Raw genomic sequence first — 139,325 nt, 5'->3', positions numbered from 1 at the left:
TGCTGTTTTGTTCTGGGGGCCACACCCCGCGATGCTCAGGACTTGCTCCTGGCTCTGTGCTCAGGGATCACTTCTGGCAAGGGTTTGGGGATGTTATAGGGGACAGTAGGGATTAACTCCTGGTTGGCTTGGAGCAAGGCAAGAGTGCTCCCCACTGCCCTCTCTCTCCAGCACCTGGCGCCAGGCTCCTGACAAGGCTGTGCCTGTCCATCCCCCCAGACCTGGGAAAAGCTCGTCTCCAGCTTCAGGTACAGCTCCGAGAGGCCAGGTCCATGCCTGTCACGCTGCCAGCCAGCTCGTGAACAGGGACTTCAACCCAGGTTCTCTGGTCCCTGAGTTCAAGCTTTTAATCATGGAACTCGACTGGCCTGTCGTCGGAAGGGCAGGCAGAAACTGCTGGATTGCCAACACTGACCACACTAATGTCCTCCTCCAGAGACCCTGTATGTGACAGTGTCCATGCTGACATTGTTCCTAGGGGAAATGAAGTTTCCGTGGGGAAAGGCTTTGGGTTCTTTGTGTGGTGTGTGTGTGTGTGTGTGTGTGTGTGTGTGCGCAGTGTGTGTGTGAGTATGTGTGTGCGTATGTGTGTGTGAAATTTACTACTGTGATCTTGCATTCAGCTATGCTCCTTCAGCCTAAGAGAATAAATGCCTGGGCCCAGAGAAAGTCCAGGGCCTCAGACACAAATCTTACATGGGGCTGACCTGGGCTCCATCCGGCACTGAGTATTTCTGGGGGCAGCCCTGGAGACAACCCCTTCCTCCCCACCCAGCACTGCCCCCAAATCAGGATAGGGAGTAACGCCCTGCACGACTGTCAGGGAGAGATTGGGGTCTCCTGAGCATTGCTTCGTAGTCTACCCCCAAAGGGAAAAGCCCCTCCCCTCGGAGGCTGGCATAGGTCTGCCTGGAACACCTGAAGGGATGCCATGAGCCCGCCCACTTTCCCTCTGGACTTGGAAAAGGGGAAAGGACCCCATTCGGGTGGATTTGCTTTCACTTCTTTAGAATACAGGAGGTTGGAAAGAGGGGTTCCCCACCACCACCTCCTACCCCCCACCGCGCAATTAAGCCCGAAGCAGGAGAGAGCTGGAGGCTGGGCTGGGCAGGAAGTTGGTAGTGGGAAGATGACCGAGGGACAAGGCCTGGGCTAGGGAGGGGCCAAATCTAGGATGGGTGGGCACATGGGGGGTGGAACCCACTGACAGGAGTGTCAGCAGGGACAGGGCACTGGAGGTGGAGGCTCCTGGGGGCCTGGGTGAGGGGGCACAGCAGGTGCAGGAGAACCCCAGGGGGGCTGAGAAGGTGGCTTGGGGCCAAGAGACTGAGGTAGAAGCCAACGAACCAAGGGAGAACCAATAAACCAAGGTGACAATGATTTGTCCGCCAGAGCAACTGGGGGTGGGGGCACGGGCGGGAGGGGATACCCAGGGGCCAAGCGGAGAGAGTGCGGGCGGGCACACAGGATCCCGCGGGCTGGGCGCCCCAGACCCCCATCGCCCAGCGCCTGGAGGGGGCCTGGGGGGGGGAGCGCTCCCTCCCACATTGCCCCAAAGCGCCTCTTTGTACGTCCACGCGACTCCCTTCCCTCCACCCACCAGCGTGCAACTTGCCTTCCCGGCTGCTGCTTTTGCTCCAGCTCGCGACTCTCCTCTCTTTCCAAGTCTAGCCGCCGGCTGGTGTTTTCTTCCTCCCACCTTATTTCCGCTTTCCCCAAAATTGCACTCGGGGGTTTCCCGCCTCCCGCTCGCCTCCCTCCTTCACCTCCACATGCCGCATCCGAAATACTGCGGGTCCGCGCACCCCGCTCCGTCTCCCCCTCCCCGCCCCGTTCAACGCCCCCCCACACACACACACATACGCTGTCTCTTCCCACCCAAGGGAGCCCCGAGTTCCTCTCCGAGCCCAGGCGCGGAGAAGCGGATGGGACCTCCAGGAACGGGGCACACAGCGCCCCGAAGCGCGCACCTCTTGGCGCCAGCGCCCTGGCGGCGCCCGGCCCACGCGACATCTGTCGCCCGCGCTCCCGACTCACACCCCGCGCGCCCCCGCAGCTCCCCGGGCGCTGCCACCCCCCACGCTCCGGCTGCCGCCTCTCCCCGCGGGCTCTCGGGCCTCGCCTGGCGGCGCCGCGCCAGCTTCCCCCGACCTCCACCCGGGCGCGCATCCCCGGGACTGTCGCCTCGGGCCTCCCCGCCTCGCTCCCCCGGGTTCCAGAACCAGCAAAGACGGTTCTCGCCCGTTCGCTCCGCTGGAGCGCTCACCGAGGGTGCCCGTGGTCCCCAGGGGCTGAGGACTTCGCTGCCCCTTGCCGTGCCCGGGGAGCCCCGGCCCTCGCCCCATCCCAGCACGCAGCCTCCGGGGCTCCACGCCCTCCAAACAAGCCCTCCGCTAACAGGGCCTAGCACTCAGAAAAGGCGCGACAAATTCTCTTTCCGCACAGCCACGGCTGCCCCCTTAAAGTTTCCCTGAAAGCCTCTACATCCCAGCCCGGTTTTGGGGGGATCTTGGGGCGGGGAGCGAAAAGGGGAGGCTCTCCTTCACGCTCCGTCGACGGGACGCGTCTGCGAAGACAGAAGTTGTCGGAGCGAGCGGCAGAGCGCACGGGCCTTGGGAGGCGGCGCGAGCCAGCCCGAAACCGGGGGGCGGCGAGATGCGCGCCGGGGGGTCCCCGAGCGCAGGACGCAGAAAGTGGAGAAGGGGCACTGGGGGAAGAGGAGCGGCAACTCGGGCTGCTTGGGGCGGGATGGGGAACTTGCCTTGACCTCCCCCCGCCCCCAACAGCGCGGGACGCCGCGGCCTCAATCGCACACCCGCTCCGGACGGGCCCCGCGCGACCCGCGGCGCGCGAGGAGGCGGGGGGCGGCCCTGGCACTCGGAGGGACGCGGGGTCCGGGAGCGGGAAGGGAGCGAGGCCGAGGGGCGGCGGGCGGGCGCGGGGCGGGGATGCTCGCGCCGGCCGAGCCTCCCCCGCCGCCCGGCGCTCGCGCGCTCGCTCGCGTACCTGTTGCTCGCTCCAGCTGGGTCTCGGCTCCGGCCCCTCCACGCAGCCCCGCGCTCCTACAAGTTCCGCCTGCCGAGCAGCCAGGCCGCCAGCGCCGCCACCTGCGCGGCCGCGCACAGCCAGGGCCAGTAGGAGCGGAGCGCGCCGGGCGCCCGCGCCCCCCGACCCCGCGCGCGGCGCCGCCGCATCGTGCGCTGGTGCAGCTCGTCGCCCAGCGCCTTGAGCCGCGCGGCCGTGAGCTGCGCGGCCGCCGAGCGCAGCCCCAGGCGGCCCGCGCTGCAGGCGCACACGGCCGGGGGCCCGCGGCCGCGGTGCAGGGGGCACGGGCACATGACCGGCTCGCCGGGTCCTCCCCGCGCTCGGGCCGCCCCTCGCCTCGGCTCCCTCCGGCCTCCGCGCCCGCCCGCGCCGCGCTCCAGCCGCCGGGGGCCGCCCCTGGACACCAAGTTTCTCCCGGTGTTGTGCGTTTGTTGTGCTGACGGCGCTATTATTAATTAAAGTGTCACATGGTGGAGGGGGGCGGGGAGGGGGTTACATCATCCGGCCCCCCCGGGGGGTGGGGGGGCTGCAGGCAGAAGGAGCCGAGAGGTAACTTTTAACCCTCGCGGCGCCGGCGGCGCGGAGGCGCGCGCCGGGGTGGGGGCGCGGGAGGCGCCCGACCCCCCTCGTCCCCCCGCTCCCGGGCGGAGATCCCGGACCGAGGGGCGGAGGGGTCGCGGGGGGACCTCGGCGGCGAGGGAGGGCGAATTGCATCTCCCTCCTCTTCTTTCTTTTATTTTTTTTCTTTATTTTCCCTGCCCCTGAATTCGGCTTCCGTCGCGATGTGGTTCGCCGTTTCGGAGGAAGCTGTTCTCGCATTGGGCTGCATTATTCAAAAATATTCCGAGGCTATTGTTTTGTGGCGGGGGGGGGGGTGGAAACGGCATCGCCGCAAAAGAGCCAGATTGCACCCGACTTGCCCATCGCAAGTTGCAGCCCGCACACAGCACCTGTACGCTTCGGATTGGGACCCCTTCCCGACACAGACCCACCCCTCCCCCACCCGCGGGGGACCGAACCCGACGCGCTCCCGCGCACCCTCGGCGCTGAGCACCTGGGTGCAGGAAGATGGGGTGGGGGGTTGTCAAGGGTCGGTCCTTAGCCCCTTAGCCGGGGCTCAGGGATGACATGTTCATTCGCGGCCACACACCCGCACCGGGTGAGACCCTCACCCGGGCTTTCTAGAGGGGAACTTATGGGGGTCTGCTCTCTTGTGAGCTGTATTTACTAACCTGGGTTACAGATTCTACTGAGGATCCGGATTGAAGGTGCGGAGGAGCCGCTAAGAAGCTGCTGGGCCGGGTCCAGGGTCTGGGGTGGGCGTTTCAGGGGCACCTGAACCCCTATCTCCATCCAGTCCCCCTTCATTCACTTCCAGGCTAGAAAGTCTGGCGTTACCCTGCCAGGGAGAGAGATCCTTTGGAATAAAGTGGGTCTCTGGGGTTCAGAAAACGAAGGGGCCGCATCCCACTTCCCTCTCCTGGGCAAGGCTCTCTGGCCTCTGCCTTGAGGCCACGTTCCTCCCAGGGCTCCCTTCACCCAAGTCTGGATGTGGCTTTTGGTGACCTGGAAAAGATTCTTCAAGAGGAGGCACATGGTTTGGGTGTGGATTTATCAGCAGAAATGTCCTCTTGGCCTGTACCACAGTTGGGCTCAGAGCCCAGCTCTGCCGGCCAATCTATAAGGCCTTACCGGTCAGCCAGCCCCACCCCCATAACCATAATGGCCAGCCCTGGGCTCAGACCCTTGCCTCTGCTACCGGAAATGAAAGGCCCCAGTAATTCAAGGGGTGGAAGGTGTGTGTCTGTCTGTGTGTCTGTGCGTGCATGCGTGCATGTGTGTATGTGCGCGTGTGCACATTCTCACCATCCTGTTTGGCAGATGGGGAAACTGAGGCGCAGCTAGCTCAGACCTCTTGTCCAAACTCACAGCGAGTGCAAAGTAAGCTTGTGTCTAAGGAAATCAGGCAGCGCCAGCCCTCAACTCTTAAGCATGGTTTTATACTGCCCCCTGTAATCTGGGAATAATAATACCTCCCGCCCAGGACTGGGGCTGAGATGAAAAGCGAGAAACACGTGCCAAGCACCTGGCAGGCAGCGGGGCCCTGGATAAACCTAGATTCCCTTTGCTTCTGGCCAGATCCTCCCTCCCATCCTCCTGGGGCTCACCTCCTTAATCCCCCCTAGTCTGCACAGCGGGGACCTGATCCACCACCGGGTGCCTTGTTCCAAGAAAGAAGATACAGTGTCTATTGAAAAAGCCCTTTGGATTTAAGTCGAGCGATTCCCTCCACCGCCCGCCCCCTTTTTAATCTACACGCTTTTAACGGCTCACTTCATGGACATTAATTTTAATGGGACGATTATTACCGTGTTTGGAAGCCTGCCCCTCAAATGCTGGGCTCGCAAGGTGCTGCTGGGTCGGGTCCCAGCCGCCTGATGCTTTCTGTCGCACAGAGAGGGGCCTTGGCCAGGGGGACATGTCTCCCACTCAGTGCGGGGAGAAGGGGTGACCCAAAGTGGGGCATGCCACTCTTTGCCCAGCTTTCCGGCCCGCTCGGCAGCAGACAGTCCTGAACGTGTTCCCCCTGGTAATGTTCAGCCTGGCCCACCACTCACTAATGGGGAACTTGGCCTCGAGACCAGGCTTTGTGGGGCCTCTTTCCCAAGAAGGGGGGCGGGGAGCAGGCCAGGCCCTGAGCTCATGCCTGTCACCTCGCCAGCACTCACTAAACCGTGCTCACGGTTGAAGGTAAATCACGTGGTCCTTACTTGAGGCACTTTGAAGAGTGGCAGAGGGCGGTATCCCCCCAACTCCACGGGGCTTCTCCGGTTGTGAATTGGCAGTTCCGTCGTCCCGAGAAGCACATTCTCCGGGGGAACCACCTAATACTCTTCTGACACTTGAGTCAAATGAATTTTTTATTTCAGCGTTTCATTTAATAAACCCTTTAATCGTGCTAACTCGGTGCCAGAGGCTGTTCTGATGCTTTAGAACTTCGACGTGACTTCTTGAATGCTGTGTGTAACCCTAGGCCCAAGGACAGGGACCCCGAGAAGCATGTTTTATGGAACAGCAGAACGAGGCAGAGTCAAGGAACTTAGCTCTTGTTGCTGTCTGGTTCCAGAGTCATCTCTTTGTAGCGTTATATCACCACTGGACTAAACTCAGCCTCCCCCAGCCCCCAATTCATCTGCAGTAGTACTAACCCCCAGTTCCTCAGAATGTAACTATGTTTGGATCCTTACAGAGATAATTGAATTAAAATGAGGTCATTTAAGTGGGCCCCTGTCCAATATCCTAATCCATTATGGTCTCCTTACATGAAGAGGGGGAGACACCAGGGGCCAAGAAGACAACCATCGGCAAGCCTAGGAGAGCATCTCTGAATCACCTCACGCTGCCAACTGAGGGGCCCCAGGGTTCAAGCCTCACACATGGAAAGAAACAAATTTATATGTAAGCTACCCAGTCTGTAGCACTTGGGATGGCAACCCTGGTAAATGAGTAGTTAATGAGGCTTGAAAAAATGACCTAGAGGTTAAAGAACATTCTGGAGAGGCCCACAGTGATAGTACAGTGGGTAGGGTGTTTACCTTGTACACAACCAACCTAAGTTTGATTCCAGACTGTCTGTAGTACTGTCCTCCCCTTGTTCATTGATTTTCGCCAGTAACATCTCTATTGTGAGACTTGTTACTGTCTTTGGCATATCGAATACGCAGGGAGCTTGCCAGGCTCTATCATGCGGGCAGGATACTCTTGGTAGCTTGCTAGGAATCGAACCCGGGCGGCTGCGTGCAAGGCAAATGCCCTACCCGCTGTGCTATCCTCCAGTCCTTAATCCCAGACATCCCACATAATCCCCTGAGCCTACCAGGAGTGATCCCTGAGCACAGAGACAGGACTAAGCCTTATGCACTACTGGGTGTGGCCCAAAAACAGACAACAACAAAAAAAGAATAAGAAAAAGAAAGGAAAAAAAACGTTCTAAAAAGCCCTACAATTGGGGCTGGGAATCGAACCCAGGTTCAATTCCCAGCATCCCATATGGTCCCCTGAGCACCGCCAGGGGTAATTCCTGAGCACAGAGCCAGGAGGAACCCCTGTGCATTGCCGGGTGTGACCCCCCCCCCAAAAAAAAACAAAGCCCTAGAATTAGAATGTTCTATTCTCCAGACTGTGTGAATGTTTTTACCATTGGTGGCGTGGTTAGACCTTCTGGGTTCTTGAGGACTGAGTTCTAGGACAACGTTTAAGAAAGGAGGAATTATAGGGACTTATTTTGAGAAAGAGCTCATGAAATCCAGTTGACTTCTTTGTTTAGGGAACACTCCCTCCCAGCTGCAAGGATGCACAATCTCCCTCTTGCAGAGTGAAGAAATAAGACATTTTCCAGTTCATAAACATTTCCTACGGCACCACATCGCTTAACACTTAAAAAGCACAGCAGTGCTCAATAAATATTGTTGAGTCAGTGAGCGAGCGCTGAATAAATGAATGATCAGTATCCTAATGTGTCATTTTCTTCCCAACGTACACAGTACCTAGAATTATCATCCATGACTTCAAATTTCTTGCCTCCGATCATTCCCTTACCTCCTACGGAAATCAATACGCCGGCATTTCGAGCAGGAAGCAGGGGGATTATTTCTTCTCTTTAATTAAAACAATAATTACCTATCCTGGTGTTTGAGACCAAGTGAGCTTTACCTTATGGTGTTTTAATTCTTGTGGCTTGGTGAAGTGGTAAATGAATGAACAGCTGTTGCCTCCTCCAAACAGCTGTGTTTCCTGAAGCCATGTATTAATGCCAGGGCCAAATTTGCTGCCAAGAGTCAGCCTGGTGAATAACAAGAGTTCTTGATTCAAAGTCAGAGTTCTAGAGAAAAGACTTGGTTTGAACTGTAGCCCTCGCCCGCCCCCCACTCCCACCCCCACCCCGGGCCTCCTCCTAGGGAAGAGCTGGGTGTTTGGGGCGTTGGCTCCACCTCTCAGCCTTCACGTTCTCATCTGTGAAGTGGGAATAATCATTGCAGTACGGATACTTAATTTGGGTCTTTGTGAGGATGAAAAGAGAATGTATTGCGTGTTGGGCCAAGTGCTTGGCACTCAATTAATGTTATTATGGTTCTGCTTGATATATTGTGATTATTAAGCAACCACTTAAGAAACAGAACAGGGACCCTAACCTAAACCCGCTGGGGGAACAGGGGTTCAGATTTCAGCGAGTCTGATATTCAATTACATCACAGCTATTCCCAGGAAAGTCCTGGCCTCTTAAAAGACCCAGGACCGCCTTCGCTCATCTCTCTCTCCTGGTTGTGGCGTTTAACCCTCTGCTAACCTGAACACGCAGCCGAGGGCGCGCCTCTTCTCCAGAGATCTCCTAATTATTCATTTGCTATCTCTCCCCTAAGGATCACTGTGTTGTAAGTGAAGAACAGTAGGCAAATGTCCACAGCAGGGGAGGTGGAAAAAAAAATTTAACCAGTCCATAATTATAGTCTCATCGATACATTAAGTGTAAAGGGTAAACCTCACTTAAATAAAAGCTAATGCCTTGATTACTGGCATCACAGCGACAGGGTTGATTAAACCTGCATTCCTGCTGTGAAAATTCAGACACATTGTTCTCCGCTCAGGCGATAGCCACTCTATTGAAGGCGACAGCCCTAGACGGAAGCCAGTGTTGAAATTGTACTGAGGAGCAGGTGAATGGGGCAAATGAGCTGAGAAGTGATTTGGCGGACTTGAAAACATACGTGTTCGCTGACCTGGTCACTCTCAGTTTTTTTTTTTTTTTAGTTGTTTCAGGGAAAAACAGCTCAAGTGCAGTGATTCTTAACTTGGGATAGCTCTGCTTGTTGATGTCAAAAGATATTTTAATCCTTTTCTTTTCTTTTTTTCCCTGCCCCCACCCCACCCACCCAATGTGGTGCCAGGAATTGAACCTAGATTTTATGCATAAAACCTAGGAGCCCCCCCTGGCCCTGACCCCCTTGGAAGACATTTTTAGATCTTCCGCACTGAAGGGCACCATTAACATCTGATGGGCTGAAACAAGAGCTGCTCCACATCCTACAAGGTCAGGACAACAAAGCATCATCTGGCCCCAAAGGTCAAGTGCTGAGTGTGAGAAACGCTGCCCTAGACCCCAGACACATCAGTTTGAGGCCATCAAAGCCAGCTGGGGCCCAAGAGATAGTACAGGAGGTAAGGCCGTTGTTGGGTTTTTGTTTGTTTGCTGCTTATCTGTTTTGTTTGGGGGCCACACCAACTTAGTCCCAGCTCTGCACTCAGAAATCACCTCTGGTGGTGCTCAGAAGACCGAATGGGATGTCAGGGATCGAACCCAGGTCAGACACATGCGCAAACGCCTTACCTGCTGTACTGCTGCTCCAGTTCCAATAAGGCACTTCTTTTGCATGTGGCCAACCCCAAATCTAGCACTGAGCAACTCCTGGTGTGGCCCCCAAACAAACAAAAAACACGGGGTTCTGGGGAACCGCATACTTTACTGAAGCAAGCAAAGTTTTTTTGTTTGTTTGTTTGTTTTGGTTTGGTTTTTACTCCAGGGAAGTTCCAGAATTTAGGGGAAGGGAAGAACATCTGTTGGTTAGCTCAAGTCTCTACCCCATCATCATCATCTTAGATCAGAAGTTGACAAACCATTATCTATGGGTCAAGTTCTACCTGCTGTCTGGTTTTTGGCTTTTTGCGGGGGCGGAGGGGGTGGGAGCCACACCAGACTGTGCTCAGCCCATACATGATGTGATGCTGGGAATCCAACCCAGGTTGGCTTTGTGCAAGGCAACGCCCAACCCGCTGTGCTTTATCACTCTGGTCCACACATCTGTTTCTTTATAATTGAAACTTTTGCTGATATCATTGTAGATTCACATGCAAATGCATAAATAATACAGAAACATCCGTTGGACACTTGTTCAGTGTTCCCAATGGCAATATTTGGCAAAACTAGCCAATCATAAACAAGATAGCGACATAGATTCAGTTCATTATACTTTGATTTCTTCCATTTTATTTCCACGTTAGTGCTTGTATGTATGTGCTTGTGTCAACATTTATGCAATTTAACCACCATCTTCTTCAAGGTACAGATTCCGTTGTCTGCTTATTGAACTATTTACCCTCCAAAGAACATCTGGGTTATTTCTGGTTTTTTTCCCCCCACTATGTGAAACAAAACTATGATGGACGTTGGAGTAAAGGTTTTTACAGGAACAGAAGTTTTCATTTTCTGGGACAAATGCCAAGAATGCCATCGTTGGGTCATATGATAGTTACATGTTTTTTGACCCTCATTCTGCAGCTGTATTTTCCCCCAATTGCACTAGAAGTAAGGTCAGTAGAGAAAAAAAGACAGCGGAAGAAATGGGAAGGAGGAGAAGAAAGGAGGCAAAGAGAGGAAGCAAGGGAGCGAGGGAGAGGGGATGTTTTGTTTGAAAGCCTGAGTTTATAGCGACACTTGAAATTTGTAGGCCAAAAATAAACGGTCATTTTAGCTAAAGTAATTTTCAATTAGGTTTCTGTTTTTATTGATTTGTTTGCTTGTTTTGCTTTTGGCTTTGTACCACACTCAGATCTTACTCCTGGCTCTGTGTTCAGGATCACTCTTGGTGGGGCTTGGGACATTCTAGGTGGTGGCCAGGGATTGAACTCTGGTTGGCTGCTTGCAAAACAAGTGCCCTAAACGTTGTCCTCTGGCTCTAGCTCCTCTGGTTGATTTTAATCTAAAGTTCATCTAAGGATGTTGAAAGGAAAAAGTGGGAGGAGACTCCGCATTGCTCTTAATCATAGTGGGAAAGTTCCTGGTTACTCACCGTTATGTTAGATATTAACAATAGGGTTTGCTTTTAGTTTGGGGGCTACACCTGGTGGTGTTCAGGGCTCACTCCTGGCTCTGTGCTTAGGGTCCACTCCTGGCAGGACTTGAGGTGGGGGGAACCATAAGGGATGCCGGGGATCAAACGCAGGCTGACTGCATGCAAGGCCTCCCTGCTGTACTATAGCTCTGGCTCTGGGTTCTGTTTTGTCTCATTTTTTGGTAGGATGTGCTTCTTAAGTTAAGGAAATATCCCTCATTCCTAGTTTACTGAGATATTTGATAATAAATGGGTATTGAATCTGGTCAAATGCTGATTCAATACCTGTTGATATGATCACTTTTTTTTAGACTGTTGTTGGAATGAATTACACATTAATTAATTTTTCGCATGTTGAACCCACCTGGCATGGCTCCAGTAAACCTTAATCGGTCATGGTACATAACGATCTTTCTGCGTGCTCAGATTTGATTCTCCATCTGCAGCCTATCAGTAAGCCCACTTGGTGCTGTCTCTTTGGGAAGTTTTTTTTTTCTTTTTGGGTTACACCCAGAGATGCACAGGGGATACTCCTAGCTTATACACTCAGGAATTACTACTGGCAGTGCTCAGGGGACCATAAGGGATGCTGGGAATCGAACCTGGGTCGGCTGTGTGTAAGGCAATATACCTGCTGTGCTATCGCTCCAGCCTCAGTTGATTCATTCTTGATTCAACTGCCAGGACATTCATTTCTTCTAGGACAGGCCCATGACACCACCACGAGGTCTTGGATGTGGAGACTGGCCGCCTTCAGCCACCCCATCACAGCACTGGGGCAGCGTGCTGGGCACCACTCCTGCCCCATATCCTCACTAAGCTTGTGGTCCGGACTCTGGGCCAAATCTGACTGTGTTGTCCACCCTTCAAATCCCATCTTCTCAAGAGCCAATAGGCATGATGCCCAGCGTGATTTCACACTGAGACAGCCCCGTGCTCTGCTTCATCTGCAGTGAGCCCCTGGGTGAGGTCCTATCAGCTTCCCACCATCTCTCCGTGCTGGTGGACAGTTCTAGTGCCGTGTCCTGGAACACCTCATGGTTCCCTAGAGCACAGCGGGAGAGATTTCCATTTTTTGCCCCAACAGACGTAGACCTATTCCACTATCTACTTCTTTATTTTTGGAGGGAGGAGGTGGGTTGGGATACATCCAAGGTGTTTGGGACTTAGTCCTGGCTCGGCCATACACCTGGATGGGACTGGTTTACATTCAATCTTTCCCTCTCTGGCACTGGAGTCTCTGCGTCCAGAAATGGGGGGATCCTGACACACTGGCTTCTCTCTAAAGCCAAGAGCAGGGATTCATCCTGTGCTCTCACCGCTCTTAGAAAGACAAGAAGAGTTGGTGAGTTTCTAATCTCTTCTGTTCCTGACTTCCTGTTAGGAGAGAGTGGAGACTCCCCAAGGCCCTTGTACCTCAAACTGGAAGCCAACCCAAGAATCTTCAGTGTGAAGCAGAAGGAAACTAAGGAAGGCTTCCTGGCAGAGGTGACTTTGACAGTGAAACTTGGTAGGGAAGAGGCAGTTGTGGGTGAGAAGGGAGGAGAGTTTGAGGTCGTACAGAGCAGGAAGGCTGGAAAACTGGAAGAGATGGAGGCAATTTGAGACTCAAGACCAAGAAGGAGAGTGTGGAAAGCAGGCTACAGAACTGGGTGAGGAGCAAACGAACTCCCTGGGATTGACCTTGAGGAAAACTTGCAAAAACAGACATGAAGATTCATGACACAGATGCTTCTCCAGAGAGCCAGACACGTCATCGACACCCTGACTTCATCCTGAGGACGGCCCTGGCTTGTCCATCTGCAAAGTGCGTGGAGGAAATTGTGAGTGGCCGGGGGCACTTGGCTGCCATTAAGAGCCCGTATAAATGGTAGCTGACTGACTCCAAGGGTTGATTTCCTATTTTTCTCTCCATTTGTGTGTCACCTGTAATTAGAGTTCCAAGGCACTCTGAGTGGCAAAGTGCTCAGAGTGATTTTTCTATTACAACAGGAAGGTGAGGAGACGCATATCTTGGGCCAATTGCAAAGTGGAGAGGGCTGAAAAATGCTTTCTCTCTCCTGCCGGCCACTTGTGCAGGGATTTATGGGCCTTGAAACAACTCTCCTCACTTTTTAAAGGAAGAAACTCATCTCTTTTCTCTCTTATTTCTCTCCAATTCATAGCCTCATCAACGACATTATTACTATTATTATTAGTAGTAGTACTGGTTGACCACACCCAGCTGAGCTCAGGAATAATTCCTGAGCAGTGCTCAGGGGACCATAAGCAACGAAGAGGATTGAAGCTGAGTCAGCTCCATGTAAAGCAAGGGCCTTACCTGCTGTGTTATCTCTCGGAACCAGCTACACAACTATTTATTCAGCTACTATTCTGCTTGGGCTCAAACCTCAGAAATGCCTTCTGCTTGCAGAACCCCACCATGAATTCATTTGTTTCTTCATTTGCTCATCCAACCAACTAACCAACCAACAAACCAACAACCAACCAACTAACCACCCACCCACCCAATTAATCAACCAATTAACCAGCCATCCAAACCAACTAAACAACCATCCAACCAACTAATCTACTGTCCAACCAGCCAACCAAACAACTAATAACCCAACAATTAATCAACCAACTAGCCAGATATCCAAACCAACTAAACAAGCATCCAAACAACTAACCAATTGTTCAAACAACAAACCAACACCCAACTAACCAACCACCCAACCAATTAATCAACCAACTAACCAGCCATTCAAACCAACTGAAAAACCATCCAACCAACTGACCTACTGTCCAAACAACTAACCAACTATTCAACCAACCTTAATGAGTCTGCTTGAGGAGTCAAGTTCTGTGTTAGGGGCTGGAAGGACAAGGAAGAACAGGAGACATGTAACTCCCTTCTTAAGGATCCTACAGACTATATGCAGACTTGTTTTGAAAAGTAAATAATAGGGCCAGAGAGATAGTACGGTGGATAGGGCACTTGCCTTGTGTGACCTGGGTTCGATCCCCAGCATCTTATATGGTTTTCTGAGCACCTCCAGGAATCATTCCTGAGTGCAGAGCCAGGAGTAACCCCTGAACACTACTGCGTGTGGCCCCAAAACAAAATCAAAAAAGTAAATAATAAAGAAAACGCTTTACCCATTGAGGGAAGGTTCATGGTGGTATGGGTCAGTTACAACAAGTGCTCTACAGTGCCTGTCCAAGGAACTCCTTTGCAGCTGAGGCCTGAAGGGTTAGAGAGTCAACTACATTGAGAGCTGATGCTGGAAGAGGGTTTATAGGAAGAGAGATGGAGGTGCAAAGGCCCTGGGGTAGAAAAGGGCTTGGCTTCTAGAGACAAGATAATAGTTTCAGTGGGAAGGTGAAAAATCTTGCACCAGACTTCATACAGGGTTGGTGGGGATGGAAAAGAAGCAGCCATTCTGGGGGAAAAAGTGTTGTTCTCTCAAATGATTCAATATAGTTATAATAGTATGACTGGTGTGAAGTGGGAGGAGAGAGGCTGTAGACACAAGGAGAGTGTCTAAGGCTTCCCTCTCTGTCCACCGTAGGTGCCCATCCTGGGAGTGGCTGGGGCATCGAGGACTAAGGATAGTCTCAACGAGGCCCTGCTCATGCAGACCTCATGTCTCACCTGCACCGCAGGTCGGTTGTCAAACCACACCTGGGTCCCACTTGTTCCACCTGGTGCGGGAAAGGATCCCAGGCACCTGGTTTCTTGGTGCTGGGACTCAGACTGAAGTGAGGATTTGCTGTTGGCAGGAAACATGAGCCAGTCCTAAATTCGACCTAGATCTTCCAAGAACATTGCATTTCCTCACAGAAAAGAATTTCAGGAGATGAATAGTGAAGTTAATTTTTTTCTTTTTTCTTTATTTTTTTATAGGAGGAAGGGGGTGCACACCTGGCAGTGCTCAGGGTTTGTTCTGGACTCTGCACTCAGAAATTATTCCTGGGAGGCTCAGAGCATGGGATGCCGGGATCAAACCCAGGTTGGCTGTGTGCTAGGCGAACACCCTACCCGCTGTTCTATTGCTCCAGCCCCGTTTTATTTAGAGGTTAAGAGGAAGAAAAGAAGAAGAGGAGGAGGAGGAAGAGGAGGAAGAAGAAGAGAGAGAGAGGAGAGAAGAGAGAGATGGAGACAGAGATAGAGACAGACACACACACATACATACACACACACTACAACAGAGAGGCAGAGAGAGACAGACAGATACATACAGATCAAGACAGAGAGAGAGAGAAAGGGAGGGAGGGAGGGAGGGAGGGAGGGAGAAAAGGAGAGAGATGGAGACAGAGAGACAGAGAAAGAGATAGAGACAGACAGAGAGAGAGAGAGAGAGAGTGTACACACAGAGGCACACACACAGACTGAGACAGAGACAGACAGACACACACACACACACACAGAACATGTTCAAGAGAGAACCCAGAGGGGAGGGCCAAGAGCGCCCATCTCAGGCAGAGGTTTCCCTAAATTGAGAGGCACCCCCTCTTCATTTGCAGAACTGATGACCTAGAGGTTTTCTTCTCAAATGCCCCCACGTAGGACTTGCTGCATAGACAAGAGTCTATTGCTGTGTTACTGTCAAAGGGGAGAACTTGGAACTTTCTGTGGTCCGTATTCCTGCCCTTATCGTAACTGCTTATTCCTGCTGGATCTTCTCTTTCTAGGGGACTCCAGACTTTTGGGGGCCTGTCCTGGTGCCAGAATCTAATGGGACCTCAGTTCCTGGGTCCGTGAAGTGGGTCTGGTCATAAAGCTTTTTGGCTACTTTAGCAGAGTGACTTCTTTAAATCACATTTGGGTTCCTCTCAGAAATGATGTCACTCAGCAGTTTGTTCCTAAGTGTACACCCCAGAGCAATGAAAGCTGAAGTCCACTTGAAACCAGCGTCCACCTGCTCGTGGCAGTGAGAGGGTGGCTGGAAAATGCTTAGTCCTGTCTTCCCGGAGGCCCAGAGTCCCTGGTCCCCAGCAAGGAAACAAACAAACAAGCAAACAAAAGCATGGGAGTCGTTGCTAGTCATTATTAAATGATGAAATACTGGTAGCAAACACAGACTAGGGTATACAGATGCCAATTTGTTAAGTTGGACACCTGGAATGTATATGTTATAAACAGTGTTGTTTCTATAAGGAAAAAAATCAAGATACTGACTTTTGGGAGACCCAGATTAAGCTCCAAAAGTTGGGGGGAGCTGAGTAGCTCTCCCCTTTGCCATCCTAAATGGACAGATCCATTCTGGCTCGCCACAGTCAGCACCTGGCCTGCTGGCCCAGCTGTTGTTTTTCTTACTCACCTGTCTGCGTCTGAGTCTGGGAGGGGACATCTGGGACAGGGAATGTGACCCTTACATGTGTGAGACCCGTACACGTGTGAGAAACTTACATGCGTGAGGCCCTGGATTGGATCTCAGGCACCACTGGGCAAAGCACCACCAGGAGCCCAGGAGCGCCCCCCCTCAACAGGTGAATACATAAATAAAGACCTTCTTTGGCAGGCTCAGTAGTGCTCTCCACCCCCTTACCCCCCAAATCAGGTGTCTAGGTCCTCATCCCAGAAACCTGTGAATGTCATCTTTTTTTTTTCCCCTTTTGGGTCATACCCGGCAATGCACAGGGGTTGCTCCTGCCTCATGCACTCGGGAATTACTCCTGGTGGTGCTCGGGGGACCATATGGGATGCTGGGAATCGAACCTGGGTTGGCTGCGTGTGAGGCAAATGCCCTACCCGCTGTTCTATTGTTCCAGCCCCAATGAATGTCATCTTTCATGGCAAAAAAGGATTCTGCAGATCACAGATCATCCTGTTGTTCGTCGATTGCCTCGAGCAGGCCCCAGTAACGTCTCCTTCATCCTAGCCCTGAGATTATATTCAAGGCTCTTTAGGAGAATGAGACCCATCATTGTTACTGGTATTTGGCATATTGGGTATGCCACGGGGAGTTTGCCAGACTCTGCCGTGTGGGCAGGCTACATTCGGTAGCCTGCCAGTTTGTCAAAGTAGGAATGAGATGTCAAAATAAGATGTCGGCTTGGAGATCTCGGCCCCGGAACCCACGTGGCTTTGTCCCTCTGCCGGTACCTTCAGGTGTGCGGAGAGTGGTCTCAGCATGGTGGTGGCTGGTCCTGGAGGTCTTCGGCTGCCGGGGCCCTGGTCAGGGTGGGGAGGAAAGCTCAACCCGCTCCCCTCCAAGGGGCCCCGGCGAGGAATAGCCAGGCGCGGGGGCAGGAGACTGCACTGTTCTCCCTCCGGGAGCTGGTTTTCATAGTCTCTGAGTCTTGGCCGCTGATGGGATTACACGGCGCCAGGGGGCCAGTTGGTGGGTGTGACCCCCGCCTACTGGAATTTGGAGGATCTGGGTGGAGGCTTAGATTTTGGGAGGTGGAGAGGGCCTGGGTGACCCAGATGCGCCAAATGTCAGACCAAGAGTCTCTGGAAAGAGGGAGACAGAGCTAGGTTTGAGCACAGAGCCAGAAGCCTGGGATGATCCAACACCTGGGTTTCAGCCCGCTAAGGCTGATATCACACTTCGGGCTTCTAGAAGCATCGGGCAATAGCTGTGTGCCAGGCAGCTACTTTATCTGTCAGCAGCAGCCGCAGGAAGTAGGTGCCTCATTTTACCTCATTTAGGAGAACTAACAAAGTCTGCCCACCCTCACCAGGCCTTCCGGAGGTCTACGAGCACCTGTGCTAAGACAGTTACAGCCCCAGAGTGTGACGGAGCTGAGCAGAAGGAGGAATCAGGAAAGACCCAGAGGAAGGCAGGCAACCGTTTCTTGACCCCATTCAGCTGTCTATTCTGGGACCTGGCTCGCCTGAGGCCGGGTTCTGAGGGGAACTCATCGCATGTGAAAGATGCAGGAGATTTCAGTGGAGTGGGCTCCATGAAGACCATTCCCCGCATCTCCCTCCCAGGAGGTTTTTTTTTTTTTTTTTTTTTTTTGCTTTTTGGGTCACACCCAGTGATGCTCAGGGATTAGTCCTGGCTCTGCACTCAGGAATCACTCGCTCGGAGGACCATATGTCATGCTGGGAATCGAACCCAGATTGGCCGCATGCAAGGCAAATGTCCTACCCGCTGTGCTATCATTCCAGCCCCTTCTCAGGAGCCTTGGAGGCAACTCTGGTCAACGTCACTTTCCCCTGTGCGCTGTGGGGAACTCAGCATCCCCTGTTGCATGGGGGAAAACTACTCCCTGGCAAGTCCCAGTTCTCAGTCAACGGCTAGAAATGTGACCCAATCTGAACCATCAGGTGCCCCTCTGGGGTAGGGACTCTCAGACTGGACGGTGCAGGAGGGCTGGTGAGAACATGGACGGCTGGAGCTGAACCCCCAGAGTGTCTGACTCAGCACTCAGGGCTGGGAGTTTGGATTCATGACATGGTATCCAGTGACTTGGGTCTTGGGGCCACACTTTAAGGGCTTCTTGCTTGGAGATTTAGTACCCTGAATGGAAAGAAGTTACTGATGTCATTCAGAGGGGAGCAGGTGGTTCGTGAGCTCCCCAAAAGTCAGAATCTCTTCTGCTTCCGGCTCCCTCTGAGGACCAGCCTGTTCATCTTTTCTTTTCTTTTTTAAAAATTAAAAAAAAATTTTGGGGGGTATGGTGCCGCCAGCAGGTCAGTCTGTACCTGTGAGGAAAGTGCATCAGCAGCCTGATGGCGCCTTCAGACTTCCAGATACCCCAAAATTGCTGCTGTGCCTTTGGCCAGCCCCCAAAAACTTGGGGCAAAGTTTACCAAGAAAGTAAACGGCCAAAAGTTAGGTATGTGGGAAACACACCCACAAACCACCTCCGGCTTAGCTATATAATTGAAGGCATGGCCTCTCTGGTTCCTGATTGAACTGCTTAATGGCCATGATCCCAGAGACTCAGAAACAAATCTCGAAACCCAGCGGCTTTTGGCAGAAATGCATCCAGTCCCTGCAGTAGGTTACCGGTGCTGGGCCAACCCAGGTGGGAATAGGTTTCATGCCTTGGCTTGTTCCCCCTGGCGGCCCAGTGGTCGCCGTCCTTCAGAGGCCACTGGACAGTCAGGTTTGGGCCCCCAGTGATGAGACACACAGGGCCTCATGGGACGGGGGTGTAGCCGATCCTGTCCTCCCCACCCCAAGGAGACCCCAAGTCATCGCCCATGAATGGCCTCTCTGGCTCCTGATCAAGCTTCTTAACGGCCATGGTCCCAGAGATTCAGAAACAAACCTCAAAACCCAGCGGCTTTTGGCAGAAATGTGTCCAGACCCCATAGTAGGTTGCTGTCACTGGGCCACCCCAGGGGGGAGAAGGGTGTCGTCCCTCCACCTGCTTCCCCCTGGCGGCTCGGTGGCCGTCATCCTCCAGAGGCCATTGGACAGTCAGGTCTGGACCCGAAGTGACGAAACTTGTTGGGTCTCACAGGATGGGGGTGGAGCCGGTCCTGGTTTCCCCGTCCCAACGAGACCCCAAGTCATCACCCACGAATGGCCTCTCTGGCTCCTGATCAAGCTGCTCAATGGCCATGATCCCAGAGATTCAGGAGCAAATCTCAAAACCCAGTGGTTTTTGGCAGAAATCCCTCCAGATTTAAGTGTTAAAATTTAAGAATTTCAAAATCACATGGCCCTACTGCAGCCATGTGACATCATACGTTATTCATAACCAGCAATAGAAAACAAATTGTCTACTGTTGCCTTTTCAGCAGATCTGAGTGTTGGGGTAAAATCTCAAATAATAATGGTGGGTCTGGTGTCGAAATATTGAATGTGATCAAAGTAGAGAGAGAGAAATGTGGAAATCATCTGCCCCACAGGTAGAGGGAGGGTGTGGGATGGGGGTACATTGGGGTTTTTGGTGGTGGAGAATGGGCACTGGTGAAGGTATGGGTGTTTCATTGTATGAATCACGAATCACGACCACCCTGTTATTCGTCGATTGCCTCGAGCAGGCCCCAGTAATGTCTCCTTCATCCTAGCCCTGAGATTTTTAAGAAAGTGCTATGTTCAAGGCTCTTTAGGAGAATGAGACCCATCATTGTTACTGGTATTTGGCATATTGGGTACGCCACGGGGAGTTTGCCAGACTCTGCCATGTGGGCAGGTTACATTCGGTAGCCTGCCAGTTTGTCCAAAGTAGGAATGAGATAATAAGATGTCATAATAAGATGTCGCACGGCCGCGAATGCGAGTAGACTTGGAGATCTCAGCCCCGGGACCCGCTTGCCTTTGCTCCTCTGCTGGTACCTTCAGGTGTGCGGAGAGTGGTCTCAGCATGGTGGTGGCTGGTCCTGGAGATCTTCGGCTGCCAGAGCCCTGGTCGGGGCGGGGAGGAAAGCTCAACCTGCTCCCCTCCAAGGGGCCCTGGCGAGGACCGAGACTTAAACCTGAAAGTTTTGTAACTGCTCTCATGGTGATTCGATAAATAAAATTATAAAAAATGAAAAAAAAAAAGGTAAGGTGGAGTTCATGCCCAATTCAATCAGCTAATCAGTGGCTGAATAAATAGCAGTACTCCTACATTAAAAAGCTTTTTTTTTTTTTTTGCTTGTTGGGTCACACCTGGCAATGCACAGGGATTACTCCTGACTCGGCACTCAGGAATTCCTCCTGGCGGTGCTCAGGGAACCACATGGGATGCTGGGAATCGAACCCGGGCTGGCTGCGTGCAAGGCAAACGCCCTACCCGCTCTGTTATTGCTCCAGCTTCTGTCTTTCCTTCTAGCTAGGTAAAAAAAATCTGCCCACACCCATTCCTTGGGACTTAGCACGACTTATTGCTTACCACCAAAGGACTTAAGTGCATAGAATATGAGGGTGTGTGAGGGACACCCTTGCTGGGGAAGGGTGGGGTGCTTGGGGGACCATATGGGAAGCTGGGAATTGAACCCAGGTCAGACACCCTAACTGCTGTATAATCGCTCTGGCCTCCCTATTTCTTTTTCAATTTGAAGAAGTTGAGAGCCAGGAATTTATTCTTAGAAAGACACAGAATGAATAGTAATCGTGTGGAAGGAGAGTAGGCATGCCTCTCTTTGCTTCCTCTGTCTTGTGTTTTTTGAGGGGTAGCAGGGAATGGTCTCATTAGGATGCTAGCTGCTTTACCCCTGAAAACATTCATTGAAAAGGACCAAAGGAAACATTTGGTTTGGGTAGGAGGGGCGGGCATCGTAACCAGGTGTTTAAAACATTCCCATTTTGCTTTCTAGTTTACATACTAGATGTGCCATCCGTTCTAGAAATCATAGAAGACGCCCTTCTGTCTGCGGGCCCACAAACAGATCTTCAGAACACGTTTGCTCAAGTTGGAATTCCATATGGGAAGCGTCTAGAACAAAGGGGTCTGTTGAATGCATGTCTGAGAACAAATCACTCATCTTTTCATTGCCAAAAGGGACGTTTGTATTGAACACACAGGCTCTGCATCAAGTTGTCAGTCCACCTCTGATTTTGGTCTTGGCCACAGTGCCTGACTCTACAGATAGAAGTCACAGTCCCTCTTATAAGCCACAGAGGGATTCTCTCCATCTCTTCCCCAATGCATCTATGCCAACTTGGTATGTAATCAGCATGGGAATTCCCTGCCTTATACTTAACCTGGAAGAGAGAGGTGATGAAAAAAACTGGACCGCATCTTTCTCAAATGACGGGGGCACTGGTAGGTGAATATTCTCTTCTTCTCCCTCTTATCCATTTAAGACAATCCTGAGGTATTTTTTTTTCCACCGAGGTTCCTTAAAAGGTCCATCCAGGTATAAATTGCCCTGAGCTGTCAGTCTTTATTATGCTGTAATGGGGGCATACTTGAAGTAGCATCCTGTTTGCTAATCATTTAGATTGCTTCTGATGTTCAGCCCCATAAATAATATTTTCATCAGCATCTTGAAGGTATTTGAACTCATTCTCAATTTCCACCTGCCCTAGGATAAGTTCCTAGAAGTGGAATTGCTCAAAGAAAGTGGGTGTGAGTAAGTAAGGAAGTTGGGTCTGCCTCTAGAGCCTGGGCAGTCGTTAACCATGTTTTAACATCAGGATTACTAGAGGTCACATAAGCGGTCCTCACTGACTCCGGCATGAAGACTGTTGGGTATAATATTCAACAAGTCAGGTCTGGATCAAAAAAGAGCCTTAGGTTTCTGGGTCTAAAAACTACCAGCCATGGGATTCTCCACTCAGTTTCTTCATCTATAAAGGGGAAATGGATGATATTTTTTACAGTAAGCGTTGCTTTTCATTTGACGAACACTGCACACGTACCACCAGCTTCCAAACTAAGAGTCCAGTAGGGAAGGCGGCCAGCCTGTACAGCTTCTCATATACACAATTGCTAATGATCTTCCTTCCGATGAGAGGTATGGGATACTGCAGGAGAATTAAGAAGGATTTCCCCCCCCCCCCATTTGGATGGTGGAGGGGACCTGGGGTTGGGTGTGAAGTGAGATAGCGGTTGAGATGTGAAATGTGTAAGAGTTCATCAGGTCAGAATGGGGAGCAAACACCCTAAGAAAGGAACAGCAGGTCCAGAGCATTTGTCTGTTTATTTGTGGGGAGACTGGACCACACCAGTGGCACTCAAGGACTTCTCTCCTTGGTACAAAGTACTTTGAAGGAGGAACATCACTGTCTGACTGTTTTTGCTCTGTACACGTGTAGTTCTGGAATTCTCTCTTCTGAGGCCCCATCTTCCAGTGGCAGCCCGCTTTCCTCATTTAGCTTTTTGCTCTTTTCAATTGGGTCACACCAGACCCCTGGCTTACCCCTGGCTCTGTGCCCATGATCACTCCTGGCAGAGCTCAGGGGACGGACTATATAGGGTGCCAGGGACTGAACCTGCGTGGAGCGAGTACATGCAAGGAAAAGCACCGTATCCCTGCCATATCTTTCTGCTCCAGCTGCCTGCAGTTTTTTTTTAATTCAGATGACATATGAGAGGCCCCTTCCCGACCTTCCTAATGGAGACTCTCGCCCAGCACATTCCAGTGCAAATCCCAAGAAGGCATTTGGGGCGGGGGAGGAGGGAACTGATTTAAATATTGGATTTTCTGCCACTGGCAGCTAAGAGTTCAGTGCAAAATGTCAAAGAGAAAAACAAACAAGGGGGTGGATGACTTTATTGAACCCTGCAGCCGCAGGCGGGAGCTAACAGCTGCAAAGGCCTTACAAGCTGCCATGCAAAAAATGGGAGGTTTATATTGACTGCAGATAGAGGTGCACCAGGTTATTAATAAAAGCGCTCAGGTAAAGCCACCTGCCCAGAGAGGAAAGCGGGGAGAGGCATTCACCTCACTGGTGAGGATCAGGGGAAATCCGGATTGATTGCTTTAAGCCCAGGCAGAAACCGGAGGGGGTGAGATACTCAGGGCTGGGAGGGGAGATGGAACAAGCCCCCTTGTTGTTGTTGTGGCACTTTGTTTTGGCTTATGTTGTTGCTGTGGCTTATCTGGGTCACCCCGGGCGGTGCTCAGTGACTGCACTCAGAAATCACTCTGGGCGAGGGCTGGAGCGATAGTATAGAGGGTAGGGCGTTTGCCTTGCACACGGCGGACCCGGGTTCGACGCCCAGCGTCCCATAGGGTCTCCCGAGCAGCGCCAGGAGTAACTCCTGAGTGCAAAACCAGGAGAACAACACCTGTGCATCGCCGGGTGTGACTGAAAAAGCAAAAAAAAAAAAAAAAAAAAAAAAAACCACTCTCGGCGGCACCCCGCAGGGTGGGGACCACAGGAGACCCCGGGTCGGGCCAATTTTTTTCTATTTCCAACATGGGCTCCTGAGTGCAAAACCAGGAGCAACAACACCTGTGCATCGCCGGGTGTGACCGGAAAAGCAAAAGCAAAAAGTAATAATAATAATAATCACTCTCGGCGGGGTGGGGGACCACAGGAGACGCCGGGTCGGGCCAATTTTTTTCTCTTCGCAACAGTGGCGAGAAGCGCGCGAGCCAACGACCACGCTGCCCGAAGCCACGCGGGGGCCGCTCGGCTCGGGGCACGGGGCGCCCTCCCCAGCGCAGCGGGGCCGGCGCGAGGCGCGACGCAGCCCCGAGCCCGGCGGGCGGAACCAAAGGCTCGCGGGGGCGGCGCTGCCCGCCGGAACCCGCGCGGAGGCGGCGGCGGCGGCGGCTTCCGGCGGCGGCGCCGGGCACTTCCGGCGGCCGGACTGTCCCGTGGCGGCGGCGGGCGCGGGCGGCCGCGATGGACGCGCAGGGCCTGGACGAGTTCCGCCGGCGCTGGCAGGAGGAGCTGGCGCAGTCGCAGGCGCTGAGGAAGCGGCGGCGGCCCGAGGCTGCGGAGCGCGGGCGCGCGCGGAGGCCCGAGCCGGCCTCCGGGTACCTGGCGCTGGCCCAGGGGCTGCTGGAGGGCGCGGGGCGGCCGCCCGCGGCCAGGGCCGGCCGGGCCGACAGGCAGGACGCGGCCAGCCGCTCCCGCTCGCCGCCGGCCCGCGAGGGCCCCGGGGGCGGGGAGCAGCTGGTGGACCAGCTCATCCGCGACCTGGTGAGTGGGCGGCCCGGCCCCCGCCCCCTCGGCGCGCCTCCCCTCCCCCTCCCCCCCCGCCCCCCGCCCCGCGCACGCCCCCCTGCAGAGTGGGGAGGAGAGCGGGGTCGTGCGTGCATGCACCGGGAGCTCCGGGAGGAGGAACGGGTCTAACCCCCCCAACCCCCCAGCTGACTTTGACGCCCCAACTTGGCAGTGTCTGCAGATAAATTTGGGGACCCCCAACTTGATAGTGTCTGATGAATTTGGGAACCCCCAACTTGACAGTGTCTGCAGATAAATTTGGGGACCCCCCAACTTGGCAGTGTCTGCAGATAAATTTGGGGACCCCCAACTTGGCACTACTTGCAGATAAGTTTGGGGATCCCCAACTTGGCACTACCTGCAGATAAGTTTGGAGACCCCCAACTTGACAATGTCTGATAAATTTTCTTTGAGCCACACCCTGGCCCTGGGATTCCTAACGCTTCACCCAGAGCTGCCAGGGAGGACCAGGACACAGAAAGGAATTTGAACTGCGTGGGCTGTTTTGTCCAGTGTTGCCTAACTGCATGCATTTTTAGTTTATAAATAAAGTGTGGGGGGGGGGGGAATACATCCTTTGGAAGATCTTCTTAGGAGGAGCACGCATTCCTTTCCAGAACTTGGCGCAAGACAGGAACCTTCTCTTTCTCTGACAAAAGGAAAAGTTCTCTTGACAGCTTTCCCAAAGATCTCCCGGAGCGTACCCAGGATTCAGCCTCTGGACAGAACATCAGACCTTGATGACAAATTTCATTTAGGCTCAGAGCAGACATTTTCCGGTTTGGAGTAATTCTACAACCGGCAAGTTGTTTGCGAACATAATTTGCTAAATAGGGTGTTAATAGTTACTAATAAATTAATAATTTTTAAATGAGCCCTGGAGAGATTTTTATATCCTGTCTGGTTCTGCGCTGCCGTATTTCTAAGACTCGGTCACTTTTGTGTCTGTTTTTCAAGTAGTTGCAGTGATCATATGTTCATCAAAAACGCATGCTGGCCGCATGCCTACTTCTAGAAGCAGTGAGTCACTAGTGAAGTCTGACAGTGTTAAAAAAAAAAACAAAACGAGCAAAGAGGAACAACACAGGAGCAGGAGAGCTCAATGGGTTGGGGTACGTGTGAGAGGCTCATTGTATATCCTTAGCACTGAGTGATCTCATTCAGAGCTCCTCCTTCCTGCCCTTACTTGCCAGGAGTACTGGTACCTGTCTGGTGGAGAGGCATGAAATGAAGCGTAGAATTTTCTAACTTCAGGGGCCTCTTGCAGAAAGCGCCAATGAAGTGGTCAGTATTGCGGGAGGCCCCAGCCACTCCATTTCCGCTTTCCTAAGACTTAGCACAAGTCACTCAACTCCTTGGAGGGCAGGACCTGCTGTCTGAATTCTTGTTCCCCCACCTCTGCCTAACTCAGGGCCGAAGGGGCCCCTTAGGTTTGCGGAGTTCAAATAATACGGGGCAGAACTTAACTGTTTCCCACAGTGTCCAGGCAAAGAGCCTCTGCGGTTGGCAGGACCCCTGGGAACACTCAAAGCATTCTTCAAGTTCAGATTGGGGTTTTCTAGGCTGTTAAAAACTTTTTAATGCTTTGGCCAAGAGGTATTGCTCTCGATGCCAATACTCGTCATAGCTACATCTGTATTGGCAGCAAACATGAAGCTGATGCCTTGGTTCCTTAGCAACCAGCAAGGAATCCTGCTGACGTGGAAGGAGGCAGACCAAAGCGGCCTGAGCTCTGGGAGCCTCTCTGCAGTGACACCCCGTCCTCCTTGCTGATTGGCCTTCCTTTATCTGGGAGTGGGTAGTGGTGGTGGTGGGTTGGTGGTTTGGGCTCTTGGGCGCGGGGCTTACTCCTGCCTCTGTGCTCAGGGATCACTCCTGGCGGTGCTCAGGAGAGCATATGCAGTGCCGGGGACCGAATCGAGATCGGCTGCGTGCAAGGCAAGTGTGTCCCCCCTGCGTACTGTCTCCGGTCTCCAGCACTGGCCTGCCTGGCTTTAGAAAGCTCACTCGCAGTTGCCGTCTCTGAATTCGCCTGTGACCCTCCACCCCACCTCCTCTGCCCGCCTTGCTCTGACTCTGAAGCGCCTTCACCTTGGGACTCTGCGGGTCTCTCCTCGGGCACGTTTCATGACAGTCTCCGAGTTTTCCTGCGACGTCTTGGGGCTTAGGCCCTCTGTCTCCGGGTTGGAGAGTTCTGCCTCAGACCACGGGGTTGTCACTGCATTCTGCACGATTCATTAAGCAGCTTCTGGCACTGGGCACTGTTGAAGGCGGTGAGCAGGACCCCTCTTCTCACTCCTCCCACCCCAAACTGCTGCCCTTCTGCAAAAGTCACCAGATGGAGAAGAGGGAGACGAGAGCAGCTAATTGTCAGCTGCTGAAAGCTCTGGAAAACAAAGCAGCTCGAAGGGCTCCGCGTAGGTGTGCATTTCCGGAGGGTCTCGTTTTGTTCTGCTTTGGTTTGATCTGTTTGAGGGGATTGAATGAATCCTGTGCTCCGCCAGTGAGCGGTCCCTGTGAATGGTGATATCTGTCCCAGAAGCCTCCCTGGGCCAGTCATCCTGTAAGGAAAGGGGGCGAGGGGGCTGGCGTTTTGGAGGGCTTCGGGCAGAGAGCAGCAGGGCCACGTGACCTCTGGGCACATGGCCCCAGACCTAGGGGGTTTCTGTTTGCTCAAAGGCCCAGGGGTTGCTACCTTGAAATTGTTTTGTTTTGTTCTGGTTTTGTGTGTGGGGGGGGGTTCACCCCTTGCAATGCCCAGGGCTTACTCCTGGCTCTGCACTCAGGGGTTGTTCCTGGCGGGCTTAGAGAACCATATGTGTTGAACTGGGCGACCGCACACAGGGCAGGCATCCTAGACCCCATCTCGAAATTCTTTTTTTGTTTGTTTGTTTTCTGGCAGTGTTCAGGACTTCCTGTGCACTCGGGTCACTCTGGCAGTGCTCCGGGACGGGACCGTATTGGATGCCAGGGATTAAACGTCGTGAGCCAGGCTGCCAGCTGTAGCTCCTGCCCCCCTCGCCCGACTCCCCCGTTTTGAAATTCTTAGTGGTTTTAAAAGAACGAGCCCTGCGTTTTGGTCTCACTCCCACGTGTGGTCTTACTCTGCCTCTTACTGTTTCTGTTGCCCATTCCGATGGTCTGACTGGTTTTCAGGCCCAGGTCAGTGCATCTCCCTTAACTCCACACGCGTGAGAGGAGCTCCCCCTCCTCCTCTCTGGGCTCTAGAGTTCTGAAGCTGCTGCCTGGCCTTTCTGCCTCACGCTGACTCTTCCTAGGCTGCGCCCACTTCCTGGGACCCCCACATCCCCCCAGCACTTGCATCCCTCCCACATCCTTCCCACGGGGGAGCCCTGCCACCACCCTTTGGTGGTGTGGCCAGGGAATCACGTGGTGGGGGAGAGGGTGGGAGAGGAGCGGGGGTGGGGGGCGTTCCTGAGGCTCTGCCGTGGGGGGCACCTGGGGGCCACCATGTGTGTTGACTCCAGGGAGGAAGGGGCCATATCAACCCCTCCTGCATTCCTGTGAGGTTCAGAGTCTGACCTTGGGAGAAACGATTTCCAAGATCTAAATAGTTGACTTTCTCATGGCTTCAGAGGGGATTAGCAGGGGATTATAGCCTTCATAGTCTCTTGTTTTGATTCTCTTTGATCAGGACTGATCAGGACTGATCTGATTTATTCATTTCTTCCTTTTTCTTCACTCTTTTTTTTGGGGGCGGGGGGGTGGGTGGGGGGAGTCACACCCGGCCCGGCCATGCACAGGGGTTGCTCCTGGCTCTGCACTCAGGAAAATATTCCTGGCAGTGCTCGGGGGACCATATGGGATGCTGGGAATCGAACCTGGGTCGGCTGCGTGCAAAGCAAACGCCCTACCCGCTGTGCTATTGCTCCAGCGCCCCCCTTCTCTTTTTCTTTTCTCTCTCCTTCCTGCCGCCTTTCAATTTTTGTTTTGTTTTGTTTTTTGGGGTTTTTTTTTTGGCCCACACCTGGCGGTGCTCAAGGTGAAGTGCTCTGTGTTGAGGAGTAGGCCTTGGATATGCCTGGCAGTGCTCAGGGTATATAGGGTGCCGCGGTGAGCCCAGGTAAATCTGCAAGGGGCCCGCCCTTCCAGCACTTTGCATGGAGGTCCCCTTTTTCCACATCTCAGTGAAACCTGCCCTCCCCTGGCCCTGGACTCGGCCCTCAATTCACATAGTGTTCGAATGTAAAACACCTTTTATTTATGTATTTAATTTTACTTATTTTGATGATCATAGATTAGGTAGCATGCTAACACAGCTGAGTTCATTTCATCTATATTTGGGCGGGGGACACGCTGAGTCTGGCTCTGTGATCACGGGTCACTCCTGGCGTGCCTGAAGGACCTGGGGGTACCGGGGTGTCCAGCCACCTGAAGGCACACGCTGTACCCTCTGTCCTTTCTCTCTGGCCCCGAAACATCCTATTTTAAACAGCATCATGCTTTCCCGCGGCTGTGAAAATAACGCACGGCTACCTGTGAAAATATTTAGGAAACGGGGGCAAATACGAAGAGAACAAAACCTGCACGGAAGCCGCTGGCCGAGCAGCACGTATTTCAAGGCAGCTTTGCAAAGGCGCCCGTGGACCTGGACAGGGCGGTGGGCGCTTCTGCCCACCCCCCAGCCCCCTTCCTTTAGCCAGTGTTTTCTCAGAGATGAGGCGGGAAGAAGAGCTGGTCGGATTGGCACTGGCCTGGCCTTCTGATGGACAGCCCAAGGTCTGCTCCCTCCCTCTCGGGGGTAAATAAAGGCCTTGCACTCAGCCAGGACACCACGCCGCCGGCTGTTTCCCGGCTAGAGAGCACTGCCAGCGCCTCCTCCTCCTCCCTGGGAGAGGCACATTGCAAACAAACCTCAGGCCCATCTCTACACTCTGTGCTGATTTGTCTCCGGGTCATTATCCCTTCTGCTAGACAGGAGGAGGCAGATTCAGTTTCTCACAGGGGGCGCCGGCCGACCAATGCGCTTGCGGAGTGCGGCTTACATTAGCGCATGGAGTCAGGCGGCCTCCCGGGGGACGGATCCCTTTGCAATTTCTCCGAGCACTTTTGGAGTAAGTCCAGGAGACTTTGGGAAAGTCTCCCTTTCACTGACTTGGAATCAACAGAGTAACATGACCTGCCTTTCTTTCTCTTGATGGGAGAAGGATTGATTTTTCTCTCGACGATGGAGGCTTGTGGCGCTTGGCTTTCAGGGTGTGTGAGGCTCTCTGGGAAGAGAGGCCGGCGCCTCGCTCTGAAAATCGGGAGCAGGAGATCTGAGGGAGGCCTTGCTCGTTAATTTTTTTGGCCAGAGGAGCGAGGTTTGGCCATCCCTGGCTGTGCTCAGGACTTATTCCTGGCCCTGTGCTCAGGGTCACAGCTGGCGGTGCTCAGGAGACTATATACAGTGCTGGTGATCAAACCAGGACCCGCCACGTATGAGCAACTGCCTTAACCCTGTCCTGTGTCTCCGACCCCTCATGTGCGTGTTTTAAACACTGCAGATGTTTTGGATGGGCAAGACAGGGTTTTGGTCCCCGATACGACTGGAAGCAGCCCCCAAGCACTGAGCTCAGAATAGCTCCTAAGCACAGCACTGCAGCTGTGCCTCCAAACATCAGGTGAAAAGGCAGTCATAGTAGCGAATGAATGTTTAGGCCACGAGAGAATGAAGAGCCAGGTGATAAGTTGGCCTAGAGATGTTTTTCCTTAAATCGGACAGAGTATCCATAGCTTGACTTTAAGTGGCCTCCTGTAGCATGATTGGGCAGCCTTACACCACTCGGGGTTATGAAAATGAATGCAAAGTGATTCCTTTCGTGCCCTGTTGTCATATTGATATTTTCAGAATTGACCAAAGTCTCTGGATTAATATTTCCAGTATCCCGACTGTCTTCTTTCTCGGAAGAGCTTTGTGAAGTGCCAGTGTGCCCGTTGGCAGCCGAGACCCAGAGCAGGGTCGAGGGCCCCGGACTTTGGGGATGGCCATGTGCGGCCAGGGAACTGGGCCAGAGCCCCTCAGCACCCCGCCGTGGCAAGGAGAGTCTCTCACACGAGGGTCTCTTCCTTGTCCATCCGAGCCTTGGGAAGCCCCAGAGGCCCCGGGTACTGCCAGTCTGCCTCAGTCAGGATGGGGCTGCCTCCCTGGTGCCCCCCAAGTTCAGGAATTGCCCCTCACCTGGAATCACCTTGGTTTCCTGTGGGGGCAGGGTTTGATGATGCCACCTGCCCCTCCACCCCCACCCCCCCCCCCCCCGCATTCATCAGGCCTCCTCTGGGAGAAGAGAGGGGGAGCAGGTTGCCCGTAGCGCCTCTCAGGTCTCACCCGTGTGGCCTGGGGAAGGTGCTGACACGGGGTTATCGGGGTCCCATCGGCTGCTTCCTGGGGGGGGGGGGGAAGAGCTGGATTGGCCACGAAAGCATCCGGGATGGGGATTTGCAGGAGGGTCTCAGTGAAGCTCTTTACTCTGGCTGGTGCTGGCTGCCAGGCGGACACACTTCGCCAGCTGCTAGTTTAGGTAGGGGTGGCCCTTGTGAGGGGTCCCGAGCTGTTGGCCATTCCAGGAGCGCGTGTTTCATGGGGAAGGAGGCTGCTCCTTCGGCCAGGGACAGTGCAAGAAGGGACCCGGCTGTGAGCATGGCAGGGGGCGTTCTGTACCCCAGAAGCCAGCAATGGAGCTGAGACCCCTGCAGGGGCTCCTGTCACTGCCTAGGGAGCAGCTGGGGTCCTCCCCCATCCCATGGCGTGGTCTCTGCTGGTGGCCTTGCAAGGGGTGGGGCCTGCATACCTCTTCAGAGGGGGCCTCCTGTCAGCCTGCCAGCCTGCTGGGGTAGGGCAGGAAGGGATGTTTCCACAGCAGTTGGGGACCTGGTGTGCCAGGGACCCGCCATTCCTTTTGTTCTTTCGCTGTGGTGACTCCTAGACCACGGTGGCATGTCATCGAGCTTGGGAAGCGCCATGTTAGACTGCCGTGCTTCCCAGCCATTGTCACACCCCCTCCCTCCCGCACCCGCGACGTGCAGTCATGCCTGCTGTGTGTCTGGGGGAAAGGGGCTCCCGACCCCCCAAGGGTCCTTTGTAAACGCCCCCTCTCTTCCTGCCGTCTAGCCTCGGAGCACTGTTGTCTGGGTGCCTCGCTCCTCCTCTCCCCGCCCCCCACCCAGGCTGCCTGGAAAGGGGTCCCCGCCCGCTAGCCCTCGCGGTGGGGAGGACAGGCGAGCCTGTGGGCCCCCAGGGAAGGAGGTGTCCACAGCCAGTGCTGTTTTCTTGACCGTCTCCAGCTTCTCTAGGGTCTTTGTTGCTTTGGTTTTGGGGTCACATCCGGCAACGCTCAGGGATGACTTCTGGCTCTGCAGTCAGGAATCACTCCTGGCGGTGCTCAATGCCCTGCCCACTGTGCTCTCCGTCCAGCCCCTCCTCTGCTTTTACTAAACAGTGCCCCGCCTCCGATGAAGAAGCGGACGCCTCCAGGCACTGAGCCTGGCCACAGGGGGTGGCCGGAAGGTCAGTCCGAGTCTTTGCTGACCAGGATTGTGGGGGCCACGGCCAGGGATGCTCAGGCCGAGGCGTTGTTTCCAGGCGTTGGCCAAGGGAATAGGTGAGAAGGAAGTCACCCCGGAAGAGTGACCCTTCTGTACCAGAAGCACTGGCCCCTGACTTGTCACACTTCGTCCCTGTCACGTCCAGCCCAGAAACCAGTTTCCACGTGGCCTTGGGACCACCGGGCATCATTTTGCGGAGAGTGGCCTGGGCTTGGGTTCTGCCTGTCTGAGGACAGGGGACGCTTCTCTTGTCTCTCTGGAGCCTCCCGCTCGGGGTTCGTGGCCGTCTGGGGTGAAGGCTCGATGCGGGGCCGGGGCCGTGATGCTGGGGGTGTCCCAGCCCCCCCCAGCAGTTCCTGGACGCCTCCAGCATCACACCTGGTCATGCCTGGGGGTTGAGCCCCGGCTGGGCACATGGAGGCCTGGGTCCTCGTGCTGTGCCCCCAGCCCTGCAGTCCCCAATTCCTGCCTTCTTTTCCTGTTTCTCCTATAACTAAAATCTAGTTATAGTTTTTCTGGGACGGGGCGCACTCCTGGCAGTGCTCAGGCTTCACTCCTGACTCTGTGCCCAGGGCTCATGCCTGACTCTGTTCAGGGATCACTCCTGACTTTGCTCAGGGCTCACTTCTGACTATGCCCAGGGATCACTCTTGACTCTGCTCAGAGGCCACTACTGGCTTTGTGCCCAGGAGTCACTCTTTTTTTTTTTTGCTTTTCAGGTCACATCTGGCGATGTTCAGGAGTTACTCCTGGTTTTGCACTCAGGAATCATTCCTGGCAATGATCAGGGGACCATATGGGATGCTGGGAATCGAACCCGGTCGGCCGTGTGCAGGGAAACGCCCTACCCACTGTGCTATCGCTCCAGTCCCCCCCCCTTTTTTTTTTTTTTTGCTAGGTGTCACTCTTGACTCTGCTCAGGGATCACTCCTGGTGGGGCTTGGGGGACCATAGGCGGTGCCAGGGATCAAGGCCAGTGTCCTGCCCACTGTCCTATCTCTCCGGTCCCTCTCCTGTTTCTTTCGGTGGGTGAGTGGGCTGCTCCACCCTGACCCCCAGTCCAAGGGAGCTGCCGACGTGGACCCTTCGCAGTGGCAGAAGCTCTCCTGGCCGTAGCACAGAGATGCCAGGGCCCCTGGGCCTCTCTCCGGGGGAGCCTCGCCCTCCCTTAGGCCAGCGGGTCCCCATTACTTTTTTTAGGCACCGGCCTCTTGTGATTATACTTGCAGATTTTTTCCTGTGTTTTTTTTTCCTTCTGTGTAATGAACATTTCTCTCCTAATTTAACATTCTGTTCTTTCTTTGCTCTCCGAGAACTGTCAGCGCTTACTCTGTTTTCCACTAGAGACCCTTTCTGGCCTCCTTCATTCACTCAGCCTTGCGTGTTTTTGCCAGCGTGTTCCTGCGTGAGCCGGGTTTATCTTGACACCGAGACCCCTACAGGCACGGAAACGGGACTCCAGGGAAGCTGCTCCCTGCGCCTCGTTAGGTGTAAGCGGGGCCCCACGCTAGTGCGGAAGCATCCCGGAGCGTCCACGCCGTGCTCCACGCTCGCCCCGGGGCCCTGAGGGCACCTGAGGCTCTTCGCAGCGATGTCCCCCGAGCGAGCCGAGCCCAGCCGAGCGGTGTCTGCAGGGCAGGGCTGTCCCTGTCCCAGCACTTCCCGTGTCTGTCCCGTGTGTGCGGGCCCCGTGTCTGTCCCACGTATCCAGAACCCGTGTCTCTCCCGCGCGTGACGGGCCCCGCGTCTCTCCGTGCTCCCGCTTGTTGTGCTCCTTATCTCCCACCACCTCTTACCTCACCCCTCGTTGCTGACCCAGAGGCGGGCGAGCTCTCGTTTCTCCGGTTCGTGAGTGACGCTGGAGAAGAGCAGCTTGCTTTGTCCTGGCTCCCCGCTGCCCTGCGCATGCCCGGCACATGGGGGGTGGGGTGGGGGGGCTGCGTGCTCCCTGCGAGGGTGTCCAGCACCCTAGGGGCGGGGGACGGGCAGCAGAAACCTCCGTTTTGGGGTCATACCGATGGTGCTCAGGGCTTACTCTTCTTTATTTTTTCTTTTTGGGTCCTACCTGGCGATGCACAGTGGTTCCTCCTGGCTCTGCAGTCAGGAATCACTGCTGGCGGTGCTCAGGGGACCCTCTGGGATGCTGGGGGATGGAACCCAGGTTGGCCGCATACAGGGCAAACGCCCTTCCTGCTGTGCCATCGCTCCAGCCCCTCGGGGCTTACTCTTGACTCCGTGCTCAGGGATCACACCTGGCAGTGCTTGAGGGACCATATGGGGTGCAGGGATCGAACCTGGGTCTGCCAAGTGCAAAACAAGCACCCTGCCTCTCCGGCACCTGCGTCCACACTCTCTGCTGTGTTCGTCGCCCTCACCTTCTTCCTGATGCTGCACTTGGGGGTCCTGGACGGCCCTCCCTCGGATCGTGGGGGGCAGTGTGTCTGCAGAACTGGGGTCTGTCCCTCTGGTGTTGAGGAGCCGCGAGGGCTCTGAGCGTATTCCCGTGACACCTGGTTCTGTTGTGCGGTTTGAGCTCGGGGCCTGGTGCCCGCTCGCTGTCCACTGCCCACACGAGCAAGCACCTCCTTTCTGGGAGTGGTGAGTTTAGTGCCTCTCTCTCTCTCTCTCCCTCCCCAGAATGAAATGGATGACGTGCCCTTCTTTGACATCCAGCTGCCCTATGAGCTGGCGATCAACATCTTCCAGTACCTGGACAAGACGGACCTGGGCAGGTGTGCACAGGTGAGCTGCCATCAGCGTCCTCCGGGCAGGCTCCAGGCACCTGCAGTGACCGGCAGAAAGAATGGTGGCTTCCTGTCCAGCTCCAGCTGCGTGCGTGTGTGTGTCCTGTGTGTGTGAGACTGGGCTCTGGCAGGACCCGCCTGGGCACTGCATTGGGCTCTGGCAAGAGCTGTTACTGTCCTTGTGGCTTTTGACGCTGAGATACCAGCCCTTGGTTAGAGACACCAGCCCGAGAGTCAGCCTGGGGACAGCAACAGTGAGGTCACTTTCAGGGCTAGAGGCCACATGACCCTCATAACACCTGAGTGACTTGAGGCCACCCAGCCCAGCTCCAGGATTTGCAGACCCCCGCCTCGTGCTTACTCAGAGTCTCACCCAGGGAGCGGGAGGTGGGGGATAGTTCCCAGACCACAGGGACCCTCAGACTCATGCCCAATGGGGAGAAAATCACGCAGTGCATGGGGAAAGCCATATTCTGTGAGTGAGCAGACAGAAGACATGTCCTAGTGGGCGTCTCTCTCTTACACACACACACACACACACACACACACACACACACAGAAGGAAGGAAGGAGGGAAGGAGGAAGGGAGGGAGGAGGGAAGGGAAGGGAAGAAGGAAGGACAGACAAATGGACAAGTGAACACAGATGAGCCAGAGAACTAGCAGTGAGGCGAAGGCACTTGCTTTGCATGTGGTGGTCACCACAACTGTGGTTCAAACCCTACCCCTGCGTATGGCCCCCCAAGCACTGCCAAGAGTGGCCCCTGAGCACAGAGCCAGGTGTGGCCAGGGGAAAAACATCAAATGTGAAAAACAAGAAGAAGGCTGTTGGAAAGTGATGAAAACTAGTCAGATTTCTGCTCCAGAGCCGCTGCCTTTATGCCGAGACCACACAGGGTCCCGGCTTCCCTTCAGGTCCATTTCTATATTTTTCCTCTGCTCTCCTCCCTCTCCCTCCTCCTCTCCCTCCTCCTCCCCTTCGCTCCCCTCCTGCCCCAGTGCTCAGCCCCCCCATTCTGTGCCAGGGCTGGAGTCGCTGGCATTGCCTGGCCTTGCTGGGGCCCACCCAGGCCACCTGGGCAGTGCTGGGGGTCACCAGCGATGCACCTGCCAATGCATGGGGGGGGCAGTGCCAGAGGTCAGACCAGGATTGGCCACGGCCAGCTCCCGCCCCCTGGACTGTCTCTGCGGCCTTCTCTTGCTTTATGAAACATTCTGCTGAATGGCGGCTTTTTGGACTCCAGGAGCAGCTAGAAAGGGGGTTGGCGTTTGTGCCCGTCTCTGGGCTGCTCCTGGGAGTCACTTCCGGTGAAGCGCTCGGGCCACTCTGGTGCTGGGGTGTAGAGGGGATGAGGCGAGTTCGGGGGTCGAAGCTGGGGCCCCTGCATGCCGCGCTGCAGCCCTGAGTCCCCGCCCTGCCCCGTGTGCCGCACGCCAGCCCCTGAGCCTCCCTCGCCCAGCCCTGGCATTTCGTTGGGTTTGGGTCCCGGTTTCTGGGCCATACCTGGCTGTGTTCAGGGGCCACGCTGGGTGGTCCTTGGGAATTGTGCTGCATGTTCAGACGGCGTGCAAGACAAGCGCTCTGCCCCCTGTCGTCCTGGCCTTTGATTTTTATAATTGCGCATTACTACGGGGGGGGGGGGGGGTTGGGGACGGTCTGGCAAATAGATGCAGAATCTGGGTCGTTTTCGGGACTGACAGAAGACATTGTTCCAAGGCCAGAGTCCACTGAGCAGAAGCAGTGAGCCGGGCTCGGAGCCCCTGGGTCCCCTTCAGTGGGAGCACCGGTAGTGGCTCTCCTTTCCCCCAGGGACATCGGACTTGTTCCATTCTAACTTAACACGTTGGCTCTGCTCCCAAGAGTCGAAAACGGGTGCAGCGAAACGAGGCCGCCCTGGCTGGCTGCCGTCACTCCGGGCCCTGCACTGCGCCCGCTCACCCCGATAAGATCAGCCTCCTTGCTCCAGAGCTGCCGTGTGTGGAAGCTTTTCTCTCGACGCTGCTGTCCGCTCTCCTGCTCCGGAGAGGGCCAAGCGGCTCTCACAGCTGCCGTGGCCTCTTTTCATCCAGAGTGGCTATCAGTGGAAGATAGGATCGGGGGAGGGGGAGCAGAGAGGAATCTCCACCCGGACAATGGGCGGCATTGCAGGAGAGATTGGTTCTGCTGGTGAGATTACTCTGCAGGTGTGAGCGGTTTGACTCGCAAGACAGTGGCCCAATTGTCCGGCAGACCCCTCCCAGCTGGGGCCTGTTGGGGTTCTCCCTCCCCCACCCCGCCCGCTCGTGTTCCCCCTCAGTTTTAGCACCGCCCGAGCAAAGGGGCCCTTCTGATGTGCTCAGCGCCAGTGGGCACCGCCAGGACTTGGCCCATCCGGGCTTTTGCATGAAGAATGGCAGTGGATGACCGCAAGTGTGTGGGCTTGGCGTCATTTCTTTCAAATGAAACCACCAAAGCCGCCTTCAACTGCAGACGGCAAAGTGTGTGTGTGGGGGGGGGGGGGAAGGGGGGAGGCGGCGGAGTAGCAAGTTCACTTATTTCCAGTGGCTTATTTACTTATTTTTTTATCTTTTGCTTTTTGGGTTACACCCAGCAATGCTCAGGGCTCCCTCCTGGCTCTGCACTCAGGAATTACTCCTGGCGGTGGGTGGGGGACCATATGGGATGCTGGGATCGAACCCAGGTCAGCCGCGTGCAAAGCAAACACCCTCCCCGCTGGACTGTCAACTCCGGCCCCAGGCGTTTTTATTTTAAAACTGGGAGCAAGAGTCCTTGGACTGAGTGGAATGTGATTCTGCCTCTGAGGGGGCGCACCCTGCCCGCATCCCTTTCCCCTTTAATCTTCACCCCCTCGGGGTAGTGTGAGACCCGGCCAGCTGTCTGGCATTGGTGCTGCGAACTGGACGCGCCCTCGGAGAGAACCTGTTTGCTTAGATCTTTCTGCCAAATTGGTTCGCGGCTTGTCAGGAAGGAAGCCGGCTCGGGGCAGCCTGGGAGGCAGCCCTGGACGGACTCTGCTCAGGGCTGCTGGACAGGGACCCCTGCCTGTGAGGGGGCAGCAGAGACTCGCCACCCTCCCCACTGGAGTCCTTTCTCCCATGGACTGCTCACACTGACCTCGCCCGCGCCTCCCAGCAGGACTGTCCTCCAGAGGTCAGGGTCTCTGACATGTCTAGGGAACAGTGTGGATTCCAGATCCATAATATACAATACATGTAGTCAATGTATAAGTAAAGTAAAGTAAAGGCCCTCCCGTTGATCATCGATTTGCTCGAGCGGGCCCAGTAACGTCTCCATTGGAGACTTTGTTGTTACTGTGTCTGGCATATCGAATACTCTCGGTAGCTTGCCGGGCTCTCCGAGAGGGGCGGAGGAATCGAACTCGAGTCGACCATGTTGGCTGCATGCAAGGCAAATGGCCCTACCGCTGTGCTATCGCTCCAGCCCAGTCAATGTATAGTCATGTTAGAAATGTGATAGGTCATAAGCGCACTGGACTTCTAATCCAGAGGTTCTGGGTTCGAGTCCCGGCGGAGATGGTCACTCCCTTTTTGGGCTGGAGCGATAGCACAGTGGGTAGGGTGTCTGCCTTGCACATGGCTGACCTGGGTTCGATTTCTTCACCCCGCTCGGAGAGCCTGGCAAGCTACCAAGAGTATCTTGCCTGCACGGCAAAGCCTGGCCAAGCTACCCATGACGTATTTGATATGCCAAACACAGTAACAACAAGTCTCACAATTTGTTGTGAGACATTACTGGTGCCCATTCGAGCAAATAGATGAACAATGGGAGGACAGTGGCAGTGACAGTGACTTAAGGCCCATCTATATATAATAGGTGTATTATATAAAATATAACATATTACTTTTAATAATAAATATATTCCATTAATAATATATTTTATGTATGTATTTATATCATACATATGTATTTTGGTTAATAATATATTTTATGTATGTATTATATCATAAATCATCATGAGATACACAGTTACAAAGTTGTTCATGGTTGGTTTCAGTCATACAGTTTTCCACCACCCATCCCTCCACCAATGTCCATTTCCCACCACCAATGATTCCAGTGCCCCCCACCCCCAGTCTGCATATATAGTAGGTACTTTCTCTTTCTCTCTCTCTCCCCCCCCTTCCTCTCTCCTCTCTACTCTTCCCGGAGAATGGCTTTCCCATTTTGCTATTTACAATCTCATGCTTGTTTCTTTACTTAATTTTTAGTTGTGGGTCCATAGGACCCTGGCACTTTGAAGGAGGCTTTTTTTTTTTTTTTTTTTTGCTTTTTGGGTCACACCCGGCGATGCTCAGGGGTTGCTCCTGGCTCATGCACTCAGGAATTGCTCCTGGCGGTGCTCAGGGGACCATATGGGGTGCTGGGAATTGAACCTGTGTTGGTCATGTTGGCTGCGTGCAAGGCAAACGCCCTACCCGCTGTGCTATCACTCCAGCCCCAAAGGAGGCTATTTTTATCACTGGATAACAATGACAAAGTTGTCAGTTTCAGAATTATGACGTGGTTTGGTTTTTCTGAAAAGAGGAAGTCCGCTGTTTTATTACAGAATAGGTGATTCTGAGGGCTGGGGTTTAGGTGGTAACTAAGATTTATTTTAAATACTGTAGACATCGTTATCAATCCTTAGGAAGTAGCGGGGCCGAAGCAGTAGCACAGTGGGTAGGGCGCTTGCTTTGCACGCAGGTTACCTGGGTTGGGTCCTTGGTACCCCAAATATCCCCCGAGATTGCCAGGAGTGATCCCCGAGCACAGCTGGGTGTCTCCCCCAAGCAGCAGCAAAAACTCCTTGGATAGTAGAAGAAATCTGGGGGCGAGAGGGCCCACATTCCCATCCCCGCTTCCTTCCTGGGTGCACAGCGTCACGGTGCTTGGCTGCCGGGGGTTCCGGAGACCCGTTCACTTCACAGACTCTCGGCCTCTAGCCGTGGCTCTGTGTGACCAGCTCAGCCCACGGGAAGGGTGTCTGCGGCGTCAGCAATGCCACCCCCGGCTTCCTAGTTTCCTTGCTGCGTCACCCTAGGTGCATCTGTGTGCCCACAAGCCTCCTCGGAACCTTCCTCGTAGGACCCCCAGATGGCTTCCTGCCCATCCTTCCCAGTGCCGGAAACCGGTCTCCTCTGCTCTTCAGCTGGTATTTTGTCCTTCTTAAATTCTCACATGTATTTTAGTTGTATGTCACTTTAGACATTCCACTGAATGGTCAACAGTATTAATGCTTTTTTTTTTTTTAAGTAAAGAGAACAGAAATAACCGGAGCGCAAAAGAGAGGGGTAGGGGGGACAATATCGGGATGGAAAAAAATCTTCAAGTTCATGGCAAAGTTGATTAGTCAGAAGTAGGTGTTACCAAAGTTAAAAATACAGCCCTGCAGCTAGAACCCAGAATATTTTTGAGCCTTTTCCCCATAATTTTCATTTTGGGGCCACACCTGGCTGTGCCCGGGGTGCGGGGATATTTCAGGGTGCCAGGAATCCAGCTCGGGCCGGCCACGTGCCAGGCAAGCTCCACGCCGCTGTACTGTCACCCAGGCCCTGAACATTCGTTTGAGAATGTTTCAAGTTTCCAGGAAAATGTGACCCTGGGATCTTCCCAGACAGTGTCAGGTGGAGACTCAGTCGTAGAGGCCGCCTGTGCAGTGGCCAGCAAGGGCGCTGCCCTGCCCAGGAGTTTCCTTGAGCTCCCCAGGGTACAGTGGGCACCTCCTTTAGATCCGGGCTTGGGAGGAGCAGAGCAGAGCACCCCTAGGGGAATCCGGAGGGCCCTGCTGGCCACTGAGTACGGGGGTGGGCCCTGGGACTTGCCACAACTCTCCACTGGACTTTGTGTGTCAGAGGTTTGCCGTCTCCGAGACCGTTACAAGTCTCGTGTTGGACTGAGTGTGAGATTGCTGGGGCTGCCGGCCCAGAGGCTGGTCTTTGACGATAAATAGCGACCCTGCCCTGTCATGTGGGCCATTAAAGTCGTTCTGTGTTCAGGGTGCCCGGTGCTTCGGGGAGCACAGCCTGGGTGCCACAGACGCTTCTAGACCAGGAGTCATGCCAGCAAGTGAAGAAGGAATGGACATCCCGGGACAGAGCAGTGGGTGCCTGGGAGAAGTGGACAGCAGAGGCCAGTCTGCAGGCCCAGGTGTGAGCCCAGCGACTCTGATTTTAGGGATCCCCGTCGCCACCACGGAGTGTATGACTCCGGCCATCACCATAGCCTCCCCCCACCGCCAAAGCATGCGGGCGCGACCAGCAAGACGCAAACGTTGGCAAACGGGAGCACCAGTCGCTGCCCTGAGAGTCTTCAAATCATCACGGAAAGGGGGTGACTTGGCTGCAGCTTGGAGAAGGGGCTTTGTGGCCACAAGGAGGGCAGTGGGGGGCAGCCGGGCCACGGAAAATATCCAGATGGGAGAATTTGGTGGCCTCGCCCAGTACGGTGACAGCAGAAAGGCTGGGGCCAGGGAGGCTGCGGGGCTGGTGAGGGGAGGGAAGGAAGAGGGCCCTCTGGCAGGGAGAGGCTGCAGGAGGCCACGTGGAGGGACGTCGGCTGGACGGCTGGCGGTGGCTTCTGGCTGAGACCGCTGAAGGCTGGAAGCCCCAAGCGCCCGTCGGTTTGCGAGCGTGTTCGTGTAACTTCATCAGCTTAGCTCTCCTCCACACGGACGGTAGACTTCCCACAGCGGTAGGTGACCCATGTGAATCTTGGTTTTTTTTTCTTCTTTTTGGGTCACACCCAGCAATGCTCAGGGGTTATTCCTGGCTCTGCACTCAGGAATTCCTCCTGGCTTTCGGGGGAACCCTATGGGATGCCAGGGATGAACTTGGGTCGGTGGCGTGCAAGGCAAACACCCTCCCGCTGTGCTGTCACTCTGGTCCCAACTGACTGATGTGAATCTTCATCTGCCTGACCTGAGGGATGCGGTACAGACATTCCTTATTTTGGTGTCCATGCATATGTCTCCTAGCTCGGCGTGTGCTCCGTGCAGCCCGCACGCGCGAGGCGCTTGTCGGTCCGACGGTGTTCTCGCTGGGGTGGCGCATCCCTGTCTCCTCCTCGCCTCCCTTCCGAGTGGGAGCCACTGTGCCAGGGCCCAGGAGGGAAAAGTTGAGTGGTTTCTGAAGCCGGGAAACTGGACAAGACCATGGGGAAGTGAGTGTGGACCAGAGGGCTGAGAGAGAGAGAGAGAGAGAGAGCGTGAGCCACGGGGGCGGGAAGGAAACCCGGGGTGCAGGGTGCCCTGGAGCCCCTGGGGTGGAGTTTCACCCATAGGAGGCTTGAGAAGCGCATTTGGAGTCAGCTGCCTGGGGACAGGGTGGGGGGGGGGTCACAACACGTGGGTTCCGGAGCACTGGGAGAAGGGATTGGGGCCAGGAAGCCTGGGTGCAGCTGTGCAGATGCCATGTGTTGGGTGTGTGTTGGGGGGTGGGCTTACGGCAAGAACAATGACACTTTCCCCCCTGTGCTGGGCCTCCCTGGTAACCCTAGTCCAGACAGAATTAATAAAGCCAATTTCTGAGCCAAGAGTGAGTGCATGCGTGCGTGCATGCGTATGTGTGCGTGTGTGCGTGTGTGTGTGTGTGTGTGAGAGAGAGAGAGAGAGAGAGAGAGAGATGCTACAATTCACAGTCGTGCCATAAAGCAGAATGCTGGAGACACTTTTATTAGCGTAGTCTTGCAGCTGAGGCCCGCTCCATGGGGTTCGTACCGAGTAGACCGTTCCAAGTTCCAGTCGGGGTACAGTAAAGCCTGACCATCAGGCCTTTGAAAAATCCAGTTGGTTTTTTTTTTTCCCCCAGAGTTATATTCTGTGACTTTTATAACTTAAGGAATCAAAACTATGAATTTCCTCTTTGGTAAACTCTAGATTTCACTTGCGGAAATTTAAATGGGTGTTTCTCTTGTCAACACTTCCTTGGGTAGTGAAAGACTCTCCCAAATCCTGGTGTGTGTGTGTGTGGGGGGGGGGTTTCCTTTAAAAGAAGGTACAAAAAGCACCTTCCTTTAGCATTTGCTAAAGAAATTGTTGGCATTTGTAAGTCTACAACTGTACCTCATGGTGTTTAATAAAAATAAAAAGGTAAAAGGTAAAGGCCCTCCCGTTGATCGTCGATTTGCTCGAGCGGGCCCAGTAACGTCTCCATTGGAGACTTTGTTGTTACTGTGTCTGGCATATCGAATACTCTCGGTAGCTTGCTGGGCTTAAAAAAAAAATTGTTGGCACCTTTTGGTGTATAATACCTAATTATAGGTACAACCCTGTTCCCTCTTTTGGGGAAGTAATTCTCAGTTCTTGCTTTTTTTTTTAATTTTTATTTTATAAAACGCTAAGTGATTTCTTGTTTGTCATCCAGGATTTAAGCTTTATCCCTCGTGTGATTTCCTATGGAACAAGTGCTGTGACTGAGGGGCCGTGGGGGAGATTGTCCTCCAGACGATCACCATCCTGTAGCCCCCCACAAGACCTCAGCTTGTGTTGGTCGAAGCCGCGCTGCCTTCTCTTCAGAGCTGACGCGGAAACCTGTTCCAGCTGCCTGGTGGTTTTATCTTTTTAATTTGGGGGCCATACCCGGCAGTACTCAGGGCTGACTCTTGGCTCCGTGCTCAGGGATGGCTCCTGGTGGGTGTGTTCTCCCAGGCTGGGCCTACACCGCGCCAGACGGGGCACAGACATTCCTCGCGAATGGGACCGCTCTTCTCGTTCTGCCAGTGGGCCCCTCTCTTCTCCCCCGCCCTGGTGCCTTGCTCGCAGTGGGGGCGTTCAGGGGTGTGGACCCCCGCCCGATCCCGCTCTTGCCGCTCTCCCCTGGCCCCGTGCATGACGGTGAGCGGGCTTTGGGGTCATCTGATACGGTGGACAACCCTCGCTCTGTGGGACCCTCCCCAGGTCTCGTTCTCTTGGGCCGGTCTCTCGTTGGCGGTTGGGGGGGGCATGCCTGGCGGCGGTGCGTGTTGCCGTGCCTCAACCGGTCCTTGGTGGTGCCCCTGGAGCGCTCCAGGTCGTCCTGTCAGGTGCCTGAGGCACCCTCTGGGGTGCTGGGGCTCGAATCCTGGTCCGCTGCATGCAAGGCAAGCACCCAACCCACTGAACTATCTCTGGCGCTATGGCCCAACTTTTATTTTTTTGCTTTTTGGGTTACACCTGACAATGCACAGGGGTTGCTCCTGCCTTTGCACTCAAGAATTACTCCTGGTGGTGCTCGGGGACCCTATGGGAGGCTGGGAATCGAACCTGGGTCAGCTGCGTGCAAGGCAAACACCCTTCCCGCTGTGCTATTGCTCTGGCCCCTGTGGCCCAACTTTTAGAGGCCTGATGTAGTGGTGACGCTTCTGAGAGGCTTTTCTGCTTTCATCTGTTTTCCTGCCCTCTGGTTGCGTGGTGCTCTGTGGGGGTGGCCCCTGGAGTGGTGGTACTCATAGCCTGGGTGTGGGGCCCGCTTGCCCAGTCACACCCTCTGCCGGGGCTGATCACGCTCGTGATCGCCGGAGCTGGGGCCCATCCGCTTCATCGTGGCTCACACATGCTGGCGCCCATGCCATGGTCGTCGCACTCTCCACGTGCCATGCTGCCAGGGACCCAACTGGCAGCCTCCTGCCTGCCGCCTGTGGCTGTGCTGGACCCAGATGCCCCATGCTCGGGCTCTGGAATGGGCACTTAGCGCAGCGCTTGAGGAAATGCACCAGTGCCTTGAATTGGCACCAGTGTGCGTTGCGTTTGGAGTCTCCAAAGATGCTCATCACTCAGCAGCTCCCTAGGACAGCAGCGCGGCCTTGTAGCTTGTTTTGAGACCACAGAATCTTAAAAAATCCTGCTCTTTGTCCGGGGCCATTGTTGTGCTCCAGCCCGAGTGCAGGGGTCGACACCAAACTCTCCCCTCCAGCGTCCCTGGCCTTGGCCCGTGCACGGGTGTCTATTGTGAGCAGATGGAGCTGGGAAGTGGATGAGCCTTGCTGGCCTCAGTGCCCAGCAGATGCCTGGACTGGCTGGTGACCTGAGCCAGCATTCTCCCGCGTCTCCTGCCGGCCGCTGGCCTTCCGAGCGGGTTCCCCTTGCAGGGAGAGTTCAGGAACCGCCAAAGCTCCGGGAAGCGGCGTCTCGGATCTGATCGGCAATGGCTCTCTCTCTCTCTTAAAAGCTCTGAGAAGTCTGGGGAGGAATCCTACTGAGTGGATTCAGGGGCCACACGTGGGAGAGAGACACCTGTGGGCTCTGTGCTCGGGGGTCACTCTGGAACCACATGGTGCCGGGTCAGAAGCCAGGCCTCTTGCATGCACAGCCTGTGCCCAGCCTGCCGAGTTGTCGCTGCAGCCTGCTTCCTGGTTTTCTTTAAATCCATTTCCCAGTGCCATGTGATCATGGAATCTGCTTTTCTCAACTCGGAAGCTTGAACCCATCCCGTTTAAGGCGGGCACGATGTCACTTTGATACACGATGTACCGTGGCATCCTGACCACCTGCAGGTGGACAGGCTGTCTCTGTGCCCAGGACCGGCTCAGCTGTGGGTCAGGCAGGCCAAAAGCAAGACCGTGGAGCCGGAGAGAAAGCCGGGCAGGCAGGGCACCTGCCTCGCGTGCCGCCAGCCTGGGTTCAATCTCCAGCACGCCATATGGTCCCCCCCGCACTGCCAGGAGTAAGCCCTGAGCACAGCCGGGCATGCTTCCTCCCCGCCTCCTGAAAAAAACACCGTGCCTTAGGGGCTTCACAGTGGACACTGCAGGCTGCGGCAGCATCTTCCTGCTCTTCACGTGCACCCCCACCCCCCGCCCCCAGCGCCAACGAGGGGTTGTTTCCCTGATGCCCTTCCGGCCAGGATGGGACCACCACATGAGTAAGTGGCTCTGTACCCGGTGACCCATGGAGGCCAGTGACAGCACCCACGTCGTCCTGCGGCGGGTACTAGTGGTTTCCTGCAGGCGCTGCCCCCCGCCCCATCCTGGGCAACTCTCTTTCTTTCTCTGAGTGTTTTGATGACTAACATGTGAAGTGACTCGATGATCTATCCAGGCGAGGCAGCTATGCAGGGGATGAGTGAACTGGGCCCCTGAGGTGGTCCAAAACGCTGGGTGTGGGAGGACGGTGGCAGGTGCCGGGAGGTCTTCAAAGGTTAGAAAGCTGAGAAAGTGAAGTGGGATGTCGGGACTGAGGATGTGGCTCAAGTGGCATAGCACACGCATCGCATGTTCACGGCCCCGGCTGTGATCCCTGGCACTAAATGCCCCATCGCCACCCCCCAGCTCGGGCGGATCCCAAAGCAGAAAAAAAAAAAAAGAAACCCAAAAAACCCCAGATAAATAAAGGGATCCTGAAGGGTGATGAACACCAAATTGAGGTCACTTTTTTTTTTTTGATTCACTGTGAGATACAGTTACAAAGCTTTCATGTTTGAGTTTCAGTCATACAGTGATCGGACACCCATCCCTCCACCAGTGCACATTCTCCACCACCAATGTCCCCAGTAACCCCCCCTTCCCAACCCCCTCCCCGCCTCTATGGCAGACAATCTCCCTCTTGCTCTCTCTCTACTCTTGGGCATTACGGTTTGCAATGTAGATACTGAGAGGCCATCACGTGTGGTCCTTTATCTACTTTCAGCACACATGTCCCATCCCGAACGATCCCTCCAGCCATGATTGACTCAGTGATCCCTTCTCTGTTCCAGCTGCCTTCTCCCCCAGCTCATGAGGCAGGCTTCCAACTATGGGGCAATATTCCTGGTCCTTGTGTCCGCTGTATTGAGGTCACTGTTGGGGATATCTTGGACCGTGAGCCTTGAACCATGCGAGTCTGGGGAAAAGTTAACTTGGACCATTTTGGGTAGCCCACTCGTGGCTTTGATAGAGGAGCAGATTTTTGGAGCCCGCGATCCCACCATCCTGTAAGTGAGCCCCCCGGAGCACTCACTCCTGCCTTCCTGCCTGCGAGGCTGGCAACATGGGGTGCACGCGCACCTTGCCTCCGCTCTGTCTCCCTCAGTTTACCCAGCGGCACGCACAGCCTGGGCCGAGCATCCATCTCTTCCCCAAGTTAGGCTTGGGAGACAAAACACTAGCAGGCGCTTCCTCTGGGTGCTGTGGGAGTTGAAACCCGGCCCAGACAAAACATTCGTTTCCCCGACTGTCAGAACTCCGATCCTGGTTCCCAAGCTGGAGTTTATTTTGTATTGAAGTGGTGTGTGTGTGTGTGTGTGTGTGTGTGTTTTAACCTATACACTCAAATCTGACGTTCCCATCTAAAGTGAGATCTTGAATATTTCCTCGAACCGGGAGTTTTGTGTCACGGATATTTCCTTAGAGCCTTTTCTTACCGAGACCTCCCCTTGCCAACTCTCCAGGGTAGAAATGTTAGTTTCTGTTGGGAGAAAAACGGCAGTGCTCTTCTGAAACACGTATATTTCCGCCTCTTATGTATTTGTGTTTTTCTTTCATCTGTTACATAATGCTCTCACCGGGCAGTCTCAGATGCGGCATGCGCAGGGAGTGCCACGGTTTTGCAATCTTGAAAGAGAAAACGAGGAAACATTTGCTTGTCGTTTTTTTTTTTTTTTTCCAGCTCGGAGTGCTTCGATAATGAGCCATTTTATCCTGCCATCAACCCGGGGCGAGCCGAAAGGTGTTGATTGATTTCTGGATGACAAGGGGCCTCTCTAATTGCCGGATCTGACATTTGTGGCACTTGTGCTGTTTTAGGTGAGCAAGACGTGGAAGGTGATTGCAGAAGACGAAGTGCTGTGGTACAAGCTGTGTCGGCAGGAGGGGCACCTGCCCACCAGCAGCATCTCCGACTACTCCTGCTGGAAGCTCATCTTCCAGGACTGCCGCGCCAGGGAGCACACGTTAAGAACCAACTGGAAGGTAGGCTGCGGCCAGCGCCGTACCTGGAGGAGAACAGTCTCTCTGGACACAGGGCCCCGAGCCAGGCACACCCCGCCTGCCCGCCCGCCCACCCACTACAGCCTGCGCCTCACTGTGCAAAGCTGCAAAGCGGGGAGCCCAGGAGACGGGGAGCCTGGCTCAGCCGCCGGGATCTGTTTCCCATCTCACTCACCACTAGAATATCTGTTCCCACTTCCTTTTCCTTTCTTTTTTCTTTCTTTGCTTTTTGGATCACACCCGGCGATGCACAGGGGTTACTCCTGGCTCTGCACTCAGTAATTTCTCCTGGTGCTCAGAGATGCTGGGGATCGAACCCGGGTCAGCCGCGTGCAAGACAAACACCCTCCCCACTGTACTATTACTCCAGCCCCTCTTTTTAATTTTTTTTTAAATTCACTTTTGCTTTTTTTCTGGGCAGTGGGGGTGAGGGTGGCACCTGCGGTGGTGGTCATCAGGGCTTAGGGACCCCCTAGGGTGCCAGAGATCCAACCTGGGTTGGGCACGTGCTGAGTATGTGCCCTCCCTGCTGAACTATGGCGGCTCCTTTTAAATCTTCATTGTTTTTTATTTTAATTGTTGTGGGGCGGCCACACCTGGTGTCTGCAGGAGGTGAGGGGGAGCAGGGGTCCATCCCAGAGCCTCAGACACACCCTGTGCGTGCCCTCCCACTGGTACCGTTTCCTGGGTCCCGCCCTCCCCGCCTCTCCTTCATCCTGTTGTTCTGGGGTGGGGAGAGCAGGTTAGGACTGGGGGTGCCTGTTGCTTCCCTGCTGCAGAGTTCAGTCCCTGCCCCTTCACTTCATTAACTCCCAGGGTGACCCCAGAGCAGAAGCACCACCGGGCCGGCCGCATGCAGGAGGAGCCGCACCCTCTCATTCTGTCCCGGCAGAGGCCCTTGAGGGTCTTTGAGTCTGTCTCCGCTTCCCCCTTTTGACCTCCTGGCTCCCGTTCACCCCATCTATCACTTCCCGGTGGCCACTGAAATATTAAGAATATTAGGGTGCAGCCCCGGTTCGCACAGGGTGGTGTCTCGGTGGGAACGAGCTGTCCAGAGCAGGGGTCATGGTGGGTGCAGGACAGCGAAGCCACCACCCCCTCCAGCACTGTGTGCTGCTACAACCCCCTCACTGACCAGTGCCGCAGACCTGGGTGCCTCGTCCTGTCGCCCCACGGCTCCCAAAGGACAGGGCAGCTCCTCGCTTGGGGTTCCTCAGCTGGACACCGGCAGCTGCTGGGGCTGGGCCACGCTTGGTGGGAGCAGCCACCTCGGCCTCCTCCCATTAGGGGCCAGGATCTGCCTCTGCCCGTCGCTGTGATGGTGCAGGGTCCCCAGACACGGCCAGATGTTCCCGGGCCCACTTGGTCCCAGGTTGAGGCTTGCCTTTGGTGGAGGGGGATGTGCAGCGATGTTCCTGCTCTCCGACCCCTCATCCCCCACCCCGTCTCGGGACTTGGTCGAGAGACTGCACAGCCGGCAGTTCTGGGCCGGGTGGGAGGGAAGCGCTCAGCCTTGAGAGTGGGGCCCTGGGGAGTCGAAGCCTGTGCGGTGTGGCACAGGCTCCCTTGCAGACGTCAGGTGAGGTGCTGGGAAGCCCAAGGCAGCAGTTAAGCAAAGAGAAAAAAACGGGGGGGCTGGAGCGAGGGCACAGCAGGGAGGGCGTTTGCCTTGCATGCGGCCGACTGGGGTTCGATTCCCAGCATCCCATAGGGTCCCCTGGACACCGATCAGGCCCTGACAACCAGGACGGGGCACTGGCCCCACACCCAGCTTTCTGTTGGCTCAAGAAAAAAAAAAACAGCAGCTTGGTGGCACTGAGTTGGACCCTGTCACCCGCATGCTGCTGTGAAGTCAGACGTCTTGGAGCGTCTCTGCACCCTTCACGTCCGCCAGCCCCGGCTCCTTGCCTTTGTATTCTGCCAGGTTTCTCTTCATTTTTAAAAAATCAGGTTGCGTTTGAACCGATGCTGCTTCTCATGGTACCAGTAATTGAAAAGTTACAGACTGGCAGAGAGTGGGAAATCCGTCCCCTCTCCCCTCTCCCCTCCTCTCTCCCCACTTGCCTCTGGCTGCCCCCAGCGGATCCGCTGTGGTCTGGGCTTTAGGGTTTGCTGTAAATACCATTTCTACGAGCCTCTGTTCTTTCTGCTAGAAATAATGTCTTTGGTTCTGTCTTCCCCCCTGACCCCTGCCTCTTGTTTTATGTTTGTTTGTTTAATTACCTTTTTATTTTCTCCAAAGCTAAGAGGTGGTTAGCGCGTAAAATATCACGAACCTCCCCCTGCTCTGAAGTGGCCTCAATTTGGGAGTGTCTCATTCATTCATCCTGTGCCTCTGGCCTGGACCAGGGGCCAGCCCGCGAACCGAACCCGTCCACTTCCCCCTTTGTCCATTTGTCTGGACTGTGGGAGGTGTGGGCCGGAAGCGAAGGCGCAGCCCCGTGGAGAGCGTCAGCGCGTTCCCCTCTCCTCTCGCAGAAACGCCGAGGTGCCGTGAGCGAGCTGGAGCACATCCCTGACGCGGTGCTGTGTGACGTGCACTCCCATGACGGCGTCGTCATCGCCGGGTAAGCCACCGCTCATGCGCCCGTCCCTATCTTCTGGGGAGAACTGCCTGCACCCCTCCACATGTGGCCCCGTTCACTGAACCCAGGAAAGGCCCGGCCTTGGGGGGGGGGGGCGCTGGAGAGTTCTGGAAGGTTCTGTCCCGTTTGTCTCCATGCATCTCCTTGTTGGTAGATCAGTCTCATAGTGGGTTGTGTTAGATGTTCATTAAGGCCAAGGGCCTCTCCTTTATGAAGACATGGAAAAAGTCCAACAGGAACTGTTGGTCCAAGCAGGAAGCTGTTCTTTTGCCCCGTTCTGAAGCCATCGTAAGGGGAAAGGACCATGGCTGTACACATCCTCCCGCTCGTTCATTGCCAGCACGGACCCGCTCCTGACCCTCTCCTGAAGTTGGCTCTGCGTTTCCCTCAGGGCCAAGAAATATAATTTTAGCCTCTTTAGAGTCTCTTTCAAAAACCGCTCTCACGAGTTCCTCGTGTTTTATCACCGGCGGGTTTAGGGTTTGATGGGGACCATGGAGATCAGCTTCCCTTTGGGACTAAGATGCTGCCTTGAGCCACAGTGTCAGACGGGATGCCGAGTGCCATGGGAGAGGTGCTGATGTCTCGCCTGGCTTCAGAGAGTGCAACCAGTGGAGGTTCCTGCCGGGAGGAGGAAGATCTCGTGAGCTCAACATTTCTGAGCCGGCCAGTCCTTTTCTTTAAAGAAAAAAGAGGCACACTGGGGCCGGAGCGCTAGCACAGTGGGAAGGGCGTTTGCCTTGCACACAGCCAACCTGGGTTCAATCCCTGGCGTCCCATATGATCCCTGAGCACCGCCAGAAGTAATTTCTGATTGCAGAGCCAGGAGTAAGCCCTGAGCATTTCGGGGTATGACCCAAAAAGCCAAAAAAAAAAAAAAAACCCGCATTGAAGAAGCATGTCTAATAAAGCATTGTTCGAATAAAATTCCAAGGAGATTTCTCTAACATCTTCTGGCACACAGTTCTTAGGAAAAAGTCTTTTTTTGTTTTTGTTTTGGGGCCACACCCGGCAGTGCTCAAGCTTATTCCAGATTCTGAGCTCAGAAATTACTCCCAGTGGGCTCAGGGGACCATATATGGTGCCGGGAATTGAATCCAGGTCGGCTGTGTACAAGGCAGGCACCCTACCCTCCGTATTATTGCTCCAATCCCCCAGAAGAAATCATTTTGCTTTGGACAAGAAATACCAGGTGCTTGGGGCTGGAGTGATAGTACGGTTGGTAGGGTATTTACCTTGCATGCAGCCAACCCGGTTTCGATTCCCAGCATCTCATTGGTCCCCTGAGCACCTCCAGGAGTAATTCCTGAGTGCAGAGCCAGGAGGAACCCCTGAGCATCGCCGGGTGTGACCCAAAAAGAAATACCACGTGGCATATTTCCCTTCTGGCTGGAACCCTTCCTCTGGGCAGCTGGTTTAGACGGACTTTGATGGGAAGCGCTGACTTTCTCTCCGCCCCGGCTGAGCTGGCCTTCAGGCTGCTGACCCTTGCTGGCGAGTGGGACCCGAGCCATCCTGCTTCCTGGCTTCCTTTGCACCAAAGTTCTGAACTTCCCTGGAACCCCGAAAGCTCCTTGGACCCTTCTGGCTCCAAGGCTCCCTCTCAGAAGGCACCTGGGGACAGAATTGTGCCCGCACCCCGGGAGCCGGGAGTCTGAGTTGAAGAGGGGGCTTGGCGCAAGCCTAGGGTCCGGCCTGCCTCCTCCTCCCAGCCCTCCGCTCCCTGGGGGTCAGCTGGGCGATCAGGCCTGGAGCAAAGTGATGCTGGAGTCAGGCCATCGATTGGCTGCAACTTGATCTGCGGGTCGAGAGGCTCCTGGCGGTCCCTCTCAGAGACCCTCCCATGCGGCTCCCGGCAGATGTTTCAGTTGCGCTTCTGTGTGCAGCATCTTGTGTTCATCATTAAAGTTTCATCTGGCGGTTACGATGCTTGTTTTCTGGGTCAGAACTTGAATCCCTTTTCATTTGAGACAGCGGTGTTTGTGGTTGCCTCATCCCCAATCAATGTTGTGTTTACCCACCCGGCTCTCTCCGAGGGGCTTTTTAAAGAGACAGTGGCCGCTGCGCCCTGTCTGGCTCGGGCTCTGACCTTTCCCTTGCTCGGCTTATTTGACTGCTTCCCTTTCTGATTCTCTCTCTCCCCTGTTGTCTCTGTCTCTCTCTCCCTTCCCCCCCCCACACACACAAACGGAATTTGGAAGTTTACTTTTCTGCGTTTTTGCTTTGCAGTATGTGACGTGGAGTTGATTATAGCAGCAGGGTGGGAAACCGGCTTCGGGGCTCCCTGGGCTTCCATCTCCCAAGGCTTCCGTCGGGGTCTGGAATTGTGCTGCTGACGCCTGGGTGCGTTCTCACTCTGGCTGGCCCCTGAGTGGGCATTTCTCCTCTCTGCCTCCCTCCTCATCTTTTCACATAGAACCAGAGTGCCCCTAGAGTGCCCACACACTCACCCACCCGGTAGGGTGGCCAGGCCCCTGCCGACAGGCCCCCAGGGCTTTGGGGCTCACTGGTCTCTGCCCTCCTCAGACCCTCAGGGAGGGTTTCCACTTTCTCTCTCTTCATCACTATCCCCGGCCGCCTTGGGGTTCGCCCTCACTGCTCTGCTTAGTTACTTCTGAGCATATCTTGTTTTACTTCACTGAAAGGTAATTCAGGTACTGTAACATGTGCCCGCTTCAACTGCTCATGAGTTTCAGCAGGTTCACCAGATGTGGACGCAAACCACTCTCCACCCAGAACATTTCATGCCCCTCAGAGAGCTCCCTCCCTCCCCTCCCTCCCTCCCCTCCCTACCCCTTCTCACTTCCCTCCCCTCTTCCCCCCCTTCCTTTCTATTTGTTTTGGGGGGCACACCTGGTGATGCTCAGGTCTTACTCTGGCTCTGTGCTCAAGGATCACTCCTACTAGGGCTTGGGGGACCAAACCAGGCTTGGCCACAGGCAAAACAAGCCCCCCCCCCCCCACACACACACACACTGTACTGTTGCTCCAGCCTCACACCCAGCCCCATCTTGACGGCCTGCCCCAGGGTGGTCTCCTCCTCTGGCCAGTTGTGCGTACTGCCCACTGCCCACTCCTGCCCAGCGCATCTCTGCAGCTCCCAGGACCACTGATGATGAGGTCCTGATTTTCCCCGGAACATCATTTGATACGGCTATTTCACTTTGAAATAATTTTTATTATTTATTTATTTATATATTTGTTTTTGGGGTCACACCCAGCGATGTACAGGGAATTACTCCTGGCGGTGCTCGGGGGACCCTATGGGATGCTGGGAACCGAACCCGGGTCTGCCACGTGCAAGGCAAACGCCCTCCCCCCCACCCTGTGCTATCACTCTAGCCCCAATTTTAACTTTTTTAAGCATCCACATTATTTTCTTCTGAATTGCTGCGGACTGTTAATTTTGGGGTGTGGGAGCCCGAGTGACACCAACTGCACATGTTTATCATAAAAACTCTCAATTCCAGTCCTGTGTGCAGTGGCAAAGTCCTCCCGTCGTCCTGCCACAGTTGATCGGTTCTGGGCTCGGTTCCCACAGGTGGAGCCCATGGCTTGGGGGGATCAATCTTTTCTGTTCGCCAGATTGAGACTGTGTGACCTCTCCAGAGCATCCCTGCCTGCGTCCGGAGTCATAGCCCAGTTTGTCCGGCCCAGCCCTTCCTCCTGTCCTCCTGACCACCCCCCCCGCCCCCGTCAGAGCTGGGGCCCTTCTGCATCTTCCCACGGGCCCTAGGCACCTGCACTCGCCACAGCAGCTTTGGGCCGCCCAGGGCCTTTCCCGCCACTTTCTCTCTCTCTCTCTCTCTCTCTCTCTCTCTTTCTCTCTCGCCTTATTTGGCTCCATGGAAATGATACAGAGCATTCCAGAAGGTTCCAGCACTCATCTCCTCTTTGCTCTTGAGAGCAATGGTTTTGTGTTGGTGTTGCCCCAGCAGTGCCTGGGCTGCTCCCTGAGCTGCTGGGGAACTGCAGTTTGTTCGGATGTGACTACACATCCCAATTCTCCCTCTGCAGTTCCAGCTTAAGTCTGTCCTTTCTCTGCGGGGTGGAACTTCTGTTGGGAGCCGATCGTCCACCCCGCCCCCCACCCCACCTCAGCCTGGCTCGCGTGCGCATTCTCTCTCTCTCTCTCTCTCTCTCTCTCTCTCTCTCTCTCTCTCTCTCTCTCTCTCTCGGGGCTGGGCCACTACTGCCTGTTCTCAGAGGCCCAGAGGCGTCTTCCCCACGTGCATGCCGTGTCCTGTGGACGGGGTCCCTGCTCGTCAGCGACCAGGAAGCACGGCTGTCCTCTGTTCTGGTTTGTCGTCTTTCCTAGAACTTTCCTAGAAAGTGTTTCCAACGAAGCGTTTCTCCCTGAGGAAACAGGCCCTGTGAGCTGAAGTGAGGGCGGCATCTGTCTGTCTGTCCATCCTGTGCTGCAGACTCAGAACTGTTCTTACTCCCCACTCTGCCCTGGCCGAACCGTGAGTTGGCCTGGTGTAGGGGGGTGGGGGGTGCTCAGGTAAAGCTCAGCCAGAGAAGGTCATTCCTGGGGGCTCCCTGGAGACCCGGGCCCCCTCCACTCACCCCCAGCTTCTCTCAGATGCCCGAGGGGGTGTGTGTGGTGGGGGGGTAGGGAGCTGGGCCATCAACTCCCCTCCTGGCCCCTGGAGACCCGTGACCCTGCGTGGTCTCTGCCGGCCCTATTCTCCAGACGGCCATCGCCCCTCGCAGCCTGCAGAGGTATCAAGCTCCTCAGGGGCTGGAGAGTCAGTGCAGCACTGGCCTTGCATGTGGTTGACCCGGGTTCGATCCCCGGCTTCCCATACGTTCTCCCAAGCACCACCAGGACTAGCTGCTGAGTGTCGAGCTAGGAATGACGCCTGAGCATCCCTGAGTGAGCCCCCAGCCCTCCCCACCCCCCCAAAAAATCAAGCATCTCTTTGGGCAGGGCTTCTCCCCTCCACATCCTCAGTGGCTTTCTCCCTCAGGCGACCTCCCTCACCAGGGTGCAGTTCCCACATGTGCCAGGAGGAGCCAGGACTTCGGCTTGGCGCTCCCCTCAGAGGGCATCACTGGCCCGTGCAGGATCTCGGCTCTTCTCTACCTGAGAAGGGTCCCGGGCACTTCCTCTCCTCTCTGTCCTCCGGGGTGTGGACCTACGGCTTAGACCGGAAGTGGGATCTGCTCTGAGTTTCAGCAGCTGAAAGATGGCACTTCCCACGCTCTCCTTATTTCAAGCGTGTAGACAAAAGATGGAGCGACCTCTGGATTCCTGTGCGACTCTTCGAGACCATGGGTGTGCTGCGGGCGCCCGTGCGGGAAACGAGTTTGTTTAGACAGATGACGCCCCTCTCAGGTTCTTACTGAGGACACGCTTTCTTGTGGTCTCCTTGAAGGAAAACAGAACAAAACAAAAAAAAAAAACGCCTTTTGTCTTGACCGTTTTCCTCGCAGCCTGACTTTGGATAGATTTTGTGCCGCTGCCGATGATGACAGCGGATGGTTTCCCATAAGGAATTCGATCCGTAGCCGTTAGGGACCTCCTGTTAAAAATACTTGAGAATTTTCTGTATTTCGTTTTCTGCCACGAGGCGGCCGTGCCCTTCTGGTAAATAAGTCTGAGGTAAGGTATCGATAAGCGCCTCCAGGAGAGCGCGGCATTCATTACCGCCGTCACGGCGGAGCTGCAGAACGCCCCGCATAAACACTGGTGAGCTCATGACTGCATTTACCCGTCTCCCGTCTCGGGCTCTCCAAGGGACGCCAGGCAGGGCCTCAGCTCCAGGGGCCCTGCATGAGCGTCAGCGACTCCGGCGCTATTGATTGTGATTAACCAAGATGTATGGAAAACAGTTTTAAGTGTGCAGTGCATCTCTCTCGTAGGGTCCATTAAGAGCTTCATCAGTTTTCAATTGATGCGTCTTGCGCTTGCCCGGGCTGTTTGCAGCGGTGCATTTCCACGGAAAGACGGGGCTGCGGGCTGGGCTTCATTTTGTTAATTGCATCATACGACGCAGTCGTGTTTCATCGAAAACAGTAAATACTCTCGATTCCATTGATCTGTCGTCTTCGGCGCTCCTGAGGAAAGGAGGGAGTGGCGTGACCAGTTTCTCGGGCTTCTGCACGTTCAGTCAGTGAGGTGTCTTGAAACGGGGTCTCTGCACTTTGAGGGTCGTGCTCTTCCCAGTCGCCCCTTAGACTTTTGCTTGTGGTGGGGCCACACCTGGCAGTACTCAGGGCTGGCTCCTGGCTCTGAGCTCGGGGGTCGCTCCGGGAGGGCTCAGGGGATTGTATGGGGTGCCGGGGATCAGACCTACATCAGCTGCGTGCCAGGCAAGCGCCCTACCTGCTGTCCCGTTGCTCCGGGCTCAAGTCCGTAGACGTCAAAGCACTTCCGCCTCCTGAGCTTAAGCCTGCAGGTTCGTTTGCTCCCCACTGGCTGCGCCCAGGTGTGTACTGGCCCCCAGCCTCTGCCCGGGCCAGGAGGCACATCCTTGGCTTGAGAGGACCAAGAGGAGAGGAGGGGAAGGCAGGACGTTCCTGGCTGTGAGACGGGGCGGGGGAAGGGCAGAGCCAACACCGGAACCCAGGCGGGGCCAGGGGCTTCCCTCCCGCATGCAGAGCCGACTGGGTTATTCAGCCGAGACCCCCGGGGTTGTGGTGGGGAGCGGGCGGCGGGCAGCGTGTACATTAGCTGGCCTTCCTCCCCCCACAGAATCTGGTTTCTGGCGGGTGGGTGGGGATGCTCCCACTCCTTCACCACTGCGTGACCTGCATTCCGGAAGCCAGGGTCTCTTCCCGCCCGAGGCCTCAGCCCAGGGTTCCTGTTGGAGCAGGCCTGTGTCTCCCGGCGGGCTGTGTGAGTGGGAGCCGTTGCCGATGGTGTCCTGTGGCCCCTGTGAAGCACCTGTGGCACCTGTGCCCAGCCCACGCTCCCTGCCAGCACCTGGGCCATTTGCCTCGCTCATGCCTTCCGGTTGGACCACGGATGGTATATGTGTGTGTACGTGTGTATGCATGTGCACATGTGTATGCATGTGTGCATGTGTGTGTGCTTGAGTGCGTGTGTGAGGGGGATTGATGAAGGGGTGCAGGGACCGAGGCCTGCAAGTCTGAGTCACAGCATGGAGAACGATCGATTCCCCACATTGCACCGGAGTGAGGACTGTTCTTAAAAGCCGAATTTATTTAAAGACACTGACGGCCCAGAAGGCGGAGAGGCTCTTGGCGGAAGGGAGCAAGGAAAACCGGGCGACCTCTATGGATCTCAGCTGGGCGATCAGAATACTCCTTCCTTCTCACCCAGGTCGTTGGCATTTGCTCCTCAGCATTTTCCAATCAGCAGGACGTTGCCCAGCGTCCCGCAGGCTCTAGGGGGCCCCGTGATAAAGACTGTTCAGCAGGCAAGTGCTGGCCCTGCCTTGCCCCCACCCCCCACACCGGTGAGAAAAACAGTGAAAAGTGCCTTCCTGCTCGTTTCGTATCATACCCGATGATTCTTGGGGTGACTCCTGGCTCTGCACTCAGAGATCACTGCCAGGCCAGGGTTTGAACCCAGTCAGCCCAGGCAAGCCTATATGTACTATTTGTACTGTACTATTTGTACTGTACTGTACTATATGTACTGTACTATTGCTCCGACCCCTAATGGTGCTTTTTAACAGTTGTGTCTGCTGTTCTTTTTTTGGGGGGTGGGGGTGGGGAGGGGGTCCAAGTATGTATTCTGCTTCTTAGAGACTTACTAGTATGTTAACGAACGCTCTCTGGTAAATCAGTTGGGATTGGCAGTTCCTCTGGCGTGTGGCGCTTTGGAGAGACTCTCTTCCCGTCCTTTCAACAGAAAATCAGCTCTGGTCTCTGACCTATTTCTTTGGAGATGAACTCATCCTTGCCGGGTGTGGAAGCAGGGGGCTTAGGAAAGTGGGGGGAGCGCTTTGACCCTGCCCGGGCCCCTGCCACGGGCAGGGTCAGCCTTCCTCCTTTGCAAAAAGACCCCTTTCTCTCTCCCTTTTCCTTTAGTGTCCTTCGAGCAGCGGCTGTGTTCACCGCAGTTGTGCTCCACATGACCACTAATCAGAGGGCCATCAGCGCCGGGCCCACAAGCTCACGACAATGCAACTGTCACGCCCTGTCTTAATTGGTTGCGCGTAATTGTCATTAGGCAGCCATGAAGGCATCTGCCACTCGCCTCCCTCCGCTCAGAGCTGTTCTCCGGGCCAGGGCAGGGAAGCGCTTTCAGCTCACAGCGAGGCTGGTCCAGGTCCCGCTGCCCAGGCCGGCACCCCACCTCACCGCCATGCCAGTTTCTTCTCTTAGCAGGAGCCATCGGCACCGAGTCTGCCCCGCCCTGCTGTGGTCAGCCCCACTCCGACGCCAGAGCTCTGCCGTACCCACGCCGGGGTGGGGGTGGGGGTGGGGGGCGCTTTCTTCTCTGTCCCCGGCAGAAAGGAGCCGGCTTTCTCCTTCCCCACCCCCCACCCCAGTCACCTGCTGCAGAATGTCTGTGGTTTGCCCACAAAGATCGGCATGAATTTAAACAGGCATCACTGTTCTCAAATGCTTATCAAAAGAATTGAGCTTACTTTATTTTTTTTTCTTTTGGGGTCACACCCAGCGATGCACAGGGGTTACTCCTGGCTCTGCACTAGGGAATCACCCTTGGCGGTGCTCAGGGGACCATATGGGATGCTGGGAATCAAACCTGGGTTGGCCGCGTACAAGGCAAACACCCTGTGCTATTGCTCCAACCCCATTGAGCTTACTTTTTATGGCAGTCTGCTTTGATTCACGGGAAGTAACTGCAAGGAGGCAAAGGCGAGCGCTGTGTGTCTGTCTCTGACTCCGCACTGCGGGTTGGCAGTGGCTGAAGAGTGGGGCGCTGCCCAGCCAGCCAGGGATTCGTTGTGGATACCCCAGCCGGCCACCTCTTCTTCACTGCTAGCCCTGAGGAGGCTGCCGAGATCCGATGGCCCCAGAGGGGGACATTGGGTTGGGGAGGGGATCAGTGGTGCTGGGGACAGGGGCGTGGGAGCCCAGGTGTGATTGGCCGTGGAGAAGAAGGTCGGGCAGACTGCGGGAGTGGAGGGCGCTTGGCCATGTTTGTCAGTAGTGGCTGCCCGCTGGGAACACGTGGACGCAGATGTCTGGGCTGCCAGGAGTTTGTGGCACCCCTGCCCCGGTGACCTAGTGCCAGGTCCCCAGGGGAATGGTGCCCGGAAGGGTCGGTGTGAGCCCAGGGTCAGGGCAGCCCGACCTGAGAAGGCTCGCCCCTCTCTCCACCTGCTCCCCACGCTCCCCCAACTCTGCCCTGCAGGGAGACTGCGGGGGTTTCCAGCGTTGTGGCAGAAACCGGGGAAGAATGGGAGATGCGTGCTGAAAGTAGACTATGGACCAAACACGGTGGCCACTTACTACCTGTGTTGCAAACCATAACGCCTAAAAGGAGAGAGAGAGAAAGAGGGAATGTGCCTGCCACAGTGGCAGGGGGTGGCAGGAGGGATACTGGGAACACTGGTGGTGGAGAATGGGCACTGGTGGAAATTGGGTACTCGATTGTATGAATGAAGCATAATCATGAAAGTTTGTAAGTCTGTAACTGTATCTCATGGTGATTCATTAAAAAACTTCAAAAAAAATCGAAAGAGAAGGCGGCTCTACTTACTCCCACTTACTCCGCACCCCCCCGCCCCCCCCCCCCCCCCCCCCCCGTGCTTTGGCCTCATCATTGGGAGGCTCTGTGCAGTTGGTCTACACTTCAGCAACCAAGTGATTCCCAGAATTCGGTTCGGCCCTTTGAGTGTGGGAGTAGGAAGCCCAGAAGGGAGACCCTAGGTCCAGGAGATCCCCAAATCTGCGTTTCGCCCCATGCTGCAGACCCCCATAGCAGATGCGAGAGACTCGGCACTGTGGCAGGCGGCAGCTGCAGGGCCGGGCTCCTCCGCGCCCGTCCTTCCCGGGCCATGCTGGACAGAGCCGTTTGCTGGGGTGGCAGGGCCCCAGGAGAGGGCCACCTGCTTTCTGAGTGGGTCAGCCAGGGATACTCGTGTATTTCTGCGGGAGCTTTCTCGAGAAGGCAGCAGTGTCTGGCTGCTAAAGGCAAGATTTAATTGTTTCAGCAAATCAATTAGTCTTCAGGGACTTTAATCAGTCAAATCTGATGCATGGGTGAGGTATTAGAAAGCGTGTGCCTGTAAGACCATTAGTCCTTAGCATCTGTGTGTGTGTGTGTGAGAGAGAGAGAGAGAGAGAGAGACAGAGACAGTCAGAGAGACAGAGACAGACAGAGACAGAAAAAGAGAGATGGAAAGAGAGGGAGAGAGGAAGAGAAGGGGAGGGCAAGAGGGAGGGAGGGAGGGTGGGACGGGGTGGAGGAGAGAGGGAGAAGAGGAGAGGGAGAGGGAAAACAGTGTTCCTCGGGCATGTTTCTGCACACGGCCCGTTAGCAGGAGAGTGGACAGGAGCCGCCTGCTCCCGGATTGCCCAAGGCCAGGCTTGGTCCCCAGCCTGCCCCGCCCACTCCCGTATGCAGTCACCACCTTTGAGGGCACGTGAGACGTGACTGGCTCTCGCAAGCTCAGTGTCTCCTGTCGGAGTCCCCCCGCGTGAACAGTGTGGCCGCACGGGCAGGACCTGACTCCGGGGGCAGCGGGGGGGGGGGGGGGGGGGGGCGAGCAGACCTGAGGCTGAAGTGGCCCTTCTCTTGCAGATACACCTCCGGGGATGTGCGGGTGTGGGACACGCGCACCTGGGACTACGTCGCCCCCTTTCTGGAGTCGGAGTACGACGAGGACGAGCCCGGGTTGCAGCCCTACGTCTCCTTCGTGAAGATAAACAGCTCGCTGGCCGTGGCCGCTTACGAGGACGGTGAGTGCCTGCAGCCCGCCGCCCCACCAAGGGATGAAACAAGCTTTACGGAAATTAAGCATCTGTGGCCGGTGCCCCCGGGAATCCACCCATCTATACGTGTGAGTGCCCGCACGCACACATGTACACACACACGCACACGCGTGCACACACACAGGCATACACACACATACACACACTCACACACACTCCCTCCCCCCACTCCCGCACTCTTGTCTTTCTGTGAAGGAGTTGGCCAGTCACCCCCGAGGCATTAGGGCCTTGGAACACAGCACCCATTAAAGCTGGTGTTTAATTCCTGCTGGAACCGTCGGCCTGGGGTTTGGTGCCAGGTGCGAGGCTGGCCAAGCCATCTTAAGCAAATAACTTGTTTGGTGTAAAATATTAAATATACTTGGCCTACTTTTCCTTTATTCTCTGCCCGGTCCAAAGGGTACAGTGAAAAGAGGGATGAATAGACACAGATAATCTGCCGACAAATAGGGAAATAGAAAAACGAAAGCCAGCGCCCACCTTCTCCTGGCGCTCGGGCGCAGAGACAGGGCGGAGACGGGGCGAGCTGGCACGGCGGCCGGGCGAGCTGTGTGGGGCCAGGTGAGGGTGGGCACAGCTTCGTTTTGTGGCCTGAGAATGAAGCGCCGGACAGACCAGAGCTGGCGGGAGTGGCCCCCATGAGGCCGCACTGGCCTGTGACCCCGTCCCGCGGGCCCCTGGCCTCCTGGTGTCACGTTGGCCTCTTCCCAGCAGCTCGTCTTCGCCTGCCCCAGACCCCAAGGATGGGCGCGTCAGTGTCCCTGCGCTCGCCCATCCCAGGTCCCGGGTCCGGTGCAAATCTCGGTCCGTGTAGCCTCGGGGAGGGGAGGCCTGAGTGGGGTCTCATATCTGTGGGCTACTCAGGAGGAGGACGGCAATCTTGACAGTGACGGCCCCGCCTTCGCCGTCTCTGGACTGTGTGCCATTTCCCACCGGTCATTGGGTTCCTGGAGAGATGATGTGAGCGGCCTGGGCACCTGCCGCTGTCCGGCTGCCCAGCCAGTTGCTGTGGACTCTGCAAATGGCTCTGCCCCCCGAAGGTCTGCGTCTGAGCTCAGACGCCCGTTGGAGCCTCTCCCGACTGCAGACAGGGCCACACACACACGGTCACTTCAGGGGGCCCACGGCCGTGCAGGGGACTGGAGGCCGTGCCAGGGTTTCACTAGAGAACTCGGAGCCCAGCTGAGGCCCGGGAGCCCGGCTGGGCGTCGAGGTGCTGGACGAGGGAGCCCGCGGGAACGGTGTGCCTGGCTGCGCCAACACTCCCCATCTCTTTGGAACGGAATGAAAAGAACCAAGTGCAGAGCCGGTTGGCGGCTCGGGGCGGGGGGGTGGAGGGGGCGGAGATCTTGGCAGTTCGGGCCACCCGTGGACGACAACGGGGGTTTGCGGGCCGGATGGCTCGAGCTGCCAGAGTCCACGGAAACTGGGATCTGCTGCACACACGCCAGAGTGCTGCCTCCGCAAATGCCAGTGAGCAGCGTCGCTCAGGCCCGTGGTGGTGGGATCAGGGAGGGAGGAGCCACATGTCCCCCTGCGGCGGAGGGAGGTAGTGGTCAGGGGTCACTGCCAACATCGGTCTTCTTTCCCGCCGACCTCTGGTTGACGTCCGTCTGGACCGTGACGGGGTGTGGTCATAAAGCGTCTGTCCACCCCTGTCTTGACGCCACCATGCACTTGACCCCTTTTCCCTGGCCCGGTCCTCCCTCCCTCCCCGCTCTCTCTAGGAACCACTGGTCTGTTTTATGCAGCTTGGAGCCCCCTGGCTGGTCTGCTGTGCTCTTCCGTGGTCCATCCGCGAGGAGAGCAGTCGCGCCCCTGGAGCCGTCCGAGTCGTTGCCAAGAGCCAGGCTTCACACTTGACTGTCTCTCGTGAACGTGGTGTCATAGCCGGCAGGGTGCTGGGGATCATCGTGTGGGTCCAGGGCTCACACGGCAGCAGGGACAGTGCCGAGAGTCAGCATGTTTCGCACAGGCCGGGTGGGCTGCACTCCTGCCGGGCTGTCTCCCTGCGCTCTTAAGATTTCATCCTTTTTGACAACTAAGTAGTTCTTCACTGTGTGTCGACGGATCAGATCTTGACCCACTCACCTGTCGTTGACACTCAAGCTTGTTCCCGTTTCTGGGCTCTTGTGAATAATGCTGTCAGGTTATAGGGTGCAGGGCTGGAACAAGAGTACAGTGGGTAGGGCACTTGCCTTCCACACTGCCGACGCAAGTTTGATCCTTGGTACCCCATAGGAGCACCTCCAGGAGTGATACTTGAACCCAGAGCAAAGAGCAAGCCCCGAGCACGCCATATGTGCCACCCCCCCACCAAAAAAGGCAAAAACACCGAGATCCTTAGCAATGTAAATTCCTCCTTGAATGTCTTCAGGGTTCAAGATCAATATGTGGAAGGGGCTATTTAGCTGTGTTTTAGGGTGTTTCTAGTCTGAAGTCAGTGGATTGTTTTCAATACTTGTTTTTTGGTTCTGATGTAACGCTGAAATGGAAGCAGAACAAAACCAAAGGGGGAAACATAAAATGTGGAAGAAAGTGTCTGAGAAGCAGCAGAGTGCCCCTGCCTGCTGCCCCCTGGGCCTGTTCCCCGTCCACACGCCAACTCCCAGGGCTGCTCCCTGCCTTGCGACTCTTACCCGGCGACGCATCTCTGTGGCTTGTCCTGGGAGCACTTTGAGATGAACCTTGTGTGCGTTCGGCCTGTGTGCGATTGCCTTATGTGGCAGAACTATGATTTATTTAGCAGGGCCCGCACTCGGGCACATTTGGACTGTAGCTTTGATTGTTATTACACACTGCTGCAAAGATCATGATGGACTGGAGAAGTGCAGCCCTGGGACAAAACCACGCGCACTTGCTGGGCGGGAGGCCACAGGTGCTTTATATCCGGATCAATATTGCCAAATCGCCACCACAGCGCGTCACAGGAGCCTGTGGGCGGCTGTGTCCTCGCTCCGGCCCGGCAGGCGGGAATGGAGCCGTCACGCACCCGTCTCGTTGGTCTCTCCTTGAGAGTGTGCATGGACTTTTTTTAGTTTTACATTTTCATTGATTTATGGGTTGTCTCTTTGGGGAGGCCACGGGCCGCACCCGGCGGTGCTCGGGGCTTACTCCTGGCCCTGCATCCATCCTGCTCAGGGGACCCGATGGGGATGGAACCCAGGCTAGCCGTGAGCACGGAGAGGGCCCTGCCTGCTGTACAATCTCTCCAGCCCCGTTTTTAAATCTTTTCTGTTGGTTTCACTCTTTTCTCTGCACTTTGCCCTCTCCCACCGTTTTTCCTTTCAATTGTGTTTGACTTGGGGGTGGGGTGGGGGCCCCCCGGGGAGCCTGGAGGACTCCGGGTGACGCTTGGCCGCGGGGACCGTGCACAGAGCTATCCTCCCGTGCTAGGCCCTGGGTCCCTGGCAGGGCCACCCCTGGCCGTTCTGGGCTGGGGCATGTGTACCAAGCTCGGAGTCCGCGTTTTGTGCCAGCCAGGCAGACCCCGGGCCCACAGCTGTCTCCCCCGCCTCTTTCCCCGTTGCTCTTTCTTGGGGGTTGTCAAGAGGCTCAGGTGGGAAGGACGGGGCTCGGGAGCAGCCTGTTTCCAGCTCTCAGACGCTTCCTGTTCCTTATTTACTCTTCAAGTGTATTTTGTTTCCTAGCTGATAGTTGTGTGTGATTTTAATATTTAAAGCCCATAAGTAAGTGATTTTTAAAAATGTTATAACCTAAGGCTGTTTTTCTTTTATAGTATTTATTTTATAAAAAGCTTATTTGCTTTGGGGGCCACACCCAAAGATGCCGATGGTGACTCCCGGCTCCATGCGTGGAGATCACTCCCAGCTCTGTGGATGGAGGATCACTCCCAGCTCCTTGCATGGGGATCACTCCTGGCTTCATGGATGAAGGATCACTCCCGGCACTGTGCATGGAGGATCACTCCTGGCTCCTTGCATGGGGATCACTCCCAGTGGTGTTCGGGAGGACCATATGGTTCTGTTGCTGCAGTGAGGCCTTCTGCATGCGGATCCGAGCCTCTCCCTGGTGCAGTTCCCTGTTTCAGGTGCTGGTGCGGGGTTTTTCCCAGAGCCACTCAGGCCTAGAGTGTAGGCCACGAGGACCACGCCTGGTGGTGCTGGAAATAGACCCCGGAGTATCCTGCGTGCAAGACTGTGTGCTCTTCCGCCCCTGCCTGGCGCCTGATCCTGTGTCTGAATGGTTTGGCTCAGTAATGCAGCCTCAGGATGTCAGTTCAAATGCACACAAACAGACATTGAGAAGTTCGGCTTCATCCTCCCCCTTATCTTCTGTGTTTACTCCTTGTGCTGCTTGGGGGGTGTCAGGGTCAGAACCTGGGTTGGCTGCGTGCAAGGCAGACACCCTCCCTGCTGACTTACTATTCTGGCCCCACACTTCACCCTTTTTGGTCCTCTTCTTTCTCGAACCGTGACTTTTGTTTCACCCTTCTTTCATCGTTTCTGAATTACAGGTGTGGGAATTTTTGTGTATCCTCCACCTTCCTTAACCAGGAGCTTTCGTTACGGCTTGCTGTTGTGTGAGGCCTTTCCCTCTTGCCCTTTTCCACCGACTGACACGAGCCTTGAAAGATTGCCCGTGTCGGGGGCGGCAAGCAGCAGGGCCCCCTGTGAACCAGGGCTTAGCACACGCTGCCTGTGGAGGAAACTGGGGTTCCTTCTGGTCTCGGAGAGCCTGGCAGGTCTGTTCAGCAGAGGCAGTCTCCTGTGAGCCGAGGGCACGAGCAAATGGCTTTTCACTGTTCAGCACTTTTGTTTGTTTATTTGTATGGGCCCTACCCAGTGACACTCAGGACTAACTCCTGACTCTGCTCTCAGGAATCGCTCCTGGTGGGGCTCGGAGGAACATATGGGATGCCTGGGATTGAACCCAGGTTGGCCGTGTGCAGGCAAACGCCCTCCCAGCAGTGCTGTCTCCCCCACCCGTCAGCGGCTTTAGGAACAACGCTTGGGGGGAGCTAGATCTTCTTCACACCCCACTGACCGGAGTGCCTCGTCCCTCTGCTGGGGGTCACACTCAGGACCGCTGTTGTGGCTATTGTCGGTCTATTGATAAGCAACATGTGCCACATCCAAATCGGGAAGAGACTCAAGTGTCCATCCTGGAGCGGTGTGGCCACGAATCTCACTTCCCCTGACCCCACCGTGGTGTCTCCCATCTCTGCCTCACACGGGGCCGCAGCTGCAGTTCCGGGGGGCCCGGTCTGTCAGAGAGGTCATCGCCTGTCTGGCCAGGCCATAACAGGCCTTGAAGCCTTTGGTTGCCCCCGGGTCAAGGATCACCTGGGGGAGGGGGCGTCTTCCTTCCAGACTCGCCCGTGTGCGCATCCCCACTCGGCCTGTCCCACCGGCCAGTGTGGGCTGCGGCCGTCGGCTCTGCAGTGAGCCCAGCATCCCGCTTCTCCTGGCATCAGCTGTGTTCTGACCGGGCCACGCCCTGATCCCGAGAACCGGGGATCCGTGACTCACCACTTCTGGGCAGGACACGGCGGAGTCTTCGGATACGTGTTCTGCGCTCTGGTTCCTTCCCTGGGCAGCAGCCAGGCCTGCAGTGGCACTAAGGGACCCGTGCCTTGTGGGTCTGCACTGTACGACTCTGTCCCCCCAGGAAGGTGGGTCTGGGGACCAGGTGAGCCTCTGGACCCCGCTGTCAGGGGCAGAGCCCCGGGCAGTCCCGCGGCACCCAGACCGTGGCTCTGGGAGAAAGTAGGCGCCCGATTTCCTCTCCAGCCTCCTTGCCCCGCAGAAGCGCCGAGGGCCCACCTGGGGTGCTGCGATTTGGCCCGGTGCACCACAGTTGTGATTTTTTGAATTCCAACCCACTGCCCTCATATTTCTTCCGCCTTGTTTCCGATTGTCAGCACTGGCCGCCATCCAGTTTGATTTTACCACTAATTGTGTTGCACGTTACCGTCCCGAAATGAATCAAATCAAAATGCTTTTCCTGGAGCATTAGATAAAGCAGGCGAAGGTTCTGAGTAATGAGCAGATGCTGCTAATGCAGGGACAGTGCAGACCTTGCCAGGACTCCATCTGCTCCGTGCGTGCCTGCCTTTGGCCTGGCGCCACGGCACTCGGGAATGGTGGGGGGACGGGGCGGGGGTGCTCAGGGCCCGTGTCCCGTTTGCTCGCAGGGTTCGCTTGGAAAACCCACGCTCCGGCGCACAGCGCGATCACACACATCTTAGGTACAAAGAAGTTCTGGTGGTCCCCGTGGGAGGAGGGGGAGGGCGAGACAGGTGCCATCAGCGGGGCGGCGGGAGGGGCAGCTGGAGCCTTACCCGCCGTCATCTCTGGTTCCGGCAGGCCGGGCAGAGTGGCCGAGCACCGCGTCCTCCTCATGCTCCGCTTGTCTGAACACTCTCCATTGTCCGTGCCCGGGAGGTCTCTCCCTGCACCGCCTCCGGGCTGGGAGCAGTAGGGACGGGTTTCCATTCCACAGACAGGAGCACCAGGCATTTTTTTTTTATATATTTTAATGAATCACCATGAGATACAGTTACAGACTTACAAACTTTCGTGATTATGTTTCAGTCATACAAGGATCGAGTACCCATCCCTCCACCAGTGTTCCCAGTATCCCTCCCGCCACCCACCTCATCCCCACCTGCCTCTGTGGCAGGCACATTCCCTTTTACTCTCTCCTGGGTGTGATGGTTTGCAGTACAGGTACTAAGCGGCCATTGTGTTTGGTGGTCCATGGTCTACTTTCAGCACGCATCTCCCGTCCCAACCGAGCCCCTCAGGCATCATTTGCTTAGTAGTCCCTTCTCCATCCAAGCTGCCTTTTCCCACAGCATGTGAGGCTGGCTTCCAAGCCGTGGAGCAATCCTCCTGTCCCTTATCTCTATTATCCTTGGGTGTTAGTCTCCCATTCTGTTACTTTATGAGTCAGGGAGAGAGGGACAGACATAGAATGACTGCACTCATTTGTGGAATATAAAGCACCAGGCATTTATTATTTTTTATTTTTTACCTTTTTTGCTTTCTGGGTCACACCCAGCGATGCTCAGGGGTTACTCCTGGCTCTGCACTCAGGAATTGCTCCTGGCAGTGCTGGGGAGACCATGTGGGATGCCAGGGATCGAACCCAGGTTGGCCGCATGCAAGGCAAACGCCCTCCCCGCTGTGCTATCGCTCTGGACCACCACCCGGCATCTTTAAGGTTTTCTTTGTCATTCTCTGTTGGAGCGAATGTTAGTTTTTCAGCAGTCGTGCTGCCCTCTCTTGTCTGTTTGTCCCTGAGTGTCAACCCCACGCAGGGAATGTGGCTGGACACAGTGTACAGGCCCCTGTCCTCAGCAGAGCAGAATGTTCAGGAACAGCTCGCCAGTGGGCTCGGAGACGGCGGGACTGGAGGTTGGGGAGTGTGGGGTTCACTTCCGGAGACCCCTTTCCCCTTGGCTGTCTTCCTTGGGGAAAGTTGCAGTACTTCTTGCATGAAACCTTTGCCCAGCCTTCGTTCTCGGAGTCTCACTCAGACACCTGCAACGTTCCGACGGCCAGAAAGGTCTGAGGTGTCCCCCCTCTCCGGGCCCTCCCGTCAGTGCAGGACAGGCAGACCCGGATGCAGTGAGGAAACAGGAACCGGCGAGAACCTGCTGCTAAGAGGAAACATGGAGCAGCTTTCTCACAGAAGAGTGTCAGCTGGAAAATGTAGGAAGAATCATGGAATTAAGAAATCCTTAATAGTCAGCTAAAAATCCCTAATAGTCACCTAATAAATGTAGAAAGAATCATGGAATTAAAAAAAATCCCTAATAATCAGTAAAATCCCTTAATAACCAACTAAAAATTCCTAATAATCACCTAATGTAGAAAGAATCTCAGAATTAAAAAATCTCTAACAGCTAAAAAATCCCTAATAATCAACTAAAAATCCCTAACAATTACCTAATAAATGTAGAAAGAATCACGGAGTTAAAAATCCCTAATAGGGGGCTGGAGCGAAAGTACAGCAGGTAGGCGTTTGCCTTGCACATGGCCAACCCGGGTTCAATTCCCAGCATCCCACCCCTGAGCACCACCAGGAGTAATTCCTGAGTGCATGAGCCAGGAGTAACCCCTGTGCATCGCCGGGTGTGACCCAAAAAGAAAAAAAAAACACCTGAATAATCAGCTAAAAAATCCCAATAATCAGCTAAAAATCTCTAATCATCACCTAATAAACTAGAAAGAATCATGGACTTAAAAAATCGCTAATTGGGCTGGAGCGATAGCACAGCAGGTAGGGCATTTGCCTTGCATGCAGCTGACCCGGGTTCGGTTCCCAGCATCCCATATGGTCCCCTGAGCACTGCCAGGAGTAATTCTTGAGTGCACAACCAGGAGTAACCCCTGTACCCCTGTGCATCGCCGGGTGTGACCCAAAAAGCAAAAAAAAAAATGCTAATTGACAATCATTATGATAATTGCTGACTCAGATTTTTTTGAAAAAGATCAATTCAGGCTAAAACTGGTATGTGAGAGATCAGGGATAGGATTTTCATTGTCTTGAAGTCCCTTCCCTCTAAATACTCATCAGTTGTAAAAGGAGAAGAAAGGAACCTCACAGCCAAACACTCAGGTTGATACTGTTTTAAGAAAGTGATCAGATTTTTTTTATATTGCTTTATGCTTGTATTTTTGGTTTGGGGGCCACACTCGGCTCTTCTCAGGGATGACTCCTGGCTCTGTGCTCAGAGATGAGTCGTGGAGGGCTTGGGGAACCATACATGATGCTGGGGGTAGAGTGCAGGTTGGCCACGTGCACGGCAAGCGCCCAGCTGCAAGGTAAGTGCCCTGCCCACAGTACTGTCTCTCTAGCTCTTCAGTGGTCAGATTTTAATTTGGTGTGACAGACGGGCCTTCTGTGCCACGTGGTTGGATTCTGTGACAGGATGTGGTAAGAGCTCCGAGCCCTGGACCCTCCCACTGTCCCGTCACCGCTTGGTTAGGTGTTGGCAGAACTGCTGGGTATTCATCCCCGACACCAACTCTGTCTCTGCTGTTTACAGGGAAATGCTTTCCATCTAAGGTGCAGGCTGGGTAACTGGAAGAGGACAGGCAGAGCTACCCCGTGCCAACAAAAACCAAAAGGAAAGTGCACTGATGGCTTTGAACTTCAAGGTCCAGGGTTTTTTGTTTGGTTTGGTTTCAATTTCGGAGGGGGAGCCAGAGATCAAATCTCATTTTCTTATTATTTTCATGGCAGTTTCGGGCACATGGGACAAAGTTGATTTCAGACCACTTGTCCATGCTCCCTAAGCGTTCTTTTAGAACAGAAATGTTCCCTGGAACCCAGAGGGACAGCGCAGAGGGCTCGAGGAGTCCCTAGGTCATCATCTAGGTGGAATAACCTTAAACAAGCGTGTGTTTAACAACGCAGCTTCAAATCGTCCCGCAGCACCAATAGCAGTGAAAGGGGAAATGGACACACTCAGAAGTAGAGTGGAAACTTTGGCCCTTAATCATTGATCAGAGTCACTAGCAAGTCGTGGAACTGAACTTTGTTTTGTGTTTTGGTCCCTGCCCAGTGTTGCCCAGGGCTTCCTCCTGGCTCTGCGCTCAGGGGTCACTCCTGTGGTGCCTGGGGGACCGTATGTGATGCCGGAGACAGAACCCAGGTGGGCCGGATGCGAGGCCAACGCCCTCCCTGCTGGACTTCCACTCGAGCCCTGGCCGGGCCGCTCTTTGGCTGGAGACAGGAGCAAGATCTGCGTTCTCCTGGTCACGCTCAGGAAGTCGTGTTGTGCCGGGGATCACACCCAGGCCTCCTGCACTCTGGGCCTTCGAGGTGCCCCTGACTGAGCAGCTGTCCCTCGGTAGGGAACGAAGTGACTTGTGTTTCTGAGTGGGAAGCTGCGCTCGCATTGTGGGGCTCCTCCCCTCCCCCCTCTGGAGGAGCAGCCCCTGAACCCTTGACTTTCCTTCCTGGCCTAAGAAGGCCCTGCACTGTGCTGGCTGCATTCGCCTCTGCTCAGCCAACGCCTGCAACAGTGCCGCCTCCCCGCTGAACTCTTCAGTGCAGCCCTGTCTGTTCACGTCGTTTTGACGATGTCCTTTTGCTCCGAACTGGAGACTCCCAAACACACGTGCCTCTCCTTCTTCATGACCCAGTTTCTGCTTTGGTTCTTTCGTGTCTGGTCACCACTGATCCAAGTCACCTCATAGCAGGGGGTCCACACCCTCCGATGCTCTTGTCACTCTGGATTGTTTGCCCAGAGGCCTCCACAGTTGGCGTTCATCTTCCGACTTCCCACTGACTGGCTGCCTCTTTCGGCAACACAGAACCTTTCCCGCTTTCCTGAGATGACCGTCTCTTCGCGTCCAGTGTGCAGTTAGACTGTGTGGATGGCATGAAGGCCCCCAGGTTTTGAAGGGGGGCGCTATAGGAAGAGTCCTCATTTCCACTGAAATGCTTTATCTGTGTTGCAGCCTTTTTTGACTCCGACTCGCTGTCTCACAGACACGTGTTTCTGTAGGTGGTGGAGGAAGTCTAGGTTTCTACACAGTCTTCTGTGTAGAAAGCTGCAGTTCCTCGAGCCCGTCTGTTTGACTCTCAGCAGCTGAGACCAAACTCGGGTGTTTATGGGACGAGCCTGCGAGGGGTGAGAAGCCTCTAACCTCGGATCAGTCGTGATCAGGAAAGCACTGAAAGCCGCAAGACGGACGCCCGAGGGAGAGGTGACCGGTCCAGGGCTTTATGAACCGTTAACCGCTCTTCAGTTCCACGGTTCATGATCGGGAGCAGAGGGGAGGGGCTGTGCCAAGTGTGCTTCTCCCCCCAAAACCAGTTCAGCAGTTACTTACCTTTCAAGCAATTAACATAATTACCATTATGCTAAAAAGTAATTTTGGAAAGTCCTGCTCTGCGCTCTTAGGGGTCCACCGGGACAGTTTTAGTTGGGACTTAGCTTTTTGATGGAGGCCTAATTGCAATTTTGGCTTTGTGCGCACAAACAGAGGCGGCTAATTGTTTAGGCAAATAGCAGATTAATTTAAATATGCATCCCTAATAAAACAAAAATGGTATCCATTATGGTCCTTGTTCCCATGACGAGGAATATAAATATTCCGTGCAAGTACCATTAGGCAGGGGTCTTAAGGATTGCCGGCATTATTTCACAGTGGTCGTACTTTCCAGATACCGAGTAATCTTTACAAAAGCGCGCATAAATCAGCTTAAGCTCATTTAGATCCCATTTCCACTATGTGCTGTTTCATTACCACACTCTGGCCGGCCTCCTCGGGGAGGGGGGCGGGGCGGGCAGGACTGGCATGGCTGCCCGTCCACAGCTGCCGGCCGGGCTCCGCGGCTCCTCCCAGGACTGGCCCTCGTTACTCATGTCATCGTTAATGATGGCGCCGTCGTCGGGGGTGAACTCGCCGCTCCTCCAGCCCTGCTGCCACTTGTCTGGGGGGAGGGCCAGAGCCCGCGGCTGCACCCTCCCTGGACCTGGGTCCTTGAACCCGGAGAGCCCTCTCCTCCTCTCTCCGTGGTTTCTTGTGCACGAGGCCCTGGGTGGCCTTCTCAGTGCCGGGTGCAAAGTGAAACGCACCAGGGTGAAGTTAGAGCTGGGGCGGGTGGGGGGCTGGGGACCCCGGCTTCCACGGGCCAGGCCTGGCGCGGCTGGCTCGGAGGCACAGCGGGCAGAAGCCTGTTTGCTAGGAGGCTGAGGGCGGTAGCGTCTTCCATGGGGGTGGGGGTCAGCTCAGGGCCTCTGCCGGGCACTGCAGACTTGGGGCAGGGTGAGCTGCTGGGACCTCGGTGTGCACCCGTTGCGTGGCGGGCAGACCCTGGAGTGGGGCTGAGGACTCAGCTTGCGGCGGGCAAGAGAGGATGGCACTGCGGGGGCGTGTGGGCTGCATGCCAGCCTCCCCTTTGTTTCTGCCGAGGGTGTCTGTCGCCCCGGCCACGGGCCCTGGCTGAGCCCAGGCTGGCACCCAGCAGGCGGCAGGGGCGAGCAGGCATCCAGGGCGTGCAGCCTGGGCAGGAGAAGGCCCCCCTGCCCTCTCGGCCTCCTAAAGGAACGGGCTCCTTGAACGGGGCCGGCCCGCGGGAGGGGTGAGCGCCTTTAGCTCCGGCTGGGGTGACTCTGCTCTTCCCTAAGGCCAGGCAGTGGCTGTGGGCCGGGTTCGTGGTCCAGGGGATGGCCTGACCAAGAATGAAGCTGTCTGGTGCAAGGTTCTCTGCGGCGCTGCGCTCTTGCTGCTTAGAAAGCAGTTCCTGGCCCTGTGACTTCCCCGGAACAGGCAGCCGGATCCTTTCAGTTTGCCCCAAACGCAAGGCTCAGCAGGGGCCGCTGGGAGGTGGTATCTGCCGTCAGGGGCTGTTCCACACGTCTAGTTTCCCCAGTGTTGGGAGAGTTCACTGGCCCCAAATAGACACTCAATCAGTAGTGCCTGGAGGTTTTATCCTGCTCATTCTCTGTGGTTCTGGGCCACACCCGGTGATGCTCAGGGGCTCCTCCTTGCTCTGCACTCAGGAATCACTCCTGGCAGCCTCTTGGGACCTTATGGGATGCCGGGGGATTGAACCCTGGTTGGTGGCATACAGGGCAATGGCGCTACCCACTGGACTATCTCTCCAGCTCCATCTTTTTGGCTAAATAGCGTTAAACATGGATGTTAATCAGCTAGAATATTTTGGACTTCTTAGAATTCAAGTATTTATCATTCAAACTGAACTGAACTGCCCCTGTGCCGAGCAATGCCCAGGTTGTAAAAGTCACCACGCTATAAGAAATTGGCCATTGATGAAATGAAACTTCCACTCACGTGTCCTTCCCTGGGAGCTGTGTCTGTTGGCGCCCACCTTGCCCGTGTCTGGGGGTCCACGGCCTAGCAGTGCAGTTACTCAGTGAAATCGTAAGTCTGGCGAAGGCTGCAGGATTCTAAAGTGTTCACCGTGATGCAGGACGTGCGCTCACTGAGAGGGTTAATTACCCGAGCAAGCACACGTGGCTTTGCCCCTTATTATTTGGGTCTCTTTTAAAGATAATTGCGTAGTTATGCAAAAAAAAAAAAAAAAGAAGCAATTTATGTTGACATATGTATGGAACAGTAGCGCAAAGGCGTGGTTGGAGTGGGGGGAGCCATTATCGCTTCCTTTGGCAGTGCATGAGGACAGATGTAGACCCTGCCAATGGCTGTCCACTCAGGAAGGAACGCTGGCTGGTCAGCCCACGAAAGAATGTCAAGGGAATCAACATGTAAGGTGATTGCAAATCCTCCAAGAGAAAGCAGAGAAGTCGGAAGAAGAGAAACAAAGGACAAACAGAGGTGTAGAAAACACAGAACTAAGACAGTAGCTCCTGGGGCCAGATAGCACAGCGGGGAGGGCACTTGTCTTGCATGCGGATGACCCAGGTTCAATGCCCGCCATCCCAGGTGGTCTTCCCCGAGCCCGCCAGGAGTGATCCCTGTGTGCAGAGCCAGGAGTAAGTCCTGGGCATGACTGAGTGTGACCCCACACACCCACCAAGAGTGGGTCAGACAGCTCAGACCTGTCCTCGGTTATGACTGCCTGTGTCAGGAGTCCCTGGGCCGGGCGAAGGGCTCTGCTCGCTCTGCTGCCCCAGTGACCTACTTCAGGTCCCGTGGCACATGTAAGGAGAAGAGGCAGGAACTCAGCTCCTCAGGGCAGCGTGTCTCGTCTCATCGAGGAAGGGCTCATTGACGGGGGAGGCGTTCGGGAGCAAAGGATGAGACCCGCTCAGGAACATTTTCCGTCTGTGGGAGCCCTGGGAACTCCTCGCCCAGCCCCAGGGCTTCTACTGCATGTGGCCATGCCGGGGACAGGATCCAGCGACACCAGGACTTGGTGAACGAGGAGAAAGGCGCTTCTGGATAAATTCCAGGTGCGCTTCGAGGGGACTGTGCTGGGTGACTTTGCTTCATGTCGGTTACTCATGTTTTCTGTTCTGAGGATCTCAGCTAAATTCCAGGCATCATCGCATGCCTGGTGGCTTTGAATAAAAATTGTTGACTCCTTTGGAGCTTCTGTTTCTTTCTCTCTCTTTTTTTTTTAGAGGTGGGAGTGAGTGGTAACACCCGCTGATGCTCAGGACTTACTCCTGGCTCTGCACTCAGCATTCACTCCTGGTGGTGCTCAGGGGACCATATAGGATGCCAGGGATTGAACCCAGGTCGGCCACGTATAAGGCCCTTCCTGCTGTGCTATCGCTCCAGCCCCTGGGACTTCTGTTTCTTTGACCCACAGCATGATGCTGTTCTTTCCCGGATTGAAAATGCACTCTCAAGCGCTCCAAGGGAGGAGAAGATGGGAGAAACCAAGCACCCCAGTTCGGGTTTCTCTGCCGTTGGCTGTGAGGGCCGCGCCTCTCTCCAACTTCTGCATTTTCTCCGTTTCTCCTGTGTCAGATGGAAAGAATTTGCCAGAACCCTCACTGGGGTGGGGTGGGGAAAGGGACGTGTGGTAGGGCCTTTGGCCGTCTCTGGCTACCCCAAGAGACGCTCCTCCCCAGAGAGGCTGCAGCGTGTGCATAAGGGGCCACATTCAGCTCGGGTGCTTGTCGTCTGCTGTAACTCCTATTCACCTGCTGAGCCTGCCAGTGGGTTGAAAGTCTCGCGGAGCTGCCAACCCAGGACCCCTCATAGGCCTGCCTGCTGCTGAATGATACTTGGAGGAAGATTTGCGTTCCGAGCACCGACTGCTTAACAGCAGCAAGGCAAGAGCAAAGAGGAAGAAACGACATCTGCTTTAGGTAATAGGAAGCTGCGGAATCGGACCCGGACCCACAGAGGAGCAGTAGAGAGAGAGAAATCAGTGAGAGGAAGAGATTAGCGGTGCTAACCTGGCAGGCTAGAGATCGTGGAGAAGACGGCTGGTCTGGAGCACCTCGGCAGCCCTCCCCCTCCCCACCAGAAGCCAGAGGGCAGCCTCCGGGGTGTGAGGCTGAGGGTTTGGCCCCTCGAACTTCCTCACGTGCCACGTGCAGCCCCAGCGGCCAAGTGCCAAGGACTTCTTTCTTGGGGATCCTGCCAGGATGTTCCACGTATAGATTTTGTGCTAGTGTGTTTTTCAAAGCGCAGAAGTAATTTGAGGGGCTGGAGCTATAGCACAGCGGGGAGGGCGTTTGCCTTGCACGTGTCTGACCCAGATTCAATCCCCGGCATCCCCTAGGGTTCCCCAAGCACCACCAGAAGTGATTCCTGAGTGTAGAGCCAAGAGTAACCCCTGAGCATCGCTGGGTGTGACCCAGAGAAGCCAAAAGAAAAAAAAAAGTGATTTGAGAGGCAGGACATGGTGCGGCAGTTGGGGTGCATATGTCTTGCTAGCTCCAGTGTGATGTGGCCCGGCAACATTGGCCCGAGGGTGTCTGGGTAATCCTCAGACTCCTGCATTGAGAGGCAGGCTAGGGTGACTGAAAATTGCCAGTGGGAGTCCCCCCCGCACCCCTATCCACCCCGAAGCTCTCTGCTGTTGTTCTGTTCGTTTTTTCCCCCATCAAACAATGTATTTTGCCCGTCTTTTCCCATAGGCTCCATGGAAGGCTCCCTCTCTTTCACTGCTCATTTTATTTAAATTCAGAACTTTGGAAATACCACCAGCTAAGTGGTCCCCTAGATGGGCTTTCTGCCAGCCGGGTCTGCTGTCGATCAGGTGACAGTGACACTCTACAGGCATTTGTAATGGAAATCAGCTCCGTGTTACCACTGCCTCCAGAGCAGTGAATTTGTTTACATGCCACCAGCAACTTAAGGAGCCTTAAGTTCAACAGTGAAATGGTTTTATGAAATCATGTTGCCTCTTGATCAAATCAGTGGATAGCAAAATGGTATTACATTTCAGTCTTTATTTCTGTTGTTCTAGTTGTGCTTCACCTTTTTTTTTTTTAACCTCCTTAGTTTACATGTTGATTCTGTTTTGTTGTTTTGTTTTTTTGTTTTGTTCTTTGCCTTTTGGGGGTCACACCCAGCGCTGCTCAGGGGTCACTCCTGGCTCTGCACTCGGGAATGACTCCTGGCGGTGCTTGGGGGACTATATGGGATGCCGGGGATCGAACCCGGGTCGGCCGCATGGAAGGCAAACGCCCTCCCCGCTGTGCTGTTGCTTCGGCCCCTTGGTGTTGTTTTTTGTGACTAACACATTCATGTCCTTTGCTCATTCTTGAATTATACTCTTGCTTGTTTTGGGTTTGAGGCACTTTGTATTTTTTTGTTTTGTTTTGTTGAGGCACTTCTGGTGGTGCTCAGGTCTTTCCTCTGCTTTGCATTCAGCAATCATTCTTGACAGTGCTCTGGGGACCATATGGGGTGCCAGGAATCGAATCCGGTCGGCTCCCATACAAGGCAGATGCCCTCCCCTCTGGACTGTCACTTCAGCCCCTCTTCAGTTATATTCTTTAATTTTTTTTTCTTTCTGAATCCTTTGTATGTTCCAGAAGGGATTGAGTCATTGTTCTTTCTGCACTGTGGGTCGCAGTGGAGGGCAGTTGTCACCCGTGTTGTCCTCTGTCCCCAGGCTGTCTCCATATCTGGGACCTGATGGCTGGGCGGTACCCTGTTCACCGCTTTGAGCACGATGCAAGGATCCAGGCGCTGGCCCTCAGCCCGGACAACACCACCGTGGCCACCGCGTCCGCCTTTGATGTCACCATGCTGAGCCCCAATGAGCAGGGGTACTGGCAGATCGCCGCGGAGTTTGAAGTTCAGAAACTGGTGAGTTTTGGGCCCTTGGGCTGCTTTGCTTTTCCCAGTTAGCATCTCTGGGGCCCCCGCAAGTGCCCGGGGTCAGCACATCCTGCGCTCCCCAGTGGCCGTGAAACAGCCGTGTTCCCCATCCTGCAGAGTTCAGAGGCGGGCTGGGCTGGGCCCAGACTCTGAGCCGAGAGGTTGGGATTCAGACCTTGGGGCTGGTACCTAAGCTCACCCTTCCCACGCTGTCCTCGGCCTCCTTCCTGGCCCCAGGAGTAGGACGCGAGTCTGCTGGTGGTATATTTCCATGTGAGAAGGAGGCTTCCAGCCTAGACTTTCTGCATCTCAAAATTTTTCTTGACTGCAATGGAGGGTAACTTCCTCCCACCCCCACCCCCAATTCTCTCTTAAGATGCACCATGGATTACAAAGCTATTCCTAATTTGGTTTGGGACATAAATGCTCCATCAGCAATCCCACCAGCGGTGTCCACTTTCCTCCATCAATTCCCTTTCCTACCCATCCCCTCCCCCAACCACAGCCTGCCCTCTTGACAGACACCTTCTAAATATGGTTATTAAAGTTGGGGTCTCGCATCTTCAGTGTTTTGACCCTGGGGTTTGCTTTTTTTTTTTTTTTTTGGTCTGGGTACACTTGCCCCAGCGATGCTCAGAGGTTGCTCCTGGCTCTGCACTCAGGAATTACTCCTGACAGTGCTGGGGAGACCATATGGGATGCCGGGATCAAACCCGGGTCGGCCGCATGGAAGGCAAACTCCCTCCCCGCTGTCCTATCGCTCCGGCCCCAGACCCTGGGGTTTGGGTCTTTAGCTTTGTCATTCCTGTACGCCACCGATGTGCCCGGGTCCCCTGGACGCCCTGTCCCCGTTGCTTCTCGTCTCTCTTCTCCCCTTCCCCTTTACCCTGACGTGAAAGAGGAGCTAGACTTGCCCCTGCGATGTGACCAGCTGCCCCTGGAATGCCGCGTGGGAAATAGCACCAGCCGCCAGGGCTCGCTCTGCAGTGCTCACTCCTGAGTTCCACTGTAGGTGGTGGGAGCTGGTGGGATGGGGACAGAGGGGTGCAGTCCCATCTGGGCTGCACTGGTTTCCTTAGCCAAGTTTGCCTTCGCATCTGGAGAGTGAACGGGAAGCCAGCACTGAAGAGTGAGCTGACCCGGAACAAACCCTCTGCCTCTCCCTCCCCCGGGGCAGTCCAATCTTCTTGGGCTTGGATAACCCTAGAACCATGCATGGTGTCCCTGCTCCCCTCCGCAAGCCTCGTATCCCTCAGGCGTCAGCCTGCACAGTCTGGAAGGGTTTCCCCCAAGGGACCCCGTGTTTCAGTTTGTTCTCGAAATTGCCATGGCCTGTCGGTTGGTCTCCACCGAAGGCCACTGCTGACGGGGACCAGTAAAGGAACTCAGCTCCCAGGGATGTGAGGCCCTCTCCGAAGTGTCCCTCTGCCTTGGCAGGAAGCTCACTGATGCCAGTGACAAAGCACGCAGATGGCTCACACACTCTTGGCCAAAACGGAGCTCAGTGGCTAGATTGCAGATGTCAATAAAATCAGATGTGATTTTCAGAATACAAGAAGAGGGAGCAGGGCTGGAGTGATAGGTAGCACAGTGGGGAGGGCGTTTGCCTTGCACATGGTCGGCCCGGGTTCGATTCCCAGCATCCCATATGGTCTCCCCAGCACTGCCAGGAGCAATTCCTGAGTGCAGAATTCCTAACCCCTGAGCATTTCTGGGTGTGACCCCCAAAAAAAGAAAAAAAGAAGAAGAGAGAGCAGACACGCCATCCTGACACTTGTGCTGTCATACTTTCGATGTCATGTCCCCCACATACGTGCTTTTGGCGTGTGAGAAATGTGGCCAGCGTTCCCGCCATAGTCACTGGACCAGAATACTCCCCACTGACCCCGAGTTCACAGGAGCCAGATACGGGTGTCCCCCCTCCACCTCCAGCTCAGAATCTTAGCCAGGTAACTGACCTTCATTGATTGGGCAGGTGACAGTGGTGCCTCGGTTGTCGAAGGCTCGTTCTTCTACGGTGAGCCGCTTCTCATTTGTGTAAGGTCTGCTTGCTCGCGTTTCTTTTTCTGTCTCTCCTGCCGGTCCAAGCCGGGGCAATTCCTAGGTGAGTCCCAGGGACTAAAGGACCTCCACTCTTGACTCTTTACAGGTCGACCACCTGAAAATAGTTCCGGGGACCGGGCGGTACCCTGTGGCCGTGGCCACGGCTGGAGACCTGGTCTACCTGCTGAAGGCCGACGACTCAGCCAGAACCCTGCATTACGTCTATGGCCAGCCCGTCACGTGCCTTGACGTCTCGGCCAAGCAGGCGGCTTTTGGAGTGAAGAGTCTGGGATGGGTGTACGAAGGAAACAAGGTACAACAAAGGAAAAATTGAAAAATTGGAGCATTTTTGAAAAATTCAAATTTCTGATGTTTTCAAAGATGTACTTGGGCATTTTAGCAGAGTTTCCAAGATCATTCGAGGCCCTCGGAGGCTATAAAATGGAAAGCAAGTGATTCCTTTCTCCTCCTTCCCCTCCCTCCCACCTAGAGAAAAGATTGCTATTTATCAGGTGCTCCAAGAAGGAAAATTGAAGGCACCTGTAGTACATTCATACTCTGAAAACACACATTTTCGACTTAAGCGAGGTTGTTCATGACATGGGCGTTTCAGACGTTCGGTGTTCAGCACCAACTGCGCCACATTGTCCCCCATTTCCCGCCCACCCCAAGCCTGCCCCCTTGGCAGGCACAAAATAGTTTATTTTCTGTTTCCTGTTACAACAAAATTGGCAAGTGAAATCGTCCAAAAATAGGTTTGGTAAATGAAAATGTGTGAAAATTGTTATCACTCACCGTGGCGTTATCAAAGTCATTGAGGGTTTCCCGAGCTGTCTGCTGCTCGTTGAGCCTTCTGGGGTCTTGTTTTCACTTGCTAACCTTGGTGGACTGCCACTCGACTTTCCCCTCTGACTTGCTGTACTTCTACCGGGCTGTCAGTATCGTAGAATTTGGAGGCAGTGAGAAGGCCCAGAGTGCTCAGCCCGCGCACCGGCGTAACTGTGAGTCTCTTTGATTTGGCGTCTCTTCGGACCCGGTCGCAAAGCGCTGGAGTCTGCCTGTGTGTCTGGCAGCGGCTGTGGGGCCTGGGTGCGGCTGCGGGGCTTCAGTGGGGTGGGGACCTGACTGCCCCCCCCCCCGCCTGAGGGTGCCCCGAGTTTCCAGCTGGAAGACTGGGGTGCCCATGAGTTTCATCGGCATGGCTCGCCTCTCCTCTGCAATTAGTCGTGAAGCCGTGACGCCGGGCTGTTTTCCTGGTGGCGGGTCCACAAGCACGCGCCTTTGTGGGAGGCCCGAGCATAGCCGCCGTCCTGCGCACGTGCCACGCTCCTGCCGCATCCATGCACGCCTCCCGTGGCCGCACTGCTCCTGCTGATGGGTGCTTAGAAGCAGCGTTGCTGCCCCTGCATGGCCCGTCCCTGGGATTTCTAGCCCCGTCCCAGGGGCTGCCCCAGCGCTGAGTCCTCGCCCACAGCGTGTCAGGCATCTCTGCTTCTCCAGGAGTCTGGAGCGGAGACACTCGTTCATGTAATTTTTTTCAGTGAAGTTGTTCTTGCAATGACTAACTTTGACTGCAAGCGTTCTGTCGCCCTGGCTCTAGCCCTGCTATCCCCCCCCCACCCTCCCACCCCGCATTTCTGAAAGCTTTTAGAACTCTTTGGCTAGAAGACTAGTTTGGTTACTAGTTCGGTTACTCCCCCGTGCCTGCCCTTGACCCTGCTGGTGCTGGTGGTGTGCATGTGTGTGTGTTTGTGTTTGTGCACACACGGTCCCTGGAAAGAAGCTTCCAGAACCTAGTGACTGCTTCTCCTGCAGTGTCCCTTCTGCAGCAGACCTGTGACTGCCGCCTCCTAGCCCTGGCCCTGCCCTCCTGCCTGCAGCGGGTTGCTCAGTTTCTGGCTGGGTTAAAGGGAGGCCACAGCCGGCCCCCCCTCCCCGCGCTGCCTGGTCTTGGAGTGAGGTGACGGGGTCACATGAGGCCTGAGCAGGGCTCGGCCCCCGCGGGCTCCCTGCGTGCCTGCCCCTCGGCTGGGTTCTCTCCTCCGGTGTTCCCTCGTGAGCCTCACCTGGTTGTTTGTCTCAGCTCTGGGATTTAGTGGAGTCCCGGGCCTCAGGTATGTGTTCTCTGCGCCAAGTGCTCCTTCCGTGCCCAGCCTGAGGCTCGGGCCCCTCCCGGGAGGAGGTGAGTAGAGTGGGCGTCCTCAGGCGGCTCCCGTGCTTGGGGCTTGTCCACTCTGCCCCTCCCCCCGGCCAGCCCCCCTGTGGTCAGGGCCCCGCTGGCTCTCGAGTCCAGCGCAGCACGTTGGTTTCTGTGTCCCGAGGTGGCAGTCTGGAGTCTCTGGGCCGGTGACCAGGTTTTCAGGTGACCGGTGCCATTTCTCTCTCCCCCCGAGTGCATGTTTCTCCAGTGACCCCCACCCTGATCGGCGCTGAGAGACTGGCTAAGGGATTGTTGGCACACACAGTTACTCAGAATCAGGCCGTGGAGACGGATGGGGCAGGCGCTTGGGCAGGGCTGGGCAAGGAGGCTCTTCCTCAAAATGTCCCGCCCCAGGAAGAGCATTCGCTGTAGGAATCAGCTGGTTAATACAGTAGTTTCGCAAACATTCCTTTCATACAAAGTGTGTCGTCCCCCAAGGCCTTGTTACTGGGTGGTTTTCATCAATGTTCCTGTTTTACAGTAAAATAAAAGGGAGTGAATTTGCTCCACACTCTGGTACCTTATGTTTTGGGGTCACACCCAGCGGTGCTCAGGGCTCACTCCTGTTGCTACTCAGGGACCCTACGTGGTGCTGGGGATCAGTGCTCTACCCACTATACTCTCTCTCTGGCCCTTCAGTTCCCGTCGAGCGGGAATCTTTCACTATTAGATGGAACTGACTCTTGGATTTTGTTTTCATTTTTGGGGGGCCAGGCTTACTCTTGACTCTGTACCCAGGGATCACTCCTACTAGTGCTCCAGGCTCTGTGCTCAGGAATTACTCCTGGTGGACCTTGGGGAACCATATGGGATGCCGGGGATCGAACCCGGGTCAGCTACGTGCAAGGCGGGCGCCCTCCCTGCTGTATTATTGCTCTGGCCCGACTCTGGGATTTTGTGGTGCATCTTGGGCTTGAGACTCACACTGAATCGTGTCACTACAAAAACGATCTTAACACCCAGCTTTCCTGAGCACCCATGGGCTCCCCATCCCGCTGCCCTCTGTGCCGAACACCCTTTAAAGTCAGTTCTCATGTCTCACGTTTCCCGAGTCTGAAAAATTCCTTCCATCCGCAGTCATGCTTTCAGGAGATGGTACTGTGGTGATTGGTTCTTTCGCGGCCTGACTTTGGCTTTGTGTTCCGGGGCCGAGGGTTAGAAGGCAGGATTGCCTCCCTTAAGAGCATCACGAGGACAGTGACCCCCGTGGCTCCCACAGGGAGCACGCTGTCCACCAGGGCCCTCGGCCTCCTGCTCTGACTTGGACATGCCTTCTGAAGGATGAGGCAGTGGGTCGCTGGCCGCGGTGGGTCCCCAATTGGCGGGAGGGGAGAGAGTCATTGCCTGGAGCCCTATCAGAGCCCCCGAAGCTGACGGTGCCTCTGCCTGGACGCGTGTCCAGGAGAGCCGTGGGGGCCGCACGCAGCAGGCCTCGATTCCTGTGCACAGCCGCTCCCCAGGGGGACGCCCGCCTCCCTTCCTGCCCAGGGGCCCGAGTGCACACCCCTGGTGCCCCCAGCTCTTTCTACTCTCACCTGAAACCTGGAACTCTGTTCTCTGGGTCACACCCAGCAGTGCTCAGGGGTTACTCCTGGCAGTGCTCAGGGGACCATATGGGATGCCGGGAGCCAAACCCGGGTCAGCCACATGCAAGGCAAGCGCCCTGCCCGCTGTGCTATTGCTCCGGCCCCATAAGCCTGACACCATTTTGATGGTGACTCTCCGTGGAATGCGGGGCTGAGCCAGGCACAGCACGGCCTGGCGGCCACTCAACAACATCCAGCAGGTCTGCTCATGGCAAGGTGGACATGGGGCCGTGGGGACAGCGTCTCGGTTGACGGGGGCTCTCGGGCTCCATGACCTTCTCCGTTCTCACCCACAGCAGCGGTTCTGCCTGTCACTCTGACTCGCCTGCAAGCATCTCTCTGTGGGCCTTAGAGCCGGGGAGGCGCAGGCCACATCCACGGGTCACAGTTCTGCAGTCCCCAAGACACTGAAAGATGCGGTGGCGGGGGGTGGCGTCCGAGCATCCCCAGAGGGGCAGTGCCGGAGGCTCCTCCCAGGAGGTGCGGGATGCCCCAAGGTCCCCTTAGGAAGCCGGGTGCATCTGGGACGGCGGGAAGCGTGCTCCGCGCATCGCTGAGGCCCAGGCCCTGGGAGGCCCGGCCTGCCCCTCCGCCCCTCCGGCCAGCAAAGTCAAGACCCTGCCAGCAGAGGCACCTCCAGAGAAGGGGCGGCAGGGTGGGGGCAACCCTGGCCAGGACGTGGTGCCTGGGGGCCAGCGCGCCCAAACACGCTGCCGTGGCAGCCAGCATAGAGGGAACGAGTGTGTTTGGGGTAGGAAGCGGGTCTGGGACGCACTTCTGGAGGCCAAGGGAAGGCGGGTTGCTGAGTCTTCGAGGAGAGGGGCCGAGCACGGGGTGGGGCTGGGCGTGGACCCCTAAGCATTGCAGGCCGGCCCTGGCGATCCCCTGCCAGGATCATGCGAGCCCACAGGTGGAACCATCCAGCCCCGTGGGCTGTCCTGCCAGGGGTGCCCCGGGCTCCCTGTGACCCCCCGCCCTGTAGAACACCTGAACGAGCGGAAGCCGCTGGGGTCCCAGCCGCAGCCCCGTTGGTCCGTGGCCCTCGTGCACTCTTGTCTGTGGAGACGTGGCTCTCTGCCTCATCCCGACATCAGTCCGTGCTCCTGCGGCCGACTCCGAGCAGACTCATCTCGGGTGGTCCAGGCTGGTTCTCGCTGCCACCGCTCCCCCCCTGCCTCCTGGACTTGGCTTAGAATTTCATCCGGGCCTGAGGCTTCCCAGGGCCCTGCTGGCCATTTCCATGCCCTGCCTGATCCCGTTTGCCTTCCTGTGCCCACATGGGGGGGGGTGGCCGGGAGAGGGGGCGGGCTTGCCGTGGGCCATGGTGGTCACCCACACCACGAGGCTGGGCTTTGAGCCCGTCTGCCCTGAGTCCCTGAGTCCCCAAGGCTTGGGTCCCAGCAGCAGGGCTGACTTTGCAGGGAGAGAAGCAGCTTGTTTCTGAGCTACGTAGGCCAAGGGTGCGGGGCCATCGGGGGGCTTTTCCTTCCACTTCCCACGTTCTGTGCTGCTGGGGAGGAGCTGGGGGTGAGGGCGGGGAGCACCAGGGCCTCCAGACCTGCCTGGGAAGGGTGTGCATCTCAGAACTGCTTTCAGACGCGCACAGCAGTTTAATTAGGTGAACACCGCGCTGCCCAGGAGAGATCTTCTGCTTTCCCGCTTCTCACTCAGTCCCGTGACGCGTGTGAGACCCTTCACAGGGCAGCTCCCGCCAGCCGCGGGGTCGGAGTGTGGGTTCGTGATCAGCGCGGCAGCTCTGGAGTTGAGGGGAGCCTCCTGACGGGCCGCCCGGGCGGCACCAGGGACGGGTGTGGAGGGTGGGGGAGGGAGGAGGGTCGGGGTCCGTGGGTCAGGATTGGGGGTGGGGGTTCCGCCCTGCCCTGGCTCCAGCCTCCCCCTCCTGCACCAGCGCATTATCCTGAGGGGTGAAGCAGGGGTCCCAGGGCCGCTCCCGGTGAGATGCAACCTGACCACAGGTGCCTGACAGGTGCCCAGGCCCCGTGACGCTGGCGCCCGTAAGACCTGTGGTGCTGTGCACCTCCGGGGGCAGCCCCGGTCACGCTCATGGGGGCCGTGCAAGGTGGGCCTGGAGCTCTCTGCACCCACCTGGCTTCAGCCGGGCATCTCCTTACGCCCTCACAGCTTCTCAAGGTTCTCCACTGGATTCTGTGACGCCAGGACGTGGAGCCACCTCCCTGCCCATTCACAGAAAGCTGCGGTGACCTGAAGGCCGTCGGTCCCTGCACTCCTTGCAGTGCCCACCCCCTTCCCTGGGGCTCCTCCCGGCGAACCTTTCTGCTTGCGTCAGGCCTGGCCGCCCTGTGTCCCGCCCCTGGGGAGCCCCGGGCCCTCCCGCTGGCAGGGATGCTCCGACCCCTCGAGAAAGGGTGACACTCAGACCCGGCAGCCGTGCTTATTGTGGGGCCTGGGGTGGGGCGCGGCCAGGCCCTCACGCCTGCACGGCTCTTCCCCGACCCGTCCCGTGCCGTCGTCCTCCTCTGGCGGTTGAAACGGGCCATTTACACGGAGACGGTCAGCCAGGTCTGAGGGTGTGGCAGCACCTCAGACAGGCTCCAGGGAGACTCCTGGCTGGTCCCCCAAGCTTCTAAGGGGCCCTGAGGGGCAGCAGGGTGGGAGTTGGGGTTTCCGAGCAGGCTCGGATGGCCACGGTCAGCACGATTGTGGGGAGACAGGGTAGGGGGACCGTGTAAGAGAACACGGCCGTTAGCAGTTGGGCCGGGATGCATAGTCATTGCCCAAGAACGGGAGACTTTTCTTTCCGTGTGACAAATACTGAGAGAGGAACGGGACTCCCCAGGCTCTGCCTGGCTTGTCCAAGGTTATGTTGCTCCCAGGGGGAATTTGGGGAAAGTTACAGTGAATTAAGCTTTGGTTGCTTTGTATGTAAAATATAGACCATGGTGTGTGTGTGTGTGTGTGTGTGTGTGTGTGTGTGTGTCTGTGTCTGTCTGTCTGTCTGTCTGTCTGTCTGTCTGTCTTCCAGCAGTTCTTCAGAATCAAGTGGAATAATATTCTGAAAGAAATCGTGAAACAGAGGGTTGCGGGAGAACAGCAATTAAGTTTTTTGTTTTTTTTTCTGCTTTTTCTTTTTGGGTCACACCCGGCAATGCACAGGAGTTAGTCCTGGCTCCGCACTCAGGAATCATTCCTGGCAGTGCTCGTGGGATGATGCTGGGAATCGAACCCCAGCCAGCCACGTGCAAGGCAAACGCCCTCCCTGCTCTGCTTTCGCTCCAGCCCCAGCAATTAAGTCGTTTGCCTCGCACGTGGCCGACCTGGGTTGCCTCCCTGGCACCCCGTGTGTCCCCTAAGCACCACCAGAAGTGATCCCGGAGTGTGGAGCCAGGAGTCAGCCCTGAGCACAGCTGGGCCTGGCCCCCCGGCCCACCCATCTACCCCCAGAGAAGAGAGATTCCGGGAAAGGCTTCTCGCGAGCATGAGCAACTAATGCTTAGGGTCTTCTTCGGTCCAAGCCCTGGGACTCAGCCCCTCTGCTTGAGCCGTCCCCTCGGGGGCCTTGGCTGACCCGTCCCGCCGTGCTGTGTGCCCTGAACTGAGCAGGACCTAGTGGGGGGTTGCCCCCCGCCCCCCGCAGTGGCCCTGTTTGCATGCGGTTTCCCACTGACCTCCATCACCTAGCCACGTTGCAGGATCCCATTTTCCCAGCACCCCGCCTGCTAAGCCTTTGTCCACACTAGTTTGGGCCCAGTCTAGAAGTTGCCAAATCAGTCCAGAGAAGTCCGAAGCAGCCGGCCCTCTGTTGCCCGGATAACAGGCTCCATGACAGTCTGTCAGCTCGCCCACCCCGCTGTTTCTCACGTGGAACCTCCCTGTTTAACAACAGCAACAATAACAACAACAATAATAATAATGTCCACGTTGCCTTTACTTTGAGTTACTCACTTCCCACTTCTCTTTCTTTTTCCTTTTGGGCCGCACCCTGCATGCAAGGCAAATGCCCTCCCCACTGTGCCATCACTCCAGACCCCACTTCCCCCTCTTGCAGCCTCAGTTTCCCTCCCTCTGGCCACCAGGTGGACTAGTAGCGTCCTCCTGGGGACCCTGCGCTACAGTGACTGGTGGTGACTTGTTTGGAGCATCCAGGGAAGAGCCAGAAATCTCCGCTGCCAGTCACGACTTTACGTGATGCCAGTAAATCCCTTCTTCGACCAACTGCTCTGACGGCCGACCCCTTCCTGTTGGTGCCGTGGGCTTCTAAACCCTGCGTGTGGTCCTCACTCTTGCAGGAAGCCATGGATTGTGCAGAGAGCCCCGGGCAGCACGGCCCGGCCCATATTCCGCCCTCCCCGGGGAAGTGGACCGGCCACCTCTGCCCAGGCAGGGAGGGGGCGCGGGGGCTCTGCCTCCCCCCGGCCCGCGCTCCTGCCCAGCCTGGGGTCACAATAGGTGTTCGTCTGGCCGCGCTCCGGGCCTTTGCAGACATCTGCCCGCATCACAAAGCCCCCGGTTGGCAGCGCCTGCGTGATTGGCAGCGCCTCCCCAGCCGGCGTCCAGTCCTGGAACGGCGGGGGGCTGCAGGTGCATTGGCTCACGGAGCCCGCCTGCCCAGCTCCTGGCCACGGCGCGCGGCAGCCCCGGCCCAGCCCTGCGGTGTCTTGGCCCCCTGGGCTTGTCGCTCCAATTAAAACTTAAACATGAAAGCGGCCTGGGCTGCTGCTCCCTTTGTGCCCGATCGGAGGCTGGGCCGTGCCAGGCCTGTCAGGGAGGCTGTCGGGGGCGCGCGTCGGAGGGGGCCGTGCCCGCGCGGGGGTCTCCGGGCCCCCGCACCTGAGAGGCGCCGTCCTGTTTGCCAACACAGAGTCACCTTGGGGACGCGCGGCGAGTCCTGGGGCCAGCGCCCAGATGCCCGGCGGCTTCCCCGGCCTCCCGCCCCCGCCCCGCTCGCGCGCGCAGGGCTCGCTAAATAGTCTCTCTGGCTGATCGTCAAAAATTACATCATATCGGAGTAAACTGCTTTTAAATCGGACATCCATTATTCATGCATATTAACTGCTTTTTTATTTTTTTATTGGCTGTTTTGTGTATGATTTACTCTTTTCTCCCAGCTCCCCCTGCCCCCCTCCCCGATTGTCTCGTTCTCGTCGTCTTTCTAAGCCTTAGCTCATCTCTGAATTTATAGGGGCGGCTCACTTAGCTTCGGGGATGTGCTTGGATATGCAGACCCTGCATATTTGCTCCCGTTTGTTTGGTGTTGCTTGGAGATTTCAGCCACCTTTTTTTTTTTAATCGTTCCTGCTTAACACTGGGCCTGAGAGCATCTGGCACTTTTTTGCAGTGGATTCTGCCCCATAATTACACAAGCTCTTTCTCTTTCTTCTTCTTTTTTTTCAATCGAGTCACAGTGAGATGCGCAGTTAGAGTCGTTCATGATTGGGTTTCAGTCGTATAATGTTCTGTCTCTTCACCTGTGTACAGTTCCCACCACCAGTGTCCCCAGTTTCCCTTCCCTCACCCCGCCCACTTCTATGGCAGGCACTTTTCTCTTCTCTGTCTGTCTCTTCTCTCTCTCTCTCTCTCTCTCTCTCTCTCTCTCTCTCTCTCTCTGTCTGTTCTTTTGGGATTTATGGTCTGTAGTACACTGAAAGGTCATCTTGTATTTCCCTGTCCCTACTTTCGACATCGGGTTCCCATCCAGAGTGACCATTTCCAGCCGTTACTGTCACATTGGTCCATTCCTTGACCTCTGCCCTTTGCCCCTCACAAGCTCCTTTTCTTCCGTTCGTGGCTTTGATTTCGTTCGGCGACCGTTATGGACCCCGCGCATCAGGGTCTGCACTGATTCACATGCTGTGCCCCTGCTCTTGCGCAGACTGGCGGGGTCCCTGCCTGGAAGGTCAGTGGGTGCCCCCTCCCTGTTACCAACAGACACCGGCAGAGGTGGGTGGCGTCTGTTCACTCTCTCCTAGGTCTGTCCCGGCTCTGCGGCTTTCCACGGAGGTGTCTGCTCCTCCCAAGCCATTGCTGGGAGGTGAACCCCTAAAGCATCATTTTGTCTATGACCAATGTAGTATCCTTTCTTTTTCTTTTTCTTTTTTTTTCCTTGGGGGGGTATGATTGGGCCACACCCGGCAATGCTCAGGGCTTACTCCTGGCTCTGCACTCAGGGATTGCTCCTGGTGGGACTCGGGGCCCTATGGAGTGCCGGGGATTCAGCCCAGGTGGGGGGCAAGAGCCCTCCCTGCGGTCTCTCGTGGTCGCCTTCTATGTGCGTTTATCAGCAGCATCTGGACTCGGCCCCTTGGAGGACCCTAGCTCTCCTTTGGGGGCGAGGGGGGGGCTTTAGGCTCTTTCCTTGTCTTTGGTTTTCTGTGATTTCTTGCCGCGGTCCCTTGGTGGGGATTTGGTCTTGTTTTTCCTCGGGGGAATTTCTTCACTGGCTCCCTTTGATTTGTTGAAAATTCTCAGCCTTCCATGGAGAGTATCATGCTAAATGAAATGAGTCAGAAAGAGAGGGACAGACATAGAAGGTCTGCACTCGTCTGTGGAATATAAAATAACATAATAGGAGACTGACACCCAAGGAGAGTAGACACAAAAGCCAGGAATATTGCCCCACACTTGGAAGCCTGCCTCATGAGCTGGGGGAGAAGGCAGCTGGGACAGAGAAGGGGTCACTAACTCACTGATGGTTGGAGGGATCGTTCAGGATGGGAGATGGCCTCTCGGCGTCTATATTGCAAACCATAATGCCCCAAAGTAGAGAGAGAATATGGGGGAAATTGTCTGCCATGGAGGCAGGGGAGGGTTGGGATGGGGGGACGGGATACTGGGGACACTGGTGGTGGAGAACGAGCACTGGTGGAGGGGTGGGTGTTCGGTCATTGTAAGACTGAAACTCAAACATGAAAGCTTGTAACTGTATCTCACGGTGATTCAGTTAAAAAGAAAAATTTTAAAAAAAAATCTTCTCGGCCTTCATCCTGAGAAGTCCATCTCCCCCCTCCCCACCCTACCCCCAAGCACACACACCCTCTGTCTCAGAGTCTGACACTTACGCGTCTCAGGCCACCTGGTTCCCCGATCGCTACTGTTCTTTTTTTATTTTTATTTTTATTAGTGAAACACCATGAGGTACAATTGTAGACTTACAAATTTTTGTGCTTGGGTTTCAGTTATACAATGATCAAATACCCATCCCTCCACCAGTGCCCATTTCCACCACCACGGGTCCCAGTATCCCTCCCACCCCCCATCCCCCATCCCACCCGGCCTCTGTGGCAGGACATTCCCTACTGTTCTGAGCTTCTGACCCCACCCCCACCTCCTTGCACTCTGAATGATCTCTCTGACTTTATTATTTGTCTGTTTGGGGGCCGTCCCTGGCAGTGCTCGGGGCCGACTCCTGGCTCTGCGCTCAAGGATCACTCCCAGTGAGGCACAGGGGACCAGATGGTGCCGGGGCTTGAACCCGGGTCAGCCAGGTGCGTGGCGACCCTCCCCACCGTGCTGTTGCTCCGGTCCTTGGCGATTCTCTTTTAAAACTATGTGTTCGCGTTGGCCAGTCTTGACGTGTGCAGTTTCCATTCAGGACCCTTGAGAGTCCTGGGAAGGGTCCCACAGAGACCCCCAGAGGCACATTTCCGACCTGGAAATCCTTTCCTGGGGGAGGGTGGGCTGTAAATGCAGCCTCGCCCGGTGAGGCCCGTGGGGTCCTGCAGAGCCTTGGGGGTCCTGCTCGCCACCCAGCAGCTCCCCACACGCCCAGGTCCCCCTCCCGGCTTGCTTCTTGCTGGACAGGCCGCAAGGGACCCAGCTGCAGGTAGAGGGGACGGCCTGGCGCCCATTCGGTGCTGGTTGGAAAGGACCTTCCCTGTCCCCTGGGCAGGCAGCCCTTCCCCGTGTGTCCCCTCCTGTCTGCTTCCAGACTTCCCTTCATCTCTGGCTGCCGAGGAGCCGGAGAGAATGTTTGAAGGGCAGTTGATTCACCCGCCGAGTCTCATCCCGCATCTTGCGTGCCGACCGACCAGAGGGTTTTTCCATGATTTTGCTGTGTGTCCTGGAGAGAAACCGGGGCCTGGATAGAGTCAGGGTGTCAGCGGCGGGGGGGGGGGGGGGGGGGGGGGGGGGGGGCGGAACCATCAGCTTAGGCTGGGATGAAGCGGCCGCTTTATCTGCGTCTGCAGTCCGAGGTTCAGAGGTGGGCACGGGTGGTAAGGAGGAGGAGGAGATCCAAGAGGCTCCTGTGAGTCCGCCTGGCCCTGTAGGTACTGAGCGCTCAGTTGCCCTGCCCTGCTCTGGAGGCCCAGAGCCCGCGTGGCTCAGGGAGCGGGGAGGGGAGGGTCAGGGGCCGCGTTCCTCTCTACGACAGGCCCCTCGCCATGACTCTGGGCTCCCTTGGGGGCAGAGGGCACTTGGTCTCGGTAGAGGCGGTCAGTGGGGGTTGGAGAAGAGAAGGGTGTGGTCACCTTGAGAATTTTAGTCCCAGGGGCCGGAGTAATAGTACAGCGGGTAGGGCATTTGCCTTGCATGCAGCCGACCCGGGTTCCATTCCCGGCATCTCATAGGGTCCCCCGAGCACTGCCAGGAGTGATTCCTGAGTGCGATCACGACCACGATCACGACCATCCTGTTATTCGTCGATTGCCTTGAGCAGGCCCCAGTAACGTCTCCTTCATCCTAGCCCTGAGATTTTTTTAAAAAGTGCCATATTCAAGGCTCTTTCAGGGTTAGGAGAATGAGACCCATCATTGTTACTGGTATTTGGCATATTGGGTATGCCACGGGGAGTTTGCCAGACTCTGCCGTGTGGGCAGGCTATATTCGGTAGCCTGCCAGTTTGTCCAAAGTAGGAATGAGATATTAAGATGTCCGGGAGCTGGGTTTTATAGTCTCTGAGTCTTGGCCGTTGATGGGATTACACGGCACCAGGGGCCAGTTGGTGGGTGTGATCCCCGCCTACTGGAATTTGGAGGATCTGGGTGGAGGATGCTCAGCCCCGATCCGAGCAGGCTTGGAGATCTCAGCCCCGGGACCCGCTTGCCTTTGTTCCTCTGCCGGTACCTTCATGTGTGCCGAAGACCTCCTGAGTGCAGAGCCAGGAATAACCCCTGAGCATCTCTGGGTGTGACTCAAAAAGAGAAACAATTCAGAAAGAGACCAAAACGATAGACTTTTTTGTTTTGTTTTGTTCGGGGTCCGCACCTGACAGTACTCAGGGGCTACTCCGGCCTCGGCACTTGGGGTCCCTGTCATCAGCCCTCTGGACACCTTGTGGAGCTGGGCATGGAGCCCAGGGTTCTGGCATGCAGAGCCCATGCCCCAGCCTGTCAGCCAGCGTGCTGGCCCAGAAGATAAACTTTGTGTAGGAAAAAGGTCAGCTAGTACGCACACCAAGTAAAGCCATCATGTTGACCAAGGAAAGGAATTATTTCAGAGACAGTCATGTAGAAAGCTGTTCCCTCTCTCTGTTGGTGACTGTCTTCATGGGAGAATTTGCAGCCAGGTGTATTAAGGGTGCAATCAGAAAGGGTGTTTTGTTTTGTTTTTTTAAAGTCATCCGGGTCTGGAGCAGCAGTACAGCAGGGAGGGCCTTTGCCTTTCACATAGCCAACCCAGGTTCAATCCCCAGCATCCCATATGGTCCCCTGAGCACCGCCAGGAGTAATTCCTGAGTGCAGAGCCAGGAGTAACCCCTGTGCATCACCGGCTGTGACCCAAAAAGAAATAATTTAAAAAAGGAAAAGCAAACGAAAGAAACCAATGTCAGAGAAATCTGGATAATTGAAAATAGAAGCAGAATACGAGGCTTTATGAAGTGACTTGCTCTCCAAGAAGGAGAACTAACCAGAAAGAAAGGCCTTGCAGGGCATCTCCGGAAGCTGCCACGCCCGTCGCCAAGGCTGTGTGCCCGGGAGCCAGAGAGAAGGGCGCTCACCTCATGCCCAGCGCGGCCCGCGGTGGTCTCCACTTGACTGCGCGTGGGTTGGCTCTTTTAGGGGGGGTTCGCGGGCGCAGCTGAGTCCTGTCAAAATGTGCTCGGTAATCACAATCCAAGCCCTGCCCTAATAGACTCCTGGTACTTAAAGCAAAGCTCCCTGGCCCAGCTATTGATCTGGCGGTCACTTTAGCGCAGGCCAGCCTCTCCCGGGGTCGGGCTGTGGGGAGTCTCCCCTTCTTCCCAGCGTGCCCGCACACCTCGGAGAATGAGCCGAGTGGTCACCAGCTCCAGCTCGGGCAATAAAGAGAAGGACGAGGCTAATGCACGGCCTTAACCAGAGGGAGCGTGTGCGCATGAATAATTGATCTCGGAGTCTGTGGCAGTTGGATGAAATGAAGTCCCATTTGCTCCACCTTATTAAAAGAGAGAGAGTGCCGGGAGGGAGGGGCGCCGGCAAAAGGTCGTCCAGGGACCCGGAGCACGGAGAGAGCCTTCGGGATGGGTGATGTGTTTTCTGGTCTCTGCGGTCTTTAACTCAACGCCATGGTAAAGGTGCTCTTCGCAGAGTTCTCCCTCGATGAATTATTAAACACTCGGGCGAACGCGCCTCCGACCCCCGCCCCCCCCCCCGCTTAGCCATCCGTGTGACGATGTGCAGAACCTCTGCAGGGCGGCATGGGCTGCCCCCTCACTCAGATTCCGTGCTTCACTCGTCAGAACAGAGCACCGAGAAAAAGTGGAGACACAAGTAGACGCTGAGATGAGATTTTGGTTTGGTTTGGAGGCCACACCCGGCAGGGCTCAGAGCTAACTCCTGGCTCTGCACTCAAGGATCACTCCTGGTGGGCTCAGGGGACCGTATGGGGTGCCGGGGATCGAACCCAGGTCACCCACGTGCAAGGCAAGTGCCCTACCCGCTAGTCTAGCCCCCCTGCCCCAACCCTCTATACGAGATTTTGTTTTTATTGTTATTCTTGCATTTGCCTTGGACAGTTTGCATCTTAAAGGCCTGCTGCCTGCTGTCAATGTTTTACACACAAGATGATCAATAAGTAGCACTGTAGCACTGTCCTCCCGTTGTTCATCGATCTGCTCGAGCAGACCCAGTAACGTCTCCATTGTGAGACTTGTCGTTACTGTGTTTGACATATCGAACACGTCACGGGCAGCTTGCCAAGCTCTGTTGTGCGGGCGAGATACTCTCGGTAGCTTGCCGGGCTCTCTGAGAGAGGCGGAGGAATCAAACCGGGTCGCCCCGGTTGGCTGCGTGCAAGGCAAATGCCCTACCCTCTGTGCTATTGCTCCAGTCCAATCAGTAAGTTAATAGGAAAAAAATTTTTTTAAGTATTGGAGCTCGAGAGATAACATAGTAAGTAGGTAGGGCACTGGCATAGCACACAGCCAACCCAGGTTCAATCCTTGATATCCGATATGATCCTCTGAGCACCGCCAGGAGTAAGCCCTGAGCACAGCAGGGTGCGGTTAAAAAGCCAAAAAGAAAAAACAACAGAACTTACTTTCTCCCCCTAAAAGATGATTCTGGGCCCAAGAACCCTCTGGTAACTTCTGTAGTTTACCGGGAACAGATGATCTGGTGTAACATGGGATTCCCCTCCTCTGGGAGACGATGATTTTCTCCAGTTTCCAGTTTAGTCCCTGTAGGTGGATTACTCCTGTGTTCTTACCCATAAGGATAGTCTTCTTTTGGATATTTTTAGAATTGTTTACAATGTCCTCCAGTCAGAAACTTTTACTTTGAGCTGCATGGAGATAAAAGTTAAAATTGTGCCAGATGCTAATAGTGGCGATTCATTAATAGGAGAAGTTGTCTTTAGGAATTTCCCCGATTTACTCGGGAGAAAGGTGTGTGGACAGTGAGGAACTTCAAGGTGGAAACGATGTGGCGCCTTCTGAATACTGAAATCGCCTGGATGCCCATCACCGGCAAATCCACAGGTCAAGGAGAGGAAGAAAGCACGTCCTGTCCCGTCCCTTTTGGTGGGGCCAAGAGGTGAAGTTCTGTAGTAAGACCTTGGCGCTCACTGGTTACCTTGACCCCCTGAGCCACAGAAGAGTCAGCTCAGTCAGTGGGGGTAAGAGGGAGGCTCTTTTTTTTTTTTTTTAATTAGTGAGACACCGTGAGGTACAGTTGTAGACTTACAAATTTTGTGCTTGGGTTTCAGTTATACAATGATCAAGTACCCATCCCTCCACCAGGAGGGGGGCTCTGGAGCCGCGAGCCTGCAGACGAGCCAGCCCCCCGCAAGGGCAGGGGTGACCGACAAAGCGAGCTTCGTGTTCATTAAGTTGGACGGAATCGATCAGGGTTTTGGTTTTAGTTTTTCAGTAATTCTTCAGCGAGATCAGTACATTTATTTATTTTTACTTATTTATTTATATATATTTTATTTTATAAAGTAGTTCACAATATTTCATTACATTTAATATTCAAACACCAATCCCATCACCATGACACTTTCCCAGCACCATGTTTTGGGTGTTTCCATCCCGAACCCCAATCCCTGTCCCAAAGCAGAACCAAAATAATATATTTTGTATTGTTATGAAAAAAACACTGAAAATGCTACACAGAAGTATCCTTAGAGGAAAGAGGATGAAGATCGTTGTATTTCACCCAGGGGCCAGTAAGCCCTTTTATGAGCGATCACTAACATGTTCTTAGAGGTTGAACTCTGTGTGCTTTATATATTTGTAAAAAAAAAAAATCCCTGTAAGATTGGATGTCTCCTATTTTGAACTCATCAGATGTGGTGTGAGCTTTTCACTCTGGGACCCCCTGAGTGAAACACCCTGGCACGGGGTCTGGCGGCATGGTTATGGCGAGCGTCATGTTAGGCTCTCTTCCAGAGAGAAGGACACACAATGTGGATGGTGGTGGGTGACGAGATGATCTGGCCGAGATTAGCACCTTTAGTCGGTCTGTAGCAAGATTCCTTACGAATCTTTCTTTCCCTCTTGCTGGAGAGAAGACCCGGCAGTGCCCCGAGACCAGGAATGCTTTCCCTGAGGGTCCCTGCCTGCCTGCCCCCATCCCCAAACGCCCTAAAATTCGCAAAGGGAAAGGCCTGGGGCAGAGACTGTGGGGGCTTTGTCACCACTCGCCTTTGTCACCGGGGACGGTCAGGTTAGCGAGCAAACGCTCTCCCCCCTAGTCCCCTTCCTCTCTGGAGCCAGGGATGGGGGAGCCCCTATCTGCTTCCTGCTGCGGGGCAGTGCCCCTCACTGTCCCCCTGCGCCCAGAGGCCTTCCTGTCCCCATCCAGCATCCCCCTTTGTGTCCCTGCAGTGGCCTGCGTCCAGGCCTGAGGACCAGGCAGGTTTTCCTGCCACTCCTTTTGTCATCCCAATAGCCATAGTCCTGAGGGGGGACGCGGGGACACGTAGCCCCAGATCCTGTCCACGGCTGGCCAAGCCGGGACCGAGCCTGGGTCAAGAGCCTGGAACAGGCCACCCACACGTTTCTTTTTGTTGTTTCTTTTTGGGTCACACTCTGCACTCAGGAGTTACTCCTGGCGGTGCTCAGGGGACCCTATGGGATGGTGGGAGTCGAACCCGGGTTGGCCGCGTGCAATCGCTCCAGCCCCCTACCCACACGTTTCTCCTCCTTCCCAGATCTTGGTGTACAGCCTGGAGGCCGAGCGCTGCCTCTCAAAGCTGGGCAACGCGCTGGGGGACTTCACCTGTGTCAACCTCAAGGACAGCCCGCCCGGCCTCATGGTCAGCGGCAACATGGACAGGAGGTACGTGCGGTGAAAAGCAGCCGTGTGCTCTCTCTCTCTCCCTCTCTCTCTCTCCCCCCGCTCTCTTTCTCTTTCCCCCTCTCTCCTCCCTTCTTCTCTCTCTCTTCCCTTCTTCTCTCTCTCTTCCCCTCCCTCCCTCCTCTCCTCTCTCCCCCTCTGTCTGTCTGTCTCTCTCCACCAGCAGCTCCCTGGAGGGCCCCCCTGGGCCTCCGTGGTGCTCCCCATCTCCTCCCGCTCCTCCCTCCCGTCCCACCTCCTGGGCTCTGCTCCCCTCGCTCGCCCGACCCCTCCTCCCTGGAACTTGGAACCCGCTCTCGGATTAGGCAGTCGCCCGGCGACAGGCCGGGAAGGTGGTCTCTGCAGCCAGTTGGTGGACGCAGTTGGTGGGAGGCCCAGGGAGGCCGCTTGGAATCTCTTCTGTCCAACCCCTCCCCCGCCCCCCGCTGCAAAATTTGTTTGGCATTTCAGAGCTCACTGTCTAATATTGAAAACAATAACCTCAGGGATGAATCATGTTCCGCAGAGCAGGGCAGCTGCCAGATGATGTCAAGAGCGTGTTGGAGACTCTGCGGCGTCCCTCTGGTGACGGCCGCGGCCACTCCCTCGCACAGACACGGCTCGGCTCGAGTGAGCGGCTGATTAGCATCTCGCCTTGGCCGGGCTGGCCGAGGGAGTCGCTTTTCCCGGCACACGGGCCGCTGCCAGCCCGGCCGCTCCAGGAAGCGGCAGCGCGAAAGGATTAAAGTGTCTGAAAAGACCCTCGGAGTCCAAATCTGAGTTGGTTCCCCCCCCTCCCGCACCCCCCACCCACTTGCCTTTGCCTTTCTTGTTGTTTGTTTGGGGCTTTGGCTGTGGATCCCGTGCCCTGAAGAGCCCAGGGTGGCCGAGGGCCAGGCCCCGCGGCACCCCTCCCCTGGGCCCGCCCCGGGCTGCAGGTGGCGGGTGCCCTGGGGGGCGGCAGATCGTGAGGCGGGCAGCCGCGTGCCAAGTCCCGGCCTCGGCAGCTTGCAAAAATAATGCTTCTGTCCGAGAATCTTGGGCCCCCCCCAGGCTTCCCTGAGGGCGGGGTGCCCACCTGCTGGGATGGGGGGGTCAGCGCAGGCCCAGGCAGCCGGTCAGTGCCACATGTGGACTCGGCCACGCGTGGATCTGCCCTGCGCTCTGCAGAGGCTCCCAGCTCGTCACCCAGCCCTGCCGCCAGAGTGAGCGCCTGAGTGGTAGGGTTCAGGTGCTCGTGCCTCCAGCCATCTGGTGGCACCTACACTCAGGTGTCCCCCCGCGGGAGGCCCGTGGGAAACCAGAGCAGTATTCCAGGGGCGCCGCCTCACCGTGGGCAGCTCGAGGCGTCTGTGCCCGCTGCTACTGTGCGCTGTCTCGCCGCTTAGGGGGCCCCGGGCCTTTCCTGTGCCCTGTGACAGGGACCAGATGCCCCAGCCCAGGCTTCCTGTCTGACTTCAGGTCATGGTTCTCTGGCTGTTTCGGCCCAGTCACTGACTCTTCTTGTTTGGGTTTATTTATTTATTTATTTATTTATTTTGAGGGGGTGGAGGGGGTTGAAGTTTTCCTTCAGTTCTTTGTCCTTCTGACCGTTTTCTCTTTCCATGTGTGCAATCTCTACCACAGCTCCTCCAAGCCTCTGCGGGGTCCTGATGTCAGGCTCGGTTTGGGCTCGGTTTGGGCTCAGTTTGGGCTCAGTGAGCTGCACCTGGCTGTGCTCAGGGCCCATTCCTGGCTCTGCACCCACTGGTGGGGCCTCAAGCGCCCAGGTGGGGTGGCGCGTATGGAACCCGGGTCCCCTGCCGGCCAGCGAGCAAGCACCTTCCCCGCTGTTCCGTCTGGCCGGGGCTGTCCCCTTGAGCGTGAGTTGGTTCTGGGGTCTTATTGGCGAAGGGGCGGGAATCTGAGATGCCTCCAGGCTGTTGCTCCGACACTTTGGGGGTCAACTTGTCCCCTTACCCACTGGCCAGTGGGGGTTGTTCCGCTTGGTTCTGTCATGCAGGCGGTCACCCAGGACGGTGACTCAGGCCTGTGGGCCCATCTCCGCTGTGGTGTTCTCGGCACCGCGGCTCTGGTCTGTCCTGTGTTGCCCAGGGGCCCTCTGGGATTTGGGGGTGCAGATGCGGTCTGAGGAGGCCCCTCCTCCAGCTTCCTTGTTCCTGTCCCCAGCTCTGCAGCTGCCGGGGGCTCCCTTCCCGGGACTTGGATGGGCACGCCCACCCCCCTGCATTGCCCCCACCACGGAGAGTGGCATCCAGGGATGGCGCGGGCCACGAGAGGGGAGCCCCACTTTGGGGACCGAGGGGCCCTTTTTCTGGTTCTAGCTCCTGCAGCACCCCGGTCTCTGCCCCTGGAGCCTGGCTCAGGGCAAGGCTGGGGGTGAGGGGACGGTGCACTCGCCCTGCCCTGAGGGGCCGGCCCTGCCCAGATGCTCTGGCTGTGGGGGGGCCCAGGGGACCAGAGGCAGCTGCTCCGTCCTGGCCAGGCCAGGGTCCCTCCAGGGGACGCTCCCCTGAGTCCCACTGGGGAGGAAGGACCGGAAGGGCATGTGGTCCACTCAGGCGTTGTCAAGGCAACAGCCACGGAACCAGCAAACCCACTGCCTTGTCCCCCTGCAATTTCCAGTTTTATTTTTATCAATGTTATCAGTCCCCTCGAGATGACATGCACAGGTCTGCACTTGCCAGTTTCAGCTGGACCGTGTGGGGACCAGAGATGTGGCCCGAGGGGAAAAGCATATGAGACCCTGAGCGGCCCCCTAGAACGGTGACACGGAGGACCCCCAGGGTCACCCCCCAGACTCTGAATCAGCAGGTCAGCCACAGCCAGGACTGGTCCCAACCCCCAAGGCCTCCCAGGAGGGACCTCTGTTTCCCAAATGGCCTCAGCTCACAGGCTGTGCGGGGGAATTTCAGAAAATGACCCCCCCACACACACACACACCTACAGCCCCTCCACCACCCCTGCCCTCTATCTGGGAGCTGTTTCGTTCGAAACAGTTCATGTAAAGCATCATATAACGTGCTGTTTCTGACTGGTTTCCCCTGCTCAGGAATATTCTCACAAGATTTTGCTGGGTTGCATAGTAAACCTGCTTGTAGCAAATATCGCCATGTCATCTTTCCTCTTTGTGCGTCTGTGTGTGTGTGTGTGTGTGCACGTGCATGTATGCGTGTGTGCACGCACATGTGCCTGTGCTCAGTGGTGCTCCAGGGCTATCCCAGCTTCATGACTGGGGTCACTCTGGGAGGTGCTGAGGGACCCCGTGGGGCTGGGACTGAACCCAGGTCGTCCATGTGCAAAGCAAACGCCTTAACCCCTGGGCTGTCTCTCTGACCCTGTATGTCTTTTTTTTTTTCTGCTTTTTGGGTCACACCCGGTGATGCTCAGGGCTTCCTCCTGGCTCTGCGCTCAGGAATTACTCCTGGCAGTGCTCGGGGGACCCTATGGGATGCCAGGGATCGAACCTGGGTCACCTGCTTGCAAGGCAAACACCCTACCCGCTGTGCTATCGCTCCAGCTCCTGTCATTTATTTTAAGATTCCTTGATGCATTTATTGATGAATGAATATCTGGGTTGGGCCCACTGTTTTTTTTTGGGGGGGGCCAATAAATAATGATTATAAAAAAACAAAAAAAATTTTTATCATTAAAAATGATTATCATTAAATGATTGTTATTATTAAATTAAATTACCATTATCAAAAAATGATTATTATCATCAAAAGTGATTTTTTATCATTATTTATTTTTGCTTTTTTTTTTGACCACACCAGGTGATGCTCAGGGGTTCCTCTTGGCTCTGTGCTCAGGAATCACTCCTGGCGGTGCTTGGAGACGCCATAGGGGATGCCGGGCAAATGCCCTCCCCGCTGTACTATCGCTCCAGCCCCAGAATGTCCCTGTGAGCCCAATTCAAAGCAGAAGGGCCTGAGAAAGCCGGCTCACAGCCCCAGGGCTCCGTGCCTCTGCATTTGGGGTGCGGGGCATCGTCTCCCCGTCACAGGCTCTCTCCGGGAGCTCCTGACGTGGCCCCTCCCAGGAAACAGGTGCAGCGGGGTTGGCGCTCAGCCCGAGGGTCCTTCTGCTCCTCCCGGCAGCCGCTCTCAGCTGCCTCCACAGCTGACGACCTCTAAGTGAGGCACCTGGTTTCTTGTTGCTGCCGAGAACACAGCACGCAGGGCCAGAGCACAGTGGCGAGGGTGTACATCTTGCACGCGGCCAACCCGGGTTCGACCCCTGGCACCCAGGGGGACCCCTGAGCATCCCAGGATGTGGCCCCAAACACCCGGACCAAACCCACACAGCGCCCAGGGCCTGCACATCCAGCCACTGAGCCGAACAGCCCGTGCCAGAGCCAGGCGCAGGGGACGAAGCAGAGCCCGAGACTGACACAGCAGCGCTGCAGACTGACAGGGGCTTTGTTTCGGGTTGGGAGCCACACCGAGCGATTCCCAGGGCTGACTCCTGGCCGTGCTCAGGGGACCATATGGGATGCTGGGAGTCAAGCCCGGGTCGGCCGCATGCAAGGCAAACGCCCTCCCCACTGTGCTATCGTTCCAGCCCCTGGAACTTTCTTTCTTTCTTTTTTAAGTCTATGTTTTAATGTCCTCTCGCAGTACCTATCACTGGCCTCACTCTCTTTGCTTGTTCCCTTCGTTCTCGGGGTAAAAATGCAGCTGATGCTGGGATAGAGAAGGGAACCGCCAAGTCAGTGATGGTTGGGGGGATCATTCGGGAAGGGAGACGTGTGCTGAAAGTAGAAAGGATCGCACGCGATGGCCTCTCGGTATCTGTATCGCAAACCATAGTGCCCAGAAGGAGAGAGAGAGAGAGAGAGAGAGAGAGAGAGAGAGAGAGAGAGAGAGAGAGAGAGAGAGAGAGAGAGAGAGAGAGAATGGGGGAAATTGTCTGCCGTGGAGCCAGGGGGAGGGTCCGGGATGGGGGTGAGGGATACTGGGGACACTGGTGGTGGAGAACGTACTCTGGTGGAGGGGTGGGTGTTCGATCCTTGTACGACTGAAGCTTAAACACGAAAGCTTCGTGACTATCTCACGGTGATTCAGTAAAAAAATGCGGCTGATGGTCAGGTGCTGGCTGGCCACACTTCTCCTCTGCCGTCCCTCACCGCTTGCTGCACACCCTGAGCCCACCCGAGCCGCCCACTCCCCCACACCAGGCCGTCCCCGGGAGGGAGTCTCTGAGCTTGCTTCTTGCTGGGACAGGAACAGCACTGCCGGGCTTGTCCCTCCCACACCTCCCCACACACACCTGCTGAGAGCGGGCGCAGGCGTGAGCGCCGTGGCTCCATCTGCAAAGGTTTATCATAAGTTATTCAGAGCCCTGAGCGCCGGCCTGGCCACGGCGGCCTCCTCTCGCCTCCTGCCCATCAGATGGATGCGGCTCTGCTGGAGGCGCGGGAAGGCTCCCGTGTCTTTTGTTTTAATTGGCGGGCGAGCGCTGACTCCTATGGTGTGATTTTCATTAGCGCGGGCTGGAGCAGGAGGGCTGGAACAAGCCCTCCCAGACCCGAGCATGAATATTAAACATAATACAATTACAGCTTGCAGACCAATTATTTTTCTTTTCAGTGGGCAAAGTTGCCGGAACACTCGCGGGCTGGGGATTCGCCGTATCTACCGCTGGCGTCTGTCCGTGTCCCTGGAAGCCGTGCTCTTGGCATCTTTGGGGGGCCCATTTGCTACGCTACCTGTTTCCGGGCGGCGGGGCTTGGACCGGACTGGCGGGGCACGGGAGAGCCAGGGGCGTCGCGGCCAGGCCGGGCGCTGTCAGATGTTCCGGGCAGACCCCTCCCCACCCCCCCCCGCTTCCCCAGAGCCGCTCGTGCAGACCTTGAGCCCCGGTGCTGCCCCTGCCCCCTTGGGACGCCCCTCCTCGCCTCCCCCACTCTCGGGCGCCCCCCACGAGGCCCTGTCCCGTTCCAGGGGGCCGGGAGGCGTGCATGGGGTACGTCTTGTTTGTTTGGCGCCGTCCGTGCTGGTATCTAAACACAATAGGAAAACAGATGGCAAATTCTGAACTTCTGGACCAAATCTGTGTTTGCCTTTGTCTCCTTACCAGCCAAACTGTACGTGATGGAGTATAAATATTCAACAGAGGAGCGCTTTACAACCGTCGCCGCGGCCCGGCCGCCCCTGGGTGCCCACATAGGCTCCGGTGTCCCCAGCTGGTGGCCACTTGAATATTGTGTCTTCACCACACTCATCGTGGTTCCTCTCCAGGGCTGCTTCCAAGCACCCCTGAGTCCTTCCCCTCCCTGCCTCCTGCTCACACCCTGTGCGCAGTTTTCGGTTGCTTCCCTCTTTGTGCTTCATTCTAGGTGATTTCCCGATTTATCATCCACAGTTCTTTTTTTTTTTATTTTAAGTGCTCTATTTTGTTTATTTTTGTGTCACACCCAGTAGTGCTCAGGGCTTACTCCTGACGGTCAGGGATCACTCCTGGTGGTGCGCAGGGGGGCATATAGGATGTCGGGGATCGAACCCAGGTCGGCTGCGTGCAAGGCAGACGCCCTCCCCGTTGTGCTGTCGCTCTGGTCCATCACCATTCTTTCTCTAATCCACGTCCTGCCTTTCTGATTACTTTAAATTTCAGGGCCCCGGTTTTGTTTATAGAAATTGCTTCGGGCACATTTGTAAGTTGGGGATCTCAGAATCCCCCTCCCGTTTGGGCCTGCCCGAGTCTGCAGGGCCCGCCTTGCCCGTTTTGCACCAGGATCCAGAATGATCCCTGCCTCCTGGCCTCTGCCCCCCCACCCCCCCCGACCCCCCGACCCCCCCGCAGCTCTCCAGGTGCCGTTCCTGCCTGGTCCAGGCCAGCCCTGGCTTCGTGTGAAAAGGCTCCGCTTCACCCAGCAGCCGGAAACGGTGGGGGAGGGCCAGGGACCAGACACTGGAGACAGGAGGTCCCACCTGCTGCTGCCGGAAGCCACGCCGAGGCGGGTGGCCGTGTGTGCGTGCATGTGCGCGTGAGTGCATGTCTGAGCATGTGTGCTGCGTGTGCACGTGTGCTCATGTGTGTGAGTGCCTGTGCATACGGTACATGCATGAGTGCATGTGTACATGCTTGTGCATGTGTGTGTGCACACGTGTGAGACCGCATGCGCACTTGTACCCTCCCCCCCACACACACACACACTACACACACACAGCCTAGGTAGATTCCTTCAGAGGCACTTTGCCGTGAGGAAACGCATTTGTGTTTGTGGTGCTCACGTCCTGGGTAGGTCGCGTCTGCCCGGACTCCTCGGCGTGAGCCTGCCCACTTGCTCCCTGCTGGGCAGTGTGGCAGCGTGTTTCCATCCCCCCCACGAGCCCTGAGTGTGGACCCCCCACCATCTGCTCACACCCATCTCTGTCGCTTCCCTCTTTTTCTCTCAACATCGAGTTGAGTCTGTCCATGGGAGGGGTTTGCTGATGAGACGCCAGACAGGAAGCAGGGGTTCTCCTGTGGGTCTGACCCCTGGGTTCTGTTGTGCCCCCTCGAGGGCAGGGGCGACAGTGCAGTGGACAGGGTGCGTGTCCTCCACACTGCACCCCCCGTTCCTTCCCCTGCACCAGAGAGGGTCCCCTGAGCCCCGCCTGGGGTGAGCCCAAGCACTGCTGGGTGTGGCTCCCCTCCCCCCACCAAAAAAACAAAAGACAACTGAAGTACTCGGTGTTTGCGGTGCCTGGAATGGCATTGAGCAAGGGAGTTGTCAGGTCAAAAGGCAGAGCTGCCGCCGCGATTATGCTGGGCCCATGTGGGGCCCGGGGGTGGACTTGGCCGTCTGCATGCCAGGGAGCAGGTGTCCTCGGCCACAGCGCTGACCCTCCAGCCCCAGGACTTCTGGCAAACTTCAGTCGCAAACAAGTCCGTTTCACTGTTTGTGTTCCCTAAGGTTTAGCCAATGGGGCAGTTCCCTCACCTCAAGCTTCTGCCCTGAGCTCCTGACACATTTCCTGCTGCCGAAACCCCCCTCCTCCTCACTTCAGATGAGTGCTCTGCGGGACACGGGAGGCCCCTGCTCACGGGGTCTGTCCCGCCCACCCTCCTGCCACAGGGTCCCTCAGGGCCTGGAGCGAGACGTCTGTGGCCCCCTGTGACAGGACGCTGAGAAAAGGGTGTGTGTGTGTGCCCACGACCCCCCATGGCAGGACACTGAGAACTGGGTGTGTGTGTGTCCACGGCTTCCCATGGCAGGACGCTGAGAACTCTGTGTGTTTGTGTGTATGTGTGTATTCACGGCTCCCCATGGTAGGACGCTGAGAACAGGGTGTGTGTGTGTGTGTGTGTGTGTGTGTGTGTGTGTGCGCGTGTGTGTGTGTGTCTGAGAAGGTTTTCTCCTCCAGCTCCTGCGCATGTCTGTCCACCCGGCCCCTGCTCTCTGGTGGGGTGTCCGGGCGCAAGGGGCTGCTCCTCCTCGGGCAACGTCTGTCTCAGCCGACTGTGCTCTGTGTCGCCACGTGTTCTCGCGGCCTGTTGTGTGGGCGTTTCTGGGGACAGGGATCTGCTCCGAGCCTCGGGGACACTCCAGCGGCTCCAGACCAAGACGCGAGCGTGTAACTCAGTGAGAGCCCTGGCTGTGGGGGCCTCAGGGCACGTTAACCCCCCTCCCTGCCCCATACTGGCCACTGGACATCACTGGCTGTGGCCACGTTCTCTCCAGGCTTCAGCAAGAGGCAGCGGACTGGTTGGCCTCCTGCTCTTACCTGAGTCCTATTCCACCCAGCAACGCCTGCGCTAGCCCGGCACCCCGCAGGGCTCCGTGCCCGCCAGATCTCAGCTGACGGGCAGCTCCAGGCCTTCTGCGTGTCCTGAGGGCCCTGGGGCCCCCAGCCAGTGTCCCCGCCGGGAATCCCAGGGGACAGTCCCAGGAGGGGGCGGGGCGGGAGTCCGTGCAGTTCCCCGGCCCCCATGCCCCAGCCCACAGCCCTGCTCTGCCCCTGCGACAGGGTGCGCGTCCATGACCTCCGCACGGACAAGGCCGCCCTGTCGCTCGCGGCCCACCAGCTGGGCGTCTCGGCGGTGCAGATGGACGACTGGAAGATCGTGAGCGGCGGCGAGGAGGGCCTGGTCACCGTGTGGGACTACCGGATGGCCCAGAAGCTGTGGGAGGTGCATTCCAGGTCAGTCGGCGGGCCTGGCGCTTCCTGGAGGAGGGGGCACCACGCCGAGCACCGGTGGCTCCTCTGGACACGGAGGACAACCAGGAGAGCAGGTCCCAGGGCTCCCCACTGCCCCCCAGTACCTAAACAGCTGGCCAGGCGGCAGAGCGCCCTGTCGGAGTTGCGCTGAGCTGCCACCAGGTGGCGCCAAACGGCAAGACAAACTTGGACCCTTCAGCGTCTCAGATCCCCGCCTTTAAGTGAACCCTCAGGGCAGGCAGAGCCGCTGCCCTCACCCCCCCACACACACATGCCCCCCTCCCACACACACACTCCCAGGGCAGGAGCGGCCCTTTCAGACCCAGCACGAGGCCATCCCCACCGCCTCGCCCCTAACACACCCCTCCCTGGGCCTCACCCGCTGAGCTGGGCACCCGCCCCCACTCTGCCCTGCTGCCCGCTCCTGCCCCGTCCTGGGGGCCACCCCCAGCTCTGTGTGGGGCAGCTACAGGGCCGAGGGTCCAGGGCCCCTGACCCAAGGCCAGGGACCTCTGGGTGAGGCCCCTTCCCCAAGGGGGTCTCCATGCAAGCCCTGGCCCCGGGTGGGGGTGCTCGGTGCGGCCCCTCTGAGCGCGCCTGTTGCAGGCACCCCGTGCGGCACGTGGCGTTCAACAGACACCGCCTCATCACGGCCAACGTGCCCTACGAGCGCGTGGTGCGCAGCCCCGAGCTGGACAACTTCGCCACGCACAGGAGGTCAGTGGGGGCCGGGGGGCGCCCCTCTCTCCATGGTGGGGTGCACCAGGGCCAGGGAGGTGGGGAGCCCCAGCGTGAGTGGCCCCACGCCCGCTGACCTGCCCGTCTCCGCTGCCCCAGACACCGCGGCCTGATCCACGCCTACGCCTTCGCCGTGGACCAGCTGGCCTTCCAGAGCGTCCTGCCCGTGTGCCGCTCGGCCTCGGAGTCCCTGGCGGGCTACACCTACGACATGGCGCTCGCCTTCCCCTCCGACAGCGCCTAGGGCCGGGCCAGCGCCTGTCCCTCCAGCCGCCCGCTGCCTCCCAGCTCTGAGCACTGCCAGCCGCCCCGGGGCCTTTGCCTGCTGGTCTCGGTCCCTGTGGGGCCCCCGGGGGGGGGGTTCACCTGCCCCCCCGTAGCCAGTTTGAGAGGCGGGGCCTGCTCTCATGTACCCAGCCCCCGCAGACCCCCCTCCCCGCCCCCCATCCTATGGCCACTCTGCCCCTGCTGGACACTTCCAAGGACGCGCATGGAGGCAGAGCCCAGGAGGCTGTGAGCAGCGCGAGGCCCAGGAGGGCAGCGGCGAGACCCACGGGCGCGAGGGCACAGGGGAGCGCCGGCCACCAGCAGCCTGAGGACCGGACACCTGCGGCTCCCCGCTGACCAGGCCACGATGGCCACACCCACATGCAGTGCTGTGACCCTGCGTGGGGTCACGGCCCCCCCAGCTGACAGTGAACCCCGACAGGCCCAGCAGAGCCCGGAGCCTGGCCAGGGGAACAGGCCCCCGAGCGGGGGAGGAGAAAGTGCCCAGTGACCACATCAGGGGAGCGTGGGACACTGCTACGGCCAGGCCCCTGCGGGCTGTGCGGGTGCTGGAAGCCGGGCCCCTCCCGCTCTCTGCCGCGGGACAGGGACAGGGTGTCAGGGCCACGCAGCCCCCATCCTCCTGGTCCCAGCCGCCCAGCAGTGGGGGGGGTGCGCAGAAGAGTTTGTAAGAACCAGAGTGCAGAACGCCGAGGGCTGCAGGCACAGACAGCCGCTGAGGGGGAGGCCCCGCTAGGGGAATGACCACCTGGCTGACAGGTACGAGGCCAAAGAATCCTCCCGAAGTGGAAGGGACAGCAGCTCCCTCACGGGGCCCCTCACCCCTTCAAGGCTCGTCCCGCTCCTCCCACCAGCCCCTCTCTTGCCCCTCAGTGGCTCCCCGCAGTGGCTCCTGTCCCCGTCCGCTGTCCCCCATGTGCCACTGCGGGTGCCGAGATCTCGTCTTAAAACTGTCTGTGACTCTTGCTTTGTACCGTTTGCTCAGATAGTAAATTTTTTACAGGAATGGCTCAGGTGGTTTGTCCCAGCCTGGTGGGCTGCACTCTGACATCGCCGCACCCACCCCATCTTCCCCAGGGCCTCGCCCCTGGATGCGGCGGGGGGGGGAGGCTGCAGGAAAGAACCACAGTCGAAGTCCCAAAGGGGTCACTGACCGGAAACACCCCCAGCCCAGCTGCCACTGCCTGGATGCCACACGGAGCCCGCGGGACCCCGCATAGCCCCTCCTCAGCCTCGGGAGGTGCCACCCCAGCTTTCTAGGGGCGCGTGGGGGGCACACGGGTAGGCAGGGCCCTGCTGGCCAGAACACCCCCCAGTCAACCGGGGGCCAGGTTCACACCCACCCCCCGCCTCAATGGGCCCCGAAGTGGGAAGACAAAGGCCCCCCAAGGTCGCCGTGTGGGACACAGCCCGCAAAGCAGGGGGCTGCCAGGCCCTGGCCAGCCTGGTGCTTTTAATCCCCGTCTACACCCACCTGCAGGGCACGGAGAGGACAGTCCAGCCTCGCCAGGACAGGCAGGGACTCACCCACCTGGGACCCCACTGGCCGCCCACACCTGCCATCCACCCCCGTAGCCTCAGGCCACTCAGCCTCTCCACACCAGCCGCCCTCACCTCTTGGCACATGCGGCCTGTGTCCTCGGAACTCTCCCGGGCGTGGGGGCAGGAGGCGGTCACAGGCAGCCTCACACCCCCTCGGGAGCCAGCGCCCCTGCACCCCCCACTCCTGCTGGAGGGGCCGGCCCAGACCCCCATGGGGAGGGCAGTCCCTCACGACCTGGGTCAGACGTGCTCCTGGGGGCGCCGTCTAGCCCCGCATGGCCCATCCATCCATCCATCGCCAGACCCCAGCCTGAGCCGCCCCCCCCCTCCCCGTCCCCATCAGAGACCAGGAATTAACCTGCCCTCTGTGGCCAGCCCTGCCACTGCCGTAACCAGAGGGTGCCCCGGGGACACCACAGCCCCGTCACCCCAGGGTGATGACTGTCACCCCCCGAAGGGCATCTCAGGGAGGGAGGAGGAAGTTTCCCAGAAGGGGGCCGCCCTGCGTGTGGGAGGCCAGACACACGCCTCTGGGCTGCGGGTCCGTCCCCCAGGGGTGCCACTGCCCGGCTGTTGGGGCCCCCACACTTCCCAGGCCAGAGCTGGCCGCTCCCACTGCCCCCCCCCCACATCCAGCTCCTCCTCTCCCCACTCCCTCCCTGCTGCACTCACTCACCTGTCCTGGGGTCCAGGGGCTCGACACAGGGGAGTCTGTCGTCTCAGGGACACAACCCAGTCCAAGAGACGTGACCTGCGCCCTGCACACTGCGGGCAGGCAGGACCTCTGTACCCAGCTGGAGGCCACTCCCTCGAGCAAACTCCACAAGGAGGGAGTGGGGAGCAGGGCCAGGAAGGGGAGACGGACCCCAGGAGCCCAGGGCCGGGATGGGGGCTCAGGAGCATCCTGGGGAGGCTGGAGTCGGCCCAAGGCACAGCATAGCACGCCCCTCCCCCCCCCATAGTCACCCCTGACATCAGGACTCGCCCCCTGGGAGCAGCGGGGGGAAGGGGGGCTCACCTGGTCACCAACGCCAATGCCCGGCCCGACCCCAAGCTGGCCAGAAGGCAGGAGGCGGGTCTCAGGAGCTGGGCAGGCTGGGGGGTCCCCAGCAGCCAAGAGGCTGTTCTCCCCTTACCTTCCCGCCCCCCACAGGGCCACAGGCACCCCCAGCGTTCCTCGGGGACAGTAACTGCCCGAAAGAGATGGGACCAGCCAGGTGTGAGGCTGGGGGTTGCTGCCGTCCCCCCCCCGCCCCCCAGTGGCCGTGAGGAAGAGACGGGACCACGGCATTAGCAAACCCTCGCTGTGGTTTTATTGGAGATAAAAACCGCGAGGCCCCGTGCCGCCCCCACAGCAGCGGGCGGGGCTATTTACAGTAGGAGCCCGGGGCTGCCCGGCGGTCAGTGGCACAGGGTGATGGTCTCCATGTTCAGGAAACGCACGTGCATCTTGGTCTCGATGTCAATGCCCTGCCAGATCTGGGGGGCAGAGTGCTCAGGGGGGCATCCGGGTCCCCGCCACACCTCCCCCCAACTGCACCCCCTGAGATGGAACTGGGCAGGGGGGCACCCGCTGCAGAGTCTGAGGGTCTGGACCCCCGCCTCCGCCTGCCAGAGCTGCCCCATCGAAGCGCCGAGAAAACGCCCAGGCCACCTGGAAAACACCCAGGTGCTTCCCAGGGTGCCTGAACCTTTGCCATCAGTTTGAGCATCACTGAGACCATTTCTACCCCCGGGATGGACACACCGTGCCCACGCGCATCTCTGAGCAGAGGCCCCCCAGACACCTCCCCCCCCACACACACAATGAGCCCCCTGGACTGCACTTAGCGGAGGGTGGGGGGAGGGCAGGAAGGCTTGGCCTGGGGTGGGGAGGGGGAAGCAGAGACCCCCACCCGCTCCCAGCCCAGCAGCGGGCACACTCCACCTGACCCTCTGCTCCGTGGGAGGTGACAGCCCTGTCAGAGCAGCCACCTGTCCCAGGCCAGGGGGTGAAGGGCAGAGCCCGCCACACGCCCCGAGGTGCCCAGCCCTGCCCGCCAGCCTGCCGTCTCCTGGGGTGACCTCCATGTGCCCCTGCTTCCCCCACACCCACCTTCAGAAAGTCGTCGAAGGTGATCCCCTCGTAGACCTGGTCAGGCTCCTGGGGACAGAGAACACGGCAGGTGAGGGGTTCCCCCCAGACACCCCCGCACGTCAGGTCATCTGACGCTCAGATGACCAGGAAATGGTTCCATCACCTGCGGCCAGAGACTTGGCGGGCATTTCCCCAGCAGCCTGCATGAATGGGGGCCACAGCCAGCAATGCTCAGGGGGTTACTCTTGGCTCTGTGCTCAGGAACTCCTCCTGGTGGTGCTTGGGGACCACATGGGGTGCCAGGGATAAAACCCATGTGCATGGCAAATGTCCAGCTCCGAAACAGGATTTTTTTTTAATTTTTATTTTTTGCTTTTTGGGTCACACCAGTGATATTTGGGTTCCTCCTGGCTCTGCACCCAGGAATCACTCCTGGCGGTGCTCGGGGGACCATATGGGATGCTGGGAATTGAACCTGGGTCAGCCGCGTGCAAGGCAAATGCCCTTCCTGCAGCGCTATGGCTCCAGCCCCCCGAAACACAATTTCTTAGAGACTCAAGTCTCCGCAGCAAATTAGGGCTTGGTCTGGCTTTAGCTCCACCTCCAGGCGGTTTACCCTGAACCCCAAAGTCCACTGCGCTGGCCTCACCAGGCGGCCAGGGACAATGGGAGAGGAAGGGGCCGGCCCTCCTCCCCCTCCTCCCAGTCACCTCTGCCCCCTTCCCAGCCACGGCGCTACCCGTCATCTCACTCCATTGCGGGGTGCTGTCCTGTCACGCCAGCAGATCACGCCCCCAGCCCAGTGGGGAAAGGGCCAGGGAACAGCCAGCACTGGCCGTGAGTCACTGATAGCACCGGGGGCCGCCCTGCCGGGCCGTCCCTCTGCCACTCTGTCCACTCACTGCCTCGCCCTCGTGCCCCTTGCGGGTGGGGGGCAGCAGTCTGAATTGAGGGGAGACCGGCCAGGAGGGGACACAGGTCTCAGAGCCCCTCTGACCAGGGAGCAGACAGCAGCCCCAAGTTGTGCTGGGCCGGCAGGGTCCCCCCGTGCCCACTGCAGTTCCTTCTCACCTCCATGCCCTCCCTGGGTGCATGGCTGCAGCTTCTTGGGCATTTGCCCTTATGCTATAGGGGGCTGGAACAACAGCACAGCAGGTAGGGTGTTTGCCTTACATGTGGCTGACCGGGTTCGATCCCCGGCATCCCATAGGGTCCCCTGAGCACTCAGGAGTGGTTCCTGAGTGCAGAACCAGGAGGAAGAACCCCTGTGCATCGCTGGGTGTGACCCAAAAAGACAAAAAAAAAGGAGTTTCCCCATCCCCATGTGGAAGAACCGCCCTGGTCCTGTGGTTCTCTGCAAGATGGAAGGGGCTGCTGACCTCCATCCCCTGCTCCTGGGGAGCTGCAAGCACCTCTCTGGAGAAAGCATGAGGCCCTCTAGGTCCGACCTTGGGGGTCACTGAAGTGGGGAGACGGTCGTGGGCTGTGGTGGGCAGTGAGCATGCCGAGAGGCCTGGTGGTAGCGGGCACACCCCCTTTCCCCCCCCGCCCCTGCAGTCACGGGTGTGCTGGACAGCCCTGCAGGCCATGCTGGTTCTGTGCCCATCTGCAGCGCCCGCTGCCAACCACCCACTCTTGCAAATTCAGGGAAACTGCCGTCTGGGGAGCTGGAGGGCCATGGGGAGCAGGACATGGTGATCCAATCAAGCGGGGACTGGCACACTGCCCAGGGGCTTGCTGTCCCCTCATTTGCTGAGTGGGGTGGTGCCGCCAAAGCCAGGAGTCCCCGCTCCACAGGGGTCTGAGCGGGCAGAGGACACAGGCCAGCCAGGTGACCACAGCACCCGCCCCTGGGGCCTGGTCAGGGTCTGCCGAAGCCCCAGTCCCCCCAGGACGCAGGACAGTCCCTACAAACAGCCCAGGAGCGGTGCCAGTCTCGGCCTGGGGTTCCCCGCGGCTGCCCGGTCGAGGGGTCAGCGGGGTCTCCTGCCTGCCTGGGCCTGCAGCGCCTGTGCTGAGCCGCCCGTCTCCCGTCTGCCCGGCCCCCGGGTCAGCCCTTCCCAGCCCCCAGCAGACGCATGAACTAAGGCCTCAGGAGCTACACCTGGCCAGGCCCCCCTAGCCCGCCTGCGCGCCCAGCCTGGCTCTGGGGGCGGTAGCGGGTGTCCGACCGTCGGTCACAGGGCCGGCAGGAGTGGACGCGTGGGGTCTGGGGTGCCCGCTCCTGGAGGGGGCTCACCATCTGGCCCACGCAGACGCTGGCGGCCTCCATCATGGCACCGTCCGCTATGGAGCGCGCCGACTCCTTCTCGATGTGCGGGTTCCCGGACAGCAGCTCCTCCACCACCTGGAGGACGCACACGCCGGTGGGCAGGGCCCACGCTGGGGACAGCCCGCAGGGCTGGGAGCACGTGGCCCCATACACGGAGGGGGCGTGGCAGGGGCGGGATCCTACCAATGGCAGTCCGCAGGGGGCGGGAGGGGCGTGGTCCGAACCAATGGCTGTCCGCACAGGGTGATGGGGCGGGGCCCATATTTGGAGGGGGCGGGGCCCATGCCGGTGACCGCCCACAAGAGGGCGGGAGGGACGTGGTCTGAACCAATGGCTGTCCGCACAGGGTGATTGGGGCGGGGCGCACTTTGGAAGGGGCGGGGAACAGGCGGGGCCCATACATCCCACACGAGATCGGAGCGAGGTCCAAGCCAATGGTAGCACCCGGCGGGTTGCTGGGGCGTGGCCCACAAGGGGCGTGGCTCAGACGGCCTCTACCATTGACAGCCCACTCTTGGGCAAGGGGCGTGGCGGGGCGGGGCCTATCCGTCAGCGCCCACACTTGGGCAGGGGAGGGCGTGGCCCATTCGGTCCTGGCCCAAACTTGGCCGGGAAGGGGCGTGGTAAGGGCGAGGCCGTATTTACATTCCGGTACTCTTCCAGGGTGATGCGCCCGTCGCTGTCCGAGTCGTACATGTGGAACAGAACTGGGGGCGAGAGGGGGGCTGGGTCAGCCACGGTGCAGGGGCCAGGGGCGGGCTGGGGGAGGTGGGCACCACGCACATCTCAGCTTCTCCTTCCGGCACAGCTCCACCTGCTCCTCGTCCATGCTGGTGTCGATGGGCCGGAAGTAGGACATGATGGTCAGAAAGTCCTCGAAGTTGATCTCGTCGGCCAGGCCGGTGGGCCCCCTGCGCAGGTTCCTGGGGGCGAGGGGCGGGGGCTGGAGGTGAAGGGAGAGCCGGCGCACAGGGCCTTGGGGGCGCGGCTGGGCCAGGACCTGGTGGCGGTGGCCTGTGAACTAGGTGGAGGAGGTTTTTAATTCTCATGCTTCTGGGTGCCGGAAACGAACTGAGGGCCGCGGACGTGCCCTAAAGGGTGCACAACGGTGTTCCTAGCAGGTGTGAGGCCCTGGATTCAGTCTGCACTGCATAAGCCCCAGCACTGCCTGGTGTACCCTGTTAAAGTGGGAGGGAAACTGGGAAAAATAACTTTATGAGACGAAACGCAGATTTCAGGAGCCCGGGATAGCTCCTGACATACTAGGTGGAACCCTGGGGTCACCCCACACAACAGGTGGGTTGTTTGGGGTCCACACTGCACCACAAGCAAGTGTGAGACCCCAGACTATCACAGCACAGCAATGGCGGGCAGATAAGCAACCCCAACATCAGGGGTTAGGGGCACGCGCTTTGCACGCCAGGACCTGTCTGATCCCCGGCACTCTCCAACCCTCCAGCACTGCCAGCTGTGGCCCACGTGGCCCCGACCCCAAAATCGCATTACCCCAGCTGTTCCACACCCTCAGACCCCCAGCGGGGAACCACATGCCTTAGTTGGCCAAGTATTGCTGGGAGTGACCCCCAGGCCCCAAGTGTCACTGAGAGACCCCAGAACCCCAGTTACAGCTCACAGACATCCAGCACGTCCACTTATCCCCATCTGGCCTGGGAACGTGCTCCTGGCAGCACTGAGCCTTTGTGACAGATGGGACAGTGCCCCAAAACTAAGACACCGACTCCCCGGCTGTCTCAGGGAGCATGGGCCCCAGGTCCCTCTCGGACCCAGGAAACTTCTAGGGCCGTGCCCTTCTGGAAGCTCCAAAGGAATGGCCATGCCCCACGTGGAGTCAAAGGGCAAAGCACACAGACCTGGCGAAATGCCCGGTATGCTGGGTGCCACATGGGTGAGGAGGGAGGGCACCACACGTGTGTGTGAAGTGGCACCTCCTTGCCGGCTGAGAGGGCTGTGGGGAGCGATGGCCGCGAAACACCCAGTCTCGAACCCTCTGCAGCTGGATGGCGGCTGACAGGCTGAGGGTGCCCCGCCTGGCTGGAAAGTACCCGGGAAAGCACCAACCCCCACTCTGGTCAGGGCAGGGGAGCAACCCCCACAGCCTGGATCCAGCTCTCGCTCTCTTGCTCTCTCTCCCCGCCCTCCCTCTCTCTCCCCTCTCCCTTCCTCTCCCTCTCCCTTCCTCCTCTCTCTCCACTCTCTCACTTGCTCACTCATCACTCTCTCTCCCTCCCCTCTCCTCTCTCTCCCTTCCTCCTCTCTCTGTATCTCGCTCCAAATCCCTCTCTCTCTCTCTTCCCTCCCTGTCTCTCTCCCCCCCCTCCCTTCCTCCTCTCCCTCTTTTTCCTCTCTCTCCTCCTCTCTCCCCTCCTCATTCCCCACACATGGGGAACCCCAGGCTGGGACAGGGCAAATGGTGAGTGCACTGGTCTAGTCCCACCCCCTTTGAAACCCTTTCCATGGCATAGCTGAGCCACCCTGGGGTCCCGGAGGCTGTCGGGTCCAAACAGTCCTAAAAATAGCCCTGGGCTTATCAGCCTCCCTCGGGTGCTGCCTCACACATCCGGCTGGTGGCTACAGCGGCCACAGGAGAGATTAAGATTAGCTGGAACAGTGTGGTCGGCCCCCGGGAAGGCAGGCCTGTGTCTAGCTCACCAGTCCCTGCCTCCACAGTGTCCTCAGAGCGGCCAATACGGGGGTCCCTAGACATTGAGAGGGGTGGGGAGGAGTAGCTCAGGGAGTTTGTGTTGGGAGCCCAGCTTCCAACCGCACCAGCACAAGGCTCCCCCCAGGGCAGCCATATGGCCCCCAGAACACAATATAGAACCAGAAACACCAGGACAGTTTTCCTGGCCTGGAGCCAGCCCAACCTGTTCTCCACCTTCACTCCCAGTACGGGGCCTCAGTCACCCTGCGCAGAGCTTCTGCCCCTCCGGGCAGCCCTACCCACCACGGCCCTGGGAGCAGGTGGGGGGCACCATGTCCCAGCAGAACCAGAACTGGGCACTGAGGCTCTAGGGTCCCTCTCATGCCTGCCTGTCTCTGCTGCAGAGCCCGGGTCCGACTGGGTCACTGGGCAGGCCGCCGGCCCTGGTGTGTGTCCACTGTTGTGTGTCCACCCTTGCCCTGCAGCCGAGAGACATCCCATCTGCTCCCGGGGAGGGGGGTCTACTCCCATGCTGAACAGATGGGGGCCTCAGCCCAGACTGGACCTCTGTGCTGAAAGGTCTGCCAAGGCCGTCCCCTGTGCCTCAGTTTCCCTCTCTGGAAGGCCAGGAAATAAAGAGAAATAAGCTCAAAATCAGCCCCACCCCCTGCTTGGGCCTGAGCTGGTCTGGAGCTCTCGAACTGCAGCCAGCCCCTGCCCCACCCCCCACTCCCCTGAGGGGTATTGGGGGGGTGGGGGTCAAAGCCCGCAGTGGTCAGGGATAATGCTGGACTCTGTGCTCAGGAGTGACGCCTGACGTCAGGGGTGAGATGTGGGATGGGCGTGTCGGCCAGCGCAAGGCAAGTGCCTCCACCCCTGCACCATTTCCAGCCCCGAGCAGCTGCCGGACTGATGGGTCACATGCTGCCTCTGGGGAAAGTCGGGGCGGGGGGGGGGGGTGGTGAGGCGCCCCAGCAACCCAGCCCGGATGCTGCGCAGACTGCCTGGCCAGAGGACTGTCCCGGAGAAGCGCCCACCTGTTGTCGAAGAAGGCGCGGACGATCTTGGTGCGGATGGGGTTGAGCTCCAGGTCGGGGATGCTGTTGAAGTTTTCCTTGCTTAGTCCGTTCCAAGCGCCGGGAAGGAAGGGGAGAGCGAGAAGGCAGCGGTCAGCGGTCATCATCGGGGACAGAGGTCTCCCAGCCTGTGCTCCCTGAGGCTGGGGGGCGGGGCAGCAAATACCCAGTGGCCAGCTCCCCTCCCCTGCCCTCCGAGAGGCATGAAGGTGCCCATATAAAGACTGTGGACACCCGAAAACGCAGCCACAAAATGTGCACCCTCTTCGCAGGGGTCAGCGGTGCCCCCTGCCTGTGCCAGCCCTCCCAGGCAGGATGGTGGGACAGTAGGCCTGGAAGTTCCCAGAGGGGAGCATGTGACCTGATGGTCCAGTTCCTGGGTTTCCCCCAGGGGGTCAGGGTGAGTGTGCCCAGTAAGAGAGGCTCCCCGTGCCCCCAGGCCAGAGCCGCCACCGTCCGCCTGCACACACAGACTCTGAGCCCCCCGGGCAGACCCTGAGCACACTCCCGGCCACAGCGACAGAGGCAGCAGCCAGCGAGAGGGGGCAAGGGGCCGGGCAAAAGGAGGGCACGGGGGGTCTGGGCTTTGGGGGGGCAGACTGAGCACGGGGCACTACCGGGACAAAAAATTCCTGCTGGGACCTTTCCAAGGGTAAGACTTGGCGCCTGTGAACCGAACTCCAGCCGCGCTGGGGAAGGGAACAGCGCAGGAGACGGTGAATTCCGAACCCATCACGGGGCACAGTGGCTCTGGGGGCGGGGGGCGCGCTGTCCTGCCCGCACCAGGCCGGCCTTTGTTCTCACAACCTGCTTCCCGCTCCCGCTTCTCTTCTGCTCCCCGGACTGTCCCGGGCAGTGACCCTGGGCAGGACCCACGGAGATGCCGGGGAACACGCGGGGGTGGCAGGGGAAGGTCCTTGGCCCTCAGCTGGACCCGGGCCTCCCGCGGTGCCCGGCCTTCTGGCTCGCCCTGAGAGCCCTGCCGGAAGTGGCTCCCGAGAAGCACCATGTGTCCCCCCCATCGCCCCCTACCCCCAGTTAAGGCAAAATATTATCCCAGGTGGGAAGAGTCCACAGAATTGGAACTCAAAGCTAGAACCAATCCTGGGGCAGGTGCCAGTAGAACAGGAAAGTTCTAGAAACAATGGCGGGTGCTGGGGCTGCCCAACCCTGACAGATGGCGAGGCTCAGGACCCAGGGCCCTGGAGTAGCAGCCAAGGAATGCCACGTTCTGGACTCCCGGGGGGAGGGGTGGGGGCATGTGCACAGTGGCCGGCTGGGCACAGTGGAGGTGGGGGGGGGGTCTTCTTGGTCATAAAAGCCACGAAGGGCCGGAGCGATAGCACAGCAGGGAGGGCGTTTGCCTTGCATGCGGATGACCCGGGTTCGATCCCCAGCATCCCATAGGGTCCCCCGAGCACCGCCAGGAGTCTTGCCAGAGCCAGGAATAACCCCTGAGCATTGCCGGGTGTGACCCAAAAAGTAAAGGGGGGAAAAAGCCACACGGGGACAGGGCGTGAGAGGGGACCTGCCTTGGCACAGCAGCCTGGGACTGATGCCCCCCATGCCTGGGTGTGCCACTGTCAGGGCTGGGAGCCAGCTGGGGCCCCAGAGCCACCTGTGAGATGGGGGGCATGAGGTGAGCCCACGAATGAGACTCATCTGCATCCCCACCCCCCGACACCAAGAGTGTTCCCTGATTTTCGCTTGTTTGCTTGGGGGCCACCAACAGGGCTTCCAGCCCGGTGCTCAGGGGCACCCTGTGTCCCCCACCCAGCCCACGGGTGTTGGGGGCAGCATCAACCTTCTCTGTGCTAAGAGCCTGATGTCCCTCCCCTGTCAGCAGGCACTGCCCCCCATTCAAGGAGGGGAAACCGAGGCAGAGACGAAGAAGCACCTGGGAAGGACGCCGAGGACTGGCTCGGGGGCCCACGGGGGCTGTTCCTGACTTGCACTGTCAGCTTGCTCTACGGAGGGCTGGGCTGGGGGCAGAGGTGGGGATGCTAGAAGCCCCATAAATTTTCCCCATAAATTTTGGTTTCACCCAGCGCCTCCGCTGCTGCCACTGACCCCTGGCCCCGCCCCAGGGGCTCACTGGGCTGGTCAGACCGGCTGGGGGGGAGGTACCTCTGCCAGGCCTGGGGACAGGGACAGGCCACCACTCCTGAGCTGGAGCAGGACAGGGACAGGTGTGGGAAGGGGGCAGGACCTTGGGACAACCCCCTCCCTGCCCCGAGAGCTCTTCTGGTCCCCCTGCTCAGGGCAGGACACGACACATCAGCGCCCCACGCCCCTGCGGGTGATGCCAGGATCCCCCACTTCACAGGCGAGAGGAGGCCTGGAGAGGTGGCGTGACCAAGTCCAGTCCCACCCCCGGCTGGAGGGAGGAGAGTCCTGGGGGGAGGATCAGTAGGTAAAGAAGCCCAAGGTGGGGGGCTCCCCAGGGCCTTGGGGCGAGGATATAAGCAACCCCCACAGTGAGGACCCTCCCCCGCTGCCTCCCTGCACCCTGACTTCAGGCTTCTGCGGGGGGCTGGCGGGAGAGGGTCCCAGTTTCAATCAGCTGCTCTGAGGAATGCCAGCCCACACCCCACCTCTGCAGGTTTGTGGGGGGACAGGGCTGACAGGGGACGGTGGGGTGGACTGGGGGACGTGGGACCCAGGGCAGCCCGGGGGCCACCTGCACTGTAGGGCACGGGTCAGGGGAGGCTTTGTGGCCAAGGTGACAGGGACAGAGATGGGGGAGGGGCCTGCACCCCCAGGGGCACTGGGTCCCGGGACCACCTGCGCTCATCCCCTGGGGTGGGGCGTTCCTGGCATCAAGGCCAGAATGTCACCAGCACCCTCCGATCCACAGGGCACCCATCCGCCCCCCCACCTGCCTCTGCGAAGGACACACTGGGAACCTGCTTTGGGGGAGGGAGTTCTAGAAGGCTCTGAGCGGATACTGGCTGGGTGGCCTCACTGAAACTTCTGGGTTTTTTCTTTTTTCTGCTTTTTGGGTCACACCCAGCATGCACAGGGGTTCCTCCTGGCTCTGCACGCAGGAATTACTCCTGGCGGTGCTCAGGGGACCCTATGGGGTACTGGGAATCAAACCCAGGTCAGCCACGTACAAGGCAAACGCCCTCCCCGCTGTGCTATCGCTCCAGCCCTGAAACTTCTTTATTGTTATTGTTTTGGGGGCCACACCCAGCAGTGCTCCAGGCGTCCTCCTGGCTCTGTGCTCAGAGCACTCCTGGCGGGGCTCGGGGTCCACTTTCGCCTGGGCCAGCCCATCTGCAGGGGTCCTTCCCGCGGGCCCTTCCCGGCAGCTTGGGAGGGAGCAGAGCAGGGGCAGGGCAGGACGTGGTCACTCCGATGCCCGCTGCATCCCCTCACTGAGCTTTACTTTCCCTCCCGTGGAACGAGGAGACCTTCCAGGGGGGGTCCCTCCGAGCACGAGTCCTGCCCTGCCTGGCCTGTGAGACCCTGGACGCGACCTCCAGCTGGCCCACGTAGAAGGTGCTGGAAGGACGCCGGACTTGGTTAGGGGCAGCTGCTGCTCACCGGGATCGCGAGTCCCAGGGTCTCCCCGGGAACTGAGGGCTGCTAGCAACAGGCGCTCCGAGGGGCCACATCCACGCGCTCCTCCCTCCTCTGCTCTCCCCGTGTCCCCAAGAATGCGCCTGCCCTGACAGCCTGTCGCCACGCACCAACTTCTCCCTCACACCTGCTAAGCCGCACGCACGTTCAGGATGGAGCCCAGGGCTGGGGGAGGGATGGGCTGATTCCTGCCAGGAACAGAGGCTGGAGGGGTCATCACGGACCAGGGCCATGCGGGGGGGGGGGGGGGGAGGAGGGGCGGGTTGGGTAGACTCTCAGAGCCTGTCCCTGCTAATGGCCACAGGCATGGCCCTGAGGGGCCGGGGTGCCCTGGGGTGTTGGGTTAGGGGCTGCCCCTGGGGCCTCTCCATTCCCCAGAGCCCGAGGCAGGGCGGCTGTGGAAAGGGCGAGTCACGGGCTGAGAGACATGCCAAGGGGGCTGAGGGCAACCCCGTCAGGACCCTGGGTGCTCGGAGAAACCGCAGCTGCCCCCACTCACCCTCCCAAGCTCCCCCACCCCTGGGGGCCCCCAGCCATCAGCAGCAGGAAGGGGGTCAGCCCATGTCTGCAAACCCGTGACCCCACTCAATGTGTCAGTGTCCCGGCGTCACCAGCCGTCTCTAACTGCTCAGACCCGAGAGCTGGCGCCCGGCCCGGCCTGGGTCTCCCTGCCTCAGCTCTAAGAGATACGGAGCAATGAGGGGTGCAGTCACACACAGCCAGTGAGATGGGGGGGCAGAGACGGGCCGGGCCAGGTCCCCGTCTGGGTGCTCGGGCTGAGGTGCTCCTGCACCCGGGAACCCCCTGGCACCCCCACACTCCCACAGCCCTGGAACGGAAAATTTTCGTATTCCCACCAGGACAGTAGCATTCAGTAGGGACTCGAACATGTGACCCCCCAGGGCCAATGAGAAGCCAGGTGGCTTCTTGCTGGGCTCTGCCCTGTTCTTCCTTCCCGGGGCTGAGGGATGGGATTAGAGGGGTCCGTCCCCCGGTCGCCTCGGATTCTGCCGTGAAGGCCATGGCTTTGATTGCAGAGGGGGTAGGAGCCCGGGAACCTGCGGCCTCTGAGCTCTGGAAACGGATGCAACTCTAGCCTCCTGAGCCTCCGTCTGGACCCACAAGATGCGCGGTTCATTTACAGGCCACTTTCCACAGAAGTTTCCGTGTCACTTGAGTGAAACGTAAAACCGTTTCCTAGGAAGGAGCCTCTTGGGGCGGTCGAAAGCCCCAGCCCGTCTCGGGGAGACCCTGGGCGCCTCCTTTAGGACACGGTGTCTGGGAGGGGCGCGGCTTGGGGTAGATTTGCTCGCCCATGCCAAGCTTGCTCACCGACCCCCGACATGACCCTCTGCCCGCCCGGTTCTGAACCACACAGACCCCATGGGAGGAGGAGGACCGCGGGACATGGCTCCTCAGAAACAGTCGCGGGAAGACTGTGTCCGGCGGAGTCGGAGCCCCCCGGGGCAGACCCCCTCGAAGGAGAGGAAGCCAGGGCACCCCACAAAGTCACCTCTGGGTGCTCCACACTGCCACACAGCCGGCATCTAGCAGCCCCCTGACCCCCGTCTGGAGCACAATTCCACTGGAGGCAGTCGGGGAGGGGGTCCAGAGAGGCTGTTTGAGAGCCCTGCACCCCCTTCTGCGACCCTTCCCTGACCCCTCAGAGCACCAAAGGAGAGGAAGCGAGGCCGGCTGCCGGGCCAGGCGCCTGGGGACGAGGGCGGCAGGGCTGGGGACCCGCCTCAGACACAGATCGTACCGGATGGTCGGCTGGTCTCCACTCAGCTGCTTGAACCGCCGGTGGAGCTGCTCAATCTGGTCGGAGGAGACTGAGGAAGAGGAGGAAGAAAAGAGGGATCAGGAAGTTACTCCTGCTGCTCCGGGCCGGGGTGCCAGAGCCCCCTCCTGCCTCCTCCCTCCAGCTCCCACTCTCGGCTCTCCCCAATTCTGCTGCCTAGCGTGGGTCTCCCTCCCATAGCCCGTTCCTAACAGCAATTCCCACCCCTGGCACCCCAACACACACACACACACACACACTCCCTCTCCCAGTTCCAGAGACGGGGGTGGGGAGGGCTCTGCCTCCCCGAGAAAGGGGCTTTGTCAGGGCTGGAGTGATAGCACAGCGGGGAGGGCATTTGCCTTGCACGCAGCCGACCCAGATTTGATTCCCGGCATCCCATAGGGTCCCCCAAGCACCACCAGGAGCAATTCCTGAGTGCATGAACCAGGAGCAACCCCTGAGCATCGCCAGGTATAACCCAAAAAGCCAAAAAAGGAAAGAAAGGAAAGAAAAAAAGGAAGGACAGAAGGAAGGAAGGAAGGAAGGAAGGAAGGAAGGAAGGAAGGAAGGAAGAGAGAGAATGAGGTCTGTCCACCCCAGTGCAGGGAACTCTCTGAAACCGCTCCATGGACCTCCTCACTCACTCCAGCCTCTGAGCTAGGCCACTTCATGGCTCATCACTGAAGATCCCATGCTCACACAGCCAGGACTCAGGCACCAGCACGGGGGGCGGCGGTTCTGGGGGACGTCACACGGATCAGAGGGAACTTTCCAGACCCGTGGCGAGGCAGGGCCAGGCCCTCTCCCCTACTCTCCTCATCGTCTCCTGCCCCCTTTCTCCTTCCCTCCTGAGTGTTGGTCAAGGAGCAGAGCACGCGTCAAGCTGGGGCAAGCCTCGGGTCCATCTTTTGCTTGCTTTGCGGCCACCCCGGGCAGTGCTCAGGGCTGACGTCCCGGCCTCTGTGCTTGGGGATCATTCCTGGGGGATCATTCCTCACAGGGAGGGGGGCAGTTCGGAGACCATCTACGCCAGGCATGGAACCCGGGGTGACTGCGTAAGTGCCTTCCCCACTGTCCATCGCCCCAGCCTCCAGGCCCTGGGCTCAGCCTGAGTCTCATATGGCCCCCAAGAATCAGCACGCATGACCCCCCATGACACAAAAAATACCACCACCTTGCTACAAAACAGCAAAACCCCATGTTGGGGAAATGCATACACATGAACTATGTATGTACAACAGGTGGACAGGAAAGAAACCCTAAACTTATGATCATGAGTTCTCAGAGCTGAGCCTGGAGACGCCCGCAGTCCCCACGTTGTGAGTGTCTGAAGCACGTGGAGGTGGGGGGGTGGTCAGGAGCCTGGGCCCGAGGGGTGGCAGAGAGGGGGAGGCGCTCTGTGGCCCACCAGGTTTGCTCCCCATAGGGTCCCCAAGCCCCCTCAGGAGCAGAGAGCCAGGATTAATTCCTGAGCACCACAGGGGCTGGCAGAACACGGCTGAGCACTGCGCCCCCCCCCCCCACACACACGGTACTCAAGCCTTGAGGGAGCCATTTCCCCTTTTGCAGAGAGCAGGCGGGGGCCAGAGAACTTCCTGAGGGCCACTGAGAGTGAAAATGGAGCCCAGGGTCGGACTCATTTTGTCTGGTGCAACAGGTGAGGGGGTTTTCGCATGCTCGGGTGAAGCTCCCACAGGGGAAGCCCGTGCTCTGGTCCCCGGGGCCCTCAGAGGCCCTGACTGGGTTTTGTTCCGTGGACTCCTCCCCTCTGAGTGATAGCAGGCAGCTCCCAAGGCCAAGGTGCAAATTGAAAATGCAACGAGGCTCAGTGGCGCAGGGATGGCGGACGGAGGCCCCAGCCCCATCCCTGGCCGGCACTGATGGAGAAAAATCAGGGTCACGCCCTGAAAATCTCGACCAGAGCTGACAGCCAAAGGCAGGCTCCGAGACAGCAGCCGTGCAGGGCCCCTCCTTGAAAACAGAAAGTCAGTTGAACCCTCCTGACCCCGGTTACAGGAGGTGCCTGGGGGTCCCTGTTCGTCACACAGATCCAGGCCCGGTGGGGGGGGGGTCACAGTGAACAGCTACCAAGATTCATAAAGCTTCACTTGGCTTTATTGTGCCACTGGCCACTCATTCACAACAGTCCTCAAGCCAGCTGCGTCCCGGGCTCTGCCCCACTGCCCGCTTGAGGACCCAACCAGTCGAGGCTGGTTTTACCCCCATTCTAGAGATGGCAACATTGAGGCTGGCCCAAGGTCACGCAGACATAAAAGGGGTTTGTGGATTAAAGTCAGCCAGAAGAAGAAAGACAAATACGGGACGATGTGACGTAGCTGTGGTCTGCAGGATATGGATGACGAAAGGTAAAGGGGGGATTCCTAGACCACCACTGACCCCAGAGCTTAGGGGGAAGGACAGAGCGTGGGAATACAGTGCAGGGAAGTTTACACTGGTGGTGGGATTGGCGTTGAAACATTCTGTGCTTAAAACTCAGTTATCAACCTTGTAAGTCACGGCTCTTTAATTAGATGAGAAATTATTGTTTAAAAAGGGGGTAAGGGGTTTGCAAACTGGACAATGCAATGAACAGTTTCCTGCTAAAGGGTTTCCGACTAGGGTTTCCGCCTTCAAATCACATGTGCACATGTGTTCACATGCACACACGCAACACGTATGCACTGCATGTGTACTCAGGCCCACACATGCATACGCAGGTTCATACATGCATACACACGCAAACAGGCCCACACATGCATGCACACATGAGCCTGCCCCCGGCCCCCCTGCCCTGTCCCGCTGAAGGCCGGGTTAGGGAGACAGACTCCAACCTCTGGTCCCCAAGCCGCGGGGACCGAGAGCTCAGCCCAGCCCCTACACCTGCCCCTCAGCTCTAGGTGCCCTGAACCCCCCAATCTGTCCACCGCACACAGCCATGGACCAAGCCAGGCCCCTCTGAGGCCCCGCCCGGTGCTGCTGTTCCAGCTCCTGTTCCGGCGCCCGCCGTGAGGTCACAGTTGCCATGGGGACGGGGCAGACTCCTGCCTGAAGCGTCCACCTTGTTTTCTTGGTTTTAGATTTCCCCACCTGAAGGAAAGGCACCCCCTCCTCGCAGGGCCTTGGGGAGGGAGCCTGGTGCCTCATCATACTGGGTAGCCACTGGCCGCAGCAATGCTGCGCCCTCAGCGCTGGTGCTCATGCCAGGGCTGGAATGTGCGAGAACACACCCACTGCCAACAACTCCGTGTCAACAGCCATTTGTTAAATCAGGGACCAAGCCAGGCCCTCACACGGTCCTGAGCAGCACCGAGCCACACCCCGGCCCCCGTGTCTCCGGTTCCTGTTCTCTGGGGCCAACCTGGCAGTGCAGAGGGCGGGGTCACGCCTGCTGCCGGGGGTCCTGCCCTGCGGCGCTCAGGGGCACAAGCCATGCCGGCTCCTCTGCGTGCAAAGCACGTGCTCCGTCTCTAACACGCCACCGTCTCCGTTCTACACCAACAATATGATCAACCAATATTCTAGACTGGCTAGGTTTAAAATGGCACCAGAGTCATTTCAGCAGGAGCCAGAGAGCTAGTACAGTGGGTAGGAGATTCGCCGTGTGCGCACCATCTTCGTCTTCTGGTACCACACATGGTTCCCTGAGCACCGCCAGGGACCACTCATGAGTACCAAACCAGGAATAACAACAAACCAACGAAGAACCAGCTTGCTCAGTTATGAATTACCCAGCTGCATCCTCAAGACAGGCAACTTCAGAGCCTGGAAAGTGCTGCGTGCGCCCAGGGAGATAGTGCAGGGCTGGGGCGGGCGCGGGGGATGGCCCAGGGGAAGGTGCTCCAGGCCTGTCCCAGACCCAGGTTGGGCCCCCAAACCACACGGCCTCCTGAGCACCGCTGGGTGTGGTCCTGAGGCCCCAGAGCATCGCCTGGTGGCCTTGGTGGTCCCCAGCTGGGCAGGGCCAAGTGGCGATCAGCCCCCACACTGAAAGGCTGAGAATCGATGAAGTAGCCCTTGGACCTCCAGAGCTCTGCTTGGGGTGGGACTCCAGTTACAGAGAGAGAAAGAGCGTGAGTGTGTGACTGTGTGTGTGAAGTGTGTGACTGTTAGTGTGAGATGTGTGTGTGACTGAGTGTGTGAAAGTGAAGTGCGTGTATGATTGTATGAGTGCATGTGTGTGTGTGAAGTGTATGTGACTGTATGTGAGTGTGTGAGCGTGAAGTATGTGTGTGACTATGTGAGTGTGAGATGTGTGTGTGTGACTGAGTGTGCGAATGTGAAGTGTGTGATTGTGTGAGTGTATATGAGTGAGAAGTGTGTATGTGACTGTGTGTGTGAATGTGTGTATGTGAGCATGTGTATGTGAGTGTGTGTGACTGTGTGTGCATGTGTGTGTTCATGTGTGTGTGGTGCCAGGGACTAACCCAGGCCCTGCATGTGCATCATGTGACTGAGCTGCCCACCCTGGTGTGTCTGTGGATCATTTAGAACCCAGAGAAGTGCTTGCGGCGTCCCCGACCCAGAAGCCCAACAGGCTCCAAAGCATCTGGGCATGAAGCTGGTCTGGGGGTGCCTGTGTGTGCTGGGGGGACGTGGAGGGTCTATTTACAATGAGGGGCAAACGGCTTCCCGAGGGCAGTGTACAAGAGACTCCCCCCACTGAGGAAGGCGGGGAGGATCTCTGATCTTGCTCCTGTTGGAAGCGTCGCAGGCTCTGAGGCCTGGCTGGCTAGGATGAACACTTAAACACCGGATGTTGGGACGGGCGGGGGGGGGGGGGGTGAGACACAGCTGGGTGACATCAGACCGTGTGTCCCTGTCCTGGGTCCCCAGCACACACACAGCCTGGCAGTGCTCCTAGCAGCAGTCCCAAGGGGCAAACCCCCAAACGCCCACCTGGGACCCTACAACAGGCCGCACACGAGGGGGCCCTGGTAGGCTGCACCCCTGGCCGGGGTCGGGGGACACCTCAACCCTGGCCTCACGTGGGGGTGGCTGCACTGGTAACAAGTGCATGGGGCACTTCTCAGGATGTGACCCCACGCGGAGGACATCCTGACTGGCAGAACATCACCATAAAAGGGAAGGAGTGCTGGCCAGGCCACGGGGGCACCGGGCTGGTGCCGGTGACAGAAGCCAGGCACGGAGGCTCCAAGAAGTCCAAGAGACGGGTCTGTGCAGCCGTCGGGGCTGCGTGGGGGGAACGCGGGGTGCCTGCGAGCAGGTCTGGGGTCTCCCCGGGGCCCAGGCCTCACCCCTCAGACTGGGGGGCCGGTATGCACCCCTACTTTGCTCAGTCACCGGGGAAGCAGAGTCACGTAGACCTCAGAGGCAAGGACGGTGCTCCGGAGGGAGGTGGGGGAGGGGCGGGAGGAACCGGGGGACAGAAACAGGCCCCAGGTGCCCCCAAGGCCCCCTGTGGCAGCCAGCCTACCCCACCCGGGGTGCTGGGAGCACTGTCTGCTCCCTCCAGAATCCAGGGGGTGGGGTACCTCGGTGGGCCCCCCAGTGCCTCCGGGACCCTCGTCCATCATGAGGAGGCAGCTGGGGTGGGAGGGGACAGGAATGAGAGGAATAGGGAAGGGCTGAGACTTCCCCGCTGGGAGGGAGCAGGCAGGGGGCGGGGCTGGGGGCACGCTTCCCACTCTCTAGACACCCCCAGCCTGACCCCCCCACAGCCCCCAAACTCTCCTGCAGGCCAGGATACAGCCCAAACAGCGGCCCAAGTTCCGGGGCACTGAGGAAAGTCCCCCTGGGAAGAGAGGGGTTAGAGCGGCCACTCGGGACACCCCATAGCCATGTGGGACACCCCACGTTCCACCACAGATAGTGCGCCGGGGGCTCCTCCCCTGCCTCCTCCCCGGTCACTATCTCCCCCTCTCTGAACACTGTCTGTGTCCCCTCTCTCCCTCCATGAGTGGCCCCTGGCTTAGCAGAGCCGGAGTGCGGGTTGAACCCCACAGTGCCATCTCCGGTACAGAATCAACAAGGGCACCGCCCTCGTCCCACCTGGCAGGACACCCAGGGCAGGGGCTCTGGCCCCACGTCTGCTGCCCAGCAGCCAAGTGGGGGTCCCCGCACACCCAAGGTGACGGAGCAGCCCTGCCTGGACAGATCCAGACACACTCCGAGCAGACACCAGCACTCCCCAGAAGCACCCCGACAACCCCTGGGCAGATGGGTGCCGGCTGCCAAGGGCTGTGGGTGGGGCCAGGACTCACAGGCTGGCAGGGGCCAAAGCCATAGGACAGCAGGGAGGGCCCTGGCCTGGCACACGGCAGACCTGGCTTCCGTCCCCGTCACCCCGTCCTGTCTCCGGGCACCACCAGGAGTGATCCCTCGGTGCAGAGCCAGGAGGGAGCCCTGAGCACCCCAGGTGTGCCCCCCAAAAGACTCAAGGCTGCAGGGCTTAGGGTTTCTTTTGGGGGCAAAGGGATACCGGAGTGGGGAGGGAGCATACACTCAGCCAGCCGTGCCCGCACCTTCCAAGTGGGCCTTGCCCCCAGCACCCCCAAGCACTCACACCCCATGAACGTCCTCAGTTGTCACTGCACCATCTGCTTTGGGCATTTTTTGAGGGCGCCAAGTGGGTGGGGGGAGGGTCACCCCTGGCTCTGCTCGGGGGTCCCTAGGTGGTGCCGGGGATCGAACCCAGGTCCTCCGCGTGCAAGGCAAGCGCCCTCCCGCTATGCTGTCACTTGGGCCCCTGGACTGTGCGTTTTAACAGGCTTCTGACCATGGCACCAGGTGCACGCTGCCCTCGCTGGAAAGGAAGTCCCACCCACCCTTGGCCCTGGACCAGGCGTGAGGAGACGGGCACTGTACTGCGTGGGCCCAGGATGTCCCCGGAGCAAGGATCCCGGGGTACCTCCGGCTCCCAGCTGGCTTCGGGATCTGGAAGGAGCGGCATCTCAGGGCCGCCTGGGGTTGCAGCCAAAGCAATGACTAATCCTGCGGGGGGAGGCGCCCGCCCACCCCGCCACTGCACGCTCGCCCTCACGGCTGCCTCCTATCCGTCTCCGGCCTGCCCCAGGCAGGGGGCCTCTGAGTGCCCACCGTGCGCAGGTCACAGACCCCGCGGGCTGCCAGGATTCTCAAACACGTCCCACGTGCCCCTGGCGCTGGGAGGAAGGTGCCAAGCCCTGTTCTAGCTTCCCAGGCAGCGGCGGCGGCAGCGGGATGGATGGCTGGGGTTTCTCCTACACCTTCCCACCTCCTTCTTGCAAACAGCAGCGACCCAGGGCCACGTGGGCGGTGCCGAGGGGTTCCTGGGCGGAGCCTGGGCTGGTGGAGGGGGGGGACCTGGCTTGGCTCTCAGCGGGCGCTGGCTCCCTGGGGCTGTTCTGAACACAGACGGAGGGGCAGCCGGAATGGACTCTTGGAGAATTATCCTCCTCCCACGGGCAAGATGACAGGCTGGAAAGCTGTTGGGGGGCGAGCTTTCAACGCAGTGTTTGCTTGTCTCCTGGCAGCCCCGGCTGCTGCCAGCGCCCCCACTTCACAGCCATGACAGAACTGCCACGTGCCGGCACTCACTCGAGCCCAAGAACTGCCCCGCACGTGTCGTCTGATTTCGCGCCCACCCGGTGCCTCCCTCTGAGGGGGATTGGTTGTTTTTTTTATTTTTTTATTTTTGGGTCATACCCGGCGATGCACAGGGGTTACTCCTGGCTCTGCACTCAGGAATCACTCCTGGCGATGCTCGGGGGACCATATAGGATGCTGGGAATCGAACCCGGCTCAGCCACGTGCAAGGCAAATGCCCTACCCGCTCCAGCCCCTATTTTTTTTTTGCAGGGGACCCTCTGCTGTCCCAGGGATGGAACGGGGGTCAGCTGCGAGTCAGGCAAATGCCTTCCCCTCTTGCCCTTCCCCTGCCCACCCCACCCTGACGTGGTTCCTCACGCCCAGGTCAGGGAGCAGGAGGTGGAGGCACTGGCCGCCAGGATGATGGGGCTCTGAGTGGCCTCGGCGGTTCCCAGGCCATCTGCCAGGCTGACCACGCCGGCCGCGGGGCAGCGGTGGGGATCCTGGGGCCTGGTGACTTACGCAATGAGCAATGACAGCCGTGCCCATCTCTGTGCCGGGGCTGTGAATCAGGAACCTGGAGGAGAGTGGGCGGGTGGCAGTGTGGGGACGGATCTGGCGGGAGCCGCCTCCAGGAGCTCCAGGGTTCAGATCCAGATTTAGGCTGAGGCCGGTGAGCGAAGCCGGGTGCAGGGGAGGGGCGGGGGCTGCGGGGGGGCGCGGGGGAGGGGGAGGATGTTCAGGGAAAGGGCTCGGCTCCTCCCGATTTCTCTTTCCCGCTGCCAACCCAGGGAACTGGGACAACGCAGAGACGCGTCGTGGAAGCTGTCGCCCAGGGGGAAACTTTTGGGTCCCACAACACCCGGGACGCCAGTCTGGGGAAGCCCAGGACAGGGCAGGGACGCGGGTGCCAGCAGCCCCGGGGCGTGGGGCCCTTCCTGCCACCCAGGGGTGACAACGCCTGGTGTGTCCACTGTAAGGGGTCTCCTCCGGTGGCTCCCCCCAGGCCAGAGCCAGGGCGCAGGCTCTGCAGGCAGGATCTGTGGGCTTGCTCCTGGCTCCCTGCCACACCACACCGCCAGGAGCTGTCCCTGAGCACCACGGGGTGTGGCCCCCAAAGAAAATTAAAGTAAATAAAACACCGGAACGTGAAAAACAGCTTCTCTGACGTGAGTTGGCCAAGGACCGACAAGGACGCGGAGGGGGCAGGTTCGGGAGGGTCAGCGTCCAGCGACACGTGTCCCGGGCACAGGCACGAGCCAAGGGGGGAGGCGCGGGCCGGTGGACAGGCCCCTGGGGAGCAGTGAAGGAAGCCGGCAGCACACCGAGAGCCGGGGTACCCCGCCCCAAGACCGGTGCCCTCTTGCCTCCGGGGGACCATGCCCAGACGGAAGACCCACTGCTGACAGCTGGCCCGTCCCCAAAGGTCACCCCGCAGGACCACAAAGGGCCTTTTGTCCCTGCACCCAAGGGAGGCTGTGACCACCGCCAGAGGAAATCACGGGCTCGACCTTCTGGCTTCATGAATTAGTAACGAGGCGGGCGCCCGCGTGTCCACAGTGCCCGCTGCTCGGCTCACCTTGCCCGGTGCCCTCTCCAGCTCCCGGCCGTCTCTCCAGCTCGGCGTGACAGATGCGGGAGCGGGCCCGAGCCCCACCAGGTGTCTGTGTGCTGGCCCAGAGGGCACGACGGAGGGGCGTCCACTCAGACGCAATCTTGCAGGGGCAGGCGGGCGGCGGGAGGGAAGGACGCAGGGCCAGGCCGGGTCCCCCGGCACTTCGCCGCGGAGAAAGTAGAAATCCTCCTGCTTCTGATGTGAACACCCCCCCCCCGAGATTCCCAGGGAAAGGACTAGGCGCAGACGCCATCCCCCCCTGCCCCCTGCTCCCTCCCAGCCACAGCCATGCCCCCCTCACTGCCCGCCCACCTCTGAGTGTGCCCTCCTGCTCCGCCCCGAAGCCCACGATTCTAGAACTTTCTATCCTATCAGCAGCAAGGTCCAAGCCAGCAAGCACGTGCACGGGGCCACTTCTACTGGGGGACGGGCAGCAGGACCTCATGTGTCCAGTTTAGCCTCACAGACATGAGGGATCCTGTGGCACGGGAGAGGGTCGGTCCCCATGGTTGCACCCAAGGGGCCCCCTTCAAGGCCTGGTCTTGAACTTGAACTCCACACCCAGCATCAAAGGGACCTCACAGGTGAGGTTACCGAGGCTCAAGTTTCCTCCCCTGAGTGGCATTAAGTGATGACTGGGTCCTCAGAAGCGGGTGTCTGGCACACACAGGGGCCCCAGAGGGGCCACAGACCACCAGCCCAGCGACCACAGTGGCACCTGCAGCCATCAGACGTGACCCAGTCCCAAGCATGGCTGAGCGGGCAGTTCACCAGGCAACCAACACCTCCAGAAGCTTCCAGGATCAGCCCCCGCCGGAAGCCTCCTGGAAGACGGGGAGAGAAGGGGTGCTCTGAATGCCCCAGCTGCCCAGGTGGGAAGGCCCTCAGGGCTCAGGACACGGCCTTCCCTCTCTGCGGGAGAATCTGCGGTTTCCAGGTGTGGATTGACTCACGTGGTGGGGTCTCTCTGCCTTCCTCCTCACAGAACTGAGGAGACTGACATACATACATACATACATACATACATACACACACACACACTCACACACAGAGATATACACTCCCACAGACACAGATACACACGCATACACTCACACACAGACACATTCACACACAGATATATACTCACACTCATAGACACACACAGTCCCACATGCAGGCACACTCACAGACACACAGACACACACACACACAGACACACACACACACAGACACACTCACCCAGATATAGATTCGCACAGAGCTATACACTCACACACAGACACATTCACAGATACACACACACATACACACTTGCACATGCAGATATACATTCACAGACACACACACTCACAGACCAGACATACAGATACACACAGACACACACACAGACACACAGATATATGCCCACATTCAGAAACACACATTCAGACACACACAGAGACTCTCAGACACACAGATACAGAAAGTTCTGCAGCAGAAAAGATGGGGACCTCCAGGTCTCGCCCAGCTCTGCAGAAGGGAACAGGCCCAGCTGTGATGCTGCTTAAAGACGGCGCAGTCCAGAGAGTGGCCAGGGTCAGCCTCCTGGGAACCAAGTGGCCCCCAACCACCAGTACCCCAGTAATGAGGCTGAGTGGGGGGTTGGGGGTCAACCCAACTCCATTTCCCAGTCACCTTGGACAGGAGCCCCAGTGTTCTCTGCCATCGGCCGGGAGGTGCCCAGTGCTCGCGGGGAGCCCAAAGGGAGGCCGGCAGGCCCTGCCACCAGCAGCTATTTCCCTAACGAGGTCTGAACTCGCAATCTGGAGCTTGTTTTTCCTCCTCCTTCCTCCTGGCAGCTTCTTGGAGTCTGCACACCCCCGGGGGGGGGGGGGGGGGGGCTGATCCGGAGCCTGAGGAGAAGCTGCGTCCCCCTTCCCAGAATCCCCCGCAGGGACTTCCTCCCCCGCCCGAGGCCAGGAAGTGTAGAGGGCACCTCAGGGTGCCTGTGTGTGGGGGGGTGCTGGCTCCCTGCCCACCCGGAGGGAGAACTGGCCCACGCAGACCGTCCTGCTGCCAGCGAGACCGGCCCAGGAGGGGCCAAGACCGGTGGTGGGCGAGCAGCCCCGGGCCTGCGGGGGTGCCGGGTTCAGCCTGGCGCTGGCGGGCCTGCTTGGGCCCACCCGGCAAGGCAAGGGCTGGGCCAGGCACTCTGGCAGGGCCGGGGGCGGGGGCAGAAGCCGGCTGGTGTGGCCAGTCTCACTCTGCCAGGGGACCCCCGGACGGCAGGATGGGGTGTCCCCCCTTCCGCAGGACAGAGGACCACACGTGTGCTGCTACAGAGGTGGCTTCTCCCACCTCGGGAGCGCCCAGGTTGGAGGGGACACGTGGAGACGGAGGACAGGGGTCGCTTGCTGCTGGACAGGGAGCAGCCAGGGTGGCCCCGAAGGACAGAGACGGTGCTGGGGAGCCGGGCAAGCACCAGAGGCCGTTCCCGGGGCAGGATACCTGCAACCCACATGCAGACTGAGGAGAGAGAACCCCCTGTCGCGGGAAGCACCCCAGAGAAGCCAAGACCAGGCACCCCTCGCCCCGGTGCAGCTGAGACGGGAAAGCAGGGCCCCCGGCCACCCCCGACTCTCCGTCTCGGGACCTGAGCGCAGGGCTGCAGGCCGGGGGCTGGGCCTCACAGCGCCCCTCACACCCCAAGGGGAACCACCTCATCCTGGCACAGCAAAGCTCTCAGGGGGGTCGGCGCCCGCTCCTTCCCAGGGAGCTTCACGGAGGGCCCTGGGGGCACAGCCTGGGCTCCATCCCAGCGGCCCTTCATGGGGTCCAGCACCTCAGCTATGCACCCCCTCATCCTGGTACCCCCTACCACCGCCCACACCAGGATCCAGAGGGGTCACGCAGCACACCTGAAGCCACACGGCGCAGAAGACGTGGGTCTAGGAGATGCCTCGGGATGGGGAGGGACAGGACAGGGGTGAAGGCGCTCGCCCTGCATGCAGCCAGGCCGGGCTCCTCGATGCTCTGGTGCCGCATCTGGGCCCCCCCATCAGTGCCAGGGCTCACTCCTGAGCACAATGCCAGGAACAGTCCCTGAGCACCGCAAGGCATGACCCCAGTTCAGCAGAGGCTGAAGGGGATCTCTCTCTCTCTCTCTCTCTCTCTCACACACACACACACACACACACACACACACACACACACGGTTAAAGTGCGGCCAACCCTCCCCGATGCCCATTTGCACTTGTTCTAAACACCTGAGGCTTATCACTCACTCGTGGAATCCTCCCCCAAACCAGAAAGGGAGAACAGCTACCCTCATTCTTACTGCAGGGAGACTGAGGCACATGGGCCGCAATGATTTGTCCGAGGTGATGTCCATGGCAAGGGGCCCTAAGACTCCCACCTTCACCAGGTGGACCATCAACTCCATGATCTTTGCATGTTGTCCTCCACTTCCACCTGCCCCAGGTCCTTTGCACAAGCTCGCCTCCCCCACCCCCACCCACCAGGCTCACCCATCTTCCTGAAGCTGGCTGTCCCAGTCCGACCTCTTCAGAGACGGCCACCTGGTCCACCCTTAAGAAATATCTTCAAGGCCCTCTGAGGAAGGAGTTCAGGGTGTTTGCACATACCTGAGGCCACGTGATCCGTCCCCAGAGTCCTACACGCACACATGCACTGACCATGTCCTGGAAGCTCTGTGAACCCTGGCATTGCCAGTGAGCTCTGGCTGCACCCCAGCCAGGCTTGTGCGAGCACCTCAAAAAGGGTGCAACACCCCACCCCACCCCAGCAACACAGCTCAAAGGATGTGTGAGCACCAGGACCGGGAAGTGCGCCCCCTGGCGAGTACCTGTGTAAGCACAACTAAAGAAGCACAAACTTCAGAGAGGGTGGGAGCACCCCGCGAGAGCACCCCGGCTAAAATGTGCAGAGATTCCAGCCAGGAGAGGGGCTGAGGAATAAAATCTCACACTGACTACCCCTCCCTCGATGCATGCACCGTCCTCCCCTGGAGCCGAAACTTCAGGATGGCTGGGGAACTCCCTCTCCTCCCCTCCCACCAACAGAGCTGTTTAAAAAATCCTGAAGGGCTGGAGCGATAGCACAGCAGGGAGGGCGTTTGCCTTGCACGCAGCCAGCCCGGGTTTGATTCCCAGCATCCCATATCACCGAGCACCGCCAGCAGTAATTCCGGAGTGCATGAGTCAGAAGTAACCCTGTGCATCGCCGGGTGTGACCCAAAAAGCAAAATAAATAAATAATCCTGAAAGGGGGCTGGAGCAAATAGTGCGGCGAGGTAGTATAGTACTTGCACATGATCATCCTAGGTTCAATTCCCGGCACCACATATGGTCCCCGGAAGCATGGGTGATCCCTGAGCACAGAGCCAGGCGAAAGCTTGGCGCACTGCCAGTATGTGGCCCCAACCCAAAATAATAATAATAATAATTACGAGGAGGGGAGACCCAAGAAAAAAGGCAAATCACGAGCTCTTTCGGTTATAGCCCAGGGATTAGACTTAGACTTCATCAGTCTTTCTGCGTGGGCTGAAACAGTCACCCTTGGTTAATAATGACAAAAGTGAAAAATCGACAGTGTAAGACAGAACAGTGGGGAGGGCGCTTGCCTTGCATGCGGCCAACCCAGGTTCAATCCCGGGCACCCCGTTTGGTCCCCCGAGTCCCACCAGGAGTGATCCCTGAGCTCGGCTGGGTGTGGCTCCCAGAGAGAGAGAGAGAGAGAGAGAGAGAGCTTCCACCAAGTACTCATTACTCTTGTTCCTCGACACTCCCAGAGTCCTTGAGGCAGATGCAGCAATGACAGACCCAGCCTTCGCCTCCTCCACCTTCTCTAACCAGAAGTCCCCCCCCCCCCCACAATACACTCTCCCGAGCTCAGAGGGCCCTTTCGCTTCCTGAAGCTAGAAAGATAAACACGGGAGAACATGCACGCCCTTGTTAAGGGCTGGCTATCATTTTCTCGCCATTCTCCAGGAGGGAGGCCTGTCCCTCCGGGACTGTCTGGGACGGGGAGGGGGTCCTCTGCCACCCCGCTCGCCCCCTGTGCCGTACAGATGGGCCTGGGGGTGGGTGGGGATCTGCACTAGCTTCCAAGCCGACTTCAGAGTCAGCTCCGTCCAAGAAGGCTCAGCAGCTCCTATTCCTCCAGCAGCTCAGAGAGGGAAAGTGACCAGCCCAAGGTCACACAGGCGCCCAGCGCTGCGGGCAGCTTCCCATCGGAACCAGGTCCAGAACCAGAGCCAGTTGGCCACCCCCGCTCCCCGGCCTCCGCAGTCCACCCCCCTCACCCCCCATTCTGCAGGCCAACCCCGCCCGGCCCGGGTCAGGGCTCAGGGTCAAGTTCCCGTTGGGGTTGGCCTCACTTCCCTGCGCTCGCTCGGGGCGCGCCCGGCCGCGGGGCCTCCCGGGGACCAACGCGGGGCGCGCGGGCTCTGCGGGGAAGGTCGCGGGGCTCCGGCGCGGCGCCCGGACGCGGCCCGGGGCAGCCCGCGGCCCCAGGGCTCAGGGCGCGGGTGGCCGGCGCCCGGGTCCCGCCGACTTCGAAACTTCGCGCCCCCGCAGTGCTCGGGGCGCCGCGTCCAGGCGCGGCCGCTCGGGGTGCGGGACGCGCGCGCGCTCGGGGGCTGCGCTCGGGCCGGCCAGGGACGCGCGTCCCGCCCGGGAGCGCAGCGGGGCCCGGTCCCCCGGCCCCGCCCCGGCTCTGCGGTGGCCCGCGGGGCGCGGGGTCGGGGTCTCGGCGCGGGGTCCGGGGCGCGGGGCGCGGGGTCCGGGGCGCGGGGTCCGGGGCGCAGAGCGCGGGGTCCGAGGCGCGGGGTCCGAGGTCCGGGGCGCGCGGCGAGGGATCCAAGGCGCGCGGTGCAGGTGCGGGGCGCGGGGCGAGGGGTGTCCCGCCCCGTCCGGTCCGGTCCGGTCCCGGTCGGGTCCGGTCCGGCCGGGTGCGCGCGCTCTCGCCCCGCGAGCGCGGCGAGGACCCATTCTCAGGAGCGGGACACTGAGGCGGCCGGGCCAAGGTCACCGCGGCTGCCCGGCGTCCCGCGCGGCCCCGCGGATACTCACAGCCCGTCTTGCCCACGAGCTCCCGCACCTCCTCGGACGCCGAGTGGGCAGCGCCCATGGTGCCCGCGGCGGCCGCGGGGGCCGCGGGGAGGCCCGGGGCGCGCGGCGCTCGCAGGCCCCGGGCTGGCGTCCGTTGCGCAGTGGCCGGTCCCGCCGCGGGTCCGAACGGGTCGGGGCCGCGGGGACCGGTCGGAGCCGCGGGTTCCGCGTGGGGCGCGAGCGCGGCCTCTTAAAGCCGCAGCGGGCGGCGCCGCGCGGTCCTAGCGCGCGCCGGCTTCGCGCGCGGCGGGGGCGAGGGGTGGGCTGGGGGCAGCGCCCCGCCCGGGCCGGCCGGGGACGCGGGCGGGCGTGGGGAGCAGGGCGGGGGGAGCCCCGGCCCGCCGCCCGGGGCCCTGGCCCCGCGGCTGGGGCCGGGCCCGCCGCGCCTCCCCCGCCCCCTCCCGCACCAGGGGAGCCGAGGCAGGTGCGAGTGAGTTAGGGTGCTGGGAGGTTCGGGCTCCGCCCTCCCCGGCCCCGGAGGGACAGAAACTCCCCTGGGACACGGGACGGCGAGCATTTATTGGCTGCGGGGCAAAGCCACCTCGGGAAGAATAATCCGAGCCAGGTGCGCCGCGAGCCCGGAGCCCACGGACGCCGCCGCCCCGGCTCCGGGCACCCCAGAAGGTGCCCGCACCTGCCCGGGGCCGGCCCCAGGCGGGCGCTGCCTGGGCGCTGGGCTCCTCAAGCGGGGGTCGTGGCCGCGCAGCCGGGGCGGGGGGCGGCGGTTGGGGTGGAGTGGCTCGCAAACTTCGGGGGAGCCGCCTGAGCTCCGCCCGCCTGACTCAGACGCGTGGTGGGTGAGGTTGCAATGTGGGTGGCCCCTCTCCGCCGCCTCCTCCTCCAGCGGAGGGGTGGGGGTTCAGTCTTGGCCACCTGGGATTGCCGGGAGCTGCGGGTGAGCGCCGGGGTGACGCCGAGGGGCCGCTCTGCTTTCCAGGATCGGAAGGATGCACGCCGGGCTCGCGACAGTCCGAGCGCCAAGGCCGAGTCCAGCACCTGGTCACTGTGCTCACACGCGGTGGGGGCAGCGTCCGTCTGCTCCCAGCCAGCACTTGGTGACCCCCGCCAGCAGCTTCCCAGGGCATTGGAGAGGGGGGCCCACACCTGCAGACCCCAGGCCCTAGCTGAGGGGGCGTCCAGAACGAGCTCCAGTGCCCTCGAGGCCGCCTGGCACACCCCCCTCCCCCCAGCCAGCCGAGGCAGCAGCTGCAACCCGAGACCTGCGGGGGCGGGGTGGGGGAGGGGCGCGTGGGCAGAGGGGCTGGAGGTCACACCCCACTCCGGGGCTGAGGGAGCCAGCCTGCTGGCCAGGATGGATTTAGGGTCGGAAAGGTGGGTCCTAAACTGACTTTTGAGGAGGGGGGATGGGCAGAGCCCCCAGGGCACCCCCACCTCTGCGGGCAAACATGAGATTCTGGCTTAAAGAGACAGCGCCTGGGGTGCTGGAAGGGAGATGAGGATTGACTGACAGGACTTTTGCAGGGGAGGTTCTAAACGGTGTTCTTCCAACTGCCTTCCAGCGCCCCGGGGGCGGGATGGGGGGGCACAGTTGCTCCCAGACCTAGAGAGGTGGGGGTGGGGTGAGGGGGGCCCGAGGTCTGGGCAGAGCTGGTCTAGAGCATCACCTTCGCCTCAGGCTCCTGTGACCTCTGCTGCTCC

The 139,325-nt window shown here is 58.0% G+C and overlaps 3 protein-coding genes across 3 annotated transcripts in view; 1 reads left to right on the top strand and 2 right to left on the bottom strand.

Annotated features, from left to right (window-relative positions):
- HRK (harakiri, BCL2 interacting protein) overlaps positions 1-3,463 on the bottom strand; it is an 11,915-nt gene extending 8,452 nt beyond the window's left edge. Inside the window, exon 1 of the mRNA XM_056131061.1 lies at positions 3,007-3,463. Within this exon, the coding sequence (XP_055987036.1) occupies positions 3,063-3,338 (276 nt within the window). The 5' untranslated portion in view covers positions 3,339-3,463 and the 3' untranslated portion in view covers positions 3,007-3,062. The remainder of the gene's footprint in view (positions 1-3,006) is intronic.
- Positions 3,464-24,045: 20,582 nt separating this feature from the next.
- FBXW8 (F-box and WD repeat domain containing 8) lies at positions 24,046-107,410 on the top strand. Its single transcript, XM_056131059.1, has 11 exons — positions 24,046-24,403; positions 34,610-34,714; positions 47,410-47,574; positions 50,071-50,159; positions 60,868-61,025; positions 77,550-77,746; positions 79,908-80,114; positions 97,139-97,266; positions 106,218-106,391; positions 107,016-107,126; positions 107,247-107,410. Exons 1-11 carry the CDS (start codon positions 24,104-24,106, stop codon positions 107,389-107,391), a joined length of 1,779 nt encoding a protein of 592 aa, XP_055987034.1. The 5' UTR covers positions 24,046-24,103; the 3' UTR covers positions 107,392-107,410.
- Positions 107,411-110,294: 2,884 nt separating this feature from the next.
- Positions 110,295-137,827, bottom strand: TESC (tescalcin). Its single transcript, XM_056131060.1, has 8 exons — positions 137,628-137,827; positions 122,412-122,481; positions 117,026-117,106; positions 114,110-114,249; positions 113,972-114,033; positions 113,294-113,401; positions 111,073-111,120; positions 110,295-110,456 (listed from the first exon to the last, which is right to left on the bottom strand). The coding sequence occupies exons 1-8, from the start codon at positions 137,683-137,685 to the stop codon at positions 110,379-110,381; spliced, it is 645 nt and encodes a 214-aa protein (XP_055987035.1). The 5' UTR covers positions 137,686-137,827; the 3' UTR covers positions 110,295-110,378.
- Positions 137,828-139,325: the final 1,498 nt, after the last annotated feature.

The sequence above is a fragment of the Sorex fumeus genome, unplaced genomic scaffold (genome assembly GCF_029834395.1).
Source record: "Sorex fumeus unplaced genomic scaffold, SorFum_2.1 ptg000083l, whole genome shotgun sequence".
NCBI classification, from domain to species: Eukaryota; Metazoa; Chordata; class Mammalia; order Eulipotyphla; family Soricidae; genus Sorex; species Sorex fumeus.
Note: the sequence above shows the minus strand (reverse complement) of the source record. Positions and strands in the feature narration are given on the sequence as shown.

Bases quoted from the DNA above. Each gene is read 5' to 3' on its own strand.
- FBXW8 (XM_056131059.1), top strand. From the start codon at position 24,104: ATGGACGCGCAGGGCCTGGACGAGTTCCGCCGGCGCTGGCAGGAGGAG. The intron at 61,026-77,549 runs GTGAGTGCCTGC...CTCTGTCCCCAG, and splicing joins CGTGGCCGCTTACGAGGACG to GCTGTCTCCATATCTGGGAC. The intron at 77,747-79,907 runs GTGAGTTTTGGG...GACTCTTTACAG, and splicing joins AGTTTGAAGTTCAGAAACTG to GTCGACCACCTGAAAATAGT.
- TESC (XM_056131060.1), bottom strand. From the start codon at position 137,685: ATGGGCGCTGCCCACTCGGCGTCCGAGGAGGTGCGGGAGCTCGTGGGC. The intron at 111,121-113,293 runs GTGAGCCCCCTC...CTCTGTCCCCAG, and splicing joins GCGTCTGCGTGGGCCAGATG to GAGCCTGACCAGGTCTACGA. The intron at 110,457-111,072 runs GTGGGTGTGGGG...TCTGCCCCCCAG, and splicing joins CCTTCGACGACTTTCTGAAG to ATCTGGCAGGGCATTGACAT.